This window comes from Podarcis erhardii, assembly GCF_964252035.2.
Source record: "Podarcis erhardii genome assembly, chromosome: 13".
NCBI lineage: Eukaryota > Metazoa > Chordata > Lepidosauria > Squamata > Lacertidae > Podarcis > Podarcis erhardii.
The window spans coordinates 34,275,987-34,419,277 of record NC_138502.1 but is presented as its reverse complement, the minus strand read 5'-3'; the positions used below and the strand labels follow the sequence as shown (position 1 = coordinate 34,419,277).

The 143,291-nt window shown below is 46.1% G+C and overlaps 3 protein-coding genes and 1 long non-coding RNA gene across 5 annotated transcripts in view; 1 reads left to right on the top strand and 3 right to left on the bottom strand.

The window, feature by feature from the left end:
* Window positions 1–70,675: 70,675 nt before the first annotated feature.
* On the bottom strand, window positions 70,676–92,269 carry LOC309328295. Its single transcript, XR_014150748.1, has 2 exons — window positions 92,161–92,269; window positions 70,676–70,966 (listed from the first exon to the last, which is right to left on the bottom strand). It is a non-coding gene; the product is annotated as an uncharacterized lncRNA (long non-coding RNA).
* On the top strand, window positions 76,575–122,428 carry COL1A1 (collagen type I alpha 1 chain). 2 transcript variants are annotated; one of them, XM_081837603.1, is made up of 51 exons: window positions 76,575–76,788; window positions 79,165–79,350; window positions 80,319–80,356; window positions 80,459–80,494; window positions 81,098–81,190; window positions 81,311–81,379; window positions 82,432–82,476; window positions 83,548–83,601; window positions 83,858–83,911; window positions 84,453–84,506; window positions 85,404–85,457; window positions 86,041–86,094; window positions 86,200–86,244; window positions 87,467–87,520; window positions 87,671–87,715; window positions 88,033–88,086; window positions 89,323–89,421; window positions 89,529–89,573; window positions 89,659–89,757; window positions 90,823–90,876; window positions 90,981–91,088; window positions 92,170–92,223; window positions 93,734–93,832; window positions 95,428–95,481; window positions 95,600–95,698; window positions 96,520–96,573; window positions 97,621–97,674; window positions 97,786–97,839; window positions 98,318–98,371; window positions 99,798–99,842; window positions 99,952–100,050; window positions 100,944–101,051; window positions 102,338–102,445; window positions 104,114–104,167; window positions 104,347–104,400; window positions 105,914–106,021; window positions 106,118–106,171; window positions 106,964–107,017; window positions 107,982–108,143; window positions 108,952–109,059; window positions 111,664–111,771; window positions 112,451–112,504; window positions 112,666–112,773; window positions 113,811–113,864; window positions 114,290–114,397; window positions 116,154–116,207; window positions 116,369–116,476; window positions 116,573–116,855; window positions 117,737–117,927; window positions 119,046–119,288; window positions 120,412–122,428. In XM_081837603.1, the coding sequence occupies exons 1-51, from the start codon at window positions 76,707–76,709 to the stop codon at window positions 120,556–120,558; spliced, it is 4,356 nt and encodes a 1,451-aa protein (XP_081693729.1). In that variant the 5' UTR covers window positions 76,575–76,706; the 3' UTR covers window positions 120,559–122,428. The 2 variants fall into 2 exon arrangements, with proteins under 2 accessions (XP_081693729.1, XP_081693730.1); XM_081837604.1 differs by lacking the exons at window positions 100,944–101,051; window positions 102,338–102,445; window positions 104,114–104,167; window positions 104,347–104,400 and having other exon boundaries at window positions 99,952–100,042; window positions 105,942–106,021.
* A 6,233-nt stretch (window positions 122,429–128,661) lies between these two features.
* The window catches only part of SGCA (sarcoglycan alpha), a 23,838-nt gene continuing 9,208 nt past the window's right edge, over window positions 128,662–143,291 (bottom strand). Inside the window, exons 5-10 of the mRNA XM_081838101.1 lie at window positions 142,580–142,778; window positions 139,965–140,127; window positions 139,652–139,860; window positions 138,382–138,408; window positions 130,437–130,640; window positions 128,662–129,083 (exon numbers count right to left, since the gene is read on the bottom strand). Coding sequence (XP_081694227.1) covers window positions 130,448–130,640; window positions 138,382–138,408; window positions 139,652–139,860; window positions 139,965–140,127; window positions 142,580–142,778 — 791 coding nt within the window. The 3' untranslated portion in view covers window positions 128,662–129,083; window positions 130,437–130,447. The remainder of the gene's footprint in view (window positions 129,084–130,436; window positions 130,641–138,381; window positions 138,409–139,651; window positions 139,861–139,964; window positions 140,128–142,579; window positions 142,779–143,291) is intronic.
* Window positions 136,120–137,057, bottom strand: LOC309328216 (uncharacterized protein). The gene has a single exon (XM_081838274.1). It carries the CDS (start codon window positions 136,835–136,837, stop codon window positions 136,166–136,168), a length of 672 nt encoding a protein of 223 aa, XP_081694400.1. The 5' UTR covers window positions 136,838–137,057; the 3' UTR covers window positions 136,120–136,165.

Genomic DNA, 143,291 nt, shown 5'->3' with positions numbered 1-143,291 from the left:
TTTTTTTGTAATTCTTGGCAGAATCAAATAATAAATTTGCTATTGCTTTTATTATAGTCACCTTGAGCTCAAAGATGGATTTTTAAGAGGGAGGGGAGGACCAGCTTTATCCTGCTCTCCTGTGTGGTTCTAATTTGTGAGTACTTCTCTTTTGTTTCTCTATTAATTCCTTTCAGCATCCTTGCTGGCTTTGTCTTCCATTGCAAAGGCCTCAAGAATTCACTTGGCTACCATGTGTGACCAATATTCAAAACTTCAAAAAAAGAAAAAGAAAAAAGAGAGAGAACCCTGTCTGGATAGATGGAGGATGTGTGTAAGTCTGCATGCGAAGTAGAGTTTTGTGCAAATGGTTGCTTGAAATTCCTCACCCTATTGGACACCAAAACAGAAGCGGGTGGGGATGAATTTCTCAGCTCATGGGAGAAATTTGCCAACAGTTGCTCTGTAGTGGGGCGCCTGCTAACTTCTTTTCCCCAAAGTTTTTTTTTCCTTTTCTGGGCGACTGTGAGCATTCATAGCAGCAATTATGTTGGCACCCTGGTCACCATTTTGTGTGGAGGGGAGGAGGGGAGCCACCACCAAAAATATAATGTAAATTCAATTTATTACTTTACATGACCACTACATATGGCAATAGGTACCTTCTTTTTCTTTTCATTTCCCGCTTCTCATCATCCTATGGCCGTGAGGAATGTGGGGCGGGTGGGAACTGAAACCCCACAATATTTGGGGGACTCTCAGTGCCCCACTCCTGGTTATACAGGCTCCAATCTCCCCTGCCTTTCTCCTACTTGCAACTTGGTGAAACCTTGTGTGGGGGGGGGGAAAGGTTGTACAGTAGTACCTCTGGTTAAGAACTTATTTCGTTCTGGAGGTCCCTTCTTTACCTGAAACTGTTCTTAACCTGAGGTACCACTTTAGCTAATGGGGCCTCCCGCTGCCCCTGAAGCATGATTTCTGTTCTATCTTGAAGTAAAGTTCTTAACCGGAGGTACTATTTCTGGGTTAGCGGAGTCTGTAATCTGAAGCGTCTGTAACCCAAGGTACCACTGTAATAAGTAGCATGAGGGGCTTTCAACATCCTGCCCTGCTTCCTTGTTGCTCATGCTCATATAGACAGTGGTACCTCTGGTTAAGAACTTGGCCAAAACGGGGTGGCCCTGTTTTTCTAGGGATGAGTGGCGAACCTACTGAGCTCCTTGCCACATGGTCTAAGAGTGGTACAGGCCAGTCTAGAGCAGTACAGGCCAGACACGAGTTTACACTGGTACCTTGCGTTAAGAATTTAATTCGTTCCGGAGATCCGTTCTTAACCTGAAACTGTTCTTAACCTGAAGCACCACTTTAGCTAATGGGGCCTCCCGCTGCTTCCGCACCGCTGGAGCACAATTTCTGTTCTCATCCTGAAGCCAGTTCTTAACCCGAGGTACTATTTCTGGGTTAGCGGAGTCTGTAACCTGAAGCGCCTGTAACCTGAAGCGCCTGTAAACCAAAGTACCACTGTATAACCATATCAGCTTGCAAGGCAGCGCAGGATAACATTGCCTTCTCCACTTTAAGACATGCCTGCCTGCCTTCCCTCCCCACCCCCCGCCTTGCAAAACCAACACTGCGCTGGAATTGCCACGGGGTCTCTTCTCGTCTCCTTCGTAGGCTCATCTGGCTGTGATCAACCACCTTCCATCATCGCCGGGCAGCTCAGCTCTGCGGTTTCGCTGCCACATCCCAGCTCTTGAGCTGGCCGAGTTCCTGTGGCTTTCCGAGCTTTGCAAAAAAATAAAACAAAACCTAGGCTTGGTATGTCGGAGAGGGGCTGGAGGACCTCTGGTTGACAGCGTTGCGCTTAACCCTCTGCGTGCCGGGAGGAGCGGGGCTGACGTTGCCGGGCCGGAGAGCAGAGGGCAAGGGGGTTGGCTTGCGAGGAGAAAGGTTCGCGTCTCGCCTTTCGCCCCCACCGCTCCCGGAGCTCGCAGGCTTCCAGATGGTGCAGCGCTTCTGCTTTGTGTTTGCTTTGGCAGCGGTGCAGTGGGGGGGGGGGGGGAGAGGGAGGTGTATGACATCACAAGTATGTATGTGTGGCTCAGGGTGGAATGGAACCCCAGTCCCGGCTGAGTCATAGCCAGCAGCCCGTGCTGCAAGGGGACCAGAAGATGGAGCTTGAGGCGAGGAGAAACTCTAGAACGGGAGAGGTGGGAATGTGGAAATGCAAGGGGGGGGGGAGAGAGAGAGCAGAAAACGGGATGCCTTGGATGAGAGTGGAACCAGAGACATTTATAAGGCTGGAATGAACAGCCTTGGAAAATACGTCTTCCCACCCAGAGAGCACGGTCCAAGTTTCTGCATATGGAGCGGCTATATGAGCTACAGAATCGCTTGCTGCTGGGTGTGTGTGTGTGTGTGTGTGCAGAGAGCAGATCCACCCATCCTGTGGCAGACGGGTATCCACATATTGATGAACTATAACTCTTCCCTTCCCCAGGGCTACAACGATGTTTTGCACAACGATAACGGCAACTCCGGCTTTCAGAGGATCTCCTGGGTGCTGTGGCTTTCCCAATCGCCAAGGCCATGTTGAAAACTAGGCTGTGGGACATAAGATCGCCAGGAACTAATCTCAGCTGTGGAAAAAACACATCCCCCTCTTTATTTTCGACTCTCTAGGGCACAGGATTTTAACCTTAATTATTTACAATTTGTGTTTAACCCACAAGGAAGAAGGGCTTTTTCGCTGGCTAGGTTCAATTCTAATCCTTCTAACCTCCTTTGGGGTAGGTTTGTGGGTATGGCGGAAGGAGATAGGATCTGCCCAATGAGATACCGACCTCTCACTCACGTGGCCCTTAAATGTAAAATGTATGATGATCTCCGCCAACAATTTCTAGACCATCTATGTATTCCATCTATTTGGGATGCAGGTGGTGCTGTGGGTTAAACCACAGAGCCTAGGACTTGCCGATCAGAAGGTCGACGGTTCGAATCCCACGACAGGGTGAGCTCCCATTGCTTGGTCCCTGCTCCGGCCAACCTAGCAGTTCGAAAGCACTTCAAAGTACAAGTAGATAAATAGGTACCGCTCCGGCAGGAAGGTAAACGGCGTTTCCGTGCAATGCTCTGGTTCGTCAGACGCGGCTTAGTCATGCTGGCCACATGACCCGGAAGCTGTCTACGGACAAACGCTGGCTCCCTCGGCCAATACAGTGAGATGAGCGCTGCAACCCCAGAGTCAGTCACGACTGGACCTAATGGTCAGGGGTCCCTTTACCTTTACCTTTTTATGTATTCCAGCATGGAAACCAGAGACAGAGGTTATATTCTTCTTATTACAAGGGAGAGACCAGGAGCTCACCAGGACAGTAGCAAAGTTCCTCTATTTTATTTTTTGTCACCGAAGTACGCTACAGGATCCTGCCCTTGCTGGAGACCCACAGAGATGAAATAGATTGCTCACCTCTTATTCCCTTTGAGACTCCTTCTGGTAGTGATAAAGCGGGATATCAAATCCAAATGACTGTACTGTTGAAATGGCGGCGAGATCGCACTGGCCTATTTATTCTGAATGTTTGTATGTGGTGCCAATAAAGGTTTGGTGAGAATGAGACTATAACTCCCAGCATCCTTGACCAGTGGCCATGCTGGCAAGGGCTGATGGGAGTTGCGGTCCTGAAACATCTGGCGTAGGGGGACCCCGGTGGCTTGCCCATGCTCTAATGTGGATGTGAGCCCATGGATATTCCTCTTTGGATATTCCTTAGGCAGCCACAACACAACTTGGAAGTGTTAGTCTTTGGCTGCAGCAGTGCATCGCTTCGGGCTTCCTGGATTGGGGCCAGCATTTGCGGCCGCTCTCCTGAAGCTGAAGCCTTTCGAGGCGCAAAATAGTCCATCAAATAAATAACTCGAGGTCATTCCACAGATGTGAGGACAAGGGGATGTGGTGGCGCTGTGTTTGAACACTACAGAATGAGTTCTTGGCAGAGCCCTGGAGCACCAGGGTTGAATTTCCTGAACCTGAACCTCCTTTATGTGTACACACCATATACTCACAGTTTAAGGTGTGCCCACTGCCCCTGCTCTGAGAATGAGGTGAAACTTCTCAAGGTTCTAGAGCAGGCCTCTCCAATCTGGTGCCCTCCACATGTTGTGCTGTGCTGGCTGAGATTGGTGGAGATGCAAAGAGGTGGAGCGAATGTACTTTCCTATGTGGTGGACTTGTAAAAGGGTAAAAGCGTATTGGGGAACGATCCATGATGAATTGAAAAAAATGTTTAAAAGTACTTTCCCTCCAAAACCAGAGTCCTTTCTTTTGGGGATAATTCAGTCTGAAATTCTCAGGAGTCAAAAAATGTTATTTATGTATGCTACAGTTGCGACCCATGTTTCGTTAGTCCCAAAATGGAAAACGAGTGAGGTCCCAACCAAAGAAGAATGGCAACTTAAGTTGACAGAATATACCCAGCTTGCAGACTTAACATATAGAATAAGAGAACATATGTTTAGAGAAGATTGGAAAATGTTTATTGAATATTTGGGAAATAATTGTGTACAGCTGAAAACTTTGGCAGCATTAAGATATATTCAACGGTGTAAATAAGTTTTGATGGATGCAATAATGGAATGTTGACTGGTGTAGTGTTTGTAAAATATGCAGGCATTTATTATATGTAAAATGAAACATGGGAAGAGAAGAAGAGCATTGATATCTTAAGCATGTAAAAATGAGTATTTTAAATTGTAAACAAAACATTTAATAAAAATGATATACCAAGAAAGAGAGAGAGAGAGATTGGTGGAAGTTGTGATCCAAAACTATCTGGTGGGTCCCAGGTTGGGCATGATGAGGTGAATTCAGTTGGCTTTCAGAACTGGAGCAAAACCCACAATTTTTTGGATGGAATGACTCTCCTGCCCACCCACCCATGGATTTCCTCAACTGCTGGAGGAGAAAATGAATGGGGGCAGATAAATAAATCATTGTCTCTCTCCTCCTCACTGAAGCTAGAAATGGAGCAGGAAAAGGCACAAGCTCCTACCAAAAGAGTCAAGTGAGCACTGCAACATAGAAGGTGGAAGAAGTCCACATCTAGGCATGTATCAACAATGTAGTTTAATTGGGAGCTGATGTGGTGGCCTCCGGATATTATTGGACTACAACTCCCATCAACCCCAGCCAGCATGGCTAGTAGTCAGGGATGATGGGAGCTGTAGTCCAGCAGCTTCCGGCGGACCTCCGGTTCCTCATTCCCAGTGCTTTCTTTCCAGAAAAATAGATGCCAGAGCTCAGCATGAAGTTGTTAGAGCAAAGCCACTTTGGCCCTACGGAGGAGATGGGATTGCGGGCTTCACGCCCCCTCCCCTCGCGCAGAGGCTGGAGCCCAGCCCCTGTTCGATTGGGGGGGGGGGTTCCCGGCCGTGTCACTCCCTGGCTGGCCAATCGGCTGGCTCAGGGGCCTGCCCTATTTAAGGCAGGATGCAGCCGGGGATCTCCCTCTTTGTCACCCGTCAGCTGTTCCTGCTTTTCCCACCCTCCCGCCCTATAAGGTTTCCGTTCCTTGACCTTGCTATGGACCTTTTTTGGTCGCCATTGAGGGGCCTGGTAGGGATTTTTCCACTTGGCAAATTGGCACCAGCCACTTGGTTTTTGCCTATCTTGTAGAAATCGTCACAACTTCCTGGGTATTGGCGGTTAGGCATTGGTATAGTTCTGTAGATGGAAGAGGGGAGGAAGCGCCATCACCTGCCCCGCATATTGAAGGGTAGTCCAATAAAGGATTCTGGGGGGCGTGGCTCTGTCTGAAGCCTAGGAGGTTAGGGTCTAAGGCACACCCCCTATTGGTGACCCCAGGGGAAGTTCCTATTTGATGTGCATCAGCAGGACTCCCCCTACTGGTGGTTAACCCTTCCTGGACTTCAAGCGGACGGGCTGAAGTCGGATATAGTCAGTTAGGACCAATGCCTAAGCCAATACCACTCATCACCTGTAACCAATAAAGTTGTGGCCTTTTTAAGCCCATTAACCTTAATAATTGTGTCATGTGTCATTATTTCCACTGGGGGGGGGGGGACTTGCCACGCAAGTCACCGACCCATAATGGCGCCCATAATGCTCCGGTTGAAAAAAAAAAAACCCACTGCTCATCCCTGCTACACTCGTTTATTCTGTAGTAATTCCCATGTACGTTCTATAGATGCAAGGAGGGGAATAAAAATAATTAAAAAATTAAAATAGCAGAATAAAATAATCCTGATTCCACACCAATGCGCAATGCAGAACACACATAATTACTTCAGGAAGAAATAGTTCAGTCGTAGTTCAGAAACATTTCAGAGATTGAAGATGATAGTGAGGGAAACTAGAAGCAACCCTGAATGAAAGCTCTGGCTGGGTGGATGCATATTAACTGTCATAGGCATGTAGCTTCTGCCTCATATGTGGTTGGGTGATTAGCCAGGCTGACTTGGGCACAAGGAGGGATGGGTGAGAAATTTGATTCAGTTTGCATTTTGAAGGCATACCTACCTAACCCAAGACATGAAGAGAAGCACAGCTATCCTTCCAAATCCACACATCCAGATTTTGCAGCCAAGTAATGGGACGTGGGTGATGCTGCGGGTTAAACCACAGAGCCTAGGACTTGCCGATCAGAAGGTCGGCGGTTCGAATCCCTGTGACGGGGTGAGCTCCCTGCTCGGTCCCTTCTCCTGCCAACCTAGCAGTTTGAAAGCACATCAAAGTGCAAGTAGATAAATAGGTACCTCTCTGGCGGGAAGGTAAACGGCGTTTCCGTGCACTGCTCTGGTTCATCAGAAGCGGCTTAGTCATGCTGGCCACATGACCCGGAAGCTGTACGCCAGCTCCCTCGGCCAATAAAGCAAGATGAGCGCCGCAACCCCAGAATCGTCCACAACTAGACCTAATGGTCAGGGGTACCTTTACCTTTAATGTGCAAATAGATGAGTGAAGATTATGCAGAAATGTGCACTATATTAAGGGGAAGCCACTTTGCAAAAACTGTGTATTAGGCAAAGCTGCATACAAAATTTTGCAGATTGGAAGAAAGCCACAAAAAATGCCATTACATTTTCATGACTTTCCTGCTTGGAGTATTAGTGAAGGGTCTGAGCATTGTGGATCAGGGGACAGCAAACTTTTTCAGCAGGGGGCCGGTCCACTGTCCCTCAGACCTTGTAGGGGGCCAGACTATATTTTGGAGGAAAAAAATGAACAAATTCCTATGCCCCACAAATAACCCAGAGATGCATTTTAAATAAAAGCACACATTCCGCTTTGCAGGTAAGATTCACCTTCTGTTATGTGGGCAGGATGGTCCCTCCCCTTACCTGGCCAATTCCCTGGCAACGCCTCCCCAGGTGGGATTGGGCGATTGGCTGAGGTATGTTGAGACCTCCAGGTATCCAGCCTGGGGAGGATGAAGCCAGCCCTAATTACCAGGAGCCGCACTGGGATCCAGGGGGCTGCACGCGACCATGCAAAAGGCGCCCCCATTTGATGTGGGAGCGGTCATTCTACTCATGTAAAAACACCAGGCAGACCCCACAAATAACCTAGAGGTGGGTTTTAAATAAAAGGGTGCATTCTACTTATGTAAAAACATGCTGATTCCCGGACCGTCCGCGGGCTGGATTTAGAAGGCGATTGGGCCGGATACAGCCCCCGGGCCTTAGTTTGCCTACCCATGGTGTGGATTCACATCTACCCGGAATCCAAAACCTTCTAGAACCCCCAAAACTCTTTCCCATCTCTCCGGGAACTGAAGGTGGTACCAGGCCCTTTGCACATGTCCAGAGGCACTCTTCTTATTGAATCACAGATCCCTGGGGCCGAATCCTGGCAGTGGAAAAAAAAGCCAGGCTGAGGGAAGCTTCTCAAGGCGAAATACTGCAGCTCGCAAGTGGTGAAACTGGGACATTTTCGTGGCATTTTCTCCTGGCTCTGTTCTGGGCCCCACCCTTTCCTGGACTGCCAGGGAGGTATCTGTGTGAGGGGAGCGCTGTCTCTCTTTTCCCAATGAGCTTTCTGAGACACTCGGCCTCTCCAGATGCGGCGAGGATGCCAGGCCTCTCTTTGCCAGAACAAACACCCCCTAAGTGCCTCCACTTTGCCCCTTGTGGTTCCTGCTTCTTCCTGCGCAGGAGTCTTTATAAGGCAGCTCCGTGGGCTAAACCATCTCGTAGAATAGGAGGGGAGCAAAACGTAACTGGTCTGGGGAAGAAGGAGGCAGCAAGAGAAGGAAGCAAAGGATTTGGGCAGTTGTTGGAGGGGGGGTGCTTTTGAATACAGCACGCTTCCAAAATGGACGGCAAAAGGCTTCAGATGGAGGGACAATTAGGAACGAAGCGCCTTAGAAGGAGAACAACTTTGCTTTGAGTTAAAACGCGCCCCCAAACAATCTGGCCTTTGATGGCCACGTGCATCGCAGCAAGCGCTCAGCTTACATGCATGTAACTCGTGTGCATTTCATGCAAATAAATAAATAAATTAGAAAGGGACTGGGGAGTGGGGAGAGACTTTGGCAATCCCACCTGCCATTGCACCCAAAGTGTCTCGACTGTACGTAATTCTGGTCAGAAGCATAGTTCTTTGTCTTTGTACACCTATTGGAAAGTAATGATTAAGATCCAAGTTACAGGGAACCAGGCAGAGGACCGTCTCGATAGTGGCACCCGCCCTGTGGAACGCCCTCCCACCAGTTGTCAAAGAGAACAACAACTACCAGACTTTCAAAAGATATCTGAAGGCAGCCCTGTTTAGGGAAGCTTTTAATATTTGATGCATTATTGTATTTTAATATTTTGTTGGAAGCTGCCCAAAGTGGCTGGGGAGGCCCAGCCAGATGGGCAGGAGATATAAGTAATAAATTATCATCATCATCCAGCACTTGGCATCTTGGGGCAACTGGCTGTCAGGACTTCAGGGAAGCTGCCATTTTAATTCCCCACAATGCCCAAGAGCAGGGCTGGGGAATGTGTGTGGACTCCATTTCCCATCATCCCTCACCACTGGCCATACTGAGTGGGGTTGATTGGAGTTGTAGTCCAAGGAAAGGCCCCCCATTTCCCATCCCTCTTCAAGAGGGGCAGGACAATCAGGGACATTGTGAGAAATAAAAATGGCGGGTCAGCCCGGGCGCATGGTGCTGCTCTGATTCCTGCTGCTACCTGCCGCCGTTGCCACTAGGTGAGCCATCTTTTGCCCTCTTTTTCTGGCAATGCTTAAATGATCACTTGCTTGGCCGATCATCAGAGGGCATTTTGCTTATGGCCCCATCAAACCTGAAGCTAGCATAAGATCAATTCTTGTATCATTCCTTGGTCATTGTCTCAAAATGTGTGACGTGGGACCTGAATTTGTGCCACGCTCTTGCGAACAGGTTCCCCACCCCCTCCTTCCCAGGAAAAGCAGCTGAAATCAGAATGGGCTGCTCTTAATTTCTAAACCGCAGGCACACCCTAGCTATATAAAAATCTCCGCTGAGTTCCACGGCGACTCTTTCTGCTCCTTTGCTGTGGTTCCTCACAGAAGAGCATGGCCCTTTTTAAACTCTCAGACCATGGCTATTTGCTGTGGTTGGGAAGAAGCCAAATACAGAAACCAAGAAAGCCTGTGTGTGTGTGTGTGTGTGTGTGTGTGTGTGTGCAGACAAAAATAAACAAACATTCTGATTTATTTAGCGGTGGGGAGAAGCAGCTAAAGGAAAAATAATGAGGAACTCTGGAGCTGGGATTTTGCCAGGATGAAATTCACAGTATATTTTCAAAGGAATGCTAAGTGTTTCTGCCACTGGCTGCCTTGGAACTCACTAAGTCCTAGCTTTCTCTCTGCCTGCTTTCACCAAGAAGATGGACTCATTTTTTGCATCCATTTGCACTGTATGTAGATTACTGAAGGCCAGAGGATTAAATTATGGGTCTCTGGGCTAGTGACAGGTGATAAGTCCCCTTGTACATACAATACATAAGGGATGCGGGTGGCGCTGTGGGTTAAACCACAGGTACCTTGGGTTACAGACCCTTCAGGTTACAGACTCCGCTAACCCAGAAATAGTACCTCAGGTTAAGAACTTTGCTTCAGGGTGAGAACAGAAAATGTGCTCTGGCGGCGTGGCGGCAGCGGGAGGCCCCATTAGCTAAAGTGGTGCTTCAGGTTAAGAACAGTTTCAGGTTAAGAACAGACCTCCGGGTTAAGAATTAAGTTCTTAACCACTGTTGTGTCTGGCCTGTACCGCTTTAGACTGCCCTGTACCACTCTTAGACCATGTGGCAAGGAGCTCAGTAGGGTCACCACTCATCTCTAGAAAAACAGGACCACCCCATTTTTTGGCCAAAAGTGTTCCCTTTCCTGTTTGGACTTCAAATGGGACACTTCCCCCCATCCATATTCGAGCTTTGCCGACCCAAAATGGTGGCTGTGTCTCTGATGGGGAGCCTGACCAAACTTGAGAGAGAAGGGGGAAGGAGCAACTTACTCTCCCTTCCTCCCTTTTGTTGTTGTGCCCCCTCAGTCTCCGCCCACTGGTCTAGAATGGTGTGGGCCCACCACCGCTTTGCCCCCTCCGCCACCCCAACCTGACCTCTCCTCCTCCCTCCTCTCAGCTCCTGCTCTGCGTTCGAGTCTCCTCCTATGCTAGCATGGGCAAGAGGCTGGATCTGCAGCTCAAGTCGCCCATGGGAGCCATCATCTACCCATTCTGCCCATCTACTTGAGTCAAGGGGAAGAGCAGGGTTGGGGTGGCGAGGGGGGTGGGAAGCCAAACACAGGGGAACCCTCCCAACCCCCCCCCCACAAAGGTGGAGGATTTGGTGTCACGAGAGTGTGTGTGTTACCCAATCCCCACGTCCCCGCCCTGTCCTTTATTTTCCCCACCCTGCCCCATATTTTGCCCAACCAAAGGTGGCGACCCTAAAGCCCAGCTGATGGAATGTTTCACCATAACCCGTTCCACAAATAAAATTAAAAGATAAGTGCTGGAGATGCAATGAGGTTGAGGGAACGTTCTTTCATATGTGGTGGACCTGTAAAAGGGTAAAAGAGTATTGGGAAATAATCCATAATGAATTGGAAAAAAATGTTTAAGAGTATACAGTGGTACCTCGGTTTATAAACTTAATCCATTCCGTAAGTCTGTTCTTAAACTGAAAACGTACTTAAACCGAGGCGTGCTTTCCCTAATGAGGCTTCCCGCTCCTGGTGCCCTTCCACTGTTCGGCTTCCATTCTTAGACTGAGGTAAAGTTCGCAAACCGGGACACTACTTCTGGTTTTGTGGAGTTTGTAAACCAAATAGTTCGTAAACAGGACTGTTCTTAAACTGAGGTACCACTGTATTTCCCAAAAAAACCCCCCCAGTCTTTTTTTTGGGGGGGGGGGATAATTCAGACAGATATTTCCAGGTGCCACCACTGCGGCCCGTGTTTTGTTAGCCCCCCAAATGGAAAATGAGCGAGGTCCCAACTCGAGAAGAATGGCAACAACTTAAGCTGATGGAATATGTGCAGCTTGCGGACTTAACATATTGAATAAGAGAACAAGAAGAACATACATTTAGAGAAGAATGGAAAATGTTTGTTGAATACATGGGAGAGGGGAATTGTGTGCATTTGAAAACTCTGGCAGCATTAAGATAAATTCAACAGTGTAAATAAGTTTTGATGGATGTAATAATGGAATACTGAATGGTTTAGTTTGTGTAAAATATGCAGGGATTTATGATATGCAAAATGAACCATGGGAAGAGAAGAAGGGAAGTCACTGATATTTTAAGGATGTTGAAATGAGTGTTCTAAACTGTAAAACAGAAAATTGAGAGAGAGAGAGTCATATCTGCACAAACAAAAGGAGCAGACCATGGAGAGAGTTGTGTTAGATCCCTAAACACCCAGTGGTGTCTCAGTTGCTGCTTTGCGTTCGTATCTGTGAAGGATGTAGGGCTGCCGTCCTCTTAGATCATCACCCAGTTAGCTGTATCAGCCTCTCGGCTTCCTGCTCCCCCACTTAGACTTGGGAGGGCGAAAAAGATCCTCCAATTTGCCCATCTGACAAGCCTTCAGTGCCCTTTCCTGCTGCTGTTTTTGGTGCTGGGTGCCCGTGGTTCCCTCGAGCAAGGAGGGGTGTGTTTAAATTGGCATCCGCAAGTCCCTGCATCCCCCTTCTGCTTCTCCATCAACTCTTCATTGCAATGCGCCGAGCCAACTGCCCATCTCCGAGATTACAAGTTAGCCCGGAGAGCCTTTTTAGGGATGCTAATTACATGCCATCCTTTCTTGACGCTAGAATTAAAGCTCCATTCTGAAAAGCTTAAATAGCAGGGCAAGGCAGGTGGGTGCATCTGCCAAAACGGTCTTTGCGGGCTGCTGTTTACCTGGCACGCCGCCCGTAGGGAAGCCAGTGTGTTCCCCGAGAACTGAGAGAGGCCTTTGAAGCGGACTGCGCGCCTCGAGCGCTCTCTGTAATTAGCCCATCTACCTTCTCGCCACAAGACTAAACAGCCACAAATGGAGCTGCTCTCTTAACGACGGGTTTGGGGTCTTGTAACGGGAAGTTGGAGAAGAGGGCCAGGACAAAAGAAAACAACTAGCTTTGACATCCCAAAACGATTCGCTCCAAAGCTGTGATTTCTTCTCCTGCCACCACCACCGACCCCCCCCTCCCCGCCGCACCCCGCCCCGCGTTCTTCCTTAGCAAGATGACAAAGTGCAATACTCCAATTGGATGATGATAGTTTCCAAATCCAGCTGCTGCTGCTGCTTCTCCTATTCCAATCAGCCCTGGGAGGGTGTGATTTGTAGAAGAGAAGCTTTAGGTGGGAGGATAGTGCTTAACCCTTCCCATCCCTCCCTGTTTCCCCAAAGAACTCTCCGATACCCTCCTGCAATAGTCCAGGCCAGTGGTGGCTATGGACTTCAGGGAAATTTGATTTTCTTCATCTTTAAAGCGGAACCTGTCCAAATTCGCGTTTTCTGAAATACGCAGAAATTCACATTAATCTGAATTTTTCGACGTAGTTGTCCAACCATGCTATGTTTACCAAAGTGTATGTATCAGGCAGAAATGAGTATGAACGTGGATATTTGGGTGAAAATGACGTACAAAAGTGCATTATATTGCTTGCAAAAAAATGTGTGGATTAGTGAAAATTGCATACCGCAGTGTCTTTATTAGGAGAAATTCACATTAAAATGCTGCTGAATTTTCATGAGGATTTTTTAAATAAAAAAAATTCACTAATCCACACATTTTTTTTTGCAAGCAATGTAATGCACTTTTGTGAGCCATTTTGTATGACAAATTGCTGGGGAAAAATGTGGAGAGCTGTATTTAAGACTCAAAGGACGAGAAACTAAGGGAACTGAAATTGACGGATCCTTCGCTATTGCCTACCTTCCTCTCCAAGCAATGAATTATGCCTTCTTTCACAGGCAAAGAAACCTCTTGAGAAATGGGCACAGCACTAGTGGCAGGGGGACCTGCTAGGACCAGAGGCCCCCCTTTCTTCCGACACGCCCTAAAAAATGGGGTAGGGAAATGCACAACCCTGGAGCTGGTGTAGTTATTTACCCTCTAACTGGGGGAAATGCTGCCTTTTTGCTGTGTACCATTCCAGTGGGACCATGACATGGCTTTGTAATGGTTTGTCTCCCTTGGATTCTCCCTGCCCCACTCCATAGGACTGCTTGGCTGCAATCCTATACAAATATGCCTAGCAGGAAGCCCCACTGATACACCTGAAAGATCGCCTCACACCTTATATGTTGGGATACTGCCAGGGAGACGGGGGCATCAGGCAGGCCCCCAGCTTGCTCCAGTCACTGGCCAGCAGCTGGATGATCACCGGTTTCCCTTGGAACAGCATCAATCAGTGACACGAGCCTCAGATACATTTAGAGACGCGTGCACACTCTATCAGCAAAGTGTGTAAATCTTCTCACAGCAGAAGAGGCGGACAGAGCCATGTGTAAGCAGTGTATTACAGCATTTTATTCAGCAGTGGGAACAAAGGAGAAAACATGTCTGCTTCCTTTCATGTCAGCAAAACAGCAGCAAGCAAAAGCTATATACAAACGGAAGTTCCCAGCAGTCGCTGGAAGTAAACAGGCATGTGACACACAACAGTCATGACTGTCCCTCTTTAAGGTGGAACGGAACCATATCCTAACATTATAAACCTAATCAGACACTGCAGTCTGCAGGTGAGGGCCTCCTGCAAATACAATATTCTCATCAGCTCCAGCCAAGGATAAGGTGGCCCTAGACATTTAGTGTCAAGTACGGGAGTTCCCCTCTCCCTTCCAGTGGCTCACCGATAAGAATTAACGAGCATTTGGTTGATTTATAGTCCTTTTATTACAGCATTCTGTTACAAGCATGAACAGGCAACCCTCCACAAGGATATCAGTTGCCTACTCTGACTCCTCCCCACTTCTGCAACAAGAAGTGTGCCAACAGGAAGTTCCTCCCCCCTGCGTCTCCTTTGTTCTCTGACACACACTTGGGGGGGGGGAGGCAGGGGGTTCCCCCCACTCTCTATTGATGTATCGCCCAGCTGTTCCCTCCCTTCTGGTTGCTTAGCTACTATCTTAGCTACTATCAACTTCCCTGGCTTTTTTTCTGGCCCATGTAGGACCGGTCTGGATAGTTAGCCTTGGTAAAGACTTGACGTTTTCATCCCCCAAAAAGTTTTTGATTTGAGTTTCCATTGAAATGAGGCTGTATTTTAATGTTTTAATGTTGTGTTTTAATGCTGTTTTTAAATTGTATTTCAATCAATTTTTTTATCGGGTGTTAGCTGCCCTGAGCCCGGTTTAGGCTGGGTAGGGTGGGGTATTACTATTATTATTATTATTATTATTATTATTATTATTATTATTATTATTACCATCATCATCTCATAGCTGGGTAGCTCCTTTCTCAACAGTGCAGCTTCTGTTTCTGCCTGTCTCTCTGCTTCTGGAAACGCTGGAATCAGGCGGGGGCAAATATTCCCCCTCCTCTTCTGCTAGGAACTGATCTCCCTGCAATTGCATTCCCCAATCTTCCGATCCAGACCAGACCCTGAGATTTTGGCAGCTGAGGTAGACCCCAAAACTGGACCCTCCTCCCCACCAGAGGAGGAGAGGGAAGAGAAAATCTACATCAGGAACAAGGGGGAGAAGAAAGAGCAACATTGGGCTCAGTTTATGTGAAGATGAGAAGAAAGAGTATGGATGGGCATGTACAGAGTGCATTCCTTTACTAGAGAGTTTGCTGTCTCACACATCTAGCTCCAGGTTAGAGGTGGAGTCCCCTAATTTCTCATTCTTAGAAATCTACTAGCATGCACAAACTGGACCTGGGGGACACATTCTGCATGTGGAAATGTGACAACATCATCCTGATAAAGGCCTCATGCTTTCTGGTGCAATGCATATATTTTCTTTAATAATAATAAAAAAAAGAATCTTGCAAGAGTTTTCACTGTTCTTCCTGAGCCGTGCTCTCACCCCCCATTCCTCCTTTGTGACTCAGACCATGGAACGACTGAATTTGATCTTCGGTTATTGTCCTCCCGCCAGCCTCACATTTGCTTTCTATTTCTGGATCTGCCAGCGCAGCACATTATAGTCTGAAAGAGAAGGAGGGGAAAGAGCAGCTTCTCTTCTCATGCCTCCTTTTCGCTCCTCCACCTCCCTTTCCCTACAATAACAGATTTTGCTGCCCAAAGGATTGCCCAGACCAGCTCTTGCCACCTCACTGAATGGCACCAGGAAAAGCAGTAATTGGGCCACACATTTTCTCAACCTTGTCCCCCCCGCCACAAGTATGTTCTTTTTTTGAACATAAGGAACAGCAGCTAAACAGCTATGCCTATGATCATGTGAACTGCTTTGAAATTAGGGTGGATGTGGAATATCTCAAATTTCAAGACCCCGGGAATTTTTCCCCCTTCCCAGTCTTGCAGAATTTGTTTTAAGAAGCAATGCTGGTCTGTGTTTCAAGCGATCCTCCTCCCCAAATATGCCGAATAGCAAAAGCACAGGGTGGAACTCAAGGCTGGCTGAGCTTTTTTGCTTGGGGTTTGGGCAAGAAAGGTGGGGCAAACCACCTAGCATCTATCCCATGGCTTCTCAAACTATGCAGAGACCTCCCTTTTTGGGGGGTGGGTGGCAGGAAGTATGGCATTAAGACCGAGGGCGGGATAGGATCCTGCGGCAAGTGCAGTGGCCCCATCAGGCCAAGACTTTGGGGCAGCTGTCCAGGGGCCCCTACTCAGCAGAACGACCAGGGAGATGCCAATATATAGCAAGGCTGGTGAACCACATTTTGAAGCAAGTGAAGTCATAGAAATTGTACCATCTGAGGTTAAGTCATAGAAATTGTACCATCTGAGGCTAAGATGCACAGGGTTTACAATTACAGTGGTACCTCAGGTTAAGAACTTAATTCGTTCCAGAGGTCCGTTCTTAACATGAAACTGTTCTTAACCTGAGGTACCACTTTAGCTAATGGGGCCTCCCACTGCTGCCGCATGATTTCTGTTCTCATCCTGAAGCACAGTTCTTAACCGGAGGTACAGTGGTACCTCGGGTTACATACGCTTCAGGTTACAGACACTTCAGGTTAAAGACTCCGCTAACCCAGAAATATTACCTTGGGTTAAGAACTTTGCTTCAGGATGAGAACAGAAATAGTGCTCCAGTGGCACGCGGCAACAGGAGGCCCCATTAGCTAAAGTGGTGCTTCAGGTTAAGAACAGTTTCAGGTTAAGAATGGACCTCCAGAACGAATTAAGTACTTAACCCGAGGTACCACTGTAGTATTTCTGGGTTAGCGGAGTCTGTAACCTGAAACGTCTGTAACCTGAAGCGTCTGTAACCCGGGGTCCCACTGTACAGAATATTTCCACCAGTCAAGTGGAGAGTCTTTTTCTCCCCACCCTGATCTGCCATGAAATCTTAGCGGGTTGGAGCATTGGGGCCTCTTGATGAATCTACATCACAACCCACCCACTCCAGGATGCCGGTGTTGGAATTAATATCCCAGTCCTCAGATCTTCACAAGTCGCAACAAGCTTTAGGTTTAGCCTGGAGAAGAGGAGGTTAAGGGGTGATATGATAGCCATGTTCAAATATATAAAAGGATGTCACATAGAGGAGGGAGAAAGGTTGTTTTCTGCTGCTCCAGAGAAGCGGACACAGAGCAATGGATCCAAACTACAAGAAAGAAGATTCCACCTAAACATTAGGAAGAACTTCCTGACAGTAAGAGCTGTTTGACAGTGGAATTTGCTGCCAAGGAGTGTGGTGGAGTCTCCTTCTTTGGAGGTCTTTAAGCAGAGGCTTGACAACCATATGTCAGGAGTGCTCTGATGGTGTTTCCTGCTTGGCAGGGGGTTGGACTCGATGGCCCTTGTGGTCTCTTCCAACTCTATGATTCTATGATTCTATGATTCTAGGTATGCTGCACACAAGTATATGGGGTGTCAGAGGAGGGGCAGTACCTCTGGTGGGAAACACGTCATGGTCCTTCTGGGGAGGTTTGTCCACCTATGGTCCTCACCCTGATCTCAGCTCTCACCTGTGGCTCCTAGAAGCTGCCAGCATGCCACACCCTGGGAAATGGCTTTGATTGCCCGGCTAAACTAGGTGAAGGTAGCCGATGGGTCTCAAAACCCTCAGTGAGTTAGAGACTTCTCTGCATGCAAAGACAAGCTCCGGCATATTGAGTGGGCAAGACCAGCAGAGGGTCCAATGGTCAAGAAGCTGGAGTGTGCAGTGGTTCCCCATTTGCTGAATGCTCTCCCCAGGGAGGTTTGCCTGGCACCTTCATTATATATATTTTAGTTGACAGGTGAAAATGTTCCTCTTCAACTAGGCCTTTGGCTGATCAATATTCTACAGCCAAACCTCAGTTGTCGAACGCAATCTGCTCCGGAAGACCATTCAGCTTCCGAAACATTTGACAACTAAGGTCCAGCTTCTGACTGGTTGCAAGAGGTTCCTGCACTCAAGCGGAAGCCGCGTCAGACATTCGGCTTCCAAAAAACGTTTGAAAACTGGAGCATTTACTTCTGGGTTTTCGGCGTTTGGGAGCCAAAACGTTCCAAAATGGAGCCGTTCGGGAATGAAGGTTTGACTGTACAGACTTTTAAATGTGTCTGTGGGAAAGGGTGTGTGCGTGTTTGTTTTACTGTTTTGTTTTTAATTATTTACAGTGGTACCTCGGGTTACAGATGCTTCAGGTTACAGACTCTGCTAACCCAGAAATAGTACTTCGGGTTAAGAACTTTGCTTCAGGATGAGAACAGAAATCGCGCGGCGGCAGTGGGAGGCCCCATTAGCTAAAGTGGTACCTCAGGTTAAGAACAGTTTTAGGTTAAGAACGGACCTCCGGAACGAATTAAGTTCTTAACCCGAGGTACCACTGTACTTGTTTTTATTCTGTGAACCACCCTGAGATCTTATGATGAAGGGCGGAATATCATTATTAACAACAACAACAACAACTATTATTACGATGATGATGATAATAATGACTCTGCTGCTCTTTCACCATGCAATGCTCATCTTGGACTGAAGAACAAATGTCTGTCACCTCCACTTGAGGTGGCAGAGGAGTTTATCAAATGCGGTCCTGGCCTTCATTTCCATTCGCTGTTGCTCCTTTGAGGAGAGAAACAGCCTCTCCTCTCAAACAGTAGATGCGGTGTTTATAAAGATGCAGAAACATTAATGTCTGGGAGAAAAACATGTCATTAAAGTCGCTGCAGCGATGACACACAGATACAGGAATTTGGGCCTTTCCTGTTTCTGTGCAACGTTGCAGCAAATGTTCAGCGGCGGCCATCCATTTCTTGCAGGGGGTATAGAGGAGCCTTCCCAATACAGTGGTACCTCGGGTTACATACGCTTCAGGTTACATACGCTTCAGGTTACACACTTCGCTAACCCAGAAATAGTGCTTCAGGTTAAGAACTTTGCTTCAGGATAAGAACAGAAATCGGGCTCCGGCAGTACGGTGGCAGCAGGAGGCCCCTTTAGCTAAAGTGCTGCTTCAGGTTAAGAACAGTTTCAGGTTAAGTACGGACCTCCGGAACAAATTAAGTACTTAACCCGAGGTACCACTGTACAAGAAGCATCTCTTATCTGGGGACATTGCATTTCCCAAATACTTACAGTCTGCAGGGTTATCCAACCTGGTGCCCTCCGGATGTCATAGAATCCCAGAACTGTAGAATTGGAAGGGGCCAACAGGGTAATCTGGTCCAACCCCTGTTGGACTCCAGCTCCCATCAGCCCCCAACAGCATAGCCATTGGTCAGGGATGATGGGAGTTGTAGTCCAGCAACTTCTTCAAGGTACACACTGGCTACCCTTCTTTGTTTGCTATTTCTTGACGTGCAACATCAAATGTCAGGCTCACATTTGGGATAGGCTGGCAGCCTGTGTCAATGATGCATGTGTCCATTCACAAATCTGTTCCATCGCATTTTCCCGTGAATCTGTGAATACTTAATTTCTCCGTGTATGTATTTTTCAGCAATTTCATCCCAGCATCCTTTTTTAAAAAAACAAAACCACACATTTTGGAATGTTTTTGAACCAAGAAGGGTATTGCAAATCCGGGAATGTGTGAGATCCAAAGGCTAAGTTAGCGTTCCAATCTATGCAATAGTCCAGGAGATGCAGAACACACCAGAATGGATAAAAATCGAATTCCTCTAGCATCCCCGGTTCACACATTGCTGGGGATTCTGGAGCATGTGCAGAGTTCACACACAAGTCTGTTTCTGGTTGCTCAGTGAATTGCACTGTCACACCTTCCGACCTGGAAGCCCTGCTTGCAAATCCCAGCAATGCTCTCTGTACACGCTCAGATACCTTCTTTGATACTCCAAACACCCCAGCATTGATCCCTGCATGTCAGCCTGCTTCTGGCAGTAAGCAAGTTGACAGGTTTGTGTTTTTCCACTGCTGGTCCTGGCCCAATCCTTTCCCTCTCTACTTCACGAATTTCACTAGGGACAAATGTAAGGTTCTGCTGTTGGGCAGGAAGAACCAGATGCACAGATATAAGATGGGAGAGACCTGGCTTCCCAGCAGTACGTGAAAATGATCTAGGGGTCTTGGTGGACCACAAGCTTAACATGAGTCAACAGTGGAGTAGAAGGAGGAGGAGGTAGAATCATAGAATCATAGAATCATAGAGTTGGAAGAGACCACAAGGGCCATCGAGTCCAACCCCCTGCCAAGCAGGAAACACCATCAGAGCACTCCTGACATATGGTTGTCAAGCCTCTGCTTAAAGACCTCCAAAGAAGGAGACTCCACCACACTCCTTGGCAGCAAATTCCACTGTCAAACAGCTCTTACTGTCAGGAAGTTCTTCCTAATGTTTGGGTGGAATCTTTAGGTGGAATATGGTAGAAGGAGACTTCTACCATATGTGGTGGTCATGCAGCAAAGTGAAAGGATTTTGGGAATTGATCTACAACGAGCTTAAAAAATTTTTTAAATACAATTTCCCCCAAAAGCCTGAAGCTTTTCTGCTAGGAATGATGGGGAAAGAAATTAAAAAAGAAGATAAAACATTATTTTTATACGCCACAACAGCCGCAAGAATTATGTTAGCACAAAACTGGAAAACGGAGGTGATACCCACTATAAATGACTGGCAGGTTAAAGTGATAAACTATGCCGAGCTGGCTAGAATAACAGGAAGATTAAGGGATCAAGACGAACAGAAATTTCATGATAATTGGAACAAATATTTGACGTATATTGGAACTAAATTTCAGATGACACTGGCGGGGTTGGAACAACTCTAACAGTAAATGATTACTATGTAAAAGAGATAAAATACATGACCATAAAACTTATTTGATACTTACCAAAGGAGTGGAGGGAAGTCAAAGGCTCGGCAGAGCCTAATTCAACTTTGTATATGATGTATGGAACGGATATAATATGTGCAAGCTATGTAATGGATTTTGTATATGCCTATATGCATATATATCTAATATCAATAAAAAATTATCGACAAAAATAAAATAAAAAATGAGTCAACAGTGTGATGCAGCAGCAAAAAAAGGCTAATGCTATTCTAGGCTGCATCAACAGAAGTATAGTGTTCGGATCAAGGGAAGTCTTTGTCCGACTCTATTCTGCCTTGGTGAGACCACACCTGGAATACTGTGTCCAATTCTCGGTACTACAAATTTAAGAAGAATGTTGTCAAGCTGGGACGTCTGCAGAGGAGGGTGAGCAAGATCATCAAGGGTCTGGAAACCAGTCTTATGAGGAATGGTTGAAGGAGCTGGGTATGTTTAGCCTGGAAAAGAGGAGACTGAAAGGAGATGAAAGCCTTCTGGGATATAATATACAATGAGTTGAAAAAGGTTTTTATTTTATTTTTTTAATAAATTTTTATTATAAACTTAAACAAAACATGTTATCCAAAAATATCATATCCTTAATTTTCTCCATTTTCCTCCCTCCCCCCACCCTCCCATAAAGAAATACCCCCCCCCCGGCCGACTCCCCTCAGTTCCAATCTTTGGTTTCTCTGTGAATACTGTTCTCTGCATGTTACAAAATTGTATAAATCCTTAAATCGTCTAACTGATTATTGTCAATAAAGAGTTTGTGTTTATTCAAAACCTGCCAAGGAGTCCAATGCACTTTGTTGCATCATCAAGTACTTTGTAAAAGGTTCCCATTCATCTTTGAAATCACAATTGTCCTTGTCCCATAGCTTATGTGTCAGTTTTGCCAGCTCTGCATAATCCATCTATTTCTCTTGCCATGATTCTTCAGTTGGGTTTTCTTCGTTCTTCCAACCTTGTGCTATTAAATGAAAAAGGTTTTCAAATATAACTTCAATAAAAAAACCAGAGGCATTTTTGTTAGGGTTAATTGGAGAGGAAATTCAGAAAAAAGACGTAAATTTGTTTATGTATGCCACAATGGCTGCAAGAATACTCCTGGCCCAGAAATGGAAGCAGCAGGAGCTTCCTACATTGGAAGAATGGCAGATAAAGATGGTAGAATATGTGGAGACGGCAAAGCTGATGGGGAAGATCTGGAATCGGTGAGACGAACTGTTTCAGAAGGACTGGAGCAAATTTATACTTTATATGAAAGAAAATTGTAAATATTTGAAAGCATTTGTAGGTTTGAATTGAAATGCTTTGTAGTGTGAAAATAAGGAACCGATTTACATACAAGGAGGTGATTTCTAAAAAAAGAAGATATAAAGTAAAAAAAGTGGCTATAGAAATGCGAGAATTTACTAAAAGATGTTTGGAAGTCAGAAAGAGGGAGGGAAGAAAGTTGATGCTCTGTCTGAGCAATGCTTTATGTTATAGATTTGTGTAATGAAATGTAATTAAATATGGAAAACTCAATAAAAATCATTTATTAAAAAAAGGTAAAGAGGAGGCTGAGATGAGATATGATATGACTGATATTAAAACTTCTGCTGTGTTGGTCCATTTCCTTCAGTGTTACACACACAAATCCTTTCCTATTTTTAAAATTCGTGTACTTATTTCTCAAACTCAGATTGGTCCTTGTGTTTCCAATGCTATTTTTCTAGGAAAAGAGGTGCTGCAGCTCTTAGAATGGCAACGGCACCTACCTGAGACAGGAGCTCAGCTCCGGCTTAAAAAAAGCCATGCATATACATTATGCATATGCATAACAATTTTTTTAAAAAATGATTCTCTCTGTGTGTGTGGTTTCAGCACTTCTTAATTTGACTGTAAGCCACTTTGAGTCTCTGTCAGGGGAAAAGGTAGGGTGTCAATAAATAGGTAACCACCTCCTGTGTTTTCAGCCGCATGGAATTCCTGGGCCTACTGTCTGGCTCTGTCACACCCTGATTTCGCTTGGAGTCCTTTCCTTCCTGGCTTCACAGCCAGCGATGTTTTGCTCTTTGGACTGCACTGTGGCAACAGCAACAAGCTTGTCACCAACTATATCAGGCCAGATGCCAAAAGGGCACCATGACCGGTGCCTGACACTGCTGAGGTGGTGAAACACTGTCATTCCAGGGAGAAACGTGTCACGACAGTGCTTCGCAACTGACTGAAGTGCTCTGCGGACTTACACCGGAAGACAAACCAAAATCTTCGCAATGCAAGGTTTTAAAGCTCATAAATTGGAGGCAGGCTTGGCACCAACACCCGGTGTCTGTGGGCAGTTAGGTAAAGGTAAAGGGACCCCTGACCATTAGGTCCAGTCGTGGCCGACTCTGGGGTTGCGGCGCTCATCTCGCTTTATTGGCCGAGGGAGCCGGCATACAGCTTCCGGGTCATGTGGCCAGCATGACTAAGCCGCTTCTGGTGAACCAGAGCAGCGCACGGAAAGGCCGTTTACCTTCCCGCTGGAGCGGTACCTATTTATCTACTTGCACTTTGACGTGCTTTTGAACTGCTAGGTTGGCAGGAGCAGGGACCGAGCAACGGGAGCTCACCCCATTGCGGGGATTCGAACCGCTGACCTTCTGATCGGCAAGTCCTAGGCTCTGTGGTTTAACCCACAGCGCCACCCGCATCCCTATGAGATATGATAGCCATCTTCAAATATCTCAAGGGCTGTCACATGGAAGGTGGAGCAAACCTGCTTCCTCCTGCTCTGGAGGGCAGGACTCGAATCAATAGCTTCAAGTGACAAGAAAAGGCGATTCCGATGAAACACCAGGGGAAAGTTTCTGACAGTAAGAGCTTTTTGACAGTGGAACGGTCTCACCCGGGAGGTTATGGACTCTCCTTCCTTGGAGGTTCTTAAGCAGTGGTTGGGCGGCCATCTTAAATAGATGCTTCAGCTGAGATTTCTGCAATGCACGGGGTTGGACTAGATGACCCTTGGTTTCCCTTCCAAAGTTACAATTCTACGATGCAAATGGAGGGCATCTAAACCAATGAAAAAGAGGGGTTTTGATGTCCCCCACCCAGCAGGGCTTCTGGATGGAGGAGGCCAGAGCCCAGAGCTGTAGCTGGACTGTGAAGAGAGAGCTGCAGGGATGGGCTCCTGCCTGGAAGCAAAAGGACCGCACTTGTTTCTGATTAGCCTCTCTTGGCAAGCTTTGTGGAAAAAATAGCTTTAAAAGTCAGAAAGCTTTAAAACAAATGTCGCAGACAGGAGGAGGGGGAGGGAGGTATAGGAGGAAGAGAAAAGGGGGAGGAAGAGTTGGGAAAGTATATAAAATGGAGAATGGAAGCGGAGGAAGACTGCAACTGTCGAACCCGGCTTCAGCTAAGCACAGTTAGTCTCATGGAACTCAACGAGGCTTGCTTCTCTGAGTAGACGCATATATAGGATTGCAGCTCACTTCTGGCATTCTATCGGGTTTTTAGATTTGGGCAAGCCTGCTTACTGCTTGTCTGTTGAAATCTTTACCTGGTGCTTTTCAACTTCCAGAAAAGGAGGGAAATTATTCTCTTTTATTCCCTCGTTTGTACTTCAGAGACTACCAAATTCTGTAAAGGCCAGAATGTCTTAGAGGAAGCAATCTCGTTTTCCCTCTCTCGGGTGCGTGCACACGCACACACACATTCAAGAATAAAACGAAAACCCGGGATAAATTAACAACAATAAAACCATCTGCTTATGGAAACAAATCACTCCAGCTGTAAAATTTCAAGCAACACTTGGGTATTATTGGATGTCTGTGTGCAAGCAGGGATCTTTCACAGGGTATATTTCGACCAGTAAGAGACTCAGAGCCAAAACAGACATGACGCAAGAGATTTGTCTTTTTCTTTCTTTTTCTTATTTAAGCTTAATTCTACATGTACAGAATTAAGGCTACACAAGCGAAGGAGGTGGTGGACATCTCAGCTTTGCAAAATCAGTTAAATTGCAGCTCATTTTTACAACTCAGCTCAGCTCCCCTTCTTCATATAACAGGATGGTCAGAAGGAACTGGGGTGGAAAACACTGTGATAGATTAGATAGATAGATAGATAGATAGATAGATAGATAGATAGATAGATAGAATGCTTTTTTCTGGGGGTGGGGACGCAGGGGGACCCATACTCCTAAACATTTTGTGAATCTAAGTTTGGCCTCATTGAGGGGTGGGATTTCAATATGAGTAGGAAAATGAGAGTATCCCTAAACATTTTTTTTAAGAAGAAAAGCACGAGATAGATAGATAGATAGGAGATAGATGATAGATATAGATGATAGATAGATAGATAGATAGATAGATAGATAGATAGATAGATAGATAGATATAGATAGATGATAGATAGATAGATAGATAGATAGATAGATAGATAGATAGATAGATAGAGATAGAGATAGATAGATAGATAGATAGATAGATAGATAGATAGATAGATAGATGACAGATAGATAGATAGATAGATAGAGAGAGAGAGAGAGAGAGAGAGAGAGATAGATAGATAGATAGATAGATAGATAGATAGATAGATAGATAGATAGATAGATATAGATCGATGATAGATAGATAGATAGATAGATAGATAGATAGATAGATAGATAGATAGATAATAGATAGATAGATGATAGATAGATAAAGATAGATGATGATGATAGATAGAGAGATGATAGATGATAGATAGATATAGATGATAGATAGATAGATAGATAATGATAGATGATAGATAGATGATAGATAGATAGATGATATAGATAGATAGAGATAGATAGATAGATAGATAGATAGATGATAGATGATAGATGATAGATGATAGATGATAGATGATAGATGATAGATGATAGATGATGATAGATGATAGATGATAGATGATAGATAATGATAGATGATAGATAGATAGATGATGATAGACAGATGATAGAGATGGTCTTGTTGTGCTGTGTATGTGATAAAAGGGAACCAAACTGGGGTGAAGGTGTCTTCTTCTATTTGTCCCCATGTCAGTTTCAGCTGACAGCATACAAATCAATCTGGCTAACCTGATTCAAAAATACACGCTCACACCCCGCTCACACACACACAAAATTCTCACTACAGCCAACCAAAGACAACCAACCACACCCTAAAACACTCCACCCTCTCTCACCACCAAGGAAATACAACAAGTGAATGGTTAGACAACTCATAACAAGTAATGCTGACACAACCCCCCCATTAAGTAGAATAATAGAATAATAGAAGCATAACCACCTGACCCCACCTCACTCACCATTCCCCCTCCCCCTCTCCCCCACTTTCATCTTCTTCTTCCTAATTGTTTAAACCAATCCATGAACCACGAACATATACATTGACCACGAATAATGAAATATATGTTGTAGATATTCTTCAACATCTATTATGCTATTTTTGTGATATACAAATGACATGAGAAAACTTGGTATACTTTTTTGTATAACATTATTCTTGTTTATAAAACCCAATTAAAAGGAAGGAAGGAAGGAAGGAAGGAAGGTGGTCCCTTTACTTCCCACCAAAATCTGTAATTTTCAAAAAAAGAAAAACACAACACAAAACACACATTTCTGAAAACCTTGGTAAAAGAAATACAAATCAGCAAATAGCAAATTATAAGAGGATACAAAAGAAAGAAAGAAAAGAAAAGAAGAATTCAAAGAGCACATTGCTGAAAACATGAAAACCAACAATAAGAAATTATTTAAATACATTAGAAGCAAGCAACCGGCTATGGGATGGTTAGACTTTTTGATGACAAGGGTGTCCAAGGTGTGCTAAAGGAGGAAAAGGAGATGGCATAGCGGAATGGATTGTTTCCACCTGTTTTCTCCCCAAAAGGTGTCAATCAAATTCCCGTTCTTGGAACTTATTCAGGAAAGGAATATGAGGAACTAAGGTAAACTAGTGGTGACAACACATGAAATTCTAGGTGTTGTTGACAAATTTAAAATGAAAAAAATAGCAGGTCTAAGTGGCATCCTAAACAACTCAAATGTGAAAATGATGATATTCTAACAAAAAATATGTAACTTGCCCCTAAGATCAGCTTTGATAACTGAGAACTGAAAATAGGTCACGTCCTTTTTCACTAGTTCTGGGCATCACAATCTAAGAAGGATATTGACAAGCTGGAATGTGTGCATAGGAGGGCAACCAAGATGATCAAGGGTCTGGAAACAGAGCCTTATGAGGAGCAGTTGAGGGAGCTGGGTATGTTTAGCCTGGTAAAGAGGAAACTGAAAGAAGATATGATAGCCATCTTCAAGTTTCTAAAGGGCTGTCACACAGAAGATGGAGCAAGCTTGTTTTCTCCGGCTCTGGAGGGCAGGATCCAAACCAACAGATTCAGGTTACAAGAAAGGTGATTCCAACTAAACCTCAGGAAGAACTTTCTGAGGGTAAGAGTTGTTTGACAGTGGAACAGACTCCCACCAGAGGTGGTCGACTCTCCTTCCTTGGAGGTTTTTAAGTAGCAGTCTGATGGCCATATGACATGTATGATCTAGTTGAGATTCCTGCGTTGCAGGAGATTGGACTAGTTGCCCCTTGGGGGCTCGTCCAACTCAACAATTCTATGATTCTATTATAGAGTCCTCAAGCACATGACTTGAGATGATAGATACCGTTTACTTACAGATAGATCAGGTTTGGGGAACCTTTGACCCTCCAGATGCTGCAAAACTACATCTCCCATCAGCCCCACCCAACATGGCGGATAGCCAAGGCTGATGGGAGTTGTAGTCAAACAACATCTGGAGTGTCAAAGGTTCAGCACCTGTGCCCTTATCCACTATGCAACACTGTGTAAGATAGCGATGACTTCCAGCTACAAGTTAATTACCAGTGCGAGAGGAATATTGCTCTGCTTTACTTACTCACTCACTTATGGTATTTATGTACCGCTTCAGACAGACCTCAGACAGACCATATTAACACTGGTCCTGAAAGACCTACATTGACTCCCAATATGTTTCCGAGCACAATTCAAAGTGTTGGTGCTGACCATTAAAGCCCTAAACGGCCTCGGCCCAGTATACCTGAAGGAGCGTCTCCACCCCCATCGTTCAGCCCGGACACTGAGGTCCAGCTCCGAGGGCCTTCTGGCGGTTCCCTCATTGCGAGAAGTGTGGTTACAGGGAACCAAGCAGAGGGCCTTCTTGGTAGTGGCACCTGCCCTGTGAAATTCCCTCCCACTAGATGTCAAGGAAATAAACAGCTATCTGGCTTTTAGAAGACATCTGTTTAGGGAAGTTTTTAATGTTTGATGTTTTATTGTGTTTTTAAAATTCTGTTGGGAGGTGCTCAGAGTGGCTGGGGAAACCCAGCCAGATGGGTGGGGTATAACTAATACATTGTTGTTGTTGTTGTTGTTGCTGCTGCTGCTGCTGCTGCTGCTGTTGCAAACATTGCAGAGACACCACAAATATTACAGGGTACAAATCTCCCATCCAAAGGAAGCAAAACCCTATATCTTGTTGCCACTCCAGGAAGCAGGATAATAGTACAATGCAAGAGCCTATTAAATTGGTATGCGAGCGGTCCATAGGCTTCCTCTTGACCCTTGTCACCTGGGAGACCCAGGAAGCAGATTACATCGTGGACCAGCCACACACACGAAGAATGTTTACATTCCGCAGTTGGCTTTCCAAATGTCTAAGCATTGCCCATTTTTAGTTGTGCATTTTCGCCAGTTATCTCTGAGACAAGCCGATCCTTCTTCCTTCCTCGCCTCCCTTCATCCCTCCCCTTCCCATCCTTGCCTTTCTGTGCGCATTCCACCATGATCGCACACCCCTGTCTCTCACTCCCAGCCCCTTTCCTTTGAGCGAGAGAGAAAGAAGGGAAAAACAGTGGCTCAAGCAGAAGGTGGTGGAAACTCTGACTGCAGTCCTTCGAAAGCTGTAGATAATACTGTCAGTCGACGGGAGCCAAGTGGAACAAGAAATGCTTGGATAGATACATCATCTTGGAGTAGTGGGGCTGCAAGGAAAAGGAGGAGGGTGATGCTTGACTCATGTAACCCTTTCTTTCCCCCTGCCCTCCCTTTGTTCTCACACAAAGGTGCATGCCAGGATTTGGACCACCAGACCAGCACCCCTTTTGCAGTCCGCTCTGCTGAGCCTCTGCCTTTCTGACTGACGAGTGCAAGCAGGGGATGGGATGAAAGAGCCAGAACAACATATGGGGCCCACCCTCCCTCTCTTCTCCCTCCCTCTCCCTCTGAATTATGCAAGCCCAGATCGTTCCGCTCAGAAGGGTTCTTATGTATTCCTATTAGCTCTAAACGTCTCCGTCTGGAAGCAGGGGATCATGGGTCTCTTCCCTGGAGATTTGCATGGCATCCAGACTGTATCCTTAGAGGAATATGAAATTCAGAGCCAAATGAGATGCTTTCAAGTAGATGTTTATGAAGGTCAGCTATCATTGGATCGCACATGTATGTTCCGAACTGGAGCTGGGAGACTTTGAGGTTGCAGGATCGACGTTACTATAGAATGCTGAGATCCACCAACCAAAGCCAAGGCATAGAACTAGGATTAAAGAATTCTGAGCCTGGGAATTTGAGTGCTAGAATCTTGCTCACCATCCTGCTCCAAAACCTGTCCCTGGTTTTGCACTCCCTGCTTTGTTCCTCACCAGTATAATTGGGGTGGCTCGGTGGCTATTTTGTTCTTAAACAACTAGGAGTTCAAAATGCTTGTCCATACAGCAACAGATCCTGTTCTACAACTGTTCTAGTGTAGGTATTCTGCCGCTCTCATTAGTAGCTTGGACTACTGCAATGTGTTCTACGTGGGGCTACCTTTGAAGGTGACCCGGAAATTACAGTTAATCCAGAATGCAGCAGCTAGACTGGTGACTGGGGGCGGCCGCCGAGACCACATAACACTGGTCTTGAAAGACCTACACTGGCTCCCAGTACGTTTCCAAGCACAATTCAAAGTGTTGGTGTTGACCTTTAAAGCCCTAAATGGCCTCAGTCCAGTATATCTGAAGGAGCATCTCCACCCCCATCGTTCTACCCAGACACTGAGGTCCTGTGCTGAGGGCCTTCTGGTGGTTTCCTCACTACGAGAAGCCAGGTTACGGGGAACAAGGCAGAGGGCCTTCTCGGTAGTGGCACCCACCCTGTGGAACGCCCTCCCAGCAGATGTCAAGGCAATAAGCAACTATCTTACTTTTAAAAGACATCTGAAGGCAGCCCTTTTTAGGGAAGTTTTTAATGTTTGATGTTTTATTGTGTTTTAAATATTCTGTTGGGAGCCACCCAGAGTAGCTGGGGAAACCCAGACAGATGGGTGGAGTATTAATAAATAATAATAATAATAATAATAATAATAATAATAATAATAATAATAATAATATATTGCTACTACTACTACCATTTTTGACTTGTCTTTATTCTTACCCTGCTTTTCATTCCATGGCTTTTATGCAATGTTAGTTCTAATCAGAGTAAATCCCTTAATTACGGAATATTACTCCCTTAGGAGGCTGTATCCACATTTACCTTTGCTCCATGTTTTCTAGGGGTAGGTTCGAACTTTCCAGGTATGTCTTCGAGCATCTTTCTGTTTTCTTTGTCTCAGCGCTTCCTCTGAGAGAACCCGCATTTTACCTCTGAATCAGAGCAAGTGGCAATTTGCGGAAAACCTGTTTGCAGTTTGCTCTGATTCAGCAGTAAAACATGGGTTTTCCCATAGAAAGTGATGGGTGAAGCTACTGGGAACCCTGCATAGGGCCCTCTTGGTAGTGGCACCCGCCCTGTGAAACACCCTCCCATCAGATGTCAAGCAGATGAGTAACTATATAACCTTTAGAAGACATCTGAAGACAGCCCGGTATTGGGAAGTTGTTAATGTTTGATGTTTTATTATGTTTTTATATACATTGGAAGCTGCTCAGAGTGGCTGGGGAAACCCAGTCAGATGGGCAGGGTACAAATAGATGATGATGATGATGATGATGATGATGATGATGATGATTGGACCTGGAAAGCCCAGACTTGTGCCTAGAATTGAGATATGAAGGGAAGTGTGAATGGGCCCTCAATAGGGCTTAATTGGAGTCATTCTCATCGACACATATGACTTACACAATAAAACAGAAATAGAGTTGCCATATTTTGAAGAGCAAAAATGAAGACACATTTGCTGACTTCTACTTTTAATTGCGGATCTCGATGTTGGCTCCCTTTATAAAAAAAAGGCTGTGTCCTGGAAAAAGATGACATATGGCAACTTTCAAGACAGCAGCAGATGAAAACCCGCCAAGGATCTTCTCCACCTAGGATTTGATTGATGAAAACCTCCAAGGACTTGCTATGATATTTGACCTCCTGGTAAGAATTGCTGCTGATACGATGGTGTATGTGGGGATGTAGAATAAATAAGAGAGAGAGGATTTCTAAAGGTGCCCCAAATCTTATATTATTGACTGACGTGTTTCAGAACAAGAAATTCCTTCCTCAGCAGTAATCCTTCTTATCAGACCCTTGTAAAAATATATCACTGCAACTTCCTTCTTTTCCTGATGCAGCTGGAAGAAGGAAGATAGAGAAGGAAGGATCTGTTTATTCCTGTAGCTGTGCCTCTCCCCACTATTTATTTATTTATTTATTTTGTAAATGGCGATAACCTCATCCTCCTTCTCAGGCTTGCTTCTAAAACCCATTGGGCTTTTTGAGCATTCAGTAAAAAGGTAAAGGTAAAGGACCCCTGACAGTTAAGTCCAGCCGTGAATGACTCTGAGGTTGCGGTGCTCATCTCACTTTAGTGGCCGAGGGAGCCGATATTTGTCCGCAGACACTTTTTCTGGGTCATGTGGCAAGCATGAATAAGCCGCTTCTAGCAAAACCAGAGCAGTGCACGGAAATGCTGTTTACCTTCCCAGCAGAGTGGTACCTATTTATCTACTTGCACTTTGATGTGCTTTCGAACTGCTAGGTTGGCAGGAGCTAGGACCAAGCAACAGGAGCTCATTCCGTTGCAGGGATTCGAACCGCTGACCTTCTGATTGGCAAGACCTAGGCTCAGTGTTTACCACAGTAAAAGGTAAAGGGACCCCTGACCAATAGGTCCAGTTGTGGCCGACTCTGGGGTTCCAGTGCTCATTTCGCTTTATTGGCTGAGGGAGCCAGTGTACAGCTTCTGGGTCATGTGGCCAGCATGACTAAGCCGCTTCTGGTGAACCAGAGCAGCACACGGAAACGCTGTTTACCTTCCCGCCGGAGTGGTACCTATTTATCTACTTGCACTTTGACATGCTTTTGAACTGCTAGGTTGGCAGGAGCAGGGACTGAGGAATGGGAGCTCACCCCGTCGTGGGGATTTGAACTGCCAACCTTCTGATCCTAGGCTCTGTGGTTTAACCCACAGCGCCACCCGCGTCCCTTAGATCACAGTAGGGATGCTAAAAAACTCCTATATTCTCTGCTAGTATCTCCCAATCTAAAAAGCTGTAACACTGGGGCAGGAATACATGGTAGGAAAGGTTCGCATCCCAACAGGAGAAAGTCCTTGGATAGAAAATACTCTACAGAGCATCATTTACCACCAGGGATTATGGGACTTGTTGTTACAGCTAGTTGTGCAAGAGGAGGGAAGGCCTAAGGAGGACCATTTAGTGGCAGGGACAGTGTCATGGTGCTGACAGGCAAGGAAAGTCTAGAGTGAGGAATTAAACTCACTTATTGTCACAAGTACACTTACAAATTAGAAAAATGCGCCTCTATCAGTCCTGCAGTTCTCAGCTACTTCTAGGTGTGCAACTGGTGAGGTATTTGCAGCAATAGGGAGGCCCTGCCCTCAACCTCAGTTTATGTATCTTCCCCACCTGAGCTGCATGCAAGCAGCTGAAGACTATGCTTGCATGCACACAGCTCTCAAAAATTAAATCTTGGCTGTGCTGTTAATCCCCTGCCATGCTGGATTGTACACAGTAAAATCTGTTTGGCTGCAATGTAGCAGCTGATCTGTGATCATCACAACAGACTGATTATTGAGGTCTCATTTAAAGGCGAGCCCACCTAATTTGAACTTTCCATAATAATGCACAAATGGAAACACAACCACCCTTTGAAATTCACACTTCTCTGAATTTTGCAATGCAACTTTCCAGCCAAGCAATGTGCACAAAAATGCATATATTAGGGTGATGTGTGCATTACAAAGCATATATTAGGGCTCTTCCACGCTCCTGTTTGTCCTGTCCTTTCTTGGCACAGGTGTGAGTGGTTTTCCACTTGCATCACTCCTTTCCCAGGAGAAAACTCGAATTGGCATTTGCTCTGATTGAGCACTTGAGAGTGGTTTTTCCCCAAGGGAATGCAGCAGGGCAAGAGGAAGTATGGGCAAACCCTTAGGGAAAATGATATACAAAATGCATTATTTTAGATGGAATCACATTGCACCAGGCAGTGGCCATGAGGGATTAAATCGCATTGCAAAATTCATTTATTAGGCAAAATTGCATACACATGTGTACATAAGGAGAAATTCACACCAAAATGCTAATAGGATTTCATGAAGACTTTAAAAAAACAAAATCCCTGATGTGGAAAAAAGGAGAACTTAAGGTTGAAAAAACTGAGAAACAGAGGAACTGAAATGGATGCATTTGTCCCTCCCTAGCTGGACCCGACATGAAATGGGGCAAGACCATGGGGGACATTTGCATTCTGAACTCCCCTGAAGACCCTCTGGATCATTACCTTGAAGACTTCCAGGTTTAATAGCCTGGCTGGCGGCCAGCAATGAGCAGCATCAACATGGTTCATTCACAAATTGGCAGGTCATTTGGGAGTACCACTGGCTGAAGGAAAGGCCGAGGGTCCTGCGTCTAGCCTAACATCCCTGTATATGGTGTCTCCGAAAAATTTTACACATCACTTAGGAAGACAGACGAACTAATACCAGTGTACTGGAAGAAGCAACGATTCTTCAACAACAACTTGGTTGGACTTTTCATGTTGTGTGGATGCTTGATTATCGTCTTCCAAAGCAACTACTCTATTCTGAACTTAAAAATGGAAAGTGTAATGCAGGTGGTCAACAAAAGAGGATTAAAGGCTCTCTCAAGGCAAATCTTAAAAAAATGTAGTATAAACACCAACAACTGGGAAACACTGGCCTGCGAGTGCTCCAGTTGGAGAACAGCCTTTACCAAAGGTGTCATGGACTTTGAAGATGCTCAAACTCAGGAGAAAAGGGAGAAACATGCAAAGGTTTCCTGCCCAGAAACCTATGTCCCCACTGTAGAAGGACGTGTGGATCCAGAATTGGCCTCCACAGTCACTTATGGACCTACTGTTAAAACTGTGTTTATGGAAGACAAGCTTACTTGGCTACGAGTGATTGTCAAAGAAGAAGACTAGGGATGGGAAACCTGTGGTCCTTGAGATGTTGCTGGGCTACAACTCCCAGCTTCCCTGACCATTGGCGATGTTGGTGGGGTGGATGAAAATTGGAGTCTAACAACATCTGGATGGCCACAGGTTCCCCATGCCTTCAGTAGATCAAAATAGCTGCCTCCCCACCCCCGGCCAAGCATCAGGCATTATGCTCTTTAATTGCAGATTGTAGACTGCCTAGAGGGACACGGTGGCGCTGTGGGTTAAACCACAGAGCCTAGGACTTGCTGATAAGAAGGTCGGTGGTTCAAATCCCCATGACGGGGTGAGCTCCCGTTGCTCGGTCCCTGCTCCTGCCCACCTAGCAGTTCAAAAGCACATCAAAGTGCAAGTAGATAAATAGGTACCCCTCTGGCAGGAAGGTAAATGGTGTTTCCGTGCACTGCTCTGGTTCGCCAGAAGCGGCTTAGTCATGCTGGCCACATGACCCGGAAGCTGTACGCTGGCTCCCTCGGCCAGTAAAGCGAGATGAGTGCCGCAACCCCAGAGTTGGCCACAACTGGACCTAATGGTCAGGGGTCTCTTTACCTTTACCTTAGACTGCCTAAGGAACTTCCCTTGAGGCAGCTGCAGGAGTTTGTAGCTAATCTGAACTTTGCCTGCAAGGTGCTTGCCCTTGGTAGGGCATTTTCCTGGTGTTTTTGTGTGAAGCTATGGCTGTAGTTAAGATGGCCCATCATTACATATGGTTCTTTGACCACAGATGCATCAATAGTCACATATAGGAGTTTTTGAGTAGTAAAACTGAGTGTCACTGAGGTCCAACATCAAATGCATTCGGACACCATTGGTGATGTTGGGTTTGGGTTGTTCTTCCATGCGGTGAAAGCTGACTTGTTGGCTAGCACCAGACAGCAGCCATGGGGGATTCAAATTTCTTTGAATTTCCCCCCATCCTGGTTGTGGTTCAGCTACTGATCTGACGAGTTCAAGAATGTGTCAGTTTGCTATTTCCAGCAGCCGCCTAAAAGTTTAATCTAGACTCACAATTAGGCCTGGATCAGGTCCTTGTCATCGTCAAAAGTTCCCACACAAGGTGATGGCATTATTTCCATGTGCCAAGGTTTGCAGCCTTTGCACCGTTGACTGTTTCTGTCGGGGGGGGGGGGGAGAGACATAGAAATGGATACAGCTTCACAAAACTGTCTGGCTCCAGTGTGGTGCAGAGGTTTCGTTTTACACAGTCTCAAGGGAAAATGAGTCTGCAAATTAACTCCTATTTTGCACACGAAATAAGATTTGCATTAGAAAGAACGTGAATTTCTGAATTTGCTTCTACTTAAAAAAGAAGAAATAAGGATTCCCCTTCTAGGTCCCTTCTAGAAATTCTTCTATTACATAATACTAAAGAAACAGGCCCACTCTTTTTGTTTTGTTTATTGTTTTATTGCTTATCTTACTTTTTTTTTTAGTATATGTCAGTGTATACTTGATATGTTGTTTTGTTAAAAAATGATAAAGGTAGGATATCTGCTACCTAGTTACAGTTATAATAAGTCCTTAATTTCCTATGGACAGCTGTCTCTCCTATCCTGCAGGAGAGAGAGGGAAAATGGCTTTGAAAGTAACCAGGAAGTGGAACTTCCAGGCTACTGAAACTGGAGTTCCATAGTGTTCCCTGTTTATTTCCAGGTCATGTTAAGGAGAGTTTTACCATTTTGACTGCATCTGTTAGCCTGAATCAACAAGTTTCTTGGCACATCAAACTCGTGTTGACATTAAGTATTCACAGCTTGTGCCACAAGCTTTAATCAGTTTCATTTGTGGATTAAAAGTCTGGAATGATGCATTGGTAGAATCCAGTTTAATCAATGGGCAAAGAGCGCCCTTGAAAGTTTTTTGCGTTTGCAGTAGCATCTGGTGTGTTACTGCAAAATCAAAGGTGGCTTTTCTTTCTAAGAATGAGTAGTGGCATTTTTCAAATGAAATTATAATGGAAAAACTCAAAGTGTGTGTACTCAGAAATGAGGTCCGTGAGTTTAATAGGCCTTACTTCCAGGTGAGTAAAGTTCTGTTGAACACCTTGGGAAATGCTTCTGACTAAAAATGTGTAGGGTTGGGTTGTGAATTGTCTTACACCTCCTTCAGCCTCTTAAATAGACCCCCATACTGAGGTTTTTGTAACATGGAAATTTATTTGAAAGGAAACTGAATAATTAATCAATTGACTAGTTAATAAGAGCAAATGCTATGAGAGCTCAATTAATATGAAATACCGTATTTTTTGCTCTATAAGACTCACCTTTTTCCTCCTAAAAGGTAAGGGGAAATGTGTGTGCGTCTTATGGAGCGAATGCAGGCTGAGCAGCTATCCCAGAAGCCAGAACAGCAAGAGGGATTGCTGCTTTCAGTGCGCAGCGATCCCTCTTGCTGTTCTGGCTTCTGAGATTCAGAATATTTTTTTTCTTGTTTTCCTCCTCCAAAAACTAGGTGCGTCTTGTGGTCTGGTGCCTCTTATAGAGCGAAAAATATGGTATATCTACAGCTGCCGAATATATGATTGTGTGTGAGAGAGGGAACAGCAATGTCTACATATCTCAGATTCTACTATCTCACAATCAAATACCCAATTCTACCAATTGTAGAATATTGTTGGATGTCAAGCATCTAAGCAAAACCAATGATTCTGGGAGAAAGCAGTAGAATCTTGGGGAACCAGCAAATTTATTCTGGCAGATGAACTTCTCTAGGCTAAGGACAAAGAGGTCCTGGGCACATCTTGGGGGGGGGGGCGTCTTGATGAGGGAGTCCAAGAATGTTAGGAGATACCTAGGTTCAACTCAGTGGCGTAGCATGGGTTGTCAGCACCCGGGGCAAGGCAAGTAATTTGCGCCCCCTAACCCGTGGATTTGCGCCCCCTAACCCGTGGATTTGCCCTAACCCCAGATGTTGCGCCCGGTGCGGCCGGCCCCCCCTGCACCCCCCACGCTACGCCACTGGTTCAACTGGAACCTTCTAAGACTTACCACAATTCCCTTTGCATTGTCCACCCCCAAAATCTGGACAGGTTCTCAGCTGAACCTCCAAATCTGCTCATAAAGCATTTCATAGCATTTGATCACATAATTTGGACTGAGATGCCTGGAGACAAGAAGCAAAGGAAGTGGGAGGACTGGAGCAGGGAAGATAATCTACCTTCCCATCTTAAATTTCCTTTGTCTTCTTATTTAGTCTCAAGTAAACTTCCATTTCCTCAATTCAGCTTTTTTCTTTTTGACCCATTTCTTTTCTTTTTTCCATTTCTGGTCACCTAATTATTTTTCTAGTGTCTTTCCTTTCCTTTCCTTTATTCTCTCTCTCTATCATCTAGCTTTCCTTCCTTCCTTCCTTCCTTCCTTCCTTCCTTCCTTCCTTCCTTCCTTCCTTCCCTGTACATTATTACTTGGAGCTGCAGGAGGACATTATTCTCAATTCCCAGCTCCTTGCAGACCTAACCGCAACTCTCCCTCCTCCCTGGTTTCATGAGAATCTCTCTCCTTTTAGGGACAACTCCAGATGAGTAATGATCCCAAAGGAATGTCCTGGGAGGGAGAGGAGCAGTCGGCGGTTCTTCTCCAGAGATGCTCGGAGAGGTGGGATGTGGAAGGGTTTCCCCTTGATTTATCATTGCCTGGAGGCCGAATGAAGTGCAGGGGAGGAGAAATGAACCTTTGAGCTGCTGGACATGGAGGAGTTAAGTAGCATGACCTAATAGGGAGGCTGATGCCGCCCCCACCAAGATGTTTGGGGATAATTTACTATATTAATGAAAGAAGCTGTGTGTTGTGTGTGTCAAAATGTGAGAGCCATAAGACATTTTTAAACTTCACTAAATCATAGGATGTTATTAAACATCTTAAACTATTTGCAAGAAAGCCAGACTTGGGAACGTTAGTGGTTCACACCAGTTTTTGTACAATTTTTGTACAAATGTTCTGACGAACACATGGGAACTCCTGTTAGGACTGGGAGCTTCTGTCAATCAGCGCTTTAATTTATGTAACAATATTATCATCATCATTATCAACAACAACAACAATTTTTTTATACCCCACCCATCTGACTGGGCCTCCCCAGCCACTCTGGGCAGCTTACAGCAGAATATTAAAAACACAATAAAAGATCAAAACAAAATTTAAAAAATTCTTTCCAGTAGCACCTTAGAGACCAACTAAGTTTGTTATTGGTATGAGCTTTCGTGTGCATGCACACTTCTTCAGATACCTTCATGCATGCACATAAAAGCTCATACCATTAACAAACTTAGTTGGTCTCTAAGGTGCTACTGGAAGGAATTTTGTTTGTTTGTTTGTTTCGACTACGGCAGACCAACAGGGCTACCTACCTAAGTCTAGAACAATAAAAACACATTAAAAACTTCCCTAAACAGGGCTGCCTTCAGATATCTTCTAAAAGTCAGATAGTTGTTTATTTCCTTGACATCGAATTGGAGGATGTTCCACAGGGTGGGCGCCACTACCGAGAAGGCCCTCTGCCTGGTTCCCTGTAACCTCGCTTCTCGCAGGGAGGGAACAGCCAGAAGGTTGGACAGGGAATCCTGCCCCAGGTTCCTAAAGCAGACTCTTGCAACCACTATAGTTTGCACTCCATCTTTAACCCACACCAGCTGAAACAGAGACATTGCCCCTGCCTTCCAGGCACACTGGCAGACTTGTGCCCAGGGTAGGTCATTTCAGTGTTGCTAGCACAGTAGTTTGACTACACTCCTGGAGGAGCACTCCATTGTTTCTCGAGACAGACAACAAAATTTCTGATGCTCACAGCCTGATCCCGGCCTTCCCCTTCCCTGCTTTTCTGATATTCTTCCGAAAGAGGAGCAAAGAATGTGGAGCAGTAAGGAGGGTGTCCTGGCCTGCATTCTGCCCCAGCTCAGCATGTCAGCTGGGGTGAATCTTCCCTCAAAGTACTGCTGGGAAGTCAGCAGAAACATCTCCCTTAAGGGAATGGGTTCCACAGGACAGAGAGCACTATGTTTATGGATAAAATGTCTGCCATGGCACGTAATAGAATGGGGAATGTAAATACCATAAATATGCCTGCTAAGGCCTGGGCCTCCTGCATATTATTCATCGGTCATCAACCTGGTGCCCCCAACCCTGAAGTTTTTGGCCACAAGCCCCATCAGCCCTAGGCAGGACAATATGAACATCATCATATGCCTTTACAGAATGTGATCTCCCTGCTGAAGATCCTGAAGGATTTTCACGAGGATTTGTAAAAAGAAAATTTGCAAATCACTGCAGAAATGTGGAGATTAGGAAAAACGAAAAAATAAGAGAAGCAAAACAGACAGCTCCTCCCTTTCCTGTTGGGAGACACCTCCTCCAAGTGAAGGGTTGAGGTTTCTTGCAAGAGAGATCTATCCACCTTCCCACCGCCTGCCCAACCCCCTGAAAGGGGGTGGAAGAGGAAGGGAGAACAGGATGGGAGAAAGAGAGGCCAAAAGTATGGTCCACCCACTCTAGGCTCCGGCGCTGTCCAGAACTGGCTTCAGCCAGTGGCCCCTGGCAGGGGAATGTGGCCCTCGACAAATAACAACAACTACACCCTTGTGCAAATTAATTGAAACAAACAATGAATCTAGTACAGGAGTTTATTGTACAAAACTCACATATACATATATTATTATTATTATTTTTTATAAATATTTATTAAGGTTTTTTTATAAAAGAAATGCACAGATAATAGACAACATTAGTTATGTCATAACAAAATCTCATAACTTCTTTGGACTTCCTCACGTCTCCTGCTCCCACTTACATCGTTGAATAATTTTTTCAAGCAAATTATCATTCTTATTTCCACTCATTTAAAAATAGTCTAACAATTCTCCAGAAGGTTTATATTTTCCTTAATCTCAATTATCGTCAAATTCCGGTCTAATTTAGTGGTGACCAATTATTTTATGATCAAGCATCCTTCTTAACATGCAACCAAATTACAATATTTTTGTAGATAAATCTTAAATTTCTTCCAATCCTCTTCAATCCTTTCTTCTCCCAGGTCTCGGATTCTGCCAGTCATCTCCGCCAGTTGCATATGGTCCATCAGCTGCATCTGCCACTCTTCCAGTGTGGGTAGATCTTGAGTTTTCCAGTTCTTAGCGATGAGTATCCTTGCTGCCGTTGTTGCATACATAAAAAATGTTCGGTCCTTCTTTAACACCCATATACATATATTAGTAATGGATATGACCTCTGCTATTTTTAAGCAGCATTTGAACACAGTTTGGCATGGAGTCTACTAGTTTTGAAGAGTCACTGTTGATTTTCGGATCCCTGTACCACACTTGAATCAGCGCCTGAATGAGCTTCTTCATAGTCGTACAGTCTACAGCACGGAGGTGACTTTTGCATATAGCCCACAAATCCTCAATGGGATTTACTTCCGGGGAATTCCCTGGCCAATCAAGTACCTGTATTTGCTACTCTTTCATGAATTTCTCCACCACTTTCCATGTGTGACAGGGGGCTGGGTCCTGCTGCAATATCCCAGTACTTTCAGGATACCTCTTTTCCAACTCTGGAATAACTCTCTTTCGTAGAACCTCAATATATTGTGGCAGGCGCATTATTCCTTCTATTGGTTGCAGGCTTCCAACACCATAATAACTGAAGCACCCCTAAAACATCTTCTTTTGTGGGCGCTTGACAGACTGATCAATGTGGCATAGAAAACATGCTTTGTTTCAAACATGGAGGCGGTTGGAGGATGGATGGCGGCTAACAGATTAAGGTTGAATCCTGACAAGACAGAAGTACTATTCTTGGGGGACAGGAGGCGGGCAGGTGTGGAGGACTCCCTGGTCCTGAATGGGGCAACTGTGCCCCTGAAGGACCAGGTGCGCAGCCTGGGAGTCATTTTGGACTCACAGCTGTCCATGGAGGCACAGGTCAATTCTGTGTCCAGGGCAGCTGTTTACCAGCTCCATCTGGTACGCAGGCTGAGACCCTCCCTGCCTGTGGACTGCCTTGCCAGAGTGGTGCATGCTCTGGTTATCTCCTGCTTGGACTACGGCAATGCACTCTACGTGGGGCTACCTTTGAAGGTGACCCGGAAACTACAACTAATCCAGAACGCGGCAGCTAGACTGGTGACTGGGAGCGGCCGCTGAGACCACATAACATCGGTCTTAAAAGACCTACATTGGCTCCCAGTACGTTTCTGAGCACAATTCAAAGTATTGGTGCTGACCTTTAAAGCCCTAAGTGGCCTCAGTCCTGTATACCTGAAGGAGCATCTCCACCCCCATCGTTCTGCCCGGACACTGAGGTCCAGCACCGAGGGCCTTCTGGTGGTTCCCTCACTGCAAGAAGCCAAGTTACAGGGAACCAGGCAGAGGGCCTTCTCGGTAGTGGCGCCCTCCCTGTGGAATGCCCTCCCACCAGATGTCAAAGAGAACAACAACTACCAGACCTTTAGAAGACATCTGAAGGCAGCCCTGTTTAGGGAAGATTTTAATGTTTGATGTATTAGAGTATTTTAATATTTTTTTTGGAAGCCGCCCAGAGTGGCTGGGGAAGCCCAGCCAGATGGGCAGGGTACAAATAATAAATTATTATTATTATTATTATTATTATTATTATTATTATTATTTGCACAGCAATGCATAAGCTTGCAGCATAAATGATTGCCTTTGAATGCTGAGTTTGAACCTTACGATTCCTAAAAGCAAACTGTGCTTCACGAATGGGAAGCAGATTTTAAAAAAATAATGGAGAAAATGTAGTTCATGCCAGAAAAGCTAGGCATATGGAGAGAGATGGGCACTCGCTTTCTAGATTGGCCTTCTTTTCCCGACTCTCGTGTGCTTCAGTGGGTTTTAAATCACATTCTTTTGCCTTCCTAGACACATACTAGGAAGTTATTTATACTTGCCCCAACCATCTCACGTTCTCCACCCCAACCCTGACAGGCAGGGCTGGGCTGCTGCTTTTAATCTCTGTCTGACCTAAATAAACACCTATTTCCCTACTTCAAGAGAGGAAGCGAGGCAGAAAGTTCCAGCAGCTAAACGCTTCAGCTCTGGTAGCGGAAAATGGCATGTGTTGTCTTGTTCTTTCGAGAGGTGTCCAAAGCAAGGACTAAGCCCCGGGACGTGCTTTCAATGTGAGGGCAGTTCAGCGCTGCTGAGCATATAAAGAGTACTTTCCTCTCATTTCCAATAATAAAGATTCCAAGCCGGAGTACTCAGCCTCCATTTATACTATGTATATTTAAATATACAAGGTGTGACCGGAAAGTTCGGTGAATGGTCACAGAAACCGGACAGCGAGAAATATTTGAACATACATGCCTTAGAGGCCTTCAAAGTAAGCCCCCTCTGATACACTACACCGTTGACAATGTTCGTAGAACTGTTGGAAACTTCTGGAGAAGTCCTCTTTTCGTACTGCTTTCAGTTCCCTCGTCACAGCAGCTTGGACGTGTGAAATGTTGGAAAATTTGTGCCTTTTCGGTGCAGATTTCAGTTTTGGAAAAAGAAAGAACTCCGGTGGGGCCAGATCGAGAGAATATGGAGGGTGGAACAACTCAGTAACCTCAGTAACAATTTCACACGGAATGTGCAATTCTTTCGCCATCATTCGGACGGACAAACGCCGATCTCGCATCAATAACTCACGAATTCTGTCGACATTTGCTGCTGTTCTGCTCGTCAACAGTCTGCCAGACCAAGGGTCATCTTCAATGGTTTGCCACCCTTCACGGAAATGCTTAAACCACTCATACACTGTCTTTCGCGTTACAGCTTCATCTCTGTACACAACTGTGAGCATTTCACGGGTTTCCAATGCCGATTGTATGTTCGAATATTTCTCGCTGTCCGATTTCTGTGACCATTCACCAAACTTTCTGGTCACACCTTGTATTAAAGCCTTCACCATCAGCTGCCACCAAAAACAATTATTATTCCATATTTGATCATAGTCAAAAGGCCGAGAAGCAATGAATTCTTATTCTGCACCAAGGTTTGTCCTAAAGACCCTAGACTGGGGTGCAGGGAATGCAAAAGGATCTAAAGAAAAGTACCTCAAGGATCTTGACATTCCAGTTCTTATATTTCCCAAGACTCCTTGTCCACTAGATGCTCCAAATGAATAGCCAAAGTCAACCCGCCCACCCTTCCATGACATCAGAGCAGTTAAGCCAATGCCTGCCATGGGACCTGCCATAGAACCAATATGTTCTCAGAGTTGATTAGATAGATAGCTCAGCTGGTTAGAGCATGGTGCTGATAACACTAAGGTTACAGGTTCGATTCCCCATACATATTCCTGCCTTGCAGAGGGTTGGACTAGATGACCCTAAGGGTCCCTTCCAATTCTACAAGTCTATGTATATATATACATAATGGTACCAAGAGGATTGGATGGGGGGAAGACTCAGAGATAACAAGGAGGGCAGTGCCGGGCTGTCAGGAGAGAGATTGGGGGTGACTGCAGCCAATGGGCATGGCTGTGTGTGCGTGCCTTGCTAATAATAATAAGAAAACGGCAACCAAGCAATCCCCATTATATGCCAACGAAAGCTGAATTATGTGTCCTTTATAAAGCATGCAACCAAGCAAATATGAGGGAGCTCTCTTATCTTCTTTTGCATGGTTTATTTTGCAAAGCCTTCCTTTTAGGAATTCTAGGTGCCAAAATTCCAAGGGGGCAGAAAATACTATTTATATATGCGACCACAGCTGCGCGGATGTTATTGGCCCAGAGATGGAAAGAAGATAAAGTCCTGGCCAGAGAAGAATGGCAGATTAAATTGATGGATTATGCCGAAATGACCAGAAGAATCAGAAATCAGGAAGACCAAAATTTTAATAAGGAATGGGGAAAATTTATAATTTATCTTAAAAATCATTGTAAGCAGTTAACATTGTTAGTAGGATTGGAATAACACTTGTAGTTTAGGGTGAATTTTGGACACACTGGAGAGGTAAAAGATTTGGATTATTATAAAAAATGCAGGAGGAAATGATTAACAATAGGACCCACAAAGGGGAGGAGGAAAGAAGTCCAGGAGATTCTTTGGAATCTTGTTTTTATGATGTATGTTGGATTTGTGATTTTAAACTTTAATTTGAAAAACCAAATAAATAAATTTATTTTGCAATGTGCATATTTTATTCCAGGGGGCAAAAAGCTATGCGGAGCAAGCCTTGCACCTCCTGTCAGGCCAAAAGGTGAACTGGACTGTTTCGAGTGTGCAAACTATCTCACAAAAAAACCAAAACAAGACCAACTAGGAGAGTTTCTATTCAAAGCAGCCTGATTTAACCACTGCTCCACCTTCTCAGCTGCCCTCGTGTTTCCCCTCACCTCCACCAAGACCTTTGGCTGCTTTTCGACCATGGCCTCCCACATCTCCAGCCCTTGACAAAGATGGCAGCTCACTGCTTCCTGGCTTGGCCCACCTTTCTGAGGAGGCTGTAATAATAGTAATATAATGATATAATGATAATTTATTATTTATACCCCGCCCACCTGGCTAGGTTTCCCCAGCCACTCTGGGCAGCTCCAAACAGAATATTAAAAATGCAATAAAACACCAAACATTAAACACTTCCCTAAACAGGGCTGTCTTCAGATGTCTTCTACAAGTCAGATAAAGGTTTATTTCCTTGACATCTGATGGAAGGGCATTTCACAGGGCTGGTGCTCAAACCAAGAAAGCCCTCTGCCTGGTTCCCTATAACCTCACTTCTCGCAGTGAGGGAACCGCCAGAAGGCCCTCAGTGCTGGACCTCAGTGTCCTGGCTGAACGATGGGGGTGGAGAAGCTCCTTCAGGTATACAGGGCCAAGGTCATTTCGGGCTTTAAAGGTCAGCACCAATGCTTTGAATTGTGCTCGGAAACCTACTGGGAGCCAGTGTAGGTCTTTCAGGACCAGTGTTATATGGTCTTGGTGGCCTCTCCCAGTCACCAGTCTAGCTGCTGCATTCTGGATTAGTTGGAGTTTCCGGGTTACCTTCAAAGGTAGCCCCACGTAGAGCAAACTGCAGTAGTCCAAGCAGGAGATAAGTAGAGCATGCACCATTCTGGTGAGACAGTCTGTGGGCAGGTAGGGTCTCAGCCTGTGTTCCAGACGGAGCTGGTAGACAGCTGCCCTGGACAGGGAATGTGCAGAGAATCCTGCTCTAGGTTCCTAAAGCAGACTCTTGCAACCACTATAGTTTGCACTACCAGATGGAGCTCTGAAATCTCTTAAGCTGGCCGCAAAAGCATGCATGGGAGTTGGAGAAGGAAGAGGGAGGATAAGTCTGTGGGTTCGTCGAGTTGTGTTGGGACAGAGTGAGAGAAACTGATAGGAGGAGTCAGATAGACGGTTGGGACAATCAGTTAGAAGTTATTAGAAAAGGTATATAGGCCAGTATAGAAACTAAGATTAAGAAACTGACAAGAAAAATTATCTGAAACCATAAACTTGTTCAGGCTTATAAAATAAACTTGCTTATTTGATTTAATGTTAACAACTGTCTGGAACCTGTGTGTACCCGAGAGAAACGGGTTGGTGGCAGCGGGAAAGCAATCGCAGTGGTGGCACAGGGATCAATAGACCGTCAAACGTCCGGGGACCCTGTGTGAAATAAATAGATACTGTCACCAAGCACCCGCCACACAAAGACCCATCTCCTCTGTATGTGTCAGGACATTCTCCCATAACCTGTGCGGCAACCTGGGACAGTTTCACGCCGTTTCCAAAGGGCCATGTCACAATTACGTCCAGGGAGGACAAGGACAAATTCAACCCGAGCTGGAGCACCAAGAGACTGCCTGGTGGAAGGCTTCCATCCTCCAGCATGCTGTCATCTCCCTCTGCCCCCCCCCCCAGGTTGGAGCTCCCTCCCTTCCCCTCCTCTCTTTGCCACGGTTGCCGACGTGGATAGCTGTCTCCCCGGCACAGATGCTGATCCGGAGGCCTGAGGACGTGTCTGCTCCTCCCAGCTGGAAGCTCCACCAAACCCACTTTTGGTGTGGGAGCCAGTAAGTAGCATCAGCTGATCTGCGAAGGAGGTGGAGGTGTGGGGGATACGACTTGGAGGAAAGCGGCCAAGATGAAAGAAAGCCTTCTCATTGGGGGCAGGGAAGGCATTGCAACGAGAGAGGGAGGAGACCAAAAGAATGGGGGCAGTGAGGAGAAAGAAAGGAAGGGAGGGAGGGGGAAAGGGGGGGGGAGAAACCAATCTGGGCATAGGAGCCGGCAGAAATTCCTCATGGCTTGGGTTTCCTTTTTTCAGCAGCAACAGCAGCAATGCATCTGCTTTCAATTACAGGATGTGCTCAGGATTTGCTGTACTGCGCGACACCGGTCGGCAAAGGATCTTGGACGGATGGATCCGGGACCTTCTCCCTCAGCCCTCTTCTTCCAAGTCCACATCGCCCGCCAATGGACCCTCACCCCCTGCAACCCTCACACACAAATGGCAACGTGGATATATCTCAGTCCTCAGGAAGAAGGGTCTCCTCTTTGCATAGCTGTCAACTTTTCCCTTTTCTTGCGAGGAATCCTATTCGGAATAAGGGAATTTCCCTTTTAAAAAAGGGAAACATTGACAGCTATGCTTCTTTGCCCCCCTAAGACAACTCATCCCACAGCCAAACTATTCTTCCGAGGAAGTTTTCCCCAGTGTAACCTAGAGCTGAGGTGAAACATTTCAGAGTGACGACTATTTTTCAGAGGAAATGTATATTTTTCTTTGTTTCACCTCTCCCCACCCACTCCTATCCAAGGAGGGAAAGGCCACTGTGCAGAATTTTCTCCGTATATTCTTTGGGGGAGGCACTTCTCATACACACAAGGCCCTGACGCGATGCTAGATTTGAGGCAAAATGGCTGCCGGGCTGCCAGTACAGTGGCAGCTGGGCTGTTGCCTCCTGAAGCAGCAGCCAGAAGTGGCTCAGAGGTTGGGGCAGAGCCGCTGCTCTAGCTTCCTGGCAGCTGGGTTGTTCGTTCTCACCAGGAGGGAGAGGGGCAGGGTGGTGGGCCAGTTGGCAAAGCGCCAATGTTTGCCCACGACATCAACCTCCCTGCTGCCTCGGCTTCCCCCTTCTGGTAAGCAACTGTGAGCTCCACCCGCCCCCCCCCCCCGGGAAGCGAGCTTTGGCAAGTGGCTACTGGTGCCCCCCCAAAAATATTTCTGGGGGAAAGGGAAGCATTGTGCTCCTACCACTGCTAATGATGAGCCCCACCCCATTGGGAGAATTTATCTTTCGGCTGTAGAGGTTTAGTGAGCTGGTTTTCTCCAGCAGCATTGCAATTTCTCTGTCCATAAATTAGGTGGAGAACTTCCAGAGGCCCTTGGGCACAACTGCAGCATCAGCAGTGCTGAGCTTAGGACCGCCCTACATCGGCACTTCGAGGTCTCTGTGTGGCATGAGTTGGGGTCCTCCCTGGCAGCCTGAGGAATCGTTTGGAGGTGACACGTTGCAACAAAGTAGGGTTGATTCCTGGAGCGCAAGCTGCAAACAGCGAAAGTCTCCATGTGCTATTGCGATGCATTGTGGGAACTGTAGTTCCTTGCTCCCTCTGGACAGACTGTGGCCAACAGTGCAGGCAGAATCTTCCATACCCCACATCCCTAAGGAATGGAAGATTATCATTTCCCATGCACTCTGTCAGCACCTCACAGACCCCATAATCACCATCCCTAACCCCAAAATGTGGTATGTTGGAGGCGGGAGACCTGCTAACACTGATCAGAGCTACAGTTCTTAGAGCCCTGAATCTGAAAAGTGGAGAGAACCCAAATCTGCCGGGAGACATTACTGCAGCAACCCAGGTAGCAAATGCAAAGAAGAGGAGCGATAGGATATTAATAAAGGGGAAAGCAAGATATGTTCTCCTCTCCCAGACACCCAGATGCAAGGGGAGAGAATTGAAGGGGCAGAACCTCTTGGTTCAACAGAGGTGTCACAAGCATAGACATACAGGTACATTTGTATTTTTCGAAAATGCCATGGGCACCATTCCCCAAAGCAGCTATTCTCCCACCTTCCAGGCCCCCAAGACAGAGAGAGATAAAGTGTGCACAGACTTCACGTTCTGAGTGGGAAATCTGGAGTCAGTAGAATTAACCTGAGCCTCAAAAAGTATATAGAGTTGAAAGAGGAAGCGGGGAAGAGCGTCATTCTTCCAACTTCCTCCTTCAGCTCTATGTACTATTTGAGGGAGGAAGGGGGACCTCATCACCGCATGGCCAAGGGTGCCATGAGTGGCAGGGCACTCTGAAGCTTTGTAGGTGCCAAGGGAAGACCTTGAGGGCTCTATTGTACTTGCAGGCGCCATGTTGATGACCCCTTGCCTTACTATGAGAAATCTCCATTAACAGTCATCCTATCGCCTCCCCCACCTTTGCCAACACATGCAATTGCACGAGGAAGTACAAAGTGGGCCTGGAACTGTTCTCTTTCTTCCCCACCTGTAATTCAGCCTTCAAGTACTTTAAAGGTTACCATTCAATGGCACCGGCCAAACGTTTCTTCACAGCCAAGAGCAGAGCTGGAAACTTCGCAGGCTTTCCCAAAACAAGATAAAAATAAAAAATTGTCAGAATGAAAAAAATAAAATAAGGGGCATTCTGGAGCCAGGCTTCCTTCTCTAGACTCTCCTATGGAACAGCAGTATTTGAAATAAAGTAGATATGGTGCATAAAGCAAGGGCAATTTCACTTCCACAAAGGGACCAGCAAACATAGCTAAAAGTCCAGGCAATGGTGCAGTTATTTTAGACTTAGTGGTCTTATTCCGCCCCCCGCTTGAGATGGCAATTCAAAATGTGGCAGAATGACCCTCGTGTTCATTCTGCTGAGGGGGGTCCTGGGCATCTGCACAAATGTCCTATTTTGACAGCTCCACTGGGCCTAGACAATTCTGGAGACTAAGATCTCTCCCTCTTTCTCTCTCCCTGAGCAATGCAGCTTGTGGACTATTTGACTTATCAGCATAGCAGCTGCTAAAGGCACATTTGCCCACGCTTGTGGTCTCATAGAATCATAAAATTTTAGAGTAGGTAGAGGTCCCAAGGATCATCTAGTTCAACTCTGGATGGTTAAGTCCAGTCAAAGGCGACTGTGGGGTAGTGGCGCTCATCTTGCTTTCAGGCTGAGGGAGCCGGCGTTTGTCCACAGACAGCTTTCTGAGTCATGTGGCCAGCATGATTAAATGCTTCTGGAGCAGCGAGACACTGTGACGGAAACCAGAGCACACGGAAATGCAGCTTACCTTCCCACTGCAGCGGTACCTATTTATCTACTTGCGCTGGTGTGCTTTCGAACTGCTAGGTTGGCAGGAGCTGGGACAGAGCAATGGGAGCTCACTCCATTGCGGTGATTCGAACCGCCGACCTTCTGATCAGCAAGCCCAAAAGACTCAGTGGTTTAGACCACCCTCTCTACCACCTACCCTGGGACACATCACCAGAGTGGTGAATTGGTGGCAACATTTGAACGCTGCATACTGTGGATATTTGCTGCGATCAAAGGAAGTGGTGCAACGTGTGTTTGTGTGCACACATTAATGTGTTGTGTACATGCAGATCTTGCAACACCTAAGTGTGGCAACAGTGAACACCTCCTGTTCTGGAATAAGTTTTGTGGAAAAGCAGAGCGTTTTTTTGTTTTTTGCCGGCTGAAGTCACTGCCTCCCAAAGCAAAGGGTGAGAATGGTATCAAGAAGAAAAGGCAGGGATAGAAGTTTCTCTTCTTTTTCAGCACAGGCGATGTTCTGCCAGACCACAATTCCCGGCATTTGGAACACGTGGCATCTGAGTTTCTCTCCCTTCTTTCTTGCCTGGAATGAGGTCAAAGCAGAGGGATGAAACCTGATGTATAAATTATTCCCCCCCACCCCTTTTGTATGTGAAGCATTCGGAAGAGATGCTTCCCTCCCTTTTCTTGAAAACCTCTCCCCACTTGAGTGCCAGTTGCAAATTCTGTCGTGCCTGCCAGCTCCCCATCTCTCTCTCTCTCCTCTTGGTGAAACTCCTCTACTGGCTAGGCAGCCATTTCTCTCTCCCTATGCCTGGTGCAGCTGCTCTGAATCAAGGACCCCGCTTTGGGCCAAGACTCCTTTAATGATGTGGCTGCTCTCACCCACCCCTACCCCAAGTCTGTAACCATTCCTCCCTCCCTCCCCCATTCCCCAATCTAGCTTGCATTCTCTCTTTATATAGTTCCAGTACGGATTTAATTATATTCATGGGAGGGCTAAGCAGCTTTGTTTCTGCCAGGCCTTCGTGTGTCTGTGTGTGCGTGTGCTAAATTCTGCAATCCAAATTCTACAATGGAAACCCAGCATTCTGTGTTTGGAATAAATTTAAAAACTAATAGATGGACACAAAGATAGGTTTGCCTAACTGCCTTGTAAAGCCTTCAAAACCATGGTCGTCTGCACATCTTCAGATTTCCCTGGGAGATGGCAACCTACTCTTCTTTTCAAAATTAAAGTTACTTTTCTGTGTCTTTCCTCTCTGTTATAGATTTCTGGTATGGGAGGGGATTTGGACAGTTTTGGTATATATGACCCTGTAGATTTCTGGTATCAGGAATCATATACTTGAGATGTTCTGTAAACACAAACATGCGTCCATGTTACAACACGTCAGGGATTATAACAGCGTACCATATTTTTCCGTGTATAAGACTAGGTTTTTCCCCTAAAAAATAATGTCCAATTTTTTTGGGGGGGTGTCTTATACACAGATAGATCTTTCCCCATTTTCTTAAACCGTAGCCCCCCAAAATAGGGGTTGTCTTATACATGGGAGCATCTTATAGACAGAAAAATATGGCACTTTGGAGTGGGGCGGTGGAGAGTCTTTTGTTGTTGACAATTTAAAGTCAGAAACACTTGCCAAGCTACTGCAACTCATCCGGATATCTAGCAGCAGATATATGCTGTACCTTCTGCCATTCCTGTTCTAGGTAAAGAAGCGCTGACGTGAGCAAGACTTTTCTTTTGTTTCCTTACGGCCAAATACTAGCCATTATGGATTTATCATGTGTTCATTCTTGCTTATAGCAAGTCCCTGCTGCTCCTCAACTTCCTCTGCAAATTTCACTGTCTTCAAAGTCACTGGCAGCAGGCTTTGCATTTTTGAAAAAAGAGAGAGTATGAAGAATATGCCCAAAGTGGAAAACGTTCTCCGCAGCTGTTTCATCAGTTTTTCCATATTGAATCTCCAGACCTAGAGGCTAAGAATGCCGAGGAAGAAGCTGGCCATCAAATAGCATCTCAGCTTCTGAGTGCAGAACTGCCACTGGTTCGCTCCAGAAGTCCTATCCCTGCCCATATTCCTGCTAGGTTCAGGTTGAAGGTGCAGCCAACAGAGGATGGTCCATCAGAGTGAATGGGGCCCTTCCCTAGCAAGCTCAGCCTGCCATCTGCTAGTCAGCACGGACAGGCAAACTAAGGCCCGGGGGCTGGATCAGGCCTAATCACTTTCTTAATCTGGCCTGCGGACGGTCTGGGAATCAGCGTGTTTTTACATGAGTAGAATGCGTCCTTTTATTTAAAATGCATCTCTGGGTTATTTGTGGGGAATAGGAATTCGTTCATTCCCCCCCCCCTTCATAATATAGTCCGCCCCCCCCCAGAAGGTCTGAGGGACAGCGGACCGGCCCCCTGCTGAAAAAGTTTGCTGACCCCTGCGCTAGTGCCCACTTGCCTGCTCATGACTGTCCAGAGGATAGCGCTCAGGAGCGGTTGGCAAGGCAGGGTGCAGCAGCACTGATTATCTGGCCTCCCAGCACCGGGGCTGCTGTCGGTTATCAAGGGGGTGAGGGGGTCTCATAGAATCATAGATATGGAAGGGACCCTGAGGATCATCTAGTCCAACCCCCTGCAATGCCGGAATATGCAGCTGTCCCTTACAGGGATCGAACCTGCAACCTTGGCTTCGCGCTCTAACCAACTGAGCTATCCACCTCCACCAAATTGGTGGCTGTGAGCTGCCTGCCCATATTACCCCAACTCTTGGGCATTGGGCACTGTGTGGCCCACTGCTAGGGAAATGCAGAGCCAAGGGCAGCAGGCAGGTAGGTATAGCCAAACTGGAGCTGGCATTGCCACGACCCTCCAAACATTGCCAAAGCAGCTATCCGGGGATGGCAGGTGCTGAAACTAGCTCTTAGTACGTGCTTTCTGGATGCAGCCCATGAACCATCACCAGGGGAATAGTTGCAAGTGGGAGCAGTCTCCTTTCCTAGGTGCAAGAACTTTATCTATTGAACTGCTATAGCAGAAAATCACTCTGGCTTAAGTAAACATTGAGGGCCCATTAGAGACAGGGTTGAGTAGAGGGAGCAACAATGATAAATATTTATTTTTATTTAATCATTTATTAGATGTCTATTCCACCTTTCCTCTAAGGAGCTCAAGGTAGAATGTAGGGTTCCTGCCCCTCACCATTTAATCCTCATAGTATGTTTGCGCCTTGGTTGGTTGGTAGGTAGAAGGGGTGGTGAAGGTGAGATATGTGTTGTATGTTTTGTGTGTAAAATATGTAATGTAATGTTTTGTAATGTATATTCTATATTGTTTTGTAATGTATTGATATTTATAATACAGTGGTACCTTAGGTTAAGTACTTAATTTGTTCCGGAGGTCCGTTCTTAACCTGAAACTGTTCTTAACCTGAAGCACCACTTTAGCTAATGGGGCCTCCTGCTGCCGCCGCACCACCAAAGCACAATTTCTGTTCTCATACTGAACTAAAGTTCTTAACCTGAAGCACTATTTCTGGGTTAGCGGAGTCTGTAACCTGAAGCATATGTAACTTGAAGCATATGTAACCCGAGGTACCACTGTAAAATGTTTAAAATTTAAAAAAATCCTCACAGTAATCCTGTGGTGTAGGTTGTTGTGAGACAGCGAATGCATCAAGATCACCCGGCGAGATTTGGGGCTCAGTGGATATTTGAGCCTTGGTTTCACAGGTCCCAGGCTAGCACACTAACCCAGTGCTTCCAAAATTTGGCCCTCCAGCTGTTTTTGGACTACAACTCCCATTATCCCTAGCTAGCAGGACCAGTGGTCAGGGATGCTGGGAGTTGTAGTCCAAAAACAGCGAGAGACCTAAGTTTGGGAAACCCTGCTCTAACAAAAACCTGCCTGTTCTGAGCACCGAGGGCTGATATGTTTCACTTTTTTAAAAAGGGAGGTTTTGTATGGCATACCCATACAAGTTGGCTCTTTAAATGCAGTGGCCACTCTTGGGATGCTGTGGCTTATGTCAAGATGGCAACTGACCGCCTCCAAGCTCAGCCCACATTCCAGAGCTTTTCCAATCCTGGCTACTTTTTCAGTGCCAGAGCTGAGGCCTAGAATATGTGAAGTAACAGATCTGCCAGCTCTCCCACGGTGATCCGGATCAGTGCGTCTGGGGGGAGGGAGGGAGGAAAGTTGACCCCCGCAATGTTGAAATGTGGGCCTGGTTCAAGCTTTTATCTAAGCCAAAGCTCCAGTTTCCCATGGTACGCTTTTCCATTGCACCCATAACTTAAGGTTATGACACAGCATTCCGTGCAGATGCCGATATACATAGTGGGCTGAATCACACATTCTTTCCTCTCCCACTCGGAGCTACGGCATCCCATTTGCATCATGAGCCTGCTGGGTGGGGTCATGTGGGCATATTCCAGCACTCCAATTGGTCCCAAGTGGTTGGGTCTGGGATGCGTCACTGGAATGTCACATTCTGGGGGATTGTGGGAAATTAAAATGGTGGCACTCAGACTCCTGTTCAGGAAGCCATCGTTTTGATTTCCCATAGTGCCGAGAAATACACCATATATCATACCCTCCAACATTTCTCTGATGAAAATAGGGATGTCCCATTCCATAATGATAATTTTACTATTTATACCCCACACATCTTATTGGGTTGCCCCAGCATTCTGGGCAGCTTCTGACGTATATAAAAACATAACAAAACATTAAACATTAAAAAAAACTTCCCTATACAGGATTGCCTTCAGATGGCTTGGGGGTTGGATAACACCATATCCTCTAACATTTCTCCAATGAAAATAGGGACGTCCTGCCATGTTGTTGTTGTTTAGTCGTTTAGTCATGTCCGACTCTTCGTGACCCCATGGACCAGAGCACGCCAGGCACTCCTGTCTTCCACTGCCTCCCCCAGTGTGGTCAGACTCATGTTTGTAGCTTCGAGAACACTGTCCAACCATCTTGTCCTCTGTCGTCCCCTTCTCCTTGTGCCCATCTTTCCCAACATCAGGGTCTTTTCCAGGGAGTCTTCTCTTCTCATGAGGTGGCCAAAGTATTGGAGCCTCAGCTTCACAATCTGTCCTTCCAGTGAGCACTCAGGGCTGATTTCCTTCAGAATGGATAGGTTTGATCTTCTTGCAGTCCATGGGACTCTCAAGAGTCTCCTCCAGCACCAGAATTCAAAAGCATCAATTCTTTGGCGATCAGCCTTCTTTATGGTCCAGCTCTCACTTCCATACATCACTACTGGGGAAACCACGTCCTACCATACCCTCCAACATTTCTCCTATGAAAACAAGGACATCGTAAAGAAAAGTGAGACATTCCAGGATCAAATCAGTAACTGGAACGGCTTTTCTAAATCACAGACATCCCTGGAAAATAGGGACACTTGGAGGATCTGCATATATTGGGGGCACTGTGAAAAACGTCAGTGATTCCACTTTGTCACCTCAGACAGCAAGCAGCATCAGGCATATCTAGCTGTTGCCTCTGGTCTAAAGGGGTGAGGTGGTCCCCCATTTCCCTGCTCTCTCATCTCTCAGCCTTTTCTACCCCACTTCCCCAGCAGTGTTGACAGAAGTTGCCCACAATCCACCTAAGACATGAGTAGGCAAACTAAGGCCCAGGGGCCAGATCCAGCCCAATCGCCTGCTAAATCTGGCCTGTGGATGGTCTGGGAATCAGCATGTTTTTACATGAGTAGAATGTGTGCTTTTATTTAAAATGTATCTCTGGGTTATTTGTGGGGCATAGGAATTTGTTCATTCCCCCCTCCCAAAAAAATATAGGCCCACCACATGGTCTGAGGGACAGTGGACCGGCCCTCTGCTGAAAAAGTTTGCTGACCCCTATGCTAAGACAACTGGAAGCCTGGTGACTTGGAGATCATTTTGGACTGCAACTCCCATCATCCCTGGTCTTAGACTATGCTGGCTGATGTCGATGGGAGTTGTAGTCCGACACAGGTTGGAAAAGTCTGCTCTGGGGCATTGTGGGAAATTAAAATGTTGGTGTAATGGTTATAAAGGGGTTACTTGTGCGTAAGTTGCCGTTACTTTCGGCTAGATTGCCTAGCTAACCATGCCTCGGCTGACAGCCCTCACTCCGTGGCCGTTCAGTCGCTTGCAGAATCCGTCAGTGGGCGTTTCTTGAACCTCTTCCAGCATAGAAGCTGTTTGATGCCAAGTCTCCGCCTACTCTCCCTGCGCGGGACTCTTCTGTGCAAGGAAGGTGTGGGCAGAGGCGTGCCCGTGCTCTCTCCACTGGTCTTGGGTGAAGAGTCTTGGAAACCCCTCTCCGAATTCTCCATCTCCCTCCCTTCTCTACTGGTGTTGCGCTGAATTCCTTCCCCCCTGCTGGTCCCCTCTCCGGCATCGCTCGGGAGCCTTGCCTCCACCTCTCGCTCCGATGTCAGTTCCCTGACAGTTGGTTTCCCAATTTGGATGCTTTTGAAAAGAGAGGCCCAGAATAGATTTCAGCAGTGGTGCCTAACCAAGGATGTCATGTGTTGGGTGTGCCACTTTCCCACACCCAACACATGACATCCTTGGTTAGGCACCACTGCCTTAGTAGGTGCTGCTACTAAGGAACAGGGGATAATGGCCAGATTTCTCCTTTGTCAACCAGTCACTTTCAGTTGGGACAAAAAGAGCAGTAAAATGGGGGGGGGGGTCCCCTTTCTACCTAGTCATCTTGTCATCTTGTAGAACCCCAGATTTTCATATATTCACCTGTGAAAGGTGTGCACTAAATGTTACCAACCCATATGCTGAGAGCCTTGTGGAAGCCCCCTCTGTGCCCCTCCACATGGCCTTCTCTATGGTGGCACCAAGGCTGTGGCAGTCCCCGCCCTCACCCCCAGGTACTTCCTAGCTGTTCTTATGATGCCCAGCTAAGGTAACTGTCTTATAATTTTTGGGGCACTCCAACTGCTATTATTAATCACTGGGTCGCTTCCTGCTGACTCTACAGTAAAACCTGGTTTTATTACTCATGTGGAAATTTTCACTTGCTATTGTATTAGGAAGTTTTGTAAGTTGCTTTAGACATACATATATCAGAGAGAGCCCCCATCTGCACTATTCTTTTAAAGCAGTATCTTATCGCTTTAAACAGTCAAAGTTCCACCAAAAAAGAATCCTGGGAACTGTAGTTTGTTAAGGGTGCTGAGAGTTATGGGGAGTCCCCTCACAGAACTATAGTTACCAGAGTAGTTTAATAGTCAATCTTTATATATACAGTGGTACCTCGGTTTTCGAACGTCTCAGAAGTCGAATGTTTTGATTTTCGAACGCCGTAAACCCAGAAGTAAATGCTTCTGTTTTCGAGCACTCCTCGGAAGTTGAACGACTTCCGCTGGGTGTATATGTTGGTTTTCTCAATTTTCTCTATTAAATTTGCAGACCACCTGTTATGTATTGGGTTTAATACATTTTATGTTACAAGGAGGATGAGGAGTTTGGATTTGATATCCCGCTTTATCACTACCCTAAGGAGTCTCAAAGCGGCTAACATTCTCCTTTCCCTTCCTTCCCCACAACAAACACTCTGTGAGGTGAGTGAGGCTGAGAGACTTCAGAGAAGTGTGACTGGCCCAAGGTCACCCAGCAGCTGCATGTGGAGGAGCGGGGAAGCGAACCCGGTTCCCCAGATTATGTGACCACCGCTCTTAACCACTGCACCACACTGGCTCTCACACTGGCACCACACAAGGCGCATTCTAACCAATCGTAGAAGCATTGGTAGACAAACGTTCTAATGGCAAGTAAGCGCATGCTCTTTCAGCTGTCAACTGTCAACAGTCAGTTCATGCTTGGCATTATTATCATGTTGTCCAGTCAGTTTGGTTCTTGTGTTCCCCAGGGGACACTGTGTATGTCTGAAACTATGGGCCCCGACAGGGTTGGGTCCCTGGTATCATTGCCCGCTGTACAGGTCTGGTTTCCTACGAGGTAGGGCTGGACTGGTTTGGAAGAGACACCTCGACCAGATCAGAGCCAGGAACATGAACATGAACACGGAACTTCGAGCGGAACCAGAGGACAGAGAAATGGGTACTTCGGGATATTCTGTGCCAAGGCCAGGGTGGGAACCAGGCAGGTTGCCGGTGACTGAGTTACCCCAGCAGGGCTACTTCAGGCGAGAATCCTCAGTGGCTCCATTGGCAGTGACCCCTTCGGAGCCGGCCTTGTTGACTGCTCCACTCAGACAGCGGGTACCAGAGGAACCTCCTGGGTCGCCCACTCAGGCACAGGAACCGCAACGGTCCCAGCAGGAGCGGAAAAGGCTGGCACACCTTGATGACTATGTTTGTTCCTTTTGTTAGGAAGTTGAGGAAGGAGTGTTATGTATTGGGTTTAACACATTTTATGTTACAAGGCGCGTATCTAACCAATCGTAGCAGCGTTGGTAGACGAACGTTCTAATGAGAAGTAAGCACATGCACTTTCAACTGTCAACTGTCAACGGTCAGTTCATGCCCGGGTTCATTATTCTGTTGTCTAGTCAGTTTAATTCTCGTGTTCCTATGAGTGAGCTGTTGTCACTGACAAATGTTGAATAAACTTAGTTGAGGAACTTATACTGCCTTGGGCTTCTGACTTTTCCTGAACATTTAACACAGTTGTACCTCAGTTTACGAACGTCTTGGAAGTCGAACATTTCAGGTTTTTAATGCTGTAAACCCAGAAGTAAATGCTTCTGTTTTCAAGCATGCCTCGGAAGTTGAATGACTTTCACTGAGTATATATGTTGTTTTTCTCAATTTTCTCTATTACATTTGCAGACCGCCCTTTGCGCCTCAGTTTTTGAACGTTTCGTAACTCGAACGGTCTTCCGGAACAGATTAAGTTCGAAAACCGAGGTACCACTGTATTTTGTAGTTTCATTTTCTATTTTTGGGTTGTGAACTGCCCTGGAATCTTTTGAGTGAAGGACGGTAAACAAATGTTGATGATGATGATGATGATGATGATGATGATGATGATGATGATGGATGGGCCACCTGTTGCCATCCAGATGTTTGAGTCCAATCAGGAATAAGGAAAGAACTTTTAACTGCCCATATATTACCAAGCCAAACTAAGGGCCTTTAAATTAATTTACAAAGCCTGTAACATTGAACGTTTCAGTTTTCGAACACCGAAAACCCGGAAATAACTGCTTCGGTTGTTGAACGCTTTTCAGAAGTTGAACATGCCATGCAGCTTCTGTACTGAGTATTCCATAAGTAAATGCTTTGGTTTTCGAATGTTTTGGAACTTGAACGGTTTTCCGGAATGGATTACGTTCGAAAACCGTGGTACCACTGTATTTATTTTGGTCAATAAAAGGAAGGAAGAAAAAGAGCACATAAAAGACAAGATAACACATTAAGTACACTATTAAATTTAGAATTAAAAACAATTTAAAATGATTGCGAAACAGTGGGAAATATAAAATAATTACATTAAAATGGTAAAAAGCAACGTAAGGTGTAAATAATATTAAAAATAAGACAGGATTCTCTTCCTAGGGAATGCTTTATAGTTCAATGACAGAGCACCTGAGCATTCACATGAGTGTTTCCCCGCTCTTATTTAGCCCTTGCAAGCTCCTACAAATCTGGGATTTGTAAGGTAGAAGGTACCAGCTTCCTAGGTCTTTTAGGCAATGTCGCTCCTCACTACTGCTTATTCGGGAAGTTGAGCTTTGAGCTTAACTCACAGATTTTAGGCAGCTCCTTCGCTTTCTGAACTGGAAGGCGCTAGCCTTGACGTGTTTTCTGCCCAAACCTGTCTCGCGGCTCACCTGCTTTTCCATGTGGATGGTTTTCCTGAGCTAGTGCATCAATTGGGGGCCTACCTCAGCCCACGAACCAGCTAGGGGTTGCCATGGCAATGGGGCCTCCACTACACAAGAATGAGCTCTGAGCAACAGCCTGTCTAGGGCCAGGTTGCATTCTCGGTTGATTTGTCCAGTGCTTTTTTTTTCTGGGGGGACGCAGGGGTACGCATACCCCTATACAGTTTGTGAATCTAAGTTTGGCCTCATTGAAGGGCAGTATTTCAATATGAGTAGGAAAATGAGAGTACAGTGGTACCTCGGGTTACAAACACTTCGGGTTACAAACACTTCGGATTACAGACTCCGCTAACCCAGAAGTAGTACCTCGGGTTAAGAACATTACCACAGGATGAGGACAGAAATCGCATGGCGGTGGCGCGGTGGCAGCGGGAGGCCCCATTAGCTAAAGTGGTACCTCAGGTTAAGAACAGTTTCAGGTTAAGAACAGACCTCCGGAACAAATTAAGTACTTAACCAGAGGTACCACTATCCCTAAACATTTTTTTTTAAGAAAAAAAGAACTTGATTTGTCTGTTTACTCCATTCTGTTGCCTTCTCGGTTCAAGCCACGAGTGGTTAGTTGAACACTCAATGAAAACAAGCACCTGCGGCTGGAGTCCTCCCAGAATGGGGCTGGCTCCAGGAAGCAAAGGTGGTCCTCCTCATTGATCAGTGGGTCACCTGGAGGGCTGCTCTAAAAGGGGAGGACCAATGAGCATGTGCAGTGGCCAGAGAATGCTGAGTGACTAATGGAGAATAAAACGGGGGGGGGGGGAAATGATTGGCAGGAGGGAAAGGGATGGAATGGAGTATGCTGAAACAGGGCATGGCTGGCTGAAACCCTGCATGGGAGCATTCCACATTGCAGACCCCCCCCCCACATGCCCCTATTATCCAGGGACAGTCCCGGATTTACAGAAGCTGTCCCAGTTTCTGACTGGATCCTGGAATATCCTGCTTTTCCTTAAGACATCTCTATTTTAATCGAAGAAATGTTGGCGGGTATGGAGTTATGCAAACCCCTGAGCCAAGGAGATAAGTAAGTCTACAACCTTTAGAAGACACCTGAAGGCATGTAGGGGAGTTTTTAAATGTTTAATGTTTTATTATGTTTTTATATATATTGGAAGCCGCCAGAGTGGCTGGGGCAACGCAGTCATGTGAGCTGGGTATAGATAATAAAAACATTACAGAATAGGACACCCCTATTTTCATCAGAGAAACGTTGGAGGGTACGACTTGGTTCTACCATGGTTGCCCCTTGATTCGACAGTGAGAAGGCCCCTTAGCCTATGCTCAGAAGTGCAGCACAGAACTCTGTCTCAAATTAAAACTGGGCGCAGCGATGCCTGAGGAATTTCTTGCTTTGTAAATCCCATTGCAAACTGACCTGCTTCAAACTGCTGCAGACTAATATGCAGACTTGATCAGTTCTTTATGATTTTAGAGAAAAAATATTGCTGTGATGTGTGTATACAGAAATACCTCACCTCTCTTCTCCACTCTATAGACATACACACACACAACACACACAGATTCCCCTCCTTCTACTCTTGTAATGCAACCCATCCCAGAGAGTCCTGTATTTGAAGAAACATTTCCTCTCTGCCCTGTCTCCTCCAAGGCTCTCTTTTAGGCCTTTGCTAATGGGCCTTGTGGCATTTTTGCAAGCAAGATTTCAATTAGGAGCTGGAAATAGCTTCTGAACCCTGCATGACTGATTGCCGGGTATCACCGGGCCAGCCACAATTAAGGAGGAAGAGAGAGGACGATTGTATGGTGGCCTGGCGGTAGGGACCATAATAGACCGGGCGTTGCCATCCATGTAGCCCTGTGGTCAAACCTCCTACTGAATGGGAGGGATCACAAGAAAGAGACAGTCAGCAGATAGAGGTGGCCAGGGAAGGGATTTCGGCTGACCTGCTTTGGGACAGAGAATTGCAGGATGGGCAAAGGTTTTAATCTGAAGACGGGCGTCAGCAGGATGTTTCTAGTTTCACGGCTCAGTCATGGGATGTTCTGGATTTATTCAGTTATTTATTAAATTTATACACTGCCCTTCATCTGAGGATCACAGGGCAGTTTGCAATATAAAAGCACAAAAATGCAAGACATAATAACAAATGAAATAATCCCCCGCCCTCAGTTTTAAAGGCCACCGATCATTTAATTAGCCAAAGGCTTGGAAGAATAGGGATGTTTTTGCATGGCACCTAAAGATATGTAATGAAGGCACCCGGTGAGCCTTTCCGGGGAGAGATTTCTATAAGCAGGGAGCCACCACAAAAGTGGTCCTTGAAGTACTACATTCCTGAGCCATTTAACAGACCCTCCAAGTGTCCCTATTTTCCAGGAACAGTCCCAGATTTACAGAAGCCATCCCGGTTTCTGATTTGATCCCGGAATGTCCCGCTTTTCCTTAGGACGTCCCTGTTTTCATCGGAGAAATGTTGGAGGGTTTGGAGTTACATGACCCCTTGAGCCAAGGAGATACCGTATTTTTTGCTCTATAAGACTCACTTTTCCCCTCCTAAAAGGTAAGGGGAAATGTGTGTGCATCTTATGGAGCAAATGCAGGCTGCGCAGCTATCCCAGAAGCCAGAACAGCAAGAGGGATTGCTGCTTTCACTGTGCAGCGATCCCTCTTGCTGTTCTGGCTTCTGAGATTCAGAATATATTTCTGCTTGTTTTCCTCCTCCAAAAACTAGGTGCGTCTTATGGTCTGGTGCATCTTATAGAGCAAAAAATACGGTGCTGTAAGTAACTATACAACTTTTAGAAGACATCTGAAGGCAGCCCCGTATAGGGATGTTTTTAAACGTTTAATGTTTCCTCATTTTTTTTTACATACGTTGGAAGCCACCCAGAGTGGCCGGGGTGACCCAGTCAAGTGGGTGGGGTCTAAATAATAAAATTATGATGATGATGGAATAGGACGACCCTATTTTCATCAGAGAAACATTGGAGGATATGCCCTCCCACAAGTGGTCAAAGCTGACTAATTTTGACTGTCAGTGGGACCCCCCCCCCGCCACGAGACAGGTTGCTGGGCCAGCCTGCCAGGGCAGGGAGAGACACAAGCTCTGAACAAACTCAGTCAGAGGCAACTCTGGGATGTGTTTTCCCCTGTGCAACTCTTTCTCCCTGAAGACAAAACTGGAGCAGATAAAGGGCATCTGGGATCTGTTAACTGGATTCAACACTGCAGAACACATGGGTTGCATTAAAGCAACTTTCTCCCCTCCCCCCTCCCTCCTTTCGCGCTAGGAAAAATATATATATCTCCAGCGCTCCGTTCTGTTGCCACTTGGAAACTCTTCATATCTCTGCAAACGTTTCCTTCTTTGAGAGCCGAATTCAACTAACCCAGTTTTGTTCGTCTCATTCTCTCTCTCCCCGCCCCAGGCCAAGTCATAGAAATGCAAGCCTGGCTGCAACTCACACAAGTGGCCCTGTCAGAGACAGCGATGGCTGGAGCAACCCAGATTTTGAGGGTTTCCTCAGGAGTGTTGCCTTGGCCCTGAAATGTGAGCTCTCACCATATGTTCAGTTGTACAGTGAATGGGTACAGGAAGACCTACATTCATTCTGCGAGGAGCCCCCCATGGATGATATAATGAACATAGGTGGGAGGTGGGATGTCCCTTTCCCCATTCTAAATATATTCATTGGACATGGGTGTCACTGTGGTCTAAACCACTGAACTTCTTGAGCTTGCCAATCAGAAGGTTGGTGGTTCAAATCCCCGCAACGGAGTGAGCTCCCTTTGCTCTGTCCAAGCTCCTGCCAACCTAGCAGTTCGAAAGCATGTCAGTGCAAGTAGATAAATAGATACCACTATGGCAGGAAGGCTGATCCATAAAGAAGGCTGATCTCTGAAGAATTGATACCTTTAAATTATGGTGCTGGAGGAGACTCTTGAGAGTCCCATGGACTGCAAGAAGATCAAACGCATCCATTCTTAAGGAAATCAGCCCTGAGTGCTCACTGGAAGGACAGATCCTGAAGCTGAGGCTCCAATACTTTGGCCACCTCATGAGAAGAGAAGACTCCCTGGAAAAGACCCTGATGTTGGGAAAGACTGAGGGCACAAGGAGAAGGGGACGACAGAGGATGAGATGGTTGGACAGTGTTCTCGAAGCTACCAGCATGAGTTTGACCAAGCTGCAGGAGGAAGTGGAAGACAGGAGTCCCTGGTGTGCTCTGGTCCATGGGGTCACAAAGAGTCATGACTAAATGACTAAACAACAACAACAACAACAACAACAACAACAACAACAACGAAAGCCAATTGGAATCAGGACCACAGCCCATGGAGAACGTGATTCCCCCACAAAAGTCACCTTCCTCCACAGCAATCAGACTTACCTTTCAAAAGCTCCCATTGGTACACAAAACAACAGAAAAATTTGCATGGAACCACATAGAAAGAAAATTGTTTTGACCTGGGACTTGAAACTTACTTGGTGCCAGGTAGATGTCTCTGGGCAGAGTATTCCATAATGAGGTTACCGGCACAGAAATGGCTCTGTTCCCAGTTCCCACTTTCCCATACACCAGAGATGGAGCACCCAGAAAACAGCCCCCTCAACATGATCTTAAGAGCCAAGCAGACATTTTGCACGCATGTTTGTACACACGTAGGCCTCCTTCACATTAATGTTGAACGTGCCAGCTTGTGGCTAGCGGGCACGTCAGGGTTAATTTCAGACAATTAATATATCACTTGACTGTAGGGGGTAAAACCTCACAACTGGTTTTGCAACGAATATAAAACAACCCATATGGTTCACTTCACTTTATCAGTGTTCCACCACTGCCTCATGACTGCTTCCGCTGTGTGGAGTTTTCTCGTCTTAATCTTGGCTCTTTCCAGTGTTAATTTTCCTGGAAATAACTTGGCTCTTCCCACTATTAACTGGACTAGGTTTTATTGTTAATTTTTGTTCTGTTGCGGATTTGTATTCTTAGAAATTAAAGATATATATTTTATTTGTGATTTTCACAAAATACAAAGGCAGTCAACAATGTCAACAAGGTAAGCTTCCACGAGGACTGAGGCATTGCCAGTCTGATGCATCGCACCATAGCATGGCGTGTGTTGAGAGAGCTGTGGTTTTCCAGTCCATCATGTTCCCAGACGTTAGAAACAGGGGTGGATTTAAGTTTGATGCGGCCCTAAGCTACTGAGGTGGGACGCGGGTGGAGCTGTGGGTTAAGCCTAGGTCGGCAGTTCGAATCCCTGCGACGGGGTGAGCTCCCGTTGCTCGATCCCTGCTCCTGCCAACCTAGCAGTTTGAAAGCACGTCGAGTGCAAGTAGATACCTTCCGGCAGGAAGGTAAACGGCGTTTCCGTGCGCTGCTCTGGTTCGCCAGAAGTGGCTTAGTCATGCTGGCCACATGACCCAGAAGCTGTACACCGGCTCCCTCGGCCAATAAAGCGAGATGAGCGCCGCAACCCCAGAGTTGGCCACGACTGGACCTAATGGTCAGGGGTCCCTTTACCTTTACATTTAAGCTACTGAGGGTAATGGGGCCCTTTATATGTCCAGCTGTCCTTTGTCAACAACAAATTTTCACTTTTCTTGTCTTGAATATATGCTATATGGTAATTTATGGACCTAATAGTTACCTAAAGCAGAATGTCCATGCAGAATGTAGGCAACCTATATACAGAAATGAGCAAACCAGTGGTATTTTAGGGAACAGGCTAGCAGGTGGGGCCCATGACTTACATCATATGAGCCTCAACAACACAAAACACTGTTGCAATACGTAGGTTTTATTTGATTTGCTTTTTACCTTATATTTTGGAAATGTACATCCAGTTTTTTTTCTTTAATTTTTGGGGGGACCCCAAGAGAGTGCGGCCCTAAGCTATAGCTTGTTTAGCTTATACGTAAATCCAGCACTGGTTAGAAAACCAGACCATTCCTGTCCCATCCTCTTGCTATTCTCTGTTGGTTCATCTTCTCCTCTGCTGAAAGCCTTTGGTGTTTTGGAGGTGGAAAGATGAGATGCACATAGAGGAACAGGTAAAATGGTAAAGGTAAAGGACCCCTGGGCAGTTAAGTCCAGTCAAAGGCGACTATGGGATTGCGGTGCTCATCTTGCTTTCCAGCTGAGGGTGCTGGCGTTTGTCCACAGACAGCTTTCCGGGGTGTGTGGCCAGCATGATTAAACCGCTTCTGGCACAACGGGACACCATGACGGAAACCAGAGTGCACGTAAACGCTGTTTACCTTCCTGCCATGTTGTTGTTGTTGTTTAGTTGTTTGTTGGGTACGACTCTTTGTGACCCCATGGACCAGAGCACGCCAGGCACTCCTGTCTTCCACTGCCTCCCGCAGTTTGGTCAAACTCATGCTGGTGCCCTCCATCTTTCCCAACATCAGGGTCTTTTCCAGGGAGTCTTCTCTTCTCATGAGGTGGCCAAAGTATTGGAGCCTCAGCTTCCCGATCTGTCCTTCCAGTGAGCACTCAGGGCTAATTTCCTTAAGAATGGAGAGGTTTGATCTTCTTGCAGTCCATGGGACTCTCAAGAGTCTCCTCCAGCACCTGTTATTAAATGAACCCCAACCCTCCCAGCTTATGACAATGCACTCTAAGCATTTAATGTAGCCAGATCTCCTTCCTATTGCCAGATCTGCCCAAGGAACTTGGAAGACTGTGATGGAGAATCTTGCCAGCAATGACCAGTGATGAGGGGGGCTTTCCCCAAGGGTAAATATACATGAAACAAAAAACATTGGCTAGCCTGTCCAGTATTCAAGGTATAGCTCAGCCGATAGAACATGACACTCTTAAGCCCAGGGTTATGAGTTCGAGGCCCACATTGGGCAAAGGATTCATGCACTGGAGTACATTGTCACCAATATAGAAGTAAAGGTAAAAGGTAAAGGACTCCTGGGCAGTTATGTCCAGTCAAAAGCAACTATGGGATTGTGGCGCTCATCTTGCTTTCAGGCCGAGGGAGCCAGCGTTTGTCCACAGACAGCTTTCCGGGTCATGTGGCCAGCAAGACTAAACTGCTTCTGGCACAACAAGACACCGTGATGGAAACCAGAGTGCACGGAAACGCCATTTACCTTCCACCTGCAGCCATTTATCTATTTATCTACTTGCACTGGCATGTTTTCGAACTGCTAGGTTGGCAGGAGCTGGGACAAAGCAACAGGAGCTCACCTGGTTGCGGGGATTCGAACCGCCAACCTTCTGATCGGCAAGCCCAAGAGGCTCAGTGGTTTAGACCCCAGCACCACCCGCAATATGCTGATGACACGCAGCTCTACTTTTCCTTTACAGAACCTCCTGGTTCATTATTTCCTATCAGCTGAAGCACAGGGATTTCCTATTTATAACTCTTGAGTATCTTGCATGTGTCCACAAGGCACATCTTTCATATATCTAAATATTTAAAAGAATAAGACATAAAAATATTAACAACAACAACAACGATATATTCAGTACCTAAGAGAATGGGCAGAACTGTAAACAAGTACACACATAAGACGTTACAAGTTTGGGCTGCCTCAGTTAACACAAATGAGTTTATCACTGTGGTTTTTGCCAATAAAAGATGATGGGTTATCAGGAATGTTAACAGAAGGACTTTAATGGGCCTTAATGGCCTTAAACTCTCCCCTCTCCACCCCTGGAATGTGACATTATAAGAGCAGAGGAAGGGATGGAGAGAAGCAAGTCAGTCAGAGCTGGAAAGCATTGGGAGCTGGCTGAGAAGTTCATGCTTCCTTCCCTGTTCCCAAATGCTCTCCTCGCATATTTGTAAACAAACAGATATGTCTTATCCAAAGGAAATTAAATCATGGACTTCTCAGTGGTCAAGAAAGTGAGGAGCACAGAAGAATGCATTTTCTTTTCTTTTCTTTTCTTTTCTTTCTTTCTTTCTTTCTTTCTTTCTTTCTTTCTTTCTTTCTTTCTTTCTTTCTTTTAAAAAACAGATCTGAGGAACACAAGGATGAAAAAGTTGTGTTCTCCTACCAGAGAAGAATGGCAGATGAAGTTGATGGACTATGCTGAAATAGCTAAAATGACGGGAAGAATCGGAAACCTGCTTCACAGTGTTTATAATTTGAGAAGGATGTTCTCAAGCTGGAAAGTGTGCAGAGGAGGGCGACCAAGTATATTAATATTAATAATAAAATATTTTTTAAATTATACCCCGCCCTTCCTGGTTCAAAAACCGGGCTCAGGGTAGCTACCAATAAATTTAAAACACTTGAAAACACTTAATTATAAAAACAGCATAAAATACAGTATAAAAACATGAATAACAATAAAATTCAAAAATCAAAAATCAATTAGATAATGCCCAGGGCTAGCTGGCTGAATTGGTCCTACTTGGGCCAACGAGGAGGCTAGGGGAGAATTAGCTGTGGGGTCACAGAGCGGGTGATCTTCATAAAAGGGGAGGGGGAGGGAAGATCAAGGGTTTTGGAAACCAAGCCTTATGAGGAACGGTTGAGGAAAATGGATATGTTTAGCTTGGTAAAGAGGAGATTGGGTTGACATATGATACACATATTCAAATATCTAAAGGGCTGTCACATGCAGAATGGAGCAAGCTTGTTTTCTCCAGCTCCAGAGAGTAGGACACAAACCAATGGATTCAAGTCACTAGAAAGGAGAAGACCTTTCCGACAGCAAGAGCTGTTTGACAGTAGAAAGGTCTCCATCAGAAGGTGGTGGACTCTTCTTCCTTGGAGGTTTATAAGCAGAGGTTGGGTGGCCATCTGTCATGGATGCTTTAGCTGAGATTCCTGCATTGCAGGAAGTTGGATTAGATGAACTCTACAATTCTATGATTCTCTTCTACCCTCCACACATTATTGCAATGAAAACCCAGGGAGCTTCATGGCCAGGTGGACATTTGAAGCCAGGTTGGTTAATCTGGCACTCTAACAACTACACCACCCTGCGTAAAAACGACTTTAGGAAATGGAGTTTTTACATATTCTTGGCTGCTGCGGGACACATAAGAGGAGCGCAACTTCCATATGCCTCATTCGTGAGCAGGGCCATCTTTACCGGGGGTACAAGGGGTGTGGGGCACCCAGGTGCCGAATTCTGGGGGGCGCCAGGCACCCACCGCTGAAGCCGCCTAAGCTCTTAACTACCTACCTGTTATGAAATAATAAATAATTTTGATCAAGCTAGAAAAACAAAATACATATATACCTAGGTACAGTGGACGCTCAGGTTGTGACCATGATCCGTGCAGGAGGCACGTTTGCAATCTGCAGTGCCGTGTCTGCGCACATGCGGGTCATGATTCGGCAAGTCTGCGCATGCGCAAAGCATGATTTAGCGCTTCTGCGCATGCACGAGCACTGAAACCTGGAAAAAACCCATTCTGGTACTTCTGGGTTCGGTGCGGTGCACAACCTGAAAACTCACAACCTGAAGTGTCTGTAAACTGAGGTATGACTGTATTACCGAAATGTATACCTACTGTTTCACTAAAGAACTTTTGACTTTGTGCGCTCATTTACCAAAGATGCGCCACGCCAGCAGTGGCGCTTGTCATTCACAATGGTGGCGCTTGTCAGACTCAACGAGTATAAGTGTATTGTAAATAACTTGAGCAAATAAAAAAGTTTGCTTCTTTTCCCTCCCTTCTTTCGTAAACAAGAGATAAGGCATAAGCATGGTGTCTGACATAAGGATAATAAAAGTTAATTTGGGGGATAAACTAAATTTGGGGGCGCTGGGCGGATCTTTGCAGCCTGGCGGCGCATATGCTAAAGACTCCCCTGTTTGTGAGGTTTAGCTTCCTCTGTGCCAGGGTGCTGGGCTTTATGGGGGCATATACTTCACATTTCACCAGAAGTTGTTTGAGAGGCACATTGAAAATAGAGCACTTCTCCCAGTTTTTTCCTTCTGGGTGAGGTGGTGACTCCATTATAGGCCCACACAGCCCTGAAACGAAAGAAAAGCCACCTTGACAGCAGCCAACTGAAAGGCAAGATAAAATGTCCCAAATGAATGAATAAAGCTATCTGAGATCTACAACCAAGGTTTTATGCTTTGGGACTCATGTTCTGTCAGCCCCTTTCCTAAAAATGCTACACTTCAGAGGGACCAACAGGTCCCTTCTTCTAGGGATGCATTACTGAAATTGCATTGAAAAATTCATTCAGATTTGGAAACACTTTAATCCCATCAACTGGGAAATAGCTGCTCTGGTTTTCTACTATTTAACGTGCATTGGGCTATGTGTGCGCTACATTGCAGCTTTTTAGCTGCAATCAGGGGTGCCAACTTGAATAAAATATGGGGGGGCAGACAAGCCCCTCCCCACACAATCGATCACATGACGCAGCACACACACACCATTTGAATGACAATGCCAATCCACTTTGAGGGGTTCTTGACCCTCTCAAATATTTTATGGGGGGGGGGCAAAGGGACCTTGGCCCCTAGGAGTTGGCTCTCTATGGCCGGAATCTAAGTAGCTATCTTGACGCTCCATCAGCCAGCCTTAAAATGGGACCCATGGCGAACCTGGGCAATGTGGGGTGCTGCTGTTCAGAATGCTCTGTTCCTGGGCAGTTTGGTTTTTCGGCCTTTCGCCAGCCCAGTCTGCCAGCACTCCATGGCTGTGGTGCACATGCATTTCGAAGGAACTGCAACTAGCATAGCCTGGACTCTGTGCTGGGTGTCCCAGTGCCACCTGTGGAGAGCTGTCCCAAAGTAGCGATTTTTTGTTTGTTTGTTTGTTTGTTTGTTTGCAGAAGCAAGCCAATCCAGGGCATTGAAAAAAGTCAAAAAGCCCCCTACCCCTGGTTTCTCTCCATGAAATGCTAACTGAAACCTGCAGGCGCCCAGGAGGTTTTGCAGCGGAGGTACATAAATGGGGGTCAGTTGTTAAGAAGCCATTGAGAAGACATCAGAAGGTGTCTTCGTGGGGAGACCCGAGCCACAAAGGCAAGTAGCAGCAGCTGTGTTGCGCTCTCTGTCTGTTTCTCTCCCTTCCTAATGAGAGGGTGACTATTCCTTTTCCTTCTTTCTCTTTCTCTCCCAGTGCATTCTCCTCTCTCCACCCTCCACCCACCCCAGGCAAACCCATCGCATTCCTGAGCCCAAACTGAGAACTCCAAGTGATGAGGTGGCGTCTCTCCCCCTTCTTAACCCAGCCTCATCCCCCCTCATCCTTCTCATTCTCTCTTTACACACACACACACACACACACACACACACACACGATGGGATTCTTTTCCTTTTGGTCATGCTGCAAACCCCCCCCCCCAAAAAAAAAAACAAAAATTAAAGACACATCTTCGTTCTGGAAAGCACCCAGCTTTTTTCAGCGTCCCAAAACCGAGTCAGGATAGAAGGGAGGAGGAAGTGTCCCCTGCAACGTGTGCATTGCCGCAGTCAATCAAAGCCGGCGGGATTTTTTTTGCATCTGTGTTGCTGGAGGGAAGTCTCTTTCGTTGCTTTGGTGGAACTCTGGTGTGCATTTACTTGCAGCCTATTAAACCCACACAGAGCCAGGGCGCCTGCGCAGAAGGCTTCGCGGCTCCACTTTTGACGTGTCCCTTTTGAGTCGAGAAGAATACACGTGGATCTGAAAAGTGGAAACACAGAAATGTTTTTTACTTATTTATTTTGGGGGCAACCTGGAAGAGAGGAGTGCTCCGCGGAGCAAAGGGGGTGAGGAATACAAAGCGATCGATTTTTGCATCATCGTTAGCAAGGCCCGCCTGCGGAGGGTAGCATGGCTGGGTATTTGCCAGTGTCTCAGGAAGTGGTGGAAATGGGGGGAAATGCCACACACATTCAATGCCAATGCTGTCAACTGTGGCAGCCTGTAAATCTCCTTTTTGACCCAGGGAGATCATCGGATGCGCACGGGGCTACGACTCTTCATTTCTGCAGAGTGGCTGGAGAAACCTAGCCAGATGGGCAGGGTATAAATAAATTATTATTATTATTATTATTATTATTGTTATTATTATTATTATTATTATTATTATTATTATTATTATTATTATTATTGCCCTCATGCTACTACATCCAGTTTCACTGCCTGGAAGTAGGTCATACGAGCTGCAACCATCAAGGGCATTCAAGTCCACACGAGAGCTCCATCTCCCTCATTCAATGCAAGGGTAGTTAGAAGTAACTGGACTGCAGCTCCCATTAGCCCCGACCAGCATGGCCAATAGTCAGGGATGATGGGAGTTGTAGTCTAACAATATCTGCAGGGAACCATACTCACTACCCATGCAGCTGAAGCCATCGCCTAGGAGCGTTATTTAGATTTGTGGCCTTTTCCAGAGTTGCGATCCTCCTTTAATCGCAATCTTTGGCATGATAAACATTTTTCATTCACCACCCTGACTTTCCTCTCCCCAGTTTTCTGATGCTTTTTTCATGGTGCAGTCATGGATGCACAATGGCAGCCGTATTATCCTCTTGCGCAGACAGTGTGCATGTCTCTCCCCCTTTGGACTCAACTCTTTCCTTAACAACCAGCAACAAAGAAAACCATTTTTAAAAGAACAGGGAATGGTGGCAGTACTGCTGGTGCAGATCCACCTGAAACCAGGTGGTAATTCCACCGGTTGAAGGTCAATGATGGGAGGTTTCTAAAGTGTGGTCCGTGGACCACCAGTGGTCTATGAGTTTCATTCCAGTGGTCCATGGAAGTTGCAGAAGTAGGAGGCTCTGCCTTCCTCGGAGGAACAAAGCCATGGCTGACGGCTTGGTGGGGGAAGGTCCCAAGCAGGGTAAAGAAGCTGGTGATGTTCTTGAAAGGAGTTGGGGGGGTGTTATGCATGGCAAAGAAGGAAGCTGCAGGAAAGAGGGGAGGTCCTTAAGGAGAGAGCACAAGCAAAGCACAGGTGGGGGAAAACATTAAGTTGTCCGCCAAGACCAGGGGTCAGCAAACTTTTTCAGCAGGGGGCCGGTCCACTGTCCCTCAGACCTTGGGGTGGGGCAGATTATATTTTTTTGGGGGGGGGATGAATGAATTCCTGTGCCCCACAAATAACCCAGAGATGCATTTTAAATAAAAGGGCACACTTTGATTCCCGGACCGTCTGCGGGCCGGATTGAGAAGGCGATTGGGCCTGATCCGGCCCCCGGGCCTTAGTTTGCCTATCTGTGCTGACTAGCAGATGGCAGGCTGAGCTTGGTAGGGAAGGGCCCCATTCACTCTGATGGACCATCCTTCGTTGGCTGCACCTTCAATCTGAACCTAGCAGGGATATGGGCAGGGATAGGACTTCTGGAGCGAACCAATGGCAGTTCTGCACCCAGGAACTGAGATGCTATTTGATTGTCAGCTTCTTCCTCAGCATTCTTAGCTTCTACCCATGGCCAAGACCCTCAGCAATTTTCACCTGGTCTTGGGTAAGGGAGTCAAATTTGGGAGCCACTGTGGGAATGTTCAGGGTGGCAGGAGAGGATATATTGTTTATTAATATCCTTCTTAACTTGCACTGGCAAGTTCCTTTATGTAGCAGAGTTACATTCCCCTTTTTACATGCACAGCAGATAGCTGGCTGCAGGCTCGTGTGAGCCTCTCACTGTTATACAATTCAGTCTGTCTCAGATTGAATTGTACGTTCCTGGTAAGCTCCCTTGAATCCCTCTTAAAAGAATAAAGACGCCACAATCTTATTCAAAGTCAATAAAAGAAGTTTACTCACATCAGTTCACAGTTGGATTCCAGAAGGCAGACTTAGTTACAAATATGTACATGTGGATCTACCCCATATGGGGGAATAATCTCAGTGCTTCTGCTAGCTGAGAGCTAGCAGAGGAGTCCTAGCTGAAAGCTGGTCAAATGAAGAAGGAAGTCAAAAAAAGAGGAAGTGTGCTGTGTGACTTGTCCTTTTGTTACCTGGACAGGTAAGGCCAGGCCCACCTTCTACCACATGCAAAAGGAAGGATGCTCCAGCCAGGAGGAACAGGAAGTTTCGACTGGCTGGACCAAACATTCCCTCGCTTGTCTTCTCTAGCGTTACAAGGAATGTTGTACTTGACTGCCTCTCATGGATCACTTCCCACAGCCACTGCCCTTGACAATCTCTAAAATATATTCTGATCCGTGATCCATCCTTGTTTACAGTTGGTTCAAGGGATCCCAACCAGGCTGGCCCATTCATGAGGAATGCATCAAACCATGCTTCTGCCTTCTCCTTGGCAGTCCCCCCTCCCTGCCCAGTGCCACCTCTACAGTAGACCCTTGGCAAATAGGAGGTGCTGGTGGTCTCCTCCCATCCCTAAGGAGGAAATAGTGGGGTCTACCCTCTGGGGTCTCCCAGGCTCTGCAGCAACCCAGTGTGATTCAAAGCAAGCCCCTCTCCTTGCCATTATCTTTGATCAACTTCAAAGGTTGATTTGATCCCTGTGTTTCTGCTGTATGCCATGTTTCTACGGGATTTGCCTGATGTGTGTGTGGGGGGGAGAGAGACATGCATTTTGCCTTGTGAGCCCACCCAATTCACACTTCCTGAAACAATATGCCAACTGAAATGTAGGCGCCCTTCAAAATCTGCTCTCCTCTGAATTTTGCAACACAGTCAAAATGCGGTCTCCGAAAATGCATACGTTCGGAGTGTGTGTGCATATATATATATGCAAATACTGGCCAAAGTAACGTACAACTGTTGTGTTATACATGGTGGAATTGCTTGCAAATGTGCGTTCATTAGGGGAAAGGTGCACTAAAGCTCTAACAATTTTTCATGATTTGTCGTGAAACTTTGTTGCGAAATTTTGAACGAAAAATTCACGAACTGGGGCAGAAATATGGCGAAGCGAATTTAAGACTGGGAAAATAAGCAGAAATTGGACAGATTTGTTTGTGTCTGCTGCTATGATCCATTCTGCTGCCATCGTGATTATTAGGAGCGTTAACTCATTCCAGAGTGTTCCTGTTTCATGGAATAGATGCATGTGTAAAACCTTAAAACTGCAAAGAAGCACAGAACTCAAATCCCGCTGCCTCTCCATGCTTCCAAGGATAAAGTCACACAATGATATTTCTCTACATTTTTTATTTCTCCAGGAAAAGTTTGCTCTCTTTCTCATGGTGTTTGCCTTGGGATGCCTTTCCTTTGGAATCTTCTTGGTCCTTATTTTAAAACCCAGAAGTTGAGAGGTTGGCCTGTTAACCATGCATGCATGCATACACACACATTTATATGCAGCGGTAATTACAGCTTCTAAAAACTGCAACGTATCTTGTGTGCTGTTGTCACGATGCTGCTTCTTTTTCCAACCAACGTGGCTCTTCACGCTTTAAAACAGTCATGGAAGTTTGCCATTTTTAAAAAAAAGAAAAAAAGAAAAATGCCCTTGAGGTCCATCAGGGAGACAGAGTATACTAGCTAATAAGAAATCTGCCTTTGGATTTTTCCCTGAGCTTCCTGGAATGCTTTTATTTGAGTCACAACAACAAAGCAATCTTTGCCACTTGGATTTGATGGGTTCGATCTTTCAAACCTTTGTGAAATAAGTGGTGGAAAGTTTGAGGGAGTCGTTTTTATTGATCAAAGGTTTGGGATACTCTTAGGGAAGTCTCGCTGAGGTTCCAGATTGGGATAGAAAGAGAAATATTGTGATTTATTTTCTTTCTTTCTTTCTTTCTTTCTTTCTTTCTTTCTTTCTTTCTTTCTTATTCACATCAGTACAAATAAAGGGACGGTTTGGAATGTGGTTAACATTGTGTACAATGGGAAAAACAACAACTTTGTATGGTTTTAACAAGGTGTTTCATCCTGCTATGTGCACATGTGAACACTGCCCTGCTCTGTTACACATCCTAACAGACAGGCAGCCATGAAAATAGGTAAGCCCAGTGCTTTTTAACAGCAATGTTAAAAAGCGTGGCACTTACTCCTGATGAGTACCGGCACTGGGTAAGCCATATCACACAGTGAAACACATGCACAGGTAGCCTTCCTGTTGTTGTTTTTCACAGGGAGGGTGGTCAAAAATGGAAAGCCAAAACCCTGATACTTTGAGACACCCGACCGCAACCCTGTACTACCTGTGATCATAACTCATCGCTCCATTAGTGACTGCATTGCATGCAAGTTAAATCCCACTGATTTTTTCTATGGAATTCCCAAGCAAGATATGTTTTACTTCGCTGGGGTTGTAAACAAGACCAACTCCAGAACTTTCCTCTTTTCAAGCTGTCATAAGCAAATGTTTCCTGATGCAGAATCTCAGGTGTACTCAGGAGTCCCCATATGCATATGGTGTAGAAAAGGAACAGTGGGAACTTTGAAGGTCAGGAAATTCTGTGCAGAGCTGCTAAACGCAGAGGAGTTGCAAAGATATTCCTTTCCCCTGCAGTTTTGCCTATTTGCTTCTTTTCTTTTGGTCCTTTGTAGATCATTCCAAGCTCCCTTCTCATTTTTTTAAAACAGGACAATCTCCAAGCCACTATATACACTTTAAAGGTGTGTATATGAAATTAAGCGGCAATTATTTTTGAAAGGACAGCGAGAAAGAGGACTAGGTGGCGAAAGAAAGGATGGATATAAAATTAAGCAAACAACAACATAGCAAGGATCAGATCGCATTTAGAGGAAGTTTGCAGGATCCCCAGAGTTTGGCTTTTTCTGTACTTAGAGAAGAAGAAAAAACAAGGACAAACAAATACACATTTTGCTCCACATCTCCCTCTGGTGCCTCACCTGCACAGGTGCGCTACTAGGTCGTGCAAAACCTGCAAGCTCCATCTCACTACTATCTGATCTTGCATGCCTCTTAATATTCAGCTTTTTTCTTCCTAACGCTCCTGTAACTCCTATTCTTCAAATCAGTCTGCTCCCACTTTTCTTTTAACTCCCCCAGTCCGCATAAATCCATACACACACGCATAAGCACCCTTCAATTCATACCCCATTACATTCCTCCCTCTTCCTGCAGAATCTACTGCCAACCCAGAAGATCCACTGGTTTTCTGGAAGAGAGGCTAGCGGGGTCCATTCTTTTTGTGATTGGTTAGAAAGGGGCTTGGCTTCGCTTCTCCACTTTTTGGGAGTGGGTGCGTGTGTGTGTGTGTCTGCGTGTCTGTGTGCGCCTTGGGGGCAGGCTGGGCTCCTCTGATTGGCTGAGGGGCTGGCTCAAGATCTCCCCCTCAGCACTCAGAAGCAAGCGAAGAAGGGATCCACCTCTGGGACACTGGACCGTATAAAAAGGGAGGCTAAAAACTTGACAGAGTCAGTAGGAAGTTTCTGCTGGGGTCTGGAGTGGAACTACATAAACCAGACCATCCCTGTATGACTGGACACTAAAGCAGAACCAAGGATACAAAGAGTCTTCATGTCTAATATTTAGACATGTTCAGCTTTGTGGATTCCCGGTTACTGCTCTTGATAGCAGCAACTGTTCTACTCACCAAAGGTCAAGGCGAAGAAGACCGTAAGTACAGCATCTTATGTACTCTCTCACAGTGTATACATGTTAAATGACAGTTTTTATTGTAGTCCTATGGATGGGGTGGTACTTGCCCCCATATTTCCTTCCCCCCATCTCTTTCTGTCGAATGCAAAACTATTTCCCCCCTCTGCACCACCCAGAACTCCAGAAGTGCAAAAGACAGTAAGCACCAAACCATTTCTACCGAGCAGCTTGCCAAAGTCGGGGGAGAGGGGCGGCGGCAGAGGCTGAGTTGTGATTTTGCAATCTGTGCTTCCCTGTGGTTGTAATACTCGCAGCATGTTGCGGTGGCTTGAGAGATGTAGATATAAGACCAGGCAAAGAGAGCGCTTGTTATATACGGTCTTAAGATTCCTTTAAAAAAGGAATAAAAATAAATAAATGAGAAAGGTCAACACACGTTTGTGACCTTTCCGAACCTTCAGGAGTTGGCATGAAGGCAATGCGGGGAGGAAGGCTTAAGAGACTGAAAAAAGAAGGTATCTCTTGCACCTCGCAGATTTCTCCTGAAAGTGCTCTATGTTGAAAACAAACCACTCTTCTAAAAGCAAACTTAGCCAGCTGTGCATAGCCTTGGGCGTGTTTCCTTTGGTCTCCCTCCTCTCTCCCTCCCTCCTTCTCTTCTCTTAACATGTCCCTTGGGGCCAGATAACAAGTTGGATCAATTAGAATCTCTGCACTGGCTTGCCAAGTTCAGGAAAGAGGGGTGGGAACTGCGAGTGGGTTGTCACTGGAGGGGGGACAGGAAAGGGGAGCGCGGCAAATGATGGAAAACTCATTGTATGTTCTTGGAAAGCCAAGCGCTTGACAGGGAGGAGAGGCGAGCAGGACAAAGCTGTTTTCCCTGCCTTGTCAAAGAAGTCTGCAAAAGCCATCAGGAAAATATTGGGGGGGGGGAGAGGAGGAGGAGGAGAGAGAGAAGTTTCAGGATGATTCATAAGGAAAATGTTTCAGCAACTTATAAAGCGCAGGAGTCTAGACATCACTTCATAGACAAAGCCTTTTGGATGGTAAAGGATTGGAGGGAATCACTTTTGCTCGTCGACCAAGTCCATTGGCGACATCTACTGGCCATCAAGGGACTCGCTTGTCCTTGGCATTCTTCTATAGACTTGCCAGGGGTGGGGTTGTGGGGAGTGGCCTTAAAATGGGTCAGCAATGATCAAAGGGAGTGTGTTTCCGGGGTCAACAACTGAACAGGATTAGTAAACAACTCCTCACCGGAGGGAAATCAATTTACCATCAAGCAAGCAACATTTTTTGTGTGTAGTATATTCATCACTCCAATTATGGAAGTTTTGCTGCCATCTAGTGATGGGTGGGAAGTTTTCCTGCAGCATCCCAGGAAGGTATTCTTAAACATGAGTTTCATGTTCCCAAAACAACTTGACTCCTTCCCCCTTTAATTTTTTCCTTAGAATAGCGGGTTTTCTTCCTCCCTCCCTGTCCAGTATCTGGTGGTTTTTTATTTTTGCAGAAAACTCAACAGTCCAGTGCTCAAATTTAAAAGGAGGAAATAATTTATAAAGTGCATGGTCCCTCATTTAAAAAACAAAAACAAATTCTGCTAGAAAAGCAAATTCTTACTTCTTCTCCAGCATTCATCCTTGGTCATATCTCTTGGTACCATCCTTAGCTCAGGTATGCTCCACAGTTAACATCCACGGTGCTATGAAACTCCTTGTTTCTGAGCAAGCTGCGGTCGGATTTCAGCCAAGGTGGGAGGCCTAGTGAGCCTGCCCTATTGTGATCCACACCTGCTGACTCCTCATCCTACCTAAATTGTTTGCAGTGGAGCTGATTTCCCAAGGCCACACGCCATCAGCGGGATGCAATTTCTTCTCTTACACGGGTCCTCCTCCAGTCCAAATTCCTGAGTCTCTCTCTCTCTCCCCCCCCCCTCCTCTTTATCTCTTTTGCTTCTTAGAAGGCTGTGAATTTCTTTCTCTTTTCTGTGTTTAGCTTGGCTTCAGCTCAGAACGTTGAGGTTACCAAGTTGGATGCAACAACCGGCCAGAAGTTTTGTTTAAATTCCAAAGCAACTGGAAAGAGTTATTGTGAAGCTGGCTCGTTTCCTGTGTCATAGAGTTTGCTTGATGAAAAGCAGATGAGGGTTTTCTTAGAGCGCACGCACAAAATGTCAGCGTTAAGTGGAGAGCAGGAGGAGGAGGGAAGGGAGGCCAAACATCGGAAACAATTCTATTTTTTTTAAAAAAAATGTATGCGCTTTCCAGATTGATCCGTTGTAAGAAGTTCACATGTTTGCACCTTGGCCATTCTGCCGACACTGCTGGCTCCCAAAGGACCCTTCCCCTCTTCCCTTGCCCACCTCATTTCTTGTGTCATCTCCTTCTTTAGTGCCATCTGGAAGCTGCATACAGAACGGAATAACGTACAGTGACCGAGATGTTTGGAAAACAACCCCCTGCGACATCTGCGTGTGCGACAGCGGCAGTATCCTTTGCGACAGGGTGATCTGTGAAAAGACAGCAGACTGCCCAAATCCCGAGCTCCGCGATGGAGAATGCTGCTTTGTTTGCCCTGGTATGGATACTGACTTTACCTACTCTTCTTCCATCCACTCATACCATCAGTATTGCCTATGGTTCTGTCCGTCCATGGTCACTCAGTTCCCCCCCCCATTCCATTTAACCATACTCCAATCAGTCTCCTGGAGAAACTGCCTGCCCGCAAATGTATTTACTCATTATATCTATTCTAGTTTTACTAATTCACCCATCTGCCCAAATGAAACATCCACCTTCTACTAATGTACACCAAAATCCATTTGTTTACCTATCTAGTTCCTCTTCTCCCTCTCTTCTCTTTACATCAACCAATCAACAGCCATCTAATCACCCATCAATTTATCCATCCACCTACAGCCCCATCACCTATTTAATTGTTTCTTTGTATCCACCCCTCTATGTGCTATCTAACCGCTCATCCATCCATCCACCACCCGTCTGTCTCCTGGTTCAGTTGCCTGAGGTTTTGTTTTCATCGTAAACGACAATAACAAACCACTGGCTTCATAGAGATATTTGCGTCCCTTCCTTGAGAGATTGCAGAAATTTGGCAAAGAAAATTCTGCAGAGTCAGGAAAGAGAGTGAAGAGTTGGGAGAGGACCTTTCAGGCATCTTAACTTTAGTTGATGCTATATTGGTGCATTGTGGGAAGAAACTGGGCTTTCTTTCCTTTCTTTGAAAAGTCAACACTTCAAATAGGATTGCCCAAGTAGACTGGATGATGTGAATTCGGATGGTCCTTCAGATTGGCCCATTACATATTCTGATTAGGCCAATGATAGGAGTTGCCATTTCCTATCAACTTCTAAATGTACCTAGAAAAGAAGCCTGGTCTTCATTCAATGTTTATTAAGGGAAGGATGTTCTGATAGACCAGAGGGCATTGTGGGTGCAAGGGAGGGGTTGCAATGGTATCAGGTGATGATGATAAATTCTGGGTGATGGGTCTGATTCATAATATTCCTTTTCCTTTTGTATTCAAGAAACCAGTGAACCTGCCCCAGAAGCCACTGGAGTAGAGGTAAATTATCTTTTGGTAACCCTAACTTTCATTTATTTGGATGCATCAATTTTGTTTTCTTTTTGATAACCAGCTAATCAATATTATCTTCCTAATTGGCAGGGTCCTCAGGGGGAACAAGGCCCTAAAGGAGACAGGGTAGGTATCTGTAATGAAACTTTGGCTGATAATAGTTCAAAGGGGAAAGGAAATAAAATTAATATGCAAGCATGTCAGAAAAATTAGTGGCAAGTAGTTGTGTGTGACTAGGACAGTCATAAAATATTCTTTGGCCGCATTTTGAAATTTCCATTCCTATACGCAAAAGAAATTCTGCCTACTTAGGTTGTTTAAAAGAACACTCGCCCCCTCTAACCTACAGAAAGGAGATTCAAATCTCCCTTTGCTTCTTCTTTTTAACAACATTTGAATTCATTCAGCTCACATCAGCTTTTAACTAAACACCCCAAAATTGTTGCAAAAAGACCCAGCTATTTTGGCATTATTTACTACAGCATCACGGTGGTTCATATTTTGGGAGTGGGAGAATAGAAGGTCCCCCTTCAAATGTTGCTGGGGTGTGAGGAATTTCCAAAGCAGTTTTGGTCTTCTAATATTGCCTTCTAATAATGGATAGCTTTAGCATACTCAGGAATCTGAAAGTTTTGTGTCTCTTTTGTAGGAAACGTATACATTTTTGTGCATTCAGCACCTTATACTGCCACGGTGCTAACCTGCGACTTCCTCTCTCTTTGTTTTCAGGGGCTTCCTGGTCCCCCAGGCAGAGATGGCATTCCTGGCCAACCCGGACTCCCTGGACCTCCAGGCCCCCCAGGCCCCCCAGGCCTTGGCGGAGTAAGTTGGGTTTGCCTCCATAACTTTTGTTTTTTCCAACAATTCACGGAGGATGCATTTTTAAGAACCTCAGCAACACGTTCTCTCTTCTCTCTTCCTTCTCCTCCTCTCCCCTTACAGAACTTCGCTCCTCAGATGGGTTACGGTTATGATGAAAAATCTGGTGGCCTTGCTCTTCCTGGCCCAATGGTAAGTGTTGACGGTCTCAGGGGATTTGAGCTTAGTGTGGAAGGCGACAAGGGGGAAGATTGTAGAAGTATGAATGAAGGAGTCTGTTTCAGCCTTCTTGGTTCCTTAATCTCAGGACAGAATGGTGAGGCCACAGGTAGGGAGGTACATGTTGCTAACTGATGAGCTCTTAGTAGCAGAAACTGAAGTATCAAAGATACTCCAACTTTATTCTTTTTGATTGGGCAGGCATCTCACTAATAAAGCTGAGTAACTAAGGGATAGCATTGCTTCTTTCCATGAGGGACATGGAATGTGGGTTCCATGAACTAATAATAAGCATCATGACAATGATAATTTTTTATGGTCCTAAGTGTTTACCATAAAGTTGGAAGGGAACTTTAGATTCATATAGTTATATAACGTTAGATCCAGACTAAGTTGGTTAGACGCAGCTTCCTGTGAAACCCGTGGAACAAGTTAGTCAAGAAAACTCATTTTAGTGGCAACAGTGGCTTGAGTTTATGGCTGAGCAGTGTGGGTTAGTATACTCGCTTTCTTTAAAATACACCGGTTAATCTGGTTTGAAAAAGGAGCAGGGGACTTAACGGTGAGCAAATCCCCACCAAGAAATTCAATTAGTCTTGCGGGAATCTTTTGAGTGTCTCTCATAGCTTCTCAGAAGTTATTCCATTGCAGGAACCTCCCATTTTGTGTTACGTTTCACTTTAGGCTAAATCTGATGGCAGCCCAACGCCTCTCAGCTGGGAGGTATCCAAACACGCTAACCACTCATATAGCAACTACAAAAACAGACATACCCCAACATCAATGTGGAACACTAGACCAAGAGAGACGAAATGGTTGTTTAAAGAGAGATGGAGGAAAAGCAATTTAGGAAATGACGTAAAAGTGGGTGGAGGTCAGAGTGAGGCGTAGTTAAGAGAAAAGGTCAAGAATGTATGGTTAGAGCAAGGCAGTACGAGAATGGATATCCACAAGGGTCAAGACAAGATGGCTCCAATTTCATTTACTCGGGAAACATGACTGATTCTTCTCACTTTGGTTTGTAGGGTCCAGCTGGTCCCCGTGGTCTTCCTGGTCCTCCTGGCGCTCCCGTAAGTACTTCTTTGCTTCCATCTTAATAACAAATTCTCAATACTTTTTAGACAAGGGGTTGTGCATTTGGGATTTCAGATGAGAGAGGTGCATTGTAAATGTACGGACCTCAGTACTTGAGGCAATCTTCACCAACCAGAAATTCCCAGTTCTTTCCTTTGGTCCTATTCCTTCCTTTGGTTGGAGGAATGGGGGCTAGTGGGGTTTCTAGTGCTCTGGAGAGCAAGGATTTTGTGCCATCTTTGTCTCTTTCCAGAAAATAATAATAACAATGCAGGCTATATGCAAATCTTCATTTGTATAAATTCTGGAGTCACAGAATTCATTTATCCTTGGCGCAGAATAGGAGATTGCTTTGGTAGCAGGTTTGTTTCCTCTTTGCACGGAAGAAATAAGGTCCTCTCTTGAGAGGCCTACTCCATAGGCCTGGATGTTCACAGGCATTCACAGAAACTCTGGAGAGATGAGAGAAGGGGCATGGAATACATAACCATTTCCACATTGATGTGTGAGGTGGTTACTTATAGACACTATTCCTTCTTAAAGCGGGTAGACCAATAGTGTGCAATGAAGTCAGGCAAAGGAACTTAAGTAATGTATCGCTTGCCTCTTAGAACAAGAGGGTGTGTGTGCTGGAGATGTAGGTGTCCTGAACTCCAATCCAAGATAGATGAAGAATCTAGATATTCTGTAGAACACTCTGCCCATGCACAGTGGGACTTGTTTCTATTTCTTTGTTGAGCTCCCAGCACTGGTGACCTTTGGCTCCAGTTGACCTTTACTAGGAAGCTTATGCATCTATGTTGGGCAAACTGGGATGTAGGCCAGAATAGGACAAAGGTGGTTCAAGAAGAGATGCTTTGTAGCAGGCCAAGAGGGATGCAGGTTGATAGGGAAGAAGAAGTTGCTTCAGGCCAGGGGAGCAGCGCGGCAAAAGTCATGGAGGTGGAGATGAAAGGAAGGGGGCACTCAGGGCTGACAAAACTCAGGTGGTCCATCATGGTCTATCCAAAACAAATAGGGGTGCAGTGGCCTTCCATCTAACATAGATGCTCTGATTTATCTTCCAGGGTCCCCAAGGTTTCCAAGGTCCCCCTGGTGAACCCGGAGAGCCTGGTGCTGCTGTGAGTACCATCTGAACTATTTCTCGTATCTCTCGCATGCATTATTATAGCGAAGCTGAACATCCTCCTTGGAGTCTTTCCTTGGAGTTCTCTTTTTCCACCACTTGGGGGAGCTTTTGAACTTTGAATGCAGTAGACAGGTTTCCGTACTGGGGATTCTTTGGCCCAATTTTTGAAAAATTCAACCGGGTTATAAATAGGAGCAGGGGGCGACTCGACTCAGATTTTAATGCATCTATTTCTTCTCAAACTCTAGGGTCCAATGGGTCCCCGTGGTCCAGCTGGCCCACCCGGAAAGAATGGAGATGATGTGAGTGACTTATGTCTTTTTTTCGGAGTGGGGGGGCCCCGGAAACCTCTTCTTTCCAATTATCCAAAGACGGGGTATGCCCAAATAGCCACACAGTGTCAGTGTTGAGGTTACTCTCAACTTACAGACTTGAGTTAGCCAACTTATCCACCTGCCTTGCTTTGCCTCCAAGTAAAGCGAGTCAGATCTAAAAAACTCGCAGTGTAAAAATAAAAAAAGGCTTATCTGCAATTAGTGACTTGAACTCCTAAGCAGCCCACCAAACCAGCACTTGATGGGAGACCCCCACAGTTTGTCAGTGCTGGGCCTTATCCATCCTTGCCCCTTACCACTTTCTCTGGCTTCTCCCTTTCTGCTGAGCAGAAGCACCAATCCTTAAAGAACACCTGTCGGCGTTACAGGGCCATTTGGTTGCAAACCTTAATGCGAGGTCCAAGTCCCTTTTACAAACACAGTTCCCCAATCAGTGGTCTTTCATCCTCGCCTAGTGCGCTGTTTCTCGAGCATTGGCTCAGACCCTGTCTCCTCTTCTTTCTCCAAGGGTGAAGCTGGAAAACCTGGCCGTCCTGGTGAGCGTGGTGCCCAAGGTCCACAGGTAAGATGTCTCTCATCATGGGGCGGCTGTCAAGCACCTGTCTTTTTAGGAAGAGCTGCTCCTTGTCCTGGCATCCCTGGAGCCTTGAGATTGCAACCTGTTGTTTAGGGAAAGTGATGCAATGTCTTACACTGGCGGCCTGAAAGAGCAGGTTCGAAGATCGTATTAGCAAGAAGCAGCTTAAGTTTTTCGATTCCTGCTTCGGTACAGAGGGATGGTTCATTTATAAACCCACCCTACAGCCGTCTCCAATCTCCAGATGTTTTGGACTACAACTCTTGTCACCCCCCACGACTGGCCATGATGGCGTCTGGGGCTGATGGGATTTGGAGTCCGGCAGCACCTGTAGGACACGGGGTTGGCGAAGGGTGACATACAACCTATTCCCACCCCAAATGCTGTATTGCAATGCATCCCTACTTCAGTTCACCTTCCCGGCAATTTTCCAAGGTGGTTAGGTTTGACTGCGAAACAGTTTATGCGCCTAAGACCTCGAGATGGCTGGGTGAGATTTTGGAGCCCACATTTGAGCACATCCACTCTGCCCACTAGACTGGGTGATCACTGACAGACTCCTTCCTAGATTGGAAATTTTGAGCTCTTGATGGGTGGTCCCAGCTGTACGGAGAACTAGGATGTTCAAGGAGATGTAAGGACATAGCACAAAACTAGCAGTAAATATGCCACCATCTGCCTTAACGGCATTTCTTAACCCTTTTAAACTGAGTCCTACAGTGTTGTTGCTATTGATGAAAAGCACATTCGGTATGTCCCAATCATAAACCAGCTATTGGTGTGAAGAGGTCTCACCCACTTGCCTAAAGAAGGCGAGAAAGGTGAGACACGTTTTCTTCTTCTTCTCTGACTCCTAAATAACTTTTTGTTCTCTTGCTTCAGGGTGCCCGTGGTCTTCCCGGAACAGCTGGCCTTCCAGGCATGAAGGGACACAGAGTAAGTGTGCTCCAATAGCTCAATAACCAAGAAAATTCAGGGATCTTGCAATTCAGAATGTCCCCTGGCTAGATTATTTACTTAGGAGTAGACATGTATCCCCTCTGGAGTTTTTAAGGTTTACAGACATCACAATACAAACAGCATCTGCCATTGCGTACATGGCACCTTCACTAGATAATGCCTGCCATGAAGGTAACAATAGCCATATGGTCACATGAACCTTGGGGTGAAGCCCCACCTCGAACTATTGATCTTAGGAGGCAGCTTAGGTCCAAGCTGAGAAGAGCATGAAACAAACCTTTAAAAATGTCTACTCAGGTGTTTCTAGTCGACCATTATATTATTATCTTGTATATTCATATCCTTGGTTCCAAGGTGGCCTTCCACCCAGGCCTCCTCAGCTTTTGCATGGTTGCCAATATGGAACCTGTAGTATTTTCAGTTGAACAGTAAAATGAGGGACTGCTAACCTTACAAATGTAGAATTAAGGCACGCCATTGCCTTTTTTATACTCAACTACATGGATTTTAATGTTCCTTTTTCTTCTTTTCCATCCATTCCTCCATCCCACTACTTTAGGGTTTCAGCGGTCTTGATGGTGCTAAAGGTGATGCTGGTCCAGCTGGCCCCAAGGTGAGTGTCCACTTTTAAGTATGTGCCCCCTTCCGTTTATACCTACTTCTATCCCCTCCTGTTTCAGCAACAGGGTGTTGACATCTGCTCTGTTTCCTCTTTCAGGGTGAGCCTGGTAGCCCCGGTGAGAATGGTGCTCCTGGACAAGTCGTGAGTATCATTGTTCTTCTGCCCTTTGCTTTGACGGGTAGACCATCTTACAGGCATAGGCTGGGTATCAGCAGAAATGGATTTGTTCAGGTGAAAGGATGATGATGAAAGGAAAACTAGTCACAAAAGGGGGGAAGTAAGAGGACTTACTCATTGGTAGAGTGCATGGTTTGTGTCCCTGAATGTCCCAGGATCAATCCCTAGCCTATTAAAAGGAACCTCTGTCTGATCCTCATGAGCCTCTTGCAATCCCATAGACAATGTTGAGCTAGGTAGACCCATGGTCTCTGTTTGGTTTCTGCCTACTGTGATCACACCTTACATCCTTTGTGTTCTGAGGGTGGATTTGATTCCTAGCATGCTTTGTGGAGAATCAAGTGGAAATACTTTGTCTGAAGGTGTCCAAGTTCAGTATACTTCCTTTCATATGTTGTTCATGAAAACCCTTCAGGTGAACTAGTTCCATGCGATGGTTAACATGCTGTAACCCGTAAGGGCCACGCAATAGTTCCATCTGAGTATGGCAGTAGCAACCTACATGAGGGACAGGCACGTTTTGACATAAAAGAAGACAAGGAGAAATATCCAGCAAGATGAAGCATTATTTCATAGCAGGGTTGGGGAAACCGGGGTACCCTCCTGATGGGGTTGGATTCTAGCTCCCATCAGTCCCAGTCACCATGGCCATTTCGTCAGGAAGGGTGGGCAACATTTGGAGGGCTGCGAGTTCCTCAACTCTACTTTGCAGAGAACTATGCGTGAGATTTCAGACAGCAGGGCAGACGTCATGGGTGTCTGTAGCATCCGGGTGGCGAAAGCTACAGAGCAAAGGCTCTTTTGCTTGGTCTAACGGATTCCACAGTGGCATTTATCATCCTTTTGCGTATAGTTGCAGCCAGATCCAGGAGAGCAAGAACACATAATGAGTCAGAGGGGATTGCATCAAGAAATGAGGGGGTTGATAAAAAACAATTTTAAGCTGAGGGCACTTGAGAGGTATGAAGCAAAGACACGAAGAAGCAAGGCATGCTGGCATATACAAAGTCTTTGTTCTCACTTTATGGCTCCCTGGGGAATGAAGGAACCCCTTAACACCAGTAGAGGCGTTAGAAATGGTAGATGCTAAAGAACAGAATGGCTAATGAAAGGTTGGGTGGATGGTAACGGGGCATGGATCAAAGGTACCTTCCCCTAAACTAAACTTGTTTCTCCTTATGCCTAGGGCCCACGTGGTCTTCCTGGTGAGAGAGGCCGCCCTGGACCTTCTGGCCCTGCTGTAAGTACATTGTTTTGTCTTGTGGGACATATTGTGGGGCTGGATGCAACTGGTACCAAGGCATCCTTGGTGTAGCATCCTCCAGGTCTAATGTGGCCTGGAGAGGTGGCAGTAACTGAAACGCCTTTCTCCCCCTCTTGTTCACCACAGGGTGCTCGTGGTAATGATGGTGCCCCCGGTGCTGCTGGCCCCCCAGTAAGTACTCCTGCAACCTGCAGTTTCTTCTCTGCTCAAGTGGTGATTATTTTCCTGTGGAGAGGGTTTGTCCTGCCAGACAAACACTGGCCGTTGCCAGACTCCATATCCTAAATGGGGATTTGCAGGACAACACACTCTGTAATTAAACCAGCCATGGGATGGAAGGCCTTGACTCTTGTTTCCCTTTCCCTGTCATTTTAAATCACAGACCAAACCTCTGGCCATTGCTGGGGCAGAGTTGGCCAGTGTTAAGAGGTTGCTAATTTGGGACTCCAAGGAAAATGCTATAATTGCCATTGCTTTCTTTCTTTCAGGGCCCTACTGGTCCAGCTGGTCCCCCTGGCTTCCCTGGTGCTGCTGGCCCTAAGGTAAAGACACCGGACGACACTGAAGCAATTGTTTTGTATCAGGAACATAAAAAATTGTTGGGTTTAGACTCTATCAATATCTCAGCTGCCAGTCGTCATGCAAGCCAACATTGCACCATCAGTGCATTAAGTGGGAGGTATCAGGAGGCTTAGGAGAATCCCAGTGTTTGCAGGTGTACAAAAATATTTAGGGGGAAATTCTTATAGGTTAAAAAAAAAAAAACCCAACCGATAATGACTGTGCAGACTCAGCACAGAATGCTAAGAGACTGTTGGGGTGTGAAGAACAGAAATCTGAGCAGGTGATGAAGTAGAATGGAGTATCTGGAATCGTGGACAGAGACTGCAACATTTTGTTGCAGCTCCCACTTGTCTTATTGATTCCTCAGTCTATTGTTAATAATAATAATAATATTTTTAAAGGGGGGGAGGGGAGGGACAGTCTTCCCCTTCTTAGACGAAAAGCTCTGTAGCACCAGCTCTAGATGAACTATTTCTTACCAAACCAGCTACAAGCACCTTAGTCTTCTGTGGGAAAGATCACAGGCTATTTCTGAAAAGCCATGGCCCTCATAATGAGCTGAATGGCCCTCCTTCCTCCGAGTCTCTGTATTCTGCCTTGAAGGCCGAGAATCCCTTATAGCTCTTCATTCAAGAATGGAGGGTAACACATCTACATGGGCCCAGTTCTTAAATTCCATTGTAGCTTTATGAGGCTACACCATGAGTGGTAGCTTTTAATCCTGCCCAGCAATGTCTGAAGCTTAGAAGCTACTTGAGAGGTGCCCGCAATGTTGCTTCCCGTTCCAGCGTCTCTTTCACACACAACAGGCAATGTTGGTCTGGGAAGGAAGCCACCGCATTGCTAAACCTCCAGGGTGGCCTATGGGTTTCAGGTGTTCCCCGAGCAGCAAGATGGAAGTCTGTAAAGGACTAGTGACTGCCAAGTTCCTGCAGCATAAGCACTTAGTGGTAGACCCCAAAGAAGCTGTAGCAACAGCCCGCCTCAAGAGGACCAAGTAGTGTGCTTCAGGTGGCAGGCCTCAAACCTCTTGATTTCTGAGGGACAGGGTGGCAAAGGAAGGCCTGAGGCTTTGTAGTACTGATCCGACGAGACAAAACTGTGAAGCTTCAGAAGGGCTGGGTGTGGGATGGTGTAGTTTGACAGGGAGACGCTGCCACCATACCTGTGGAAGAGTGCTTATGTCCCTTGTTCTTCTTTCTCTTATTGCACAGGGTGAAACCGGTCCCCAAGGTGCTCGTGGTAGTGAAGGCCCACAAGGTGCTCGTGGTGAACCTGGTCCCGCCGGTCCCGCTGGCGCTGCTGGTCCTTCTGTAAGCTGCGCTACTGGCCGATTTTTGGCTTTTGTCGAATGCGCTTCGGGACTTTCTAAGGAGCATCATCATAATGACTCTTCTCTCCTCCTTCTCCCCTGCTTTAGGGCAACCCCGGTACTGATGGTCAACCTGGTGCCAAAGGTGCAACTGTAAGTACCTTCCCATTGCTTTTCTCGTCTTCTCCAATGCCTTCCTTTTGCCAGTTGCTTCACCAGTGTTGCTCTTTTCTTCTAGGGTGCTCCTGGAGCTTCTGGCGCCCCCGGCTTCCCCGGTCCTCGCGGCCCAGCTGGACCTCAGGGTCCCAGCGGCGCTCCTGGTCCCAAGGGTAACAGCGTAAGTCTCACCTGATCGCCCCTCACCTTTTGGCTCGTCATTTAAGTTGCGCCTGCCTTCAGAGGTCTTTGAAGAAATTAGAAATAGAGGCATCTGGGTGGGTTATCCAGGAAACCCAGACTTCTTTAGCCTAACTGGGAGAATGCAAGGAGGAGCCTATCATAACATAACTAATTCAGAAAATACTGCCCTCTGCATATCCTCTCCGACTGTGCTTGTTTAATAGCTAAAGCACTGTTTCTTTGTCTTTTTCAAACCATGACCTCCAATACTACCAATAATACCAGCTTTCCTGCCTTGGCATCATATAATACACTGGGTTTTTAAATTCTGAAAATGACAGTATTCCAGAGCTGCTAGATTTGTGTAGCAGGTAGGATAAAGGTATCAAAATGGTAGGCAATGGTGCACAAATCTCTTTTTTAAGGGTAGCAGTATCCAAGATTATTTAGCAGGGCGCTCCTTCTACCAAACCCCATTGTTAACTCTCATATGGTGGAGATTTACATCAAGTTGCATGTTCACTATTACATTCTCAAGTTCCCTTTCCTTGACTCTGCTTCCTATAAACCAGGCATGGCCAGACTTGGCCCTCCAGATGTTTTGGTACTACAACTCCCATCATCCCTAGCTAACAGGACCAGTGGTCAGGGATGATCGGAATTGTAGTCCCAAAACATCTGGAGGGCCAAGTTTGCTCTAAACAGTCCCTTCTATTCAGGGCCCAAGCCCATAATCACATGCACCAGCATCTTATCAAATCTCTTCCTCTGTGGATTGTCAGCCTGCATAGCTCAGCTGGTTGCATCATGGTGCTGATAACTCCAAGGCTGCAGGTTCGATCCCTGTACGGGACAACTGCATTGCAGGGGGTTGGGCTGGATGATCCTCAGGGTCCCCTCCAACTCTGCAATTCTAAGTCTTGATAACAGATGCATGTTGAAAGCCATCTCAGAGAAGCCGCATCCCCTTGTTCTCTCGTAGAAAAAAGGATTCATTCTTGCCTTCCTTGTGCTGAATGAGGTTCGTGATCATGTTGTTTTCTGTCTCTTTATATACGTTTAGGGTGAACCTGGCGCTCCCGGAAACAAAGGAGATACTGGCTCTAAAGGCGAACCCGTAAGTATCCCTCTCACCTGGGGTGTATTTCTAAAATGGTGCATCTGTTCTTGTTTCATTTTCACTTTTGTTAACGCTTGCCTCTCCTTCCTTTTATCTTCCAGGGCCCCGCTGGGGTCCAAGGCCCCCCTGGTCCACCTGGTGAGGAAGGCAAGAGAGGATCTCGTGGTGAGCCTGGACCCGCTGGCTTGCCTGGACCTGCTGGTGAACGTGTACGTACCAACGTTGTTCTCCATATTACTGCCCTCCCCAGCCAAAACTAGTCTCTCCTTAACTGTGGGCAGCGAGATCACACTCTCTTAGCAAGCAGGCTAATTTGTGCACGGACCATGTATCTGTCTAACATACTCACAGTACATGATTAGATTAGTTAGGAATTGCTGGGTCAAATTACAAATGAAAGCAAAGCAGTCTGGAAAGGCAGCCTCGAGAAGCCTCTGTGAGTCAGAGGAGAGCTATTCTGCAGGGAAAAGCTGTTGCAAAAAATAGAGTGCACTGCAGCACTTCGAAGAAAACTGAATTTGCAGATACCTTTGCCACTTATTAGGAACTGCCTCTTAAGGTGTCTAAGATGTGAGCCCAACTGGTATAATGTGTTCACCATGGAGTATTTTAAACCCACGAGGAAGCACTGTCTAGGCCTGGAGGTGGCCAGAACATTGCTGTCCTTTTCACTTAACAGATCACTCCCTTAAGAATCATCCACGGCTGAATTTAGAAAAAGAAACACCGTCATTCTTTTCTGTCCTCAAGTTGAAATCCCAAGGCAGTCCCACGAGAATTGATTTCATACAGAGAAATAAAAAACAACTGAGACCTTTGAGGTCAAAAGACCGCTGCAATATAGCCAGGTCATCAGTTGTGTTTTGAACTTCAAGCATTTGATCAAATCCAAACTTCCCTCTCACTTAGACAGTTTTCCTTGTTTACTTTTGTTTCTTTGCTCCCTCTTATAATATGCCATCCGGTACTTTTGCTCGAGTTACCTGCAACTCTTTGCACACCTTTTCAGCCCCTGATCTCTATTTGTGGGTTGTGTCTTTCTGCTTTGAGATGGGGTTGGCAGGTGTGGGGTCCTGTCTTAAGCCTGGGCCCTAAACTAGGATTCTGAGATTCTCAAGATTATCCTGAATCTGAATTTACTTTCTTTGATCTGCATGTGATTCTGCCTTGTGGGATTTGTATTTTTGGTCCTTTCTGGCCAATCGATGTTTATTTTCCCTGTCCACTTTGATGGGAGAACCCAGTGCTGTGTATATGACATTAACCTGTTCTCCTCCTTACCATTCACAGGGTGCTCCCGGAAGCCGTGGTTTCCCCGGATCTGATGGCATTGCTGGTCCCAAGGTAGGTTCTAGTCTCACGCTGTCACTTTCTTCTGTACAGAACAAAAGGTATAAAAATAATGGCCTCTCCATCCATTGGCATCACTCCAATGGGCTGAGATGGGAAGCCTCTGATAAGGCTCTGGGAATGTGGGTCAAGGCAGAGACAGTTAAACCAGCAAGAGATGGAATGTTCTCTTAGAAGAAAGGAGCCTGGAGCAATCTTAAATGCTACTGGATATTATTTTATTTTTGCTAGCCGTTACCTACATTAGGAATAGTTTAAAGGAGTTAAATGGGTGATGGAAAGAAAGTCTTCTTCTTTGGAACTCCCCTTAATCTCAGGATCCCTGAGCAGATTTTAACAACGTTGAGAAACGGCACTCTGCACATGTTCTAATGCTATCAAAACATGACTAGTTCTCAATTTCTTTCATTTCTTTCCTGCCCTGCCAATGCTGATAGTAGGGCTAGTGAAAGTAAAAAACATCGAAAATAGCAATTTTCTTTCTTAAAAAAATTAAAAAGTAAAGCTTCCAGCTCAAATTAACTTCACACTACTCCCATTTTAGAGGTGGATGCTGAGTGGGAATTTGGCCAAGCTCCTGCTGAATAAGTTTGTGGCAGGCATGTGCCCAGAACTCTAAGATGGAAGTCTAATTGTCCAGCAAATGTAGAAATCTAAGGAGCTCCTTTACACTAAGTGAATCTGCTTTCCACCTCCCTCCAAAACTCCCTGAAGGAGCTGGGTAGTCTTGTGGAAATTTATAGGGGCCAGCAGAGGTTGCCTAATCATCTGAGAGCATCAAACCCTTTTGAAGACACTGCAGCCTCATCCTGAAGCCCCCAGATGAATGATCATTGCTCCCAGCTCTTGCTTGACAACACCACTTGCTTTCATGTCTTCCCACTCCTGCAGTCCCAGGGGCTTTCTTGAGCTTTTTTCTATTCTTTTTTTAAAGGCACCAGATCTTGTCTGGAAGCCAGCTGTAGTCCCACCAACTCACCCACCCTTTGCCCTTCCCACCACAGCAACATTTCATATATCACACTTTACTATGTTCTCACGTTCTGGAATTCTCCAGCATAACCTCAAACCACTCACATCTGCTCATTTGGCTAATGGAAAACCAGAGCCCCAGTAGTTATTGCTCATATTGTTGGGTTTGGGACTTTTTTATGGCTCATATCTTATATTTTCTGCCTATGAGGATTAAGCCATCCACACAGAATCAGGCAGCCTGGTGTTGGTCTCCTTCCCTTGCTGTCCTCCTAGTGGTGCAGCAATAAAACTGCTAGCACCCTTGCAAAGCTGAGCAGGGTCCGGTATGGTTTCAAACTGGAGGGGAGACCACGTGTTCAGTTTCCTGCATTGCAAAGGGGTTGGACTAGATGGCCCTCGAGGTCTACAATTCTGGGAATCTTAGATTGAGCTCTGATATCACAGCCTTCTGAACCAGAAGAAGATGAAACAATGTTGGCATTTACCTACAGTGCTTAATGGGATAACTTGACTGCTTTTCCTCTTCCAGGGCCCACCTGGCGAGCGTGGCTCTCCCGGCCCTGCTGGCCCCAAAGGAAATACTGGTGAAGCTGGACGCCCTGGTGAGCCTGGTCTCCCTGGAGCCAAGGTGAGTGGATTGCAAGAGATCTGGCAGAATTGCAAAAGCGATCTAGCCATACGCTTTCCTGTTAGGCCCTGGGCAGTGGGGAATGAGGTGCCTTCTGCCAGAAGCTCCCATGCCCTAGAGAGGAATTGAAAAACAAACTGTGTTAGGAAATCACAAGCTGCCCTTGTTATTATAGTAATTGCACCTAGAAAATAACATAGGGCTTTGAAGTATGCAGAGGACTTTGCATTCCCTGTCCTAACAACTTGGTAAGGAGCAGAGGCAGATTTCAGGCAGCACGACCGGGTCCGCCACACTGGGCGCTGAGCCAGGGGGCGTCGCAAATATGACATGGTGAATTGTGCAGAATGGGAGGCGAGAGCCAGGGGGCACCAAATTGTGGCTTTGCTGCTAAAATCTGAAAGATGACCCCTGCAAGGAAAGTCTGCAATGGTCCCATTTTGCAGACGGGTAGAATGAGGCTGAGAAATGCATAAGTGAATTGAAAGGAGGAAGGCTTTTGGCGACAGGTTTTAGTGTCCTCTTTTGGCTGCTTTTTTACAGAAGGGCCATGATGGGATAAGGGTAAGAATTTGCCCAGTTAGAATTAGGGTAATAGATGGCATCGTGGCACCCTGTAGCTCCTTATGTGATCCTTCATTGGTGAGGGTCATTTCTGGAAGGAGAAGCAGCCCTTAAAGAAATAGCAGCAATGTGGGGAAGCAATAGCTGCAAACAGCACCATCAAAGTAAAAGCAAGGAGTTTTTAGGGGGAAATTCAGCCTCCGTGAACACCCCATTTTTGCCAAGAACATATTCAGAGGCAAACGTTCAGTGCAACCCTAGAAAGAAGTGACTTGCCCAAGAGCCCTAGAAAATGAAATACAGCACTGTAAATTTAACTAGGGGGCTTATTAGCCAAGCTGAAAAACCCTTCTTACTGGGTCACACAAGCTCTCAAATCCTTCCTTGCTCAGTGATTTGAACCCTGCCTTCTAGGCCCCACTTCAAGATGCAAAGGGGATCATTATGCCCATCTATTTAATGTATCGATCTACCACTTTCTCCCATGAGCTCAGGGCAACTTAGAACAAAATTAAAATCGGATTTTAAAAAAAAATGCACCAGTTAATCTGAAATAAAACAAAACCAGAAGGAGGACAACAAAGCAAGACTCGAACTGGAACTGATTTAAGAGAAACCAGCAATCCCTAGAATTTTTTTGGAAACAAAACAAAAGTCTTCCCCTGCCCCCTTATGAAAAAAACGCCAACTGCAAGGGACACGTTGGATTTATTAGCTACTCAGATATGCTGTACAGCTGGAGACTATTTAAGGGAAGGGCGAGGGCTTCCAGAAGAGACTCTGAGCGCAAAAGCTGTGAAGAAGCATTTAGGAGAACTGGGAATCGTTCACAAAAGAGATGCACAAGAAGGGGTTCCTATGGCAAACAGATGTTTTCAAAACAGGGGTTGTAGAGCATTTAGGAGTGACTGAGCTGAATGGGGTGGCAAAGACAGAGCAATCCTACCTTACCCTTTCTAGGTCACAAACCCTCTTTGTTATTGACCAAAGGATGTTTCCTAACTCTCCTTCCTTTTCCCTGCCACCTGTAGGGTCTGACTGGTAGCCCTGGAAGCCCTGGCCCCGATGGCAAGACTGGACCCACTGTGAGTAGCAACAGGATGGCATTCTTCATTTTTTTACTTTGCTCAGAAAGGAATTGTTTTTTAAAAACACACACACACACACACAAAAACACTTATGGGCTTTTTCGTCTCCTAATAGGGCCCTGCTGGTCAAGATGGCCGCCCCGGACCTGCAGGTCCACCTGGTGCAAGAGGTCAAGCTGGTGTCATGGGATTCCCTGGACCTAAAGGCGCTGCTGTAAGTAACTGCTTCCTTTTCCTGAATCTCATGCTCCCTTGGATGAAAATTCAAGGATGGCAAAATCCAGCTTTCTCCTCGCAGTGCCCAGTCTTTGCTTGAAGTTCAGCTTGCAGTGTTGCCATGAAAATGGCAGAACTTCATTTCAGGACTTCCTGAAATGGCTGCCTTCAAGTCTGCATGAAATAACGGCTGGCAATGCCTGTAACTGCAAGCTCCTCCTAGCTGCCCTCCTTACGTTTTTGAGCAACTAGAGGGACAACCCCCCCCCCAAAAAAAAACCTCTGGGTGTTTATAAAGACCAAAATTGTTGGTCATTTCTGTTCTTTGTTGTGGTTCTGCATCTGCAGTTCCTGCCATGGGGCATCAGCATGGTTTCATGGTTTAGATGGCTCCCTTTCCCGAACTGAATCTTCATTTCTTGTATTGGACCTTAGAATTAAGCAGATCATTGCAGTGATTCTGTTCTGGGTATGTGGTAAAACAGTTGCAGTCCAAGGATTCAGTATGAGCAGTGGGCACACAAGACAAGTTATGGCTCCTTGTTCATTATTGTTTTGCAAAATAAAGCTACCCTTCAGCCAAAAATCATTCCCAAGAATGCAGCAACATGCAGGCGCTGTGGTTTCCCCATAAATGGTTGTATCCATTTGTGGTCCAAATTCTGAACACAGCATAAACATGCCCTGGATTTGACTCATTCTAGTATGACCCGAAGAGTGCAATGGAGTCCCACTGCTACGAATATCTTCTTGCTCACTGCTTGTCAAATTGTCAATCCTGTCTCTGAAATGACCCCCTTTGTCCCCTTCTTCTTCTAGGGTGAGCCCGGCAAACCTGGCGAGAGAGGTGCTCCTGGACCTACTGGTGCTGTTGTAAGTATTTTGCTTAATGCCCTCTGCAGCCAGGTTCAGATATGGCTTTGCATCTGCATGGGAATTTTTAGGTGAAAGCAAGAAATCTTGGGCACTTGTTCGCTATAGCAAGCCCCGTCGCAGCAAGGAGATGGATTTGACACCAAGACACTATATAGATGTCAGGGGCTGGTCTGGATTAGAAGACTGGGGGATGCAATTGCAGGAAGATCAGTTCCTAACAGAAGAGGAGGGGAAATATTTGACCCCGCCTGCTTCCAGCGTTTCCAGAAGCAGAGAGACAGGCAGACACAGAAGCTGCACAGTTAGAGAGGAGCTACCCAGGTATGAGATAGTAGCTAAGCAACCAGAAGGGAGGGAGCAGCTGGGCGATACATCAATCGAGAGTGGGGGGATGACACCCTCCTTCCCCCCAAACTCGGAGGTCCGGGCGTGTCAGAAACGCAGGGGGGGGGACTTCCTGTTGGCACACTTCTTGCTGCGGAAGTGGGGAGGAGTCAGAGTATGCAACTGATATCCTTGCCTGTTTTTGCTGGTAACAGAATGCTGTAATAAAAGGACTATAAATCTACCAAACACTCATTAATTCTTATCTGTGAGCCACCGGAAGGGAGAGGGGAACTCCCATACTTGACAATAGAACATAGAAGTGATCACAACCATAGCTTTCAATCTATGTAACAGAGAAGGCTGAGAGCAGAGGGAGAGGTTGGGGACTGATACATTTGTCCTGGGCCTTTGTCCCACAAGCCAGTCAGAGAGCAGTGGAGGAGCATGCAAGGCGAAGCTCTGGGAAGGCTTTACTAAGGACAAATCACAAATGGGATGCATTTGTGTGGAGAGTCACACAAAGAAGAGCAGCGCATAGATATTAGAGGCTGCAAGTTTGACAGTGGTATAGGGTGACAAGGAAGTCAATGCAATGAATTCAGAAGATCTGGACACAGGAGTAGAAAAACGCTGAAGTGCTTTCAATGTAGGCTGTTCTCCGAAGAGTCCATCCAGATACTCTCATCTCTGCCTTTTTGATCCTCTTCTCCCCTGCAGGGTGCTCCTGGTAAAGATGGTGAAACTGGTGCCCAGGGACCCCCTGGCCCAAGTGTAAGTATGAATTCTTCCCTGATCCCACTTTCTGTACCATTGATGGCTATTGTAGGAAACCACTTTTTGAAGCCTACCAACCTTTGAACTTTCCTTTGCTTCCCACCCTAGGGCCCTGCTGGAGAAAGAGGTGAACAAGGTCCCGGTGGAGCTCCCGGATTCCAGGTAAAAAAAAAGCTTCCCATGAATAGAGGCACATACACAACTGTGTGTGTATTTTCTGCCACAGCAAAACTCCAAATTTGGAAGCCGGCTGGATGGGGAAGAAACTTCAGGGATAGCAATAAACGTTGCAAACATAGTACATTTCTGCATTTTGCATGCTTAAACCTGCTCCTTTGCTTCAGGTTTTCAGATTTCTTTGCAAATTTTCTGGAAGGAGTGGGAGGCAACAGTATAATAGTTTGACGGGCACAACATGCAAATATGTTCTTCAAATCAAGGCTTTGAAGAAGAAAAAAGGAAAGCTGGGAAATTTAACTATGCAGAAACCATGACAACAGGCATCAATGCCTGTGCTTGTGCACACACACAAAATAATTGTGGGTGATCAAATTGTAGGATAGATATAGCTAAGCTCTTTGAAAAGCAAGATTTCAGTTCCTAATCTAACACCTTCTCCATCTCTGGTTTTCTCTTACAGGGTCTTCCCGGTCCTGCAGGTGCCCCTGGTGAATCTGGAAAGCCTGGTGAACAGGTAAGAAATGAGGCTGCACATAGAGAAATGTGAAGAAGAGACTGGGTTCAGAGATAGGTAGTTTAGGGTCTGATCTGAGCTTGCTGGCTCCCAGTAAGCCTCACTCCACATATAGATATGGCATTTGCATCTGCCTTCCTGAATACCTTCAGACAGAATGCAGTACTTACACCATACGTAAGGATACCTTGAGGAGGAAAGACGTAAGGATACCTTGAGGAGAACCAGATGGTCAAGCTTCTCCCCACTTAGCTTCTTCTGCTCGGTTATTCACAATCTACGTGCACACACACAGCAGGGTGAGGTTTCTCCTCCTTTGAATAGTTGGAGGGAATTTCAGCAGGCAAAGTTTGCTCCTTCCATTCAGGACCATGCCACAGCAAGCTTAGAATCCCTTAGCTCGGGTGGCTTTCTTTAGAAAGGCTTCATCCACTCCTTGCAAAAAAAACCAGTACAGTGCTGGTGCTGAATCTATCCAGCAACATTCTGAGAACCACATGCACCCTTTGCATTGAATGAGTTGGAAGCTGTGTAATCACAGCAGAGTCCGTGCCATGCCTGCTTTTCGTATGACGCTTCTCTCATGCTCCCTTTGCAAAGCCAATGGACTTCCAGTTGATTGGCCAACAATAAAAATCCAGAGCACCTGCAAAGAAGTATATAGGGAGGGAGGGAAGGAAGGAAATATTTTCCTTTTGCATGACCCAATGGCCATAGAAACCTCCCATATTGTAGGCAACAGATCTGTATCTCCCCCATGTCCTTCTCCTACTAGAGATAGGGTTGATTGTTTGGACTAAAACTGGGATTTCCGGCATTCAAAGCACTGTAGATACTTGATGCTTCTTGTTGCTCAATGGGACGTTGTCTCAGTGAGGTAAAGAGATGCTGAAACGAGTGAAGTCCTTAGTTTAGGCCTAGTGACTCTTTCAGTAAGCCATTGCATTGGACACAACTTGATGATTCAAAATTCACAGGTCTTTTTGATACCCAGGAGCCCGCAATTCATGCTAAGATTCTGTGGCTGAAGTTGGCATTTTAAAAGAGTCCATCTTCAGATCCTGTCCCCATGTTTCCAATGTGCGGTTTTGGAGAAGCTGTCAAGGGAGGTTCACAATGCATACCTCCTGAAGTGTCTCCTACCAGGCAGAAGAGAATAGCTAGATGCTTCTCATCATGCTGTCCGCTTTCCTCCATGCTTTCATATGCTAGAGACCCTGCCCACACTGCACAAATCCTGCCACTTCAGACTTGAGCTGTTTCTTCTAGAATTCCATAACTCAAAGGGACCTTAAGTCCACATAGTCCTCAGCCGTGAAGCAGCAAAATCCACCCCCATTTCTGCACAGCAGGATCATCCATCAGCCCCATCTTGGATTACCTATGTCAAAGATTCATTAACCAATGATTTTTCTTCTTCTGATAGGGTGTTCCTGGTGATGTTGGTCCTCCTGGTCCCTCTGGTGCAAGAGTAAGTGAAGATCTTCTTCTCCATACTGGTCTTCCATATGTATTTTCATTGGTCCACTGCTGTTTACTGTGAGGCTGGCGTTCTAACCAGATCTCTTTCCTCCGTCTAGGGCGAGAGAGGTTTCCCCGGTGAACGTGGTGTCCAAGGCCCCCCAGGTCCTCAGGGTGCCCGTGGTTCTAATGGTGCTCCTGGTAACGATGGTGCTAAGGTAAGGGTGCATGATAGCACGTATTCCATCTCTAATTATTATTCATGTCCTTTTTCTTCCTTGAAAATATCTTGCATGACAAATATAAAAATCTATCTTGGATGCTTGGGATTTTTTCAAATGATCAGAGTTAGGTTTTGAGCCACGTAGGCAACAAAACATGTATAAATCAAGAGGTGAAGGAAACAATCTATGCCTTCTGAGGCATCCCCTGACATCTCCTGTTTTCTCAACCAAGCTGATGCACAGTGCTCACCAGCTTAAGACAGAGTGGGAGCACCTGTAGTATTTCGGGTCCTCTTATCAGCTTATGTATCTTAATAATAGTGCATCTCCACACACACACACACACACACACACACACACACACACACACGTTATAAGGATATTGGGCAAATCAGGAGTAGAGGCCCACAGCTGAGCTGTTTCATTTCACCAGGGTTGGGCTAAGTTTTGGAATCCAACCAAGCATCTGCCATGAAGCAGGACACAGCTTCCATTCTGCTACCTTATTACATTAGCCAGACCACATGGGATAAGCTCTGGGACCTTCTTTCTCCCTTCAGAACCTAGAGGCACATTTCACTCCAAGCAAGGCAACTTCTGCACCCTAAAGCAAATAAGAAAGAAATGGATTTGCCTTGGCATGGGCACGTTCAGGAATCCTTAGTATCATCTACCCAATCCCTCTGAATCACTGCCTTCCTGGGTGCAACAAGGCTCTTCTTCCCTAGCATACAGACTGAAAATCTGAAAAATAAATAAATGTTGTTTTGCAAATGTGTATGAGACAGACAGACAGAATTCAGAAGGGTTTAGGTGCTGCCATCTATGCTGGGCCTGGTATCTTAGCTCTGTTTCTGATATGTGTTTGTTTGGCTCTGCTCCTCTAGGGTGATGCCGGTGCTCCTGGTGCCCCCGGAAACCAAGGTCCTGCTGGCCTTCAGGGTATGCCTGGCGAACGTGGTGCTGCTGGTCTGCCTGGTGCCAAGGGAGACAGAGTAAGTATCTGGTCCTTGGAAACAATGCCATCAAAATGGCAGCTCACTAACTTAACCGACCTATAAAGAAGGCGAATAAGCAAACAACAATGGCAACAGCCCCCTGACTCTTCCAAATATAACCCTCCAAATAGGAGGCTTTCCCAACTTCTCCTCGTATCTCTCTCCAGCCCACTTTCACCATTACTGCAACTGTGCAGAGATAATCTTGACACAGGTCCTCATGCCCACAGATTCATATGAGGGTCATAGGGGGCCAGCGGGTGGAAGACTTAATAAAAACAGGAGGTCACTTGCAAGGCTGTTGCTGTTTTGCAGGTGGGATTTAACTGCACACCAACAAACTCAGGTTGTGCAATTGAAATGTGTTTGGTGTTGTTTGGCAACACACCCACTTCCCTCCAAAACAGGACTTGAAAGTGATAAAGAAAGTGATAGGAAAATGCACTGGGCTATTGACTAGCTTTGTAACACACCATTTCAATTGGGTGGGAAGTTTGTGGAAAAGTAACATCCGGACTTGCCTTACACTGTGTCAGGGAATTGGTCCGTCAAGCTCAGTACTCTGTCTATTTCAGCTGGCTACAGAGCTCCACCATATCTGGCTGAGACATTTCCCACTCCCAGCACATGGGATCCTTTTTTAAAAAATGAAAAGGCAGAAATCTAACCTAGGCCTTCTCCATGCAAGGCCTGTGATCTGCCCCCAGACCTTCCTCTACTTGAAGTAGACTGCTGACAGAATCGTAATGTGGGAAATAAGGAACAGGAAGATAATATTAAATTCTGCTCGCTGGTATTTAGAAACTCCCCTCCTTAAAATATCCAGTGGGCAGACGACTCTTCCCTTCTGTATGGCCAAAAGCAAGAGGATGGTTGATGCAGCCCTCCAGATGTTGCTGGGCTATAGCTGCCAGCATCCCTGACCATCATCCATGCTGGATGGGGATGAATAGAAACTCAACATCTGGAGGGGCACAGTTTCCCCACCTCTGGCTTGCAGACTTTTGCCTTCAGGGTTGGCCTAAGAGTTTGGAATGAAGGGCAGATCTCGGGGTGTTATCCAGCACCTAGTCCTTCTTCCATCAGTCTCCTTGAGATAAATTCCCTCGCGCCAAACTCGGCTTGACATCCTAATGCAGATTCTGCTAGATGGTCGGATCTCTCTCAAGACCTTCAGATATGAGACACCTTGTATCGTCAACAGAGAGTTCTTCCTCCCGGTTCTTGCACCAGCCTGTTCCTTCCTGTGCTTCATGGTCTGCTCTGTTTCTCCTTCCTCCTAGGGTGACACTGGTCCCAAAGGCGCTGATGGTGCTCCTGGCAAGGATGGACTTAGAGGATTGACTGGACCTATTGGCCCACCTGGACCTTCTGGTGCTCCTGGTGACAAGGCAAGTGCTCCACTGACTTTATGTACCTCTTTTCCAGAAAAAGGTCTAGTGATCTCCAATTGTCAGGTGTCTAGGTGCATTTTCTGGCATATTAACGAATTTGTGAATGAGCTGGGAGCTATTTGGCGTCTTCCGGCTTGGGCTTTGACGCCACTCCTTTGCAAAGCATGCAGTGGAGAGTCAGTTGGCAACTCTTTCCTGACCAGGTGTTCTGATGGCATAGGGATGCAGAGATCCAACCTGGCCCTTTCTAGTCAGCTCAGTGTCCCCACCCTACATGCTGATGGCCAGAACAAGGCAGCCATGGGGACAACCCCCTTTCCCAAGAAATTTTAAGTATGAGAACCTCAGCATTGTGTGCCCTTATTGGATCCTGATCCTGGGATTTTAGCCTATGATGACTGGCTTCATCTGAAGCCCTCAATCTCTATGAGGTCAGCTGGGCTAGGCTTGGGCAGAGAGCAAGACGCTAGTGGAATGTCACTTTATATCAGAACCTTTCTAGCTCGTGTCCACATGGACCAGAGCTGATTTGACAGGGGCTAGTTTGAAATTAAAACAGTGGCCAGCAACTAGATTCAGTGATAGGTCAATCTGGAGTGGAGCACTGGGGAGAAGAGCTTAGCCCCTTCCTCCTCACCTTATTCACTTGATGCCACTTGGACACCCATCGCTGGCTGAGGCTACAACCTCCACAACAGCATCCTGCCTGTGGGAAGGACACTGGATGAAGGTTGTTGGCTGTGTAAAGAACACGTGGGGAGAAAGGGCTTCTTTTTGCCTGCAGAATTGCATGGATGAGAGCGATGGGCCGACAGGTGATCATCTGCAGGTCACATTGTCTCACAGGCCACCCTGACTACGTAGTTAAAGGATTTTCCCAGCTCAACCTGCTATATTATGTATACCATTTAGGGATGCTTTCAGGTCCTACGAATAGGCTAGGCTGAAAGGTATGGACATGACCAGCCTTCTAGTCTCCCCTCTGCAGCCTCATACAATCCAAGCACCATTGATCCATCTAGCTTAGTATTGTCCACAATGAGTGGCACCACCTCTCCAGGGTTTCAGGCAGGTATCAAGGATCAACCCTTTGGAGGACCTTTGCTTACAGAGGATGTGCTCTACTACTGAGCTATGATCTTTCCCCATCCTTCCCCAATTTTGTTCTTCCAGCTTGTCACTAATAAGCGTTCCCCCTCCTGTTTTCGTACCATAAAACTCAATGGCTCTCTCACTCTCTGCTAGATATGAAGGCAAACAGTTCATGTTTTTGAATTCACATGTTGAACTTAGGCTTCCATGCGAGGCAGTGTGTACATGATTAGAAAAAGAGGCATTTATCCAACCTGGTGAGAGTAGCAAGGTCTAAGAGAGGAACGTAACTAACCAGTAGGATTCTGCAGCTTTAGATCACAGATTTGTAGAATTGGAAGAGGGACCACAAGGGTCATCTTGTGTACAACCTTCTGTGATGCAGGAATCTTTCATCCAATGTGGGGCTCAAACCTACAACCCTGGGATTCAGAGTCTCATGTTCGACTGACTGAGCTATGCATCCTGGGATTTTTTGGTGCTTTTTTCCTACTTGTGTTACAGCACCTTTCATGGTTCTTCCTGGTTCCCTGGAGCTTAACCTCATCTCTGTTTCTTTTCTTCCTCAACCAGGGTGAAGCTGGTCCTGCTGGTCCTGCTGGTCCCACCGGTGCTCGTGGTGCTCCCGTAAGTACTTTCTTTTCCATCCTAGAAACACAGAATTGCAGAGTTGGAAGGTACCCTAAGGGTTATCTAGTCCAACCCCCCTGCAACGCAGGGATCTCATTCTTATCACCTTCTCTTGTCCTTTGACCCTTCCTCTCATCACCACTGACCAAATGCATTTGTCTCTTTTTCCTTCCCAGGGAGATCGTGGTGAGCCTGGCCCTGCCGGACCCGCTGGATTTGCCGGCCCCCCTGTGAGTATGATGACAAGTGTTCAGTTCTCATCAAACTGTTGATTCATTGCATGTTGGGTATCAGGTGCAGGGTGGACAATCCTTCCATGTTGGTGCACATTGTGGCAAACAAGCGACAACAGTTGACAGGCAAGGTTGGTGACCAGAAGCACCTGTAGATTGTTATCAAGTGATCTCTGGTAGGAGAAAGTTATACGTTCCAGGCATTGCAATTCCTCAGTTAGCAGCGCTCTTAAAGTAAAGAAAATAGTCCCAATTTGGGGTATATTCATAGAATCATAGAACTGTAGGGTTGGAAGAAACGCCAAGGGTCTTCTAGTCCAACCCCCTGCAATACAGGGATCTCGGCTAAAGCATCCATGACAGATGGCCATCCAACCTCTGCTTAAAAACCTCCAAGGAAGGAGAGTTCACCACCTTCCCAGGGAGACCTTTCCACTGTAGAACAACTCTTACTGTCAGGTTTTTCCTGATGTTTAGTTGGAATCTCCTCTCTTGTAACTTGAAGCCATTGATTCAAGTCCTACCCTTCAAAGCAGGAGAAAGCAAGCTTCCTCCATCTTCCACGTGACAGCCCTTGAGATATTTGAAGATGGCTATCATACCTTCTCTCAGCCTCCTCTTTCCCAGGCTAAACATACACAGTTCCTTCAACTGTTCCTCATAAGGCTTGGGAGAACAATTCAGTTCTCCCTTACCTTCCTCCTAACTACAGCAATCAAGCAGGCATTAATTAGTGCACTGTTGGGTGTTGGGATGGCAAATTCAACCCAGCAGTGCCTTTTGCAGTGCCTTATGCCACTTTCACCACTTTCATTGCCACCTTGAGGTCCTTTGGAGAACAAGGTGGGGTACGATTAAAATAAATAAAATAGGAGCCCAGACAACAATCCTCCATGTCCTACTTGAATCCATTTTAGGAGTATTTTCCAGAACTGGGTGAACTTGAGTGTAGTGCTACTAAAGAACTGGGTCAGTCAAGACAGTAAATCACAAGTTGATTTGGCTTCCATGCTGTTTCTTGACGACATATGGATCTGCCAGTTGCTTTGCAAGTGCTCATCCTGTTTGTCCTCCCAACAAATCCCCTGAGGTTGATTAAACTGTGAGAAAGGTATGCTTGAACCCAAAGCTGAGGAGTGGGCATTCGAACCTGGATTTCCCTATGTCCCAAGCTGAACTGCAACCGGGTTGACTCCACTATGTAACTGAGAGAGACTGGGAACTGTATCTCCCAAACCTGATAGAGAACCCTCCTCTCCATTTGCACTCTCCCCGTTCCAGGTTGAGCAAACCTTGCTTCTCATGCTGCCTCTTCCTGTTTGATTCACACCTGGCAGGTTATCAGAAGCAATGTGGTCCAACCTCCCCTGGCACAATGAGATTCTTTAGTCAGATGTACTTGGACAATGCAGAGAAAGATCCATTAATACCTTCCATCTTAAGTAGATACGTCTTTCCTTTTCCATCCTTCTGTAACTCACCACCACCTGCTCTGTTCTTACCTCTGCAGGGTGCTGATGGACAACCTGGTGCTAAAGGTGAACAAGGTGATGCTGGTGCTAAAGGCGATGCTGGTCCTCCCGGACCTGCTGGTGCCACTGGACCTCCCGGACCCGCTGTAAGTGATCCTCTTGTTGCACCCCAATCTCTTTTGTGAACCCATCACCTTCCATCAGCCTTTGGCTTAACGCTGTCTCCCTCCTGCCTGTTGCAGGGTGCTGTTGGTGCTCCTGGACCCAAAGGTGCTCGTGGAAGTGCAGGACCCCCTGTGAGTACCTCCTTCTTCTGCATTCTTAAGCTGGGTGCGAGTCAAAAATGCATTCATGTTCGAAACTCAGAGTTTTCACATCCTAAGGAAATCGCTCCCAGTTCATCACCCTAGGACATTTAAAGCAGATCGTGGGTTAGAAAAGTAATGCAGCTCTCGGCTGCAGCAGTGGGCTGCAGAAATGAACCACAGAAGGGATCGTGCAACCTCTGCCCAGAAAGATCACAGTCTATGCAAGGTGGGCAAGACAGGGCTCTTTAGCACCTGATCCAAAATAGTTAATCGGTATTCATAGCAGACCAGCTACGCCGTGGTGAGGAAAAGTCTCTGTGTATGTTCAGAGGCTCTCACTAGCTAGCCTAAACCCATCTAACACACAGCAAGGGGGAGGGGAAATCACATTCCTGAGCTTGCCACTGGCAGGTTTCAGGCTGAAATTAAGCATGAGCTGATTGCAATGCAATTAACCTCGATCACATAATCCAAACTGGTTTGGCTGCATGATGTATGAGGATCTCTAGCTGGTAGAAACAAATAATAAAATAAAATTCACATCCTTTTTCTGCATACCCAGAAGCAGTAGTGACAAGATGCTAGAAGAGCTGAGTATCATTATCTTTCTGTGGCAAGGAGCTTTGGCATTGCAAAGAGATTGCCGAACTGAGAAATTAAGACGAAATCCATTGCAGGATCCTACTGAGTGGGGAATCTGTGTTAGAATCACACGTACAGTTCCTGCTTGGTATGGGAGGAGTTATTGAAAAGGAACCTTCTCTTCCGTTCCTTTCATAGGGTGCTACTGGATTCCCCGGAGCTGCTGGAAGAGTCGGACCCCCTGGCCCATCTGTAAGTACCCAACCACAAAACACACACATGCCGGCATTGTGGGCAACAATTTAGAAAGCTGTTACACAACCCCCTGGTGGCTGGTGGTGGGAGAGGATGCTCAGTAGGAAGTCCCTTAGAGCCTACATTAGAGGACCTACAAAGATATATGTTGACTCCCTTGGAAGCAGAGAGGATGGGAAAAGAGGGCCATAAGGTAGAAAAGATACAGATTGAGAATAGTGCTGAATCAATTCATATCTAAATATATACAATGGTTTTAGTCCGAACCAGAAGCATTCCTTATAGAATTGGAAAAGTTGGAAGGGACCACAAGAGTGATCTAGTCCAACCCCCTTCAAGTAGTCTTTGTACATCCACTTTTATTTTTATACTCCCCAAGTTTGCAAACTGGATATCCAGGGTTTTCCCCCCAAATTTTTAGCCCCATCCCCCCCCCACAATAAAAAAAATCCAGTCTTCAGACATAGCAGAAATTGTTGGGCCTTATGGATTATTATGGCACACAAGAATCTCTAAGTATGTTTATACCACTATCTTAATGGCCATTCCTTCTTCGTGGAATTGCAGCTGGGGAGGAGAGGCCAAGGATCTTTTAGCATTAAGTTCTCAGCATCCTCGCCGAAACTGCAGTCCACAGGATTTGCTGGAGCAAACCACGGCATTTAAATGACGCTGTCACATAAGCATGGGCAGGCTTTTCGTTTCAGTTTGCTCTACTTGGAGCTGCACCTGATTCGAAATGCGGTGGCCCAAGCTTTTGGCTGTCTCTAGGAACAGGCACCCCAACGCAAAAACTAGCTGGTGGGGTGGAAACTCCACATTCTCAGTGACCTACTAGAACCTCACTGGGGTGGGGTGGGAGTCCTTCAAAGATGCTTCATTTGGGGGCCACTGTTCCCAAACTCAACACACGGCCTGTGAGTGTCATTGATTTCCTTGTCCTCTTTTCTTTCCCCCAAAGGGTAACATCGGCCTTCCCGGCCCCCCAGGCCCTGGTGGAAAGGAAGGTGCCAAAGGACCCCGTGGTGAGACTGGACCTGCTGGACGCCCTGGTGAAGCTGGACCTGCTGGCCCACCCGGACCTCCTGGCGAGAAGGGCTCTCCTGGTTCCGATGGACCTGCTGTAAGTAAATGCCACCTCTTACCTTTCATTCCTCTTGAACGGGGTTGCTTGAGCCAAAGTTGGGCTCCCCCTCCAAGGGGTTATCTTCTTGTCACAACATCTGGCTCCCTGATGGCAGCCCAGCTGCCATGTTGACGATTTTTCTGCCTTAAATTGGTTTTGGAATTTCCCACTGCTTGTGCAGATCTTTATGGCTGCACCTCTTCAGTGGCGATGTTCTAGTGAGCATCGTTGAAATGCCACATAATGGCTTCCTACATTAGATACCAGACCCATTAGTTCAGATTGTTGCTTGCCAAGTGTTTGTTTTTTTTAAAATGTGGGATGTTTTTCAGTAGAAAAGGTAGTCCTTGCCATGCGTGGTCACACTTTGCTTAAAGAGAGCCTGAAGAAAAATCCCCTAGCCAGCCAAGATACAACAAGGTGTGGGTTCCTTTAGGCAAGGGTAGAAAGCCCCCTGGGCATTACTCACAACGTAGAGTGGAGTCAGGACATCCAACAGTTCTTCTCCTTCAAGCAAGCCCACCATGTTCTTATTTCCCAGCCTGTCTGGGGTCTTTGTTCTTCTTTGGCCATCACTTGTAGCTGAGTAAGATTGTCTTCCATAAACACGGTTTAACAGTGAGTCTGTAAGTGACCGTGGAGGCCAATTCTGGATCCACACGTCCTTCCGCAGTGTCTGGGTTATGCCCAGCTCGCCTCCAACGCTTTTGCAGTGCAGCACAATGCTGGCAAAAACGAAATGTGTTTTTCTAGCCAGGATCTTCTCTGTCGACATGTCATGCTCATGTCCATTTTCCTCCTTTAGGGTGCACCTGGTACTCCTGGCCCACAAGGTATTGCTGGACAGCGTGGTGTGGTCGGTCTTCCTGGACAAAGAGGCGAGAGAGGTTTCCCTGGTCTTCCCGGACCATCTGTGAGTGCTCCCCTTCAGCTCTTCTCTGACAACTCTGCGCAGAAAGTCTGGCTTCAGTTTCCTTCTGGGGCTGATGTTTGTGGGCTGGGGAACAGTGAGGAAATGTTTATTTGAGGGGGGATGTTTCTTAAGTGGACTCAGCCGCATAGAAGGCTGAAAACGCAAGGATACATAAAAGCAAAATAGACACACACACCCTGAGTCTAACTGGAATCTATGACCCAAGTATACCCAGCGCCCGCAATTAGAAGTTTAGTTATCAATTGGCAAAACACTTGATTGCATCAACTCCGAAGGTGCAAGAATCTAGCTAGCTGAACAGGTCCTTCTTCAGACCTGTGATCTGTCCCAGCAGTTGCAGCAGCAGTGCACCATGCCTCCTCCAACCCATTTACCCCCCCCCCCAACACCTTGGGACATGGTGCATGCAAGCAACCAGTGACTTTTCCTGCGTGTCATGTCCGGCTGCTCCTGTCCCTTTAAGCCCCTCCTCATCCTTGGAGACAGTGCAGGAGGGGACAGAGGAGATTCAATTCCCTGCAGCTGTTCCCCTGTCTCTGACTGCCCAGCCACTTCCTTTCTCCGCTGCCTCTTTGGTGGCACAGAACATCACAGATAACTGGCCCTTCCCCCTGGATCATTCTCCTCCTCTGCCCTTCCCTTCAGACTCCCGCCTCTCCCTGACAATATACTTCAGTGTCTGATGACTCAGCCTGAAGTCTATGCTTGGCATACGAGGCCCAAAGAACAGGAGGAAGCACAGCAAAGTTTCAATTTGAGTTGCTGGTTCAGGTTTAGCCTTCAGCACTCTTGTGCTAAACACATTTATATGGAAGTCAGCATCAGCGGTACATCTGCAGATACGAGGGATTTGGGTCGCAGCTCGGGTCTCAAAGCAAGGCTTCTTTTCATCCTTGTGCTGCTCTTTGTTTCTGCTCCTAATATAATGCATAATAACTATGGGCTCTGTCATTGTTTTCCTTAGTGGCAGTATGAGTGTGCATTAACCCAGATAATCGCTTTTGTTTCCTCCAAGGCCAAGAATGAAAATAAAATAAAAGGTCAATATCATTATCCTGTAGAAACAGAGCAACATGTTTTCCATATTGCATCTATGGGCTTACCTACACTTAGCTTTTGCCCCGGGCTTTCTTAGGCACAAGTCCTGCACTTTAAAGCTCTGTATTCCCCAGGAAAACCTGCTCTTTAAAGCTGAATCGGAACAAACAGCAATTCAGGTTTTCTGTAGATTGCTGTTTGCTCCAATTCAGCAGTTCGGAGTGGGTTTTTGCAAGGAAAGCACAAGGACAACAAAATGCTCTAACACAGAGATTTGAAATGAGGACCTGTGCCCAGAAACACGGCCCAAAAGGAAGTCTGGATGAGCTAAGACAAAGCACTGTTTATTAATTTAGCTTGCTCACAAATACCTGCACAGCCCCTGGCCGAATTGCTGAAAAGTGAAGGCTAAACCCTGGAATTCAGTTCCAAATCTTCCCTACCTCATCAAAAAGACTTATCATTCAACCACAAGTTCTGTGAATTGTCAAAAGTAAGAAACATTTCTAGGGAATCCTGTTGATCATATTAAATGTAAGCCCTGAGACAGGACGTCCTGAAAGATGTAGTAACATTCATCTGTTCAGGTTTTTAATCTGAGCATCTTGCTAGGCCTTTGAAATGCATTTGGCATGTTTTCTGTGTTTTAAGGGCAGGTGTTTGTTTGTTTTTGAGGAGTGCAGCTGTTTCTTAGAAGCAGCTCACAAATTTTTGCAATTCTGTTTTAAAAGAACCATCCACAGCTTCCCCAGAACAGAAAAAACCCCACAGTTGTGTGTACTGGAAATGAAAAGAATTCGGGGGGGGGGAACGTTCTCAAACAAGTTCTTCTAGCTCAAACTTGTTTTCAAATCTTGACTCTGTCCTCTCTTAATGAGGATTTGTCTCACAGCCTAGACTGCTAAAGATGTAGTTGGATTAAGGGGTATAGGATAGGGGACAAAGTGGGGAGGAGTTAAAATATTGAACTTAGTCAGTTATAACTTAATATTGTTGCCTTAAGCATTGATCAAGAAGACAAAAAAAAATGGTTTTGCAAAGTGTTTTATAAATCTCAGTTTTCAAAGCTGAAACAGATTCAATTTGTAAAATGTAAAATGCAATTCTGGTTTGAAAAAACTTCCTGGAGTCTCAATACCAGGAAGTGAGCGAGCTTTCATAAATAGAACAGTGCTCTGGGTTCTGCGGTATCTAGGAAAGTGATGTAAGCCTTACAGAACAAAACTCCATAGAAATCTATTATCTGAGACTAGCCCATGCTTTATAGAACAGATGCTTCCCCAGTTTTGAAATGCAGAGCTATATATTTCAAGTGATATAGAACCCTGTGCATTGAAAGTTCTACTTTAGTGCTTTCTGGGATCCCAGGGAACAGAGTTCAAACTCTGCCTGGACTAGGCTCCTTCTTTCGCTCTTTTTAACTGTAGTTAACCGTGGTCAAGCATGATGTGTGAATGCGATTCCTCTCCTGCTGTCTTCCTCCCACCTCCTTCTGTATCTCAACAACTGGATTCTTTTTGTTCTAAATGGGACTGATCTCCACAGGGCGAGCCTGGCAAACAAGGCCCATCTGGTCCTTCTGGTGAACGCGGTCCTCCCGGCCCAATGGGACCACCTGGCTTGGCCGGACCCCCTGGTGAATCTGGACGTGAGGCAAGTCTTCCAGTTTCCCTTAGCATCTCCTGTTCAAGCAAGGGTGTTCAAGCAGGCTGCTGCCTGAGACCTTGGAGATATGGTGCCCGATTGTTTTTTTCCTTACAGAGGATAGACAATACTGCTAGATAGACCAGTAGTCCTCCTCAGTTAATAATAATAATAATAATAATAATAATAATAATAATAATAATAATTTATTATTTATACCCCACCCATTTGGCTGGGTTTCCCCAGCCACTCTGGGCGGCTTCCAACAAAATATAAAAATACAGTAATGCATCAAACATCAAAAGCTTCCCTAAACAGGGCTGCCTTCAGATGTCTTCTAAAAGTCTGGTAGTTGTTGTTTTCTTTGACATCTGGTGGGAGAGCGTTCCACAGGGTGGGTGTCACTACCGAAAAGGCCCTCTACCTGGTTCCCTGTAACTTGGCTTCTCACAATGAGGGAACCGCCAGAAGGCCCTCAGCGCTGGACTTCAGTGTTCAGGTAGAACGACATATGGCAACTTCGTATGTCTGTAAATCCTTACTAGTAGATTTGCGTTGAATGATATAGTTCAGTTACAGAGCTGAATAGTTTTAAATCAGTTCTAGATCCCCCATTGGTAGCTAGAGAGTTCTAGAGTTTCAACGCCGCCGTGATCTCAGTCTCACCATCTTTCTTCTTGATTGACAGGGCTCTCCTGGTGCCGAAGGTGCTCCCGGTCGCGATGGTGCTGCTGGTCCCAAGGTGAGTTGAACATGCATGTGTGTATGCAGCAGGTGTCCGGAACGGGCCGGTGTCGCAAGACCCGGGTCCGATAACTTTGCAAAACGAAAGACATGATTTCACAAACGCACACCGGTTCTGAGCTTTGATCACCTCTTCTTGCCTCTCCCTTTCCCAAACAGGGTGATCGTGGTGAGACTGGCCCAGCTGGTGCCCCTGGCGCTCCCGGTGCCCCTGGGGCCCCTGGCCCAGTTGGCCCTGCTGGCAAGAATGGCGACCGCGGAGAGACTGTAAGTGGCGCTTCCTTTCCTTCTGCTACAACGCAAAACGTGGCAGGCGGGTGGGAGTTTTCTGAATCCTTCATTTTTCCAAATCCCACTAGGCCACATATATGTAAACCGACTTATTTCAGATCAGTGGATCTGAAATAATGCCAGTCATTCACAACTTTCCGTTTTCACAATCAGTAAAGATGCAGGCAAGATGGGTATCCCTTTGCAGATGAGGTAGGCATACTCTCCACACCCGGTTTCAGGATCTTACATATTTCAGGAGCGTGCCTTCGTACCTAATTAACGTGGAACACTTCTGGTCCTGTGCTCACATTCGCTAAAGGGGCTCTCTTTCACGCTGCTTTAATTAACTTGGATTGGCATCCACCTATGGCTCCTCATTTGTTAGTTCGAAATAATTACTCGAGCCATATGAGAGCACCGTGGGGGAACCTCTTCCATTACACTCTCCCCATCCTTATTGCAACTCTGCCAGAGGATTAATGAGGTCACTCATTTGTGATCTTAACGTGCTCCGATTCCACTCTCCAAGCAGGGGGTGGTAGAACCCAGGGAGCAATCTCTTCCGCTCGAATCCTGTGGAACATCCCAGGATCTCGCTAGCAAATGCAGGAATAGACAACTCCCAGATTTATTCGTTGGCGTGCTTATATCCTGCCTTTTTCGTCTTTGGAACTCGAGGCAGTCTGCGCGGGGGTTCCCAGGTGGTCCACCGTGCGAATCCTGAGCAGACCTAAAACTGCTTAGTTTCAGCAAGGTGGATGCAGCCATCTGGTGGCCATATATGCCCACCTACACATCCTAAGCATCAGGCTGGCTGCTATAGAGAAAACACTTTATAGCTAACAATCCAACAAACAGATACTGTAGACAGATAGATGGACAGACTCTACAGACAGACTCGGGCTCTTCCTGCCGTGATTGCCCTCCCTTCCTAGGACTGGGCTCCTAAAGGAATAAGTTGCATGCTCAATTATATGCGGAATTTTAAAAGCGATGATATGTACATTTTCTCCTTTTCTCCTTCCCTCTAGGGTCCCGCTGGCCCTGCTGGTCCCGCTGGCCCTGCTGGTGCTCGTGGTCCTGCAGTAAGTTTGGGCTTTGAAAAGTCCTCTCTCTTTCTCTCTTTCTTTTCATAAAATCATAGAATTGGAAGGGGCCATAAGGGCCATCAAGTCCAACCCCCTGCAATGCAGGAATCTTTTGCCCGGCATGGGATTCGAACCCATGAGTGTGAGAGTAAGTCTCGTGCTCTACCAGCTCAGCTATATTATACTGGTAGAATATATAATATGCTATTCAATAAGGCTGAATGGATATACTTGGACACTTCCTGTCTGTATGATCTCTGCTACCTTTGCCTTATGGTTGAAATACAACTGGAAATAAGCACTCCAAGTTCATATCCCGAGTTACGCAGAGTGGCTTGCTGATAGGCATTTCCTTCCTTTCTCCTTTGTGAAAGCCCAATAAGCCAATTTTTAAAAATTAAAATCTTGCTTTCCGTTTCTAGGGCCCACAAGGTGCTCGTGGTGACAAGGGTGAGACTGGCGAACAAGGTGACAGAGGAATGAAGGGTCACAGAGGATTCTCTGGTCTCCAGGGTCCCCCTGGCCCCCCTGTAAGTACCAGAAAGCTCTTTGCCATTTTTGATGTAGAGAAGCTCCAGACGTCACAGATACCCTCTGACATTTCTCAAATAGGGACGTCCTAAGGAAAAGCGGGATCAAATCAGAAACCGGGACAGCTTCTCTTAAGTCAGGGGCATCCCTGGAAAACAGGGACACCTCTTGCTTTAAGGCTTTAGTCCTCGTGAAGGAGAGAAATGTCCTCACACAAATTAGTGCCTTGCACCTCTGATCTAGAGAGCTAGAGCTTTCCTATCTCATTTCTGTGGCTTAAGACGGTCTGGAAAAGAATGAAGGACAGACCTTTCTTTCAATAGCCACAATAACTTAAATTGAGCCTCTGCATTCAGAGGAAACCTGCCTCCTTCCCCACCCTGTTTTCTGAACTCCCCAGAGGCCTGTGACTAGCCACTTTTCAGAGACAGGTGGATCTCGGTCCAGTTGTTTAATGAGCAAAAGCTACTGTCGCTTTCTGCAAGGAAATTCCACCTTTGGATACCTTTTCGATGAAACATCTAGTCGGGGGGGGGGTGGAGGAAAGAAAAGGGGGAACTTTGACATCTATTTGGCCTGTACGACTGCAGGTCCTTGAAGGGTCACCAAAGCCCTCACCCTTTAATCGGTTTCCATTTACAATTCCATCCAGATCTCCAATTGCACCAACTTACTTAATCAAAACTTGTAATTCCAGTTTTCCAACTTTTAGAGACAGAGGGCAGGCTAACAAGCAACAATTTTGTTCCTAAATTTCTTCAGCTACCCATATGTATGTTTTTCCCCTTCCCCTTACAGACGTCAGTTTTGTCACGCCATGCATTTTGCAAATAAGTGCTTGCCTGCGTTCATGCACATCCCCATTTGTTCCACGCATTCCTCCGTCCAGAAAGGCTTTGAGCCTGCCATGTGGTCGAAAGTAGCAGTGGGCCTCAGCTGTCACTCGGTGTATAGTTGTTGTCACTGAGCAATGGCCAAGGCAGGCTTGGGCCTACCTTAGCGGCAAAGAAATAAGAACTTTAAAGATGGAGGCCTTAGATTGAAGTGGCTTCCTTCGGGTCCCTCATTAACGCAGGCCACTTATTTACACAGTGGCAAGATTGGAGAAGATGTATTTAGATCTCCACACAGCCCAAAGCAATCTGCATTTGATACACATTTCTTCCTGGTCCCAAATGCGAATACAGTATGCTACCCAGTAGTTGTGACGAGCATGGGCAAGGCACATGAAAAATATGCCACAAAAATATTGCCTATCCTTCTTTCCACCCAAGACCTAGAAATCTAATTGCTGAAAGGCTTCCATTTGAGATATACCTAGTTTCCATTGTACTGAGTGAAATCTTTTTAAAAAAAAAAAAAATAGGGTTGCCATATTTCAAAAAGTAAAAACCAGGACCCCCCCCCCAAGCAATTTTTCTGTTGACTTGCCTAAGATCCAGGACAAAGTTCTGCCTTTTGGAATTTCCTCCCTGACCTCAATTCCACCTTTGAAATTCCAGTAATGTCTGGGGAAATCCAGACATATGGCAGCATAGATATCATTTTATTTTATTTTATTTTGTACTGAGTGAACCTATTGGTTCCCATTGCCACTTGGAAGAGTAGAGAAGGAACACATGTGAGATTGGCATGGACAGAAGCTAGATTGATACTTCCTCTATGTAACTGAACAGGATTGCATTTTCTGCCATTTAAATAAACCTGTTTTCCCCCAGATGATCATCAAAACTGACAATTTTTTCTTTTGTGCAGGGCTCTCCTGGTGAACAAGGTCCCTCTGGTGCTTCTGGTCCTGCTGGTCCAAGAGTAAGTATGGATTGGGCTGTAAAGCGCAGCATTTTAGCTATTAGCTATTATTGCTAGACTTCAGTCCTTCTATGCACCTGTTGTTGTTGCCGCTGCTGCTGCATTCATGTTAACAACGAAAGCTTCACTCATGGTACATTTTTGTTCTGCGTTCCTGACAGGGTCCCCCTGGCTCTTCCGGTGCCGCTGGCAAAGACGGTCTGAATGGTCTTCCCGGCCCCATTGGCCCACCTGGTCCCCGTGGTCGCACTGGTGATGTTGGTCCTGCTGTACGTATTCCTTCTCACTGTACAAAGCTCATAGTTATCAGCACAATGTGTGGATGAGATCTTTGCCTACCTACTCTTCTTCTTTTCCTTCTCCAGGGTCCTCCCGGACCTCCTGGACCACCCGGTCCCCCAGGCCCACCCAGCGGCGGCTTTGACTTCAGCTTCCTGCCCCAGCCTCCTCAGGAGAAAGCTCACGATGGTGGCCGCTACTACAGAGCTGACGATGCAAACGTGATGCGCGACCGCGACCTGGAAGTTGACACTACCCTCAAGAGCCTGTCCATGCAGATCGAGAACATCCGCAGCCCTGACGGAACCCGTAAGAACCCAGCCCGCACTTGCCGCGACCTGAAGATGTGCCACGGAGACTGGAAGAGTGGTGAGTACAGTTGGGGGGAAAACAATTCTCAGGTGCATCTCTTAAATGCCACGAATTCTCCTTTTTTCTGGACCATGTCCGTTGGCAGAATGGCTCTGCCCTGCTCTTTCCTTCCCCGTATATCAATCTTCTCACTTCCCCTCTCTTCTCTGCCATGTTGACCTTTCTTTTTCACTTGGGGATTGTTTGCACAGCCAAGCATATAGTTGTTTTCTCAGGTCCTGGGCCAGGAATGGATTTTCCACCGGAGCTGACTGGGCAGTGATTTGGGTGCCTTTTCTCACAGCCTCTTCCCTAAATAACAATGCTTGAGTCAAGCAGAACGATTAATTCTCACAAGTAGCTTCTATCTGCAGAATGTGACTTGCATTTACTTAGGTCCTAAAGGGTGAAGTGGGCCTTCTAAGTTGCTGTAGAGCTTCTAGCTCCAGCCCAGGCTCTTCTCTGGCCCCTCTCCCTTCTCCTATCCTACAAAAAAAAATATGCTTAGGAAGCAGAATGTCATTTCTTGTGTAGATAATTAATGCTGGGAAGTGATGGGGCAACCATCTATTTTATATAACACACATCCACCTCCCCCTATTCCCTGGCTCTCTGAAGTCCATCTCAGCCATACATATGTAGTTCTATTCTTTTGTTTTTAACTGTTTGCCTCCTCGTCTTATATGGAGTAAGGCTTGGGCAGATATTTTCCTGACCCACTTGGGCAAGTCTGAGAACTCATTGCATGGAGGGTGGGATCTGTGAGATGGGAAGAAGCAGGAGGGGGCAAATGGTTGGCCAGTCCCCTTTTAGATCAGGTTGGTGTAAATTGATGTGTTGTTTTGCTCCTGTGATCCGTTCTCCATCATCCCCATTCACTTGACCCCATTCCTCACCAGGCGAGTACTGGATTGACCCCAACCAAGGCTGCAACCTGGATGCCATCAAGGTCTACTGTAACATGGAGACTGGAGAGACTTGTGTCCAAGCTTCTCAGCCCACTATCCCCCAGAAGAACTGGTACATCAGCAAGAACCCCAAGGAGAAGAAGCACGTCTGGTTCGGCGAAAGCATGTCCGATGGCTTCCAGGTGAGACCAGGAATCGGTGAGGCAGCCACAGTTAACCAGCAAGTGGCTTAGCTGGGACTGCCAATCCCTTATTCCGAGCTCGGACTGGAGAGAGTTATTTCAGGGTGAGGTTTCCTCCAAGTCACCTGCTGAACTAGAATGGATATGAATTCCACATGAATTCCATTGCGGAAAGCATGTCACAGGCAGAAGAACCTGGTGACTGCTTGGTTGTTTCAGTGGAAGCTTTGGGACTGTTTAGCAAGAGGATGAAAAGATTGAGAATAGATAATCACCTTAATGCACAGGTAGGAGCGGCCTCAATGAGACTGAGAAATCCATGTCGACTTTCCATGTCTGCCATGGAATCTGCACAGATTGTAACCAGAAAGATTAAGTTGCCCATTGAGAAAGGGCCTTTTAGCTGTAAAAGGTGGAAGAGCCCTGGCATTGGCTGCCTAGGGAGGCCTGGGCATCATTGGGCTTCGTTGGAATGGGCTTGATTCACAAGGCAGAAGAAGGAACTGGATGGTGGCTTGATGTCACTTCTAACCTTTATCCAAGGATGCTGAACACAATAGATGAAAAATGGACAGGAAGGAGGGAATTTATGTTGACCAAGGCACCTCGGAGTACAATTCCTGGTGCTTGCAGAAAGTTGGACTTGATGGCTCCTCAAATCACTTCCAACTCTATGATACTTGGAAGCAAAAGGGAGAGGGGGAGATCATTGGTTAAAAGCAAGCATAGGCCAGTTTTCAAGTGATATATTCCAGAGGTTCAGCTGGGCTCAAAGGTCCCTTGACTTAGCATGCTGGAGTAGTCTAGCTCAAAGAAGCTGCAGATGGTACAACTTGGAAAAGCAGTCTGTCAAGGAGAATGTATACCTGTTGCCTCATCTATCTCTCTACATCTCATTTGTTTCCAAGCTGGATTTTGGCTCCTTAAAGAGGGCAGCAGTCAGCTTATCTGGCTTTGCCCATTACTGCATTACTTCCTGCCTCGGGCCTCTGAGCATGAAGAGAAAGCAAAGGAGCTGGTTAGATTCCTAGATGTAGCAGGGGGTGGGGTTCCTAGAGGACATGACGCGAGCGCTAACCAATTCCTTGCTTCCTCCTTCCCTCCGTCTCCAATGACAGTTCGAATATGGTGGCGAGGGATCCGACCCAGCTGACGTTTCCATTCAACTGACCTTCCTGCGGTTGATGTCCACTGAAGCTTCCCAGAACATCACCTACCACTGCAAGAACAGCGTGGCTTACATGAACGCAGAGACCGGCAACCTGCAGAATGCTCTGCTCCTCCAAGGCTCCAACGAGATCGAGATCAGAGCAGAGGGCAACAGCCGCTTCCTCTATGGAGTCCCCAAGGATGGTTGCACGGTGAGCGATTGGGTCTTTAGATGTAGCAATGAGGGGTGGGGGGTACAGTAGATTCTCTCTCTCTCTCAGACTGGAGACCTTGTGCATAAGCTGCAGTGTTTTACTCGCAGCTGGCAGGGGTGTTCACCCTCTATACCTCCTGCTAAAACCATGCTTTGGAACTGGGAGACAATCCATATAAAAACAAACGCCATATGTAAGAATGGCCAGAGGCAGGGAGAAATAGGGGTAGGCAGGTCTGGCTGAGGAAGTCAGGACTGCAGGTTGACGTCTCGGTGCTGTGATTCCTATCTATGTTTGGAAACACATACACTGGGTGCTTTTCAGTGCTGAAGCGTGGCAGATGAGGGATGGAATAGCCCTATTCAGCAGCAGAACCCTCTGAAAGATCTCAAGGCGGGGAGGCCGTGGCCCACCAGAAGTTTGTCGGACTTCAGTTCCCATCAGCTCCATGACCAGTGCTCAGGAGTGATGGGAGTTACAGTCCAATAATATCTGGAAGGCCGCAGTCTCCATACTGCTGCCATAATAAATTCTCAGAACCTGCACAGGTGTATCACGCTTAGTATAGCGGTCCCTACTTGCTTGTGCTCTTGGCATCTGTTTCGGGGACAGACTCTTGGACATTTTAGTATTTCCATTTGAAGGCACATCCTGCTTTTTGAGCCAAAAAGGCCTTCAAGGCAAGAGAGCGTCCAGATGGCTGAGTCCAGAGTAGCTTAAATCCACCAGAAGACAGTGATAGATCAGATGGTGTGACTGCTCCCCCTGGCTATTCATGGTGGCTTCCTCTGGACTTAAGGACCTGGATTCTGGTCATGCAGAAGATAGACCATAACATACCCTCCAACTTCTATGTTGGTTCTGCCTCTTCTCTCACAGTGCCCTGAATCCCTGAAGTTCTAAATGCCAGATTAATTATGTGTTCCAGTGGCACAATGGGATGGGCATCCAGGGTGGGGAAGGCAGGAGCCAGCTTTTAGGAGCACAGTTGACCAGGGAGAAAGTTCAGGTCGGATGTGGGGAGGGGGTGTCATTCCTCTGTACTCGGAAGCTTCAAAAGTCTATGGAGCCAAAAACAAAATTCTGATTTCTAAATTCTGATTTTTCCCTCCCTCTGCAGCGTCACACTGGCAGTTGGGACAAGACAGTCATCGAATACAAGACAACAAAAACTTCCCGGTTGCCCATCATTGATGTGGCTCCCATGGACATTGGTGGCAGAGACCAGGAATTCGGCTTTGAGATTGGACCAGTCTGCTTCTTGTAAACCCAAAAGGAAACCTGACAGTTTAAAAAATAAAATAAAAAACAGCCAAAAAAGAAGGAAATTTCACATGGACTTGAATTTGTGTCTTTTTCTATCCATCATCTCTAAAACTATTTTTGTTTCCGTTAAAAAAAAAACCAAAAAAAGCATTAAACCAAAAAAATAAAAATAAATGACTTTTCAAAAATAATTAAGGAAGTGCATCCACTTGCTTGACTTTATTATTATTATTAAAATCCCCAAAGACAGAATGGTTTGATTTTATCTTCTTCTTTAAAAAAAAAAAAGAACAAGTAAAATTGTGGGACCAATATTTGTACATTCCAAAAATACATATATAAAAACCATACAAAATGACAAAATCAGTCGAAACCAAGCAACACCTGAAATACATCTGTATGAAAATCTGGTGTGTGTTTTTTTCTTCCTGGCAGCAATCAGAGCAATACTAAACTTAGTGGTAGAACCTGCCCATCACAAGCCCATCAAAAATAACCTCCCCTCCTCTCAGCCCAGAGCTGTGATAATAAATAAATCCCAAAATCTACCCATAGACCATCTTTCTCTGCCGGTACCTGATAGAAAGAGATTTATCTTTCTCTCTCTTTTTTATTTTTACTCGGAGCAATGCCACTGAAAAGATGATTCTTTCAGCCATTTTAAATGTACATTTTTTTTCAGTTTTGTTCAGTCGGCAACAGGGATAAATTTGGCGAAGTTATCATAAAAAAAAAGGTGTGGCACTGAGTGGTTTTTCGAAACAGAAACCTGTTTGAAGGAAAAGAACAGGTGATAGTGCCTGTCCCTCTCAGAGACATCAGGTAGAGGGGGGGAAAGACAGGTTTAAGAGCTTTAATTATTTTGTCAGTGAGCAACTGAAGGGAAAAAATGGCCAATAATACCAGAAAGCAGAGAAAATGTAATGTTTAAATGTATATTATTGTTGTATGGATGGCTACCTCACCATTGTCTTTTTCAAGTTCTTTGGGGTAGTTTTGGGGTCTTTTTTTTAATACTAGCATCAGCTTGCATGGAGGGGGGGCGAAGAAACTGGGCAGAGTTTCAGGTTTAGATAAAGGTGCTACCTGTGTCTTTCATATTTCTTTTTTTTTTTTTAGTCTGCTATGTTAATAAATTTCAGGTCCCATGAACTTTTTTTTTTTTTTTTGAGGTGACGAAACCTAGAAAAACCTCGCCCCGAGCACAGCTTTGCTGAAAAGGGGGCCATTTGGTGCTATAGAAATGAGATTATTGGAGGGGGAAAGCAAACTGGATGCCTTGCTGCCCAGAGATACTTGTGAATTTTTTCTTTCAAAAGGTGCTATTTCTTTTTTAACAAGCAAAAATAATAATTAAAAAAATCGAGGATGAGGAAAAAAATAAATCAAACATTGCTACAAGGGATCAAGGTCTCAGCGGTTTCTGTCTTTCTCTTGTAAAGCAGGTGGATTCTCTTTTGGCTTGTATTTTCTCCCCCATTCCCTCAGTTCTTCCCCCCCATCACCACCTCTCTCTCTTTTTCTCTCTTTCTTCCATCTTTCGTCCCATCCCACAAGCAAACACTTTTGTTCATCGCCCTCCCTCGCTGCTGATTCATTCTTCCCTTTCTTATCCACCTCTTTCTCTTCAGCTCTGCCAACATCACCCCTCATCTCTCTTTTTCTTTCCCCCCTTCCTCTACTTTCTGTCTTTCGTTGCGTTTCCGACTCGAGCAAAAAACCCCCATAATTCCTCTCTTTCTCACAAGAGGCAGATGTTGTAGGGAGTGTGAGCGGCCGAAGATTCTGTACCTATTTTGTATATGTATAATAATTTGAGATGTTTTTAATTATTTTGACTGCTGAAATAAAGCATGTGAAATGATCCAACACACCGGTTGTTCTTCGGACTTTTTCTGTCACGCAAGGCCAGGGTGTCGGTTGGGAGAACGGGGCAAAGGCTTCCTGCACTTTTACTGGTGTGCCTAACATTTCAAACATGAGCCGCTTTGGGAAATTATCATTACTAACCAGTGCTAATTTTTTTTCTAGAAAAAGAGGTGCCGGAACTCACCATGAAACCTCCCTTGTAGTCTTATAATGGCGCCCATCTGAAGGGTGCCAGAACTGAGTTCCGGCGAGTTCTGGCTAGATTAAAAATGCCCTGTTGTTAACTGTCATGGCTTTCCTCAAGGAACCAAGGGGGACACAGTTGTGTGAGGGCATTGACATAATTTTCTATCAGGGAAGTGGAGCCCAGGCCCTCCATATGTTCCTGGACTTCCAAGTCCCATCAGCCCCTGGTCAGAAATGGTGGGACTTGTAGTCCGGCAAGATCTTGAAGGCCACAAGATCCTTGCTTTGGGGAGAAACATGTCCCTGCGTTTCTCAGTGGGAGCCCCACCAATTGACATTCACAGTGTGGGCACGCTGTAGCCTGAGGAAAAGAAGTCTGAGTTTTGTTCCTTCGCTTAGTTCTTCTGACAACATCTCCCTTTGCATGGTCCTGTCTCATCCTCACTCTCTCCTTGTATGCCTGGTTATTTCCTCCCACCCCACAACTTCTTCTAGAACTGGTCAATATGTCCTCTGCCCCACCCAATGCTGCTATTAGGCTCAACAACTTCTAACCGCCTGGCTCCCATATTTTTTAACACAGAGAGGCGGGAAAAACAAACTTAAGCAGGTAAAGCGCTCGTCATTTTAGGGCCCTGTGAAGAAAAATGCCTCTTGTCACTTCGTGGGTCACACTCCTCCCGCCAAAAACGCACCACACCTGTCCTCCTGGCTGCCGCCCTCATCCTCAGTTCAACAGATTCATTTTGATTTGATTTTTTCCTCCCCGTCTCCAGATATTTCACTTCAGACATTTGCCCCCACAGGAATTCCCTGCTGGTTTCCAGCCCCCATGAAATTTCTCTTTTAACCCTCCCTCTTCACCATCTCAAAACCCCCGGAGAGCTTGAAGAAACAAGCAAACAGCCAATCCACCGCCCAACCATTCAGTTTCATAAAAGAGTGGCAATGAATTCAGGACAAAGAAACATATAAAAACTATGGACTTAGCAAAATTCTGAGGAAGATGGTACTCCTTGAGGCAGGAGGTTTAAGTTCCGACAAATACTTATAAAGCAAAAAAAAAACTTTCTGAGAATATTCCACCCCCCAAATTTCTTTTTCACACCCGCATTTCTCCCTTCGTATATATTCTCTATGAGCCAGAGAACACCTTTCTTTTAAAGGAAGCTGAACAAATTCCAGAAACCAAAAGCCCATCTTCCATCCCACAAACAAAATATCAGTTCCATTTTTTAAAAAGCTGCCCCAACACCACAATGGTCACCTTCCCCTCCTGCAATACATTCTTGCAAAGTGTGATTTATGAGGGTGAAACGCGAGAGCTTGAGTTTGCCTAGCGGCCAATGCTATCTTACCCTTGAAGCCTTGTGCAATGATCCAAACTGTGTGGGAGAGATGCTGCGGGGGAGAGAATAAAAGGCACTCTGTGCATGCTCAGAAGCACTTATCTGTGGCACTGAAAAGAGATTTCAAGGCTGAGCTGTGGAGGCACATGCAAAGCTGTGGGATCCTGTCTGCAGATGCTCAAAGCCAGAAGGAACAAGCTTCGCAGCCTCATTGCTTCACCTCAACATCCACCAGCCTTTCTTCTTTGGGTTTCTTCTTCCTCTTATCCATTGTCCAGGAACCATCCTTGCCTCTGGTCTCCTCTCCCAGTTTGCCATTATGTCAGATATGCAGCAGTTGCAGCTCATCTCCCCAACACCCTACCAGCTCTCTCAAGTACTCAGCATTTCTGAGATCTTTGCAAACCGGACGGAGCTTCCCATTCCTTTTGCTTACCTGACGCTCTAAACAGGAGAGGGAGAAGGTTGTGTGAGGGGGGGAGAGAACCCTCCTCCTCCTCCCCCCTCACCAAACGCAAGAACTGGCGTCTTCTCCCCACATGCCAGGAAAGCTGGACGGCGTTCAATGGTCCTCATTCAGGAGCTAGCGAGAAGAGGGGCTCTTTGCATCAAAGGGTGCTTTGTCAAAGGGGGAAACGCACAGCAAGGGCATCATGCGCAAACATGCGCACGGTGGATATTTTACCCCCTTCCAAAGAGGCCTGGTTGTGAAGGCAGAAAAAGCACAGCCGCTCGGACGGCTGCTCATGAATAAGAAGCTTTTGGAAACACAAAGGATGGATGGAGCATTTTCAAAACAACCAACATCTGTCTGGGAAACCCCAAGGCCCAAATGGAGTGGGGTGAAAACCAGTCCCGGCAGTTTCTGCCTTGATGTTGCTGTGTAGCTGTCTTATACAGGGTTAGACCATTTGCCCATCGCAGGGCCGGATTTAGTTTGGATGAGGCCCTAAGCTACTGAAGGTAATGGGGCTCTTTATATGTCCAGCTGTCCTTTGTCAACAACAAATTGTCACTTTTTTGTGTGTTGAATATATGCTCTATGGTAATTTATGGACGTCATAGGTATCTAAAGCCATTTGCACATGTTGCCAGGCAACCAGTCCATGCAGAATGTAGGCACCCTATATATAGAAATGAGCAAACCAGTGATACTTTAGGGAGCAGGCTAGCAGGCGGGGCCTATGAATTACATCATAGAAGAAGAAAAGTTTGGATTTGATATTCCGCTTTATCACTACCCTAAAATGTAGCCACATGCAGCTGCTGGGTGACCTTGGGCTAGTCACACTTCTATGAAATCTCTCAGCCTCACTCGCCTCACAGAGTGTTTGTTGTGGGGGAGGAAGGGAAAGGAGGTTGTTAGCCACTTTGAGACTCCTTAGGGTAGGGACGTGGGTGGCACTGTGGGTTAAAGCACAGAGCCTAGGGCTTGCCGATCAGAACGTCAGCGGTTTGAATCCCCGCGATGGGGTGAGCTCCCATTGCTCAGTCCCTGCTCCTGCCAACCTAGCATGTCAAAGTGCAAATAGATAAATAGGTACCACTCCAGCGGGAAGGTAAAGGGCATTTCCGTGCGCTGCTCTGGTTCACCAGAAGCGGCTTTGTCATGCTGGCCACATGACCCGGAAGCTGTACGCCGGTTCCCTCGGCCAATAAAGCAAGATGAGCGCCACAACCCCAGAGTCGGTCACGAGTGGACCTAATGGTCAGGGGTCCCTTTACCTTTTAAGGGAAAATGGATCATTCCAGGATCAAATCAGAAACTGGGACGGCTTCTCTAAATCAGGGACATCCCTGGAAAATAGGGACACTCAGCGGGTCTGTTCAAGATGACCCTAACTACATGTATACTAGCCCCGAAACACCCACTGCCCAGAAATGTATGCACCATCAATATGAAGACTGCTTTGAAATGCCCACTTAGCAATGATGCACTCTCAGGACAGGAAGAACTACAACAAAGTCCACATAATGCTCCAACTATTCACCTACAATGAAGCTTTTGTGCCGAGTTTTGTGCCTTCGACTTGGACCGGGGGTGGGATATCTTTGCAGCACACTCTGAATTTGCTCCTTCAGAACTCAGGCAATGCTTGCTGTGCAGCAACTGGAGGAGGAAAATCTGTGCTCCATTCAACAGAAAATGGATTTTACAAAATGGAAAATGATCGTGAAATGGCAAGGCTCATGCATTTATCCATTTCTGCTCCTAGCTTCAGAATCAAGGTGCAAGGTATATGAGATGTACAGTATGCGCCTTCATATTTGCCTTATTAAATCAAACTTTTCACACGGCTGCTCCACAGATTCGGAGGCAGGGAATGCTCCTCTGGTGATGTCACAGAAACTGGCCAATCAGCAGCTACCACAACCACACATATATCTGGGAGATCAAGCTTAGAATCTGTTTCTTTCCCCAGGTAGAGCGTGAAGCGTGCTGAAGATCTGCAAAAACCCGTTTGCTCCAAGCAAATGACAGCTAGATAGAAAAGCTGTGTTCCGTATTGTGGGCTATGGAGACTCCTCCACTTTTCTGCAACTGAATGGAATGGAGACGAGGATAGGAACATGTTGCTTTTTCGTGGATTATGTGCTTTCATGTTATGGTCCTTGGTTAGCCGGTGAACCAGAAAAGGAAAGAAAAACCTGGCTTGCTTTTTTTCTGGATGCAGGCTAAAAAGAGAGTCAATACTTTCGGGAGATGGAGGAGGAAGAGCATAATCCTGGGACATTCTGCTCCAGTCAACTGCCATGGCATTAAATCTGTAGGTTGTTGTTCTTCAGATGACTCTTGATTCCTCCCAGAACTAAAGACTTAAAAACACCAAATAGACTTTTTTAAAATATTGCTTTAATCACTGTTCAGAGTTTACTTGTTGTGGCATCACAGTGCGTCTGTTAACAATGAAAGGTTATTATTTAGTTTGGTGGTAGTGCAAAGGTAGGTATAGTGTGTGTGTGTGAGAGAGAGAGAGAGGGGGGGGGAGAGAGAGGGAGAGAGAGGGAGAGAGAGAGAGAGAGAGAGAAAGAAAGAAAGAAAGAAAGAAAGAAAGAAAGAAAGAAAGAAAGAAAGAAAGAAAGAAAGAAAGAAGTATTTGTCTTTTAACAAGAGTGTCATATTTAAAGTACAAAACTGTAAAATATTTTTATTGGGTGCAACCTCATGAAGCGTTCTGTGAATTGTGAAAGCTGACATATACAGATCTCACCTCTTCCAGTACAAAGTGGGTAATTTTGCCTGAGTTGTCATTTTAGCACTTAAAAACCAAGGGGGGTTGGACCTGTACTCTTTGAAGACAAGGGGCTTCTATAATGTTCTATTTGACAGTTTTTGTTGTCCAGCTGCGACATACTGTGTGAACCAGGGGTGCAGAACATTTGAATCTATAGCTCGGGGTGTCTGTGAACATGTGGCAGTCAAAGGTGTTGAGGTTTTCTTTGTACAGAGCAGGAAGTAGGATTAGGTGAATATGCCCATTTCGGATTCTCTCTGTTTTTCATTTTTCCAGTCTTAAACTCAATTCTCCACCCTGTCACATTAATTTTTATTCATTGTTTTCTTTCTTAAAAAAAAAGTAATTGTGAAAATTAAACAGCATCTTAGTGCAAATTTCTCCATATACACACATGTCAATACAATTTTATGCACGTTTTTGCAAGCAATTTCTCCTAATGTACTGCAATTTGATATGTCAGTTTCGATAATCATACATTTCTGCGTATGTGCATTTTCTTTACTCATTACCTGGCTGGAGAACTGCATGGCAAAATCCAGACAACAGTGAATTCCGAAGGATGCTTCAGGTCACCTAATGTCCGGTGTTGTGTGATTTATGTATGTTTGCCTTTAAATGTGAACTGAACCAAATTTCTCTCCCATTCCTAGCTGGGTAGGCAGCATGCTCAGAATATGAGGTATTGAGGATTTCTCTGTGTGAAATGAGAGAATAGGATGTGCAAGGACACAGCATGTGCTAAGGGGGCGTGGGAGATTTATTATATTCATTAATAGGTCCATGCTGAAGTGGGTACAGTAAAAAAAAAAAAGGTAAAGGACCCCTGGACGGTTAACTCCAGTCAAAGTTGACTACGGGGTTACGGCGATCATCTCGCTTTCAGGCCGAGGGAGCTGGCGTTTGTCCACAGACAGCTTTCCAGGTTATGTGGCCAGCATGACAAAACTGCTTCTGGCGCAACAGAAACCAGAGCGCACGGAAATGCCATTTACCTTCCTGCCGCAGTGATACCTATTTATCTACTTGCACTGGTGTGCTTTTGAACTGCTAGGTTGGCAGGAGCTGGGACAGAACAACGGGAGCTCACCCCGTCGTAGGGATTTGAACCGCCGAGCTTCTGATCAGCAAGCCCAAGAGGCTCAGTGGTTTAACCCACAGCGCCACGCGCGTCCCTGTCGGGTGTTTTAGGTAGGCGATATTTCCAGCCCTAACTGGAGATGTCTAGAATCAAACCTAGGACTTGCTGCAGAAAGCAGATGCTCTACCCCTGAGCTACATCCTTTCTTTCTAGCCAAGGTGCACCCCTGTCTTGTCTGGCTTAACCCTCCATTTGCCAGGCTTCACACAGCCTGTATTATCTGTTCTATCTTGCTGTGTTACATCGTCATGATATTAACCATGCAAGTGAAGGTAAATAAATAAAATAATAAAATAAAATAAATAAAAACAATACAAAGAAGGGTGTTCAACCTTTTATCACTACAAGGTGCAAAATGGTAATCAAGGGACTCTTTGATCGCAGTCACTCTATGAGCTCAAAGAGGTATTGTTGTGATGTTACCCACAGAACTCGGGGCACTGTAGTTCTGTGACCAAGGTTATGTACCCACAATGCCTGGCACTAGTAGCTCTGAACTACCCACCCACCACTTGGATATGTAGCAAAAACACAAAAACAACATTGCCCCGGGAGTCAAAATGCTTAACCCTACAAACATATGCACAGAGTTACCGAATTCCCACCATTATCCCAGTTCCCACCATTATCAAAGTGGAAACAAGCAGGAAAGCAAAATCCACTCTCCCGAGTTTCGAGAGAAGTTGCCTCAGTATTGAGAGAAGTCTTTGGTGGGGACATTCTCCACAGCCTCGCTGGATTTGACCTGTTGGGGGAAAAGAGGAGGGGGGAGTTTAATACCACATGCATTTCTTTGGCTTCCATTACTGAGAAGGGGGAATGAAGACTACAAGAGGGGTCACTCATCCACCAGAAGGTTTCTGTGCATAGCTGTCAACTTTTCCCTTTTCTTGTGAGGAATCCTATTCAGAATAAGGCAATTTCCCTTAAAAAGGGGGAAACATTGAGAGCTATGTTTCTGTGTCTTTGTACTTACAAAAAAGAAATAAATAAAAAGGTTCCCCTCCCCTGCAAAAAGGAAAGGGTTTTTTATTATTAAAATAATTCAACATTAATATATACATGTTATGAATATGCATAAATCCTGTCTTGACTGAGCACTAGCATTATAACTTTTTGACTTTAAAAAAAAAGAAAACACGCCTCTTTCCTGTATCATAAAGGGATGAACTTTTGCTTAGAAACACTGAAAAAGGGACTAATTCTTCTCAGTTGCGAAAAAAAGTTCACCCCGAAATGAAAAGTTGGTATCACCATATATGTAACATTGCTACTCATAAGTATTAGCAATTTTTAAAACTTTATGGGACTGTTTAGAACTTTTAGAGCTGTCTGGAAATTCCTAAAACTATATTGGAGAATCACTGGAAGCCAACAATACTCCAGATACCAAGAAGTAATCAGTGTGCAGAATGTGCAATCAAAAGTGATGCGGGAACTTATGGTGCTTGCTTCAGAAACAAAGACAAACTGCAACCTTGATTCATTCTAAGAAGTAAGAAATGATGTACAATGTACAAAGCATTATAAACTTTGCAATGATGTACAATGTACAAAGCACAAGTATTATAAACTTTGCAGTCTCTGTTTTTCCTGTATTATAATACATGCTGTGCGCATTACAGAATACACTACAGTGGTACCTTGGTTGTCAAACTTTATCCATTCCGGGAGTCCGTTCGATTCCTGGAACCGTTTGAAAACCAAGGCGCAGCTTCTGATTGGCTGCAGGAGCTTCCTGCAGTCAATCGGAAGCCGCGTTGGACATTCGGCTCCCGAGAAACGTTCGCAAACCAAAACACTCACTTCTGGGTTTGCGGCGTTCGGGAGCTGACTTGTTTGGGAGCCAAGCCGTTCGACAACCAAGGTACCACTGTATATAGTTACATATACAAAAATCAATTTATTGATTTGGGGGTGAAATCTTTTTTTCAAACAATTTGGAAATGACAGTTCATTCCTTTGTTTTAAGGCCACAGTTCGTCTAACTAAGCTATAGGAACACGAGGTTGTAAAAAAAATGTTATAACCCTACTGAACATGCCTGCTCCCAGGCATTCAAGGCCCCATTCAGCTCTGTGGCTGTGGAGGAACTCACCTGACAAACGTTCACTGCTGAGCCAGGATGAGAGGCACCTGGGCAGTGTCAAAGCGGGCGCTTCTCATGGGATTGGTCCTCTCGCCCGTGCGGACGTTGAACATGGGCATGGTGGAGAGGGGCCTGGGAACGTCTCGGGTGCTGGCCATCTCCCTCAGCTCCTCAGTGTTGTCATGGATTGTGTGGTGATGCACCATTTGGATGCTGAGGAAGAAAAGAAATGGTATTAATGGTATTAATGGTATTAATGGATCGATGCGGGAATAAAATGGGGAATGAGGGAACCATGTACAATAGTACCTTGGTTCTCAAACTTAATATATTCTGGAAGTCCGTTCCAAAGCCAAAGCATTCCAAAACCAAGGCACACTTTCCTGTAGAAAATAATGCAGAATGGATTAATCCATTCCAGACACTTAAAAACAACCCCTAAAACGGCAATTTAACATGTATTTTACTATCTAACGAGACCGTTGATCCATAAAATGAAAGCAATGTACTGCAGTCACACATTTAACCAATCAATCAGTAGCTGAACTGGGTTCCACACAGTCACAAAAACAAAACAAAAAAGAGCTGCAAAAACAAGAAAAATGCAAAATAAAGAGCAAAACAGACCTCAGCGTAACACTTAAAACGGAAGTGTGGCACTCAAATCGGAGCACGTTCAGCTTCCGAAAAAACTTTGCAAACCGGAACACTTACTTCCAGGTTTGCAGTGTTTGGGTTCCAAGTTGCTTGAGCACCAAGGCGTTTGAGAACCAAGATACCACTGTAGATGACTGAGAAGGAGAAGTTACAGATAGGTAGCCGTGTTGGTCTGCCATAGTCAAAACAAAAAATTCCTTCTAGTAGCACCTTAAAGACCAACTAAGTTAGTTCTAGGTATGAGCTTTCGTGTGCATGCACACGAAAGCTCATACCTAGAACTAACTTAGTTGGTCTTTAAGGTGCTACTGGAAGGAATTTATTGTTTTGAGAAGGAGAACTGAGATATAAACAGGGCCAACCCACCCTTGAGGCAAAGTGAGGTGACCGCCTCAGGTGGCAGGATCCATAGGATCAGCAGATCCCAATGTAGATATTTAGTCCCCTCTTGTTCCTGATGTAGATCTTCCCTCACCCCTTCTTCCCTGGCAGGGAGGGAGGTGCCATTTTGTGGTCCTCCTCAGGTGCCAAAATGTCTTGGGCCAGCCATGGCTATAAATGTGGTAATAGTAATAAAAATCACGGGGCACAAGGACCAATTGACCTGGCTTTATGATGGTGCATGAAATGTATCGGACTTTAACTTGCAGCACCCCTCCAACAGCCAAGGTGGGAGTCTTATTGTGGCCCTGCTTACCTGGAGACTGAGCCTGGGCCCTTTTCTGTGCTACATATTCTCTCCATCACTCAGCTGACATGTGGACACTGAGGTCCAGCTCCAAGGGCCGTCTGGCAGCTCCCTCACTGTGAGAAGTGAGATTATAGGGAACCAGGCAGAGGGCGGTAGTGGTGCCCGCCCTGTGGAATGTCCTCCCATCAGATGTCAAGGAGATAAGTAACTATACAACTTTTAGAAGGCATCTGGAGGTAGCCCGGTATTGGGAAGTTGTTAATGTTTGATGTTTTATTGTGTTTTTATATATGCTGGAAGCTGCTCAGAGTGGCTGGGGCAACCCCAGTCAGATGGATGGGGTACAAATATTATTATTATTATTATTATTATTATTATTATTATTACTACTACTACTACTACTACTACTTCTACTACTCTCATTTGTTAACAAATAGTTCAATGTGTGTGTTTTTTAAAAGAAAATAGCAAACCATTAAGTGGAAGAGGCAGGCATGTGATGCAAAACCTCAGGCAGTATTCTTGTGGCATCATAGAGCACTAGGCTGACATCACAGAGCACCCAGCTTTGTTCCCATGGCAACTAGCTGGACCTAAATACTCAAATTGTGCCTGAGAGATGGACAGGATTGATTTGCCTTGCAGCTGAGCACCATCAACTTGAAATCCTCTACCCACCAAGGCAAGCAAACTCAAAAGTACTATTGAGAGAGGTTGAAAAGAGATAACTGTTTATTCAGGAACCCCCAAGTATCGCAGCAAGGATTGGGTGAGCGTGCGGGCGAGTCAAGTTGCGAATGTGACAAGATATTCGGAGCCACAAAATCTCCAAACCCGTTTACGTTAATTGACAGACGTGGTAGACACATGTGGACAATATAGACCAAGAGAGAAAGACAAAAAGCAACACCTCCGTTGACTTTCTTTAAATCTGAGAAGGGAGAGAGACACATTTCCCTCCCAGATAGAAACGAGCCGACAGAACTATCCACCCAGAAACAACAAGAAGGTCAAACAGAAGGCAGTTTCTGAGCAATATGATGGAGTCAAAAGAATTTGCGGACGTTCCTTCGGCTAATGCATCTGAAACTGGCTCAACCAACGGAGACTCAGCTCCAGAAGACACTGAGGAATCTGATGTTTCCCCAAACATGCAATCCTCGGGTTCCTCTGAGGACCCTTCTTCCCTGGACCCTTCCTTGCAGAGAGGCAGAAGAACTCCTGGGGCAAGGACTGCTTCCGACCGCAATCCAACAAGAGCCGCTGTGCCCAAGCCACCCACCACCCACCTTTCCTTGCTGATATTCACAGCTGTGGCCACCTGCCGGAGAAAGACCGGCCTTTCCCTGCAATCTCTCCAGAAGACCGTGACCGACATGGGCTATGACATGGAGGAGAAGAAGCACTATTTCATGAGGTCCATCAACAACATGGTGTCCAAAGGGCAACTCTGGCAAGTGAAAGGGAAGGGAGCCACGGGCTTCTTCAAGGTCAACCCCAACATCGTCAAGAAGTACCAGCCCAAGCTGAGAGGCCGGAAGGCCAAGGAAGCCGCCAAGAAAAAAGGCAGCCAAGCCACATCCAGGAGTGGCAGGAACAAGAAGCAAGGGAAGGCAGAGTCCGGCCGAGGCGCAAAGAGAAGCAGGGCTCTCTCTCTCCCAGCTGCCCAGAATCAGGTCAAAGTGTGAAGGGTGCTTGCTGTGTCCTCCAGAGTGACTTCCGCATCCTTATGACGAATAAAGCAAGCCCTGTATTTAAAATTCACCGGTGTCTGTAATTTTTCCCATTCCTCAAAAAATCAAAATCACATATAAGTAGGGAAGGGGGAGGACGAAACTAAAAAAACAGTGTGGGGGTGGATGAATTGTCTTTTTCCAGTCTGTAGGTCACATCATCATCATCATTTAAATTTGTATACCGCCATATACTCGCAGGTCTCAGGGTGGTTCTCGGGATATAATCCAAACACAGAAATGCGAAACGCACAATCAAAAGAAAAACAAAAAACCCAGTAACACTGCCAACACATTTTAAAAGGGCATTGGATGTTCATTGGCCAAAGGTCCGGTTAAAAAGGAGCATTTTTGTCTGGCCCTCGAAGGCTTATAATGAAAGCGCGAGGTGAATTTTTTTTAACCCTTTACAAAGCATTTGAAGACACAACAAAGCAAACTGGACTCCTTGGCTGGTTTTGAATAAACATTCACAAGCTTTTTATTGATAATAATCAGCTAAATAGTTTGAGGATCTATACAACTGTGTAACATGCAGAAAACAGCATTTCTAGAGAAATCAAAGACTGGAACTGAGGGAAGTCGGGGTGGTGGGGTGGGTGGGTTCTGTGGGGGGAGGATAATATGTTTCTGGATAATATGTTTTGTTTTAATTTTGAATAAAAAGTTATTTTAAAAAAAGGAACATTTTTGTCTGGCCCTCGAAGGCTTATAATGAAAGCGCCAGGTGAACCAGGTGATACCCTGCCCATCTGGCTGGGCTTCCCCAGCCACTCTGGGCAGCTTCCAACAAAATATTAAAATACAATAGTCTATTAAACATTAAAAGCTTCCCTAAACAGGGCTGCCTTCAGATGTCTTCTAAAAGTCTGGTGGTTGTTCTTCTCTTTGACATCGATGGGAGGGCGTTCCACAGGGCGGGTGCCACTACCGAGAAGGCCCTCTGCCTGCTTCCCTGTAACTTGGCTTCTCGCAGTGAGGGAACTGCCAGAAGGCCCTTGGCACTGGACCTCAGTGTTGTCACGCTCTGGAACTGTCGTGGACAAGGCCTCCTTTTTCACCCACAATTTACTCACCATGTGGCTGTCGTCATTTTTCCTTGGTGGATGTTTTTTAATTGTACTTATTCTTTACTGTGAAATCACTTCAAGGAAGGCTTTCATGAATGGGAAGGGGGCAAATGCTATTCAATCCCCTTTCTGCATTAATCTGCAATTTTGGCAGTGGGTGAGCGGGTGTTAAATGTGTATTTAAGATGTACTTTAATAGATTATCTACAGCATCGTTTACCTCAGAATGCATAATTTAAATGTGCTTTTGCTCTTGAAATGAGTTGGGTGCATTGGCAACATTTTTAATTGCCAGTAATTGCACTACATTTAGATCTGGCGGTTAGCAAAGTACTTATCTGCACATCAGTCCAAAAGGTGTAGGAAATTTCATGTAGGAATTTGCAGAGTTTGGATTCCTCAAGCATCCCTAAGGGCAGAGCCACCTACCACATCAGAGGAGATAGGAGCCACCAGTGTACAGTCGTACCTCGGAAGTCAAAAGCCTTGCGACTTGAACCTTTCGGCTCCCGAACACCACAAACCCGGAAGTGAGTGTTCCGGTCTGCAAACATTCTTTGGAACCCAAATGTCTGACACGGCTTCCGATTGGCTGCAGGAGCTTCCTGCAGCCAACCGGAAGCAGTGCCTTGGTTTCAGAATGTTTTGGAAGTCAAACTGACTTCCGGAACGCATTCCCATGAGCCTCCACAGCAGCCGGAGGGGACGGGAAAACATTCTAAAATGGCGCTGTGCGTCCGGGTGAGAGAGGAGGCACAGTGTGAGGCCACAACCACCACTCATGCGAGCAGCCATTATATTAGGACTTGTAGCTTTGTAAAAAAAAATGTGGCTGCAAGAGGAAACGATGGGTGCACGTTCACAATACGGGCAGGACTTCCAGTTAGCCTCATATCTTAGGAATTTGTCCGTACCCACCTATCGGCGTTTATTTACCAAAGCTAGATTAAATGTGTTTCCATCGGAAGTTCTAAACGGTAGACTGAGAGAAGTCCCTTGCCAGAACAGGCTTTGTTGTTGTTCTCAGGACGTCGATTGCATGAACCATATCCTACTGCATTGTGGGCAGTATGAGCAAGCAAGGGATCAGCTGATCAAACCCTTACTAGCAAATTTGCCAGGAAAATCTGTACCCTCCCATATTAAAAACCTTCTGGAGGATAGGTCAAACGATATTACGCTGACCGTGGCAAAGTTTCTTTTGGAGGTTGCAAGAAACAGAGACCATCGTGCTCTCGACATAGCAAAATGACTACCTTGGTCTCTTTCACCTGTTGTTTGGTTGTCTCAACTGTATCTTGTTTTGAAACTGTTTAGTGGGTCTATGGACCACACTAAAGATAGCTAGATAGATGATGGATAGATAGATAGATAGATAGATAGATAGATAGATAGATAGATAGATAGATAGATGATATAGATACAAACATGTCCCCTGGTTTCATCGGACCTCCATCTCAAAAGACTGAGAAGAAGCTGCCCTTTCTCATGTCTTTGGATCAGATGTTAACCATCTCAAATAAGAAGCACAAAAACAGAGACACTTCAAATACGACACTTTATTCTTTTTCCTCCTTACACACAGCATCAGCTATGGGAACCTGTCATCAGCATAGGACTCTGCAAGTCAGACGGCTTAGATGTCATCCTCTTGGTCTTCTTCTTCCTCCTCTTTCTGCTCTTCCTCTTTTTCTTCTTGGGTACTTGCTTCGGCTTAAGATCTGGCAAGGCCTTCCCCTTCCCCTTCCCTTTCCCCTTCCCCTTCCCCCTTCTCCTCCTCTTCTGGCTCCTCCTCAGCAACCTCATCATCATCCGGCTGATGGCGTAGCAGCCAGTGAGCCCTCGGCCAGTCAGCTTCCGCAAAACACCTTTGGCCACCAAGGCCCTCAAGACCCTCTTGAAGTAGCTCTTCTTCTTCTCGAGGTCATATCCGGTGGCCGCCACACTCTTCTTGAGGGCTTGCAGGGAGACGCCGTGGCGTTTCTCTCCCGAGGCCACCACCTGGAAAATGAGCTTGGAGACGCCACGCTTCGGAAAGAGGAATTTCCAGGGGAAGGAAGGTTTGTGGAGTTCTCTGCCTTTCGTTTTGGACTTGGAGGTAGCCTTCACGTGTTCGCCGGAACATGACGGCTGAGGCTCCCTTAAGGCCTGGTCTTCCTGATGTGCCGGGGGGTCAAAGATGTCCGCCGATATCTTCTCCTCTGAGCACTCCTCATTATTAACCAAGAAATCAATCTGCATTTCACCTAAGGCACTCATCTTCTCCTTAAGCCTGGCTTGTGTTGGTACATCCCTACGCTACCTGCCTCGCAGCTGAGGAAGATGTTGGGTGGTGATATCCTGTGCAAGGCAGATATGACAAAGCCATCCTGCTTTGCCAGAGGTTATGAGGTTACAGGGGAGGGACTTGGACTAAATGGTCACCATGGAAACAGCCCGGTGCATTGTGGGATCACAAGCCCCCTGTGATGCTGCTCCCGTGTGATGATGTCATCAACAAAGGCACATTTCTATTCATGCATGGTAAGCCCCAAGACGTGTCCAATGGCCCAGCGACATCCCTATCCTGTTCCAGACCAGAATATTTATTGTATTCAGACACCAGTGATGTCTCCCACTGTGACCAAGGGCAGTAGGCCCATTTAGGCTGTGCAAGACAGGCGTCAGGCTCCAGCCACTTGGCTTCCTCCCCCCCCCTTTTTTTTTTTTTTTTTGCTGCAGGACAAAGCGAAAAGAGTCCCTGACCATTTAAAGCAGGCATAGGCAAACTCGGCCCTCCAGATGTTTTGGGACTACAACTCCCATCATCCCTGACCACTGGTCCTATTAGCTAGGGATGATTGGAGTTGTAGTTCCAAAACATCTGGAGGGCTGAGTTTGCCTATGCCTGATTTTTTAAAGAGTCTTTAATGATCACAGCAAAGAAACAAGTTTGGGAGATGGAGAAAATCTGATTCCCATTCTTTTGGGGGAAAATATAAATTTGAAAGGACTAATTTTACCAAGATTGCTATCATAGTAGCAAGGAACTTGAGCTGACCTACAAAAAGACTTAAAATCCATTTTCTGTCTTTGACTTTTATAAGAGACATAAAGTCCAGAAGGAGTGATCTACTTTACTCTGGAACTTTAAAGTCCCCTCAGAAATTGCTCCTGGGGCCACGGACCCCCTGCATCCCATGCTACACCACTCCATGGAACACACAGCTCCATCACCCCCAACACCACTCCCCACTCATAGCCCATTCACTGAGCATCCACCCTAACTAGTTTGCAAGGACGTCAGGTGACTTCCACTATTTACCAAGCATCCGTTCACCATCACTTTCCTAACCACATAAAGTCCAAGCTTTGGGGGAAGTGGGTTTGTCCCAAAAGAGCTCCAGATAAATGCTAAAATTTGCCAGCCTGTGATATTTCTCACCCAGAAATATCAACTGTCTGGAAGTGACCTCAGCCTGTCTAATGGTGGGACTGGCTCTGTAGTCATGGCATGTAAGGCAGGAATTTCAAAATGATTGCAAGGATTTGGTCAACAGAAGAAGAAGAAATTCATACATTCAATACCCGTGACGGATATGTAACGCTGACGTGTGGGTTTTGTTTCATCCACATTTTCAAATAAGGTGTGTACTTCGGATCGCCTCACTTTTAAAAGACGACAATAGAAAATACAAAAAAGGGTGTGGCTGAAAGGGGAAAAGCAACTTCTGAAATACAGACACTGGGTGTGGGGTATGTGGAAGTAATGATTTCACATTTTCACAAACCACTCACATGCAAATGGAGGCACAACTACTTACTCTGAGGTCTTCTCGTCCCTTTTCTGCCTGCAATTTAAAAAAGGGAGAAAACGGGGGTTAGGTCCAATTTGGCAACAGAAAACCTTTAATTTAGTATACTCACAGCTGTACCAAGATAACAACCGTCCTATATACTCTAGCTGAACATTTTCTGGACCTGTCCTTGGTAAATTACTGTTGGATTTTGAACCCATTTTTGCCTTTTGGGAGACTGTGAACATGAAGAAGTACTGACCATAGAAGAGTGGCAGACTAAGCTGATGGAATATGCAGAGATGGCAAGACTGACGGGAAAGATCAGAAATCAGGAAGACCAGGTATTTTCAAAAGACTGGAATGACTTCTAACATATTTGAGAGATCACTGAAAACAGTTCAAATCATTGGCAGGAATACAGTGACACTCGTAATGTAACATTGGGTACTATGATTACCATATTTTTCGCCCCATAGGACGCACCGGCCCATAGGACGCACCTAGTTTTTTGGGGGGGAAATAAAGAAAAAAAATTATTTCCCCCCCAGGTGCGGGGCTGGGGCGGGGGAAGCCCGAGCGAAGTTGCGCAGCTCTCTCACGGCTAGTGGAGGACTGCGCGAAATCCGAAGCTTGGGGCGTGCTGACCTCAGCGCGCCCCAAGCTTCTGGGTGCCGGCAAGCTCTCCGGTAGCCGTGGGAGAGCTGCGTCTCCCATGGCTTGCGGATAGCTTCCTGAAGCCTGGAGAGCAAGAGGGGTCAGTGCGCACCGACCCCTCTCGCTCTCCAGGCTTCAGCGAAAGCCTGCATTTGCCCCATAGGACACACACACATTTCCCCTTCATTTTTGGAGGGGGAAAAGTGCATCCTATAGGGTGAAAAATACGGTATATAACAGATGGAATACAGTAAAGTATGCAGGAATAAAATTTAGAATTGGAATCCATGGAGGAAGGAAGGAGATCTCAAGGTTCAAAAGAACCCTTTTCTTTTCTTTTCTTTTTAATGTGTGAAAATGTTGTGTTTATGGTGTATAACTTTTTTGTAATGTACTACAGTAGCACCTCGGGTTACGTTACCCTTGGTTGCAAAAGCGGCAAACCCGGAAGTGTTTCGCTGCACGCGCATGCGCAGAAGTGGTCTACCGCCGTGCGCATGCATATAACAGTGATCCTCAGGTTGTGAAAACCTCGGGATCCGGCCAGACCTCCAGAACGGATCCCGTTTGCAACCGGAGGTACCACTGTATTATGAAATGCACACGGGAGGCTGTGGTCCTCCCTCAGACTCAGACTTACACGCCTTCCCGTCGGCAGCACATGATGTAGGCCAGGAGGAGAGCGAGGAGAAGCGCCAGGAGGAAAGGGAGGAGGAACGTGAGCAGGAAGTCGCTGAAGAACTCCCTGTCGGGGGCGTCATCTGGAGGATTGAATTCGCTGCCTTCCTCTAGCACTCCGTCTCCATAGATGGTCACCACTTCCGTGGTATTTATATTGGTGAGGTCTATCTGAGGAGCGGAAAAAAGGGGGTTGGAAGGACGGAGGGGGAGTGAGCATCTCTGGGATGGCCCAGCGCATGCCACCACCCACTTTCTCCAGTGTCCCCTCTCACCAAGGTGAGGTTGCACCAGTCGATCTGGAACCGAGGGCTGAAGGTGTCGTAACAGGTGAGGGCCGGCTGTTGCTGCAGCTTGCACCGGTTGCGGTTGGCAGGGGACTTGACCTTGGTTAAGCACTCGTTGAACGGCTCCTTGGAGCCCACCTTGATGAACACCCTGCGAGAAAGAGAGAAGGCCGCCGAGACCATATAACACCGGTCCTGAAAAACCTACATTGGCTCCCAGTACATTTCCAAGCACAATTCCAAGTGTTGGTGCTGACCTTTAAAGCCCTAAACGGCCTTGGCCCAGTATACCTGAAGGAGCGTCTCCACCCCCACCCAGACACTGAGGTCCCGCACCGAGGGCCTTCTGGCGGTTCCCTCACTGCGAGAAGCCAAGCTACAGGGAACCAGGCAGAAGGCCTTCTCGGTAGTGGCACCCACCCTGTGGAACGCCCTCCCATCAGATGTCAAGGAACTAAACAACTACCTGACATTTAGAAGACATCTGAAGGCAGCCCTGTTCAGGGAAGTTTTTAATGTGTACCATTTTAATGGAGCCCACCTTGATGAACACCCTGCGAGAAGGAGAGAAGGCTGCTGAGACCATATAACACCGGTCCTGAAAGACCTACATTGGCTCCCAGTACATTTTCAAGCACAATCCCAAGTTTTGGTGCTGACCTTTAAAGCCCTAAATGGCCTCGGCCTTGGAGCTGGACCTCAGTAAATGATGGGGGGTGGAGATGCTCCTTCAGGTATACTGGGCCAAGGCCAAAGGAAAGCAGAGCGATATGTTTGGCACCAGGTGGGCTGCAGGAGTTGCTGGAAGGAGGCATAAAAGACACCATCCAACTGTCTTAGGGACTCCACTCTGAATTTGTGTAGAGTTTACTCCTAAGCCTTTTCTTCTCCTGAAATATCCCGCAAGGCAGCGGAAGTTTAGGGTCAGAGTTTTCCTTCTCCTAGATGGGCTACCTTCCCTAGTGGACGAGCCCCATCTGCCCCTCACTTCCCTCTACAGGTCATGGAGAAACTGCCTTCTTGACCATTGAACCCACTCTTGGTCTTGTCTGCTCAATCCGCTAAGGCTGTCTTCACATGCAGGGGGAAGTCCTTATGTCACGTGGGATCTGAGAACCAGACTGACACTTTTGATATTGGGCAATACAGAAGAGGCTTTCAAGGAGCAGCTTTCCGATCTGCAGTGCTAGCAAGCCAGAAAACGTGTACAGCTGAGCCTTGCTGGTCAACAGATAAATACTCCTTTTCCTGTTATTTGGCCTCCCAATTTACAGTTTCTGAGAGCGGTGGAAGTACCAAGTGGGGCCCCTCTGCGATCTTCGCATCTGTCAGGTGTGGAGAGTCTGCCTCCCCTCTGGTAACTTCTGGTAAATTTAGGGATGCAGGTGGCGCTGTGGGTTAAACCACAGAGCCTAGGACTTGCTGATTAGAAGGTTGGTGGTTCGAATCCCCACGATGGGGTGAGCTCCCATTGCTCGGTCCCTGCTCCTGCCCACCTAGCAGTTTGAAAGCACATCAAAATGCAAGTAGATAAATAGGTACCACTCCGGCGGTAAGGTAAAGGGTGTTTCCGTGCGCTGCTCTGGTTCGCCAGAAGCAGCTTAGTCATGCTGGCCACATGACCCGGAAGCTGTCTGCGGACAAACGCCGGCTACCTTGGCCTATAGAGCGAGATGAGCGCATCAACCCCAGAGTTGTCTGCAACTGGACCTGATGGTCAGGGGTCCCTTTACCTTTACCTTATATTTTATAGTTCTTTTATACGTTTATATTTTTATAAGTTTATACAGTGGTACCTTGGGTTAAGAACTTAATTCATTCTGGAGGTCCATTCTTAACCTGAAACTGTTCTTAACCTGAGGTACCACTTTAGCTAATGGGGCCTCGTGCTGCCGTGTGATTTCTGTTCTCATCCTGAAGCAAAGTTCTTAACCCGAGGTACTATTTCTGGGTTAGCGGAGTCTGTAACCTGAAGCGTCTGTAACCTGAAGCATATATAACCCGAGGTACCACTGTATTTTATAGTTCAGGCATCAGGTTGCAAGCAAAACTCCACATTCCTCCCCAAGGAGAGCAGTTGGCTTTTCTAACTTTTGCCCCTTCCCCCTTGCGCAAGATAATAGGCACCAACAGGAGGTCCCTCCTTCTCTCTGCAGCCTTTGTTCTCTAATACATTTGGATCTCCGGGAGTGTCCCCCACGCTTTCTAATGACGTCTCTGCTATCTGTCCCTCCCTTCTGTTCCTTTTGCCATTATCTCCCAGCTAGGTAACTCCTGCCTAAACCGCTCTGTGTCTGTGTCTGTGTCTGTGTCTGTGTCTGTGTCTGTGTCTGTGTCTGTGTCTGTGTCTGTGTCTGTGTCTGTGTCTGTGTCTGTGTCTGTCTCGGCTTCTGAGACAACTGTAGGCAAGGGGGGGGGAGGGCGAATCTTCCTCCTCCAGCTCCTTTTCTGAGAGAAGCTGCTCTGCCTGGAAATGCATACCCCATCCCTCTGCTTCAGACCATTAACCTGACAGCATCTAAGAGGGTTCTGTAGGAAAGGTGGCAGCCTTTCCAGAATTGGGGACCATTTCTACAGCCTGTGAGAGACTCCCCTCCTCTTACCCTTCCTTCTGGTTTTCAATGGGCAAAGGTACGCGACCTCCCCGGTCCAGCGCTGAGGTAATATTGACGACGGTCAGGCCATCTTGTTCCCACATGCTGTCCACAGCTTGCTGGAAAAGATCCTGGATATCTGCTGGCAGTACTTCCTCCACGTCCCAGTTCTTCACCAGGAAGTCAGCCTGGTATTGCATTTCTCCATCTACAGAAAGAGTTTAGAGTTAGGGTTCGGGTTCGGGTTCGGGTTAGGGGATATATGCATTACTTCCCACCACAAAAAGTCCTGGTCCATCTGCCCAGCCCACCTCTGTCTGCCCCTCATCCAGCTGCCCCATACGGGGATCGAACCTGCAACCTTGAGCATTATCAGCACTGTGCAGCAGGACTGACCTGCTGGGAGCCTGAAGGGCCCTGCCCTGCCTCTCTTCACCTGGCTTGGAGCGGAGCCTGACAGGCTCCATAAAGGACTGCTGCTGCTGCTGCTGCTGGGCAGAGTGGCCTCCATTTTTGTTTTTAATTGCTTTTATTTTTTATCTATGTCATTTTGATGTATGCCATTTGATGTATGAAAGTGAGAGCTGGACCATAAAGAAGGCTGATCACCGAAGAATTGATGCTTTTGAATTATGGTGTTGGAGGAGAGTCCCATAGACTGCAAGAAGATCAAACCTCTCCATTCTTAAGGAAATCAGCCCTGAGTGCTCACTGGAAGGAC

Coding starts and splice junctions, on each gene's coding strand:
- COL1A1 (XM_081837603.1), top strand. CDS start 76,707: ATGTTCAGCTTTGTGGATTCCCGGTTACTGCTCTTGATAGCAGCAACT. Junction 112,505..112,665: donor ATGGTGCTGCTGGTCCCAAG/GTGAGTTGAACA, acceptor TTTCCCAAACAG/GGTGATCGTGGTGAGACTGG. Junction 116,856..117,736: donor CCACGGAGACTGGAAGAGTG/GTGAGTACAGTT, acceptor ATTCCTCACCAG/GCGAGTACTGGATTGACCCC.
- LOC309328216 (XM_081838274.1), bottom strand. CDS start 136,837: ATGAGTGCCTTAGGTGAAATGCAGATTGATTTCTTGGTTAATAATGAG.